This window comes from Lynx rufus, unplaced genomic scaffold (assembly GCF_022079265.1).
Source record: "Lynx rufus isolate CCGP_SWC_20201006 ecotype Redwood Valley unplaced genomic scaffold, mLynRuf1.p SCAF_3, whole genome shotgun sequence".
Lineage (NCBI taxonomy): Eukaryota > Metazoa > Chordata > Mammalia > Carnivora > Felidae > Lynx > Lynx rufus.
This window is the reverse complement of record NW_025814845.1, coordinates 54,852,909-54,997,087: the sequence shown is the minus strand read 5'-3', so window position 1 is coordinate 54,997,087 and position 144,179 is coordinate 54,852,909. Positions and strand designations below refer to the sequence as shown.

The following is a 144,179-nucleotide window of genomic DNA, read 5'->3' as shown; positions in this document are numbered from 1 at the left end:
TTTTCTCTTTGATGAACTCTTCTTCAAACCCTGAGGACTCATATTTTAGAATAGTGACATTTGCATTCCTGCCTATTCTCAAATATTGTTTACTCCTCTTCCTTATATTTGCTCTACACAAGTACCAATTTCCTGTTTTCCTACTCCCAGTGTTTCTCAACTCAGCTGCATAATAGATTCACCTGGAAAACTTTAATAGGAGGTGAGGGGAGGAAGAAAGGGGAAGGAAAGGGACGAAAAAACCAGTGGATTTAGAGTGAACTAGATGTGACCAATGGTGCTGCCAGTTCTAGGACTTGGGGACTAGCTATTGTTTATCTTGAAAACATCTATGTAATAGTTTATATCTGCTTGGCAACAGAAGATGGTGAGATTTCCCCTGTCCACAATTTCTTCAACAGATTGCCTGTGATACATATCACATTCTGATTTAATGCTTACTCAATAATTGTTTTTATCTTTACCTTTGTAGAGAGATTTCTGAGCTGAACTTACCCTCTTCTTCTGTCTCGTCCTTCATCTTGCTACCAGGAATATGGATGCTGCCTGGCACACAGCCAAGTAACAAGATAGGAGGAGCTTGGACCATGATGCCATGGAATAACAGATCATCTACAGAAATTTCATGTGAGATGAATAGACTATCTAGTTTAAGCTACTGTTAGTTGGACTTATCTGTTAATTGTTGCTGAACCTAATATTAACCAGAATGGGAAGAAAACCCGAGGCAATAGTGGGTTCACAAGTCCTGAGGCAATGTTTCTAAAATCAGAAGACTAGTTCAGCATGAAATTAGCAAGAAAGGGAAGAAATACTACAGGAGCACTATTCACTGGTGACATACACTGGGGATATAAACTGAGTCCAGAACACCATAGTAACAGGAAAACAGTGGGAAGTCCCTGAAGGATCAGGAAAGTGATAGAATCCAATGTGCTTTCAAAGGACTCACTCTGATTACCCTGTGAGAAATGGAGAGAAGACAGGCAACAGAATATTCAGGGAAACAATTAAAAGGCTGTGCTAGTAATCAAACAAAGAAGTGACTAAGCACAGATTAAAGTGGTAGCAAAGAATATAAAAATGGAATATATGGGTTAGAGATGGGCAAGTTTCTTTCAGAGCCCTGATTTTCTCTGCTGGGAGACTGGGATACTAATACTTTTTCTCATAACACTTCTGTCACAGTTAATAATGCATGTAAAGTGACTAGAAGCATCCTTGGCAGAGAGAGAGAGAGCTTAATTAAGGTTATCTATTGCCATCACTATTAAAACAATCATCTTGGAAGTGACAGGACTTATTAACAGCTTTTTTAAAACTATGACCTACTATGTGCTGGACACTTACTAGATGTTATACCAACCCCTAGCTAGAGCCTACTGGAGTAAGGGCGATTGGTTTTATTTTATGTCATAGTTTCAGAGTACATATTCAGTTTTTTTACTGATATGTTTATTAACTGTTTAAATTATAGCAGATATGCAGTTTTTACCTCAACTCTCAGAGACAAAGAAGATACACACACACATAGTATATATTTTATTTCTCTAAATCTAATCTCTAAATTAAATTCCTTCTGAATTTCCACACTCTTCACCAGCAAGAAATTCAATCTCATTGTAATTTATAGGGCCCTTCTCTAAGGTTATATAAAAGCTTCAGAGTCTGATTTATTCCAAGACATCCAACAAGGACTTTTCATCAGTCTACACTGGAAAAGCCCATACAGTGGAAAGTATGAAGCAGGGAACACTGCTGTTTCATTGGACATCTTGGGCACCATGATTCTTGCCAGTTAGGGGAGTTAGGTTCCTGGTAAGCAGCTTTCAATTCCATCTGAGGTTCTGCTACCTCCCTGGGTGCTCCATAGAAACAGACTGCTGAATCCTACAGGAGGTATCCCATATAACCTGAGGACTTTCTCAGTTTCTGAAAAGTATCTATTGACAATCCTTAGTTCCTCTTTCATGAACACCTCAGTCTATTTCCTCCCTATCCTTACTGTTCAAAACACACTACTATTCTTTTTTGCTTACATTTAGTTCATGCATAAGAACAACCACCATTTCCTAAGTGTCTAGGGACTCAGATCAATACTGTGGGAGCAGAAAGTTGGGGAATTTTGGTCATTTACCATGTAACAAATGGGTTCATTTATGAACATAATGGGCTTGCTAAACAGGTTCTAGCAAGCCCTAGGTACTTTTACTGACAGGAGATCATTTAGGGTTACCAAGACAGAGCAAGAAAGCATATGAGGTAATTTTTACTCTTTATATCTTGCATTGTACCATGGGACTATATCCATGCTTACTCCCTTTTCAGATATGTTATCAAATGAATTAAGTCCACCTATCAGTGTTTCAGGTAAGAAAAAGAAAAGTTGTAAGAGAAGTAATTCCTGCCAGTGTGAATTTAAAAGGTGAAGACTGTGGGCACCTGATGGCTCAGTTGGTTAAGCATCCAACTCATTCAGCTCAGATCATGATCTCATGGTTCGTGGGTCTGAGCCCTACATTGGGCTCTCTGCTGTCATCACGGAGCCCACTTCAGATCTTCTGTCTCTCTCTCTTCCCCTCCCCTACTTGCACTCTCTCTCAAAAATAAACATCTTTTTAAAAAAGATGAAGACCGGTTACTTGTTGCTGAGAATTATTGAGATTCTTGAAGAAGCACTTCTTGTAGACCAGGCCATCTCCACAAAGTTTGATGAAATGAAAAATCTTATTTCTATTTTTTGTTGTTGTTGTTCTAAGAGTGAGATAAAGGTAGGAATTTCCATATACAATCAAGTCATTGAAACAATTCAAACAAAAAAACCTTAAACACAGCCCTGAGAACCCAATGGAAGTACTATTGGATGATTAAATGCCATCTTTAATGGAAAATAAGAACTGTTACAAATCCATCTGATAGATGGCTCTTAGAATGTTGAAACCTTCTAAAAACATGGTCTATGCATTATGAAAACAATATGCAGAGGGAGCTTTCCCCTAATATTCATTTTCTCCCCAAACACACATCTCCTTTCAAACAAATCTGTTAACTCAGATACTTTTTAATGGTTGTATCAGGCCATTCTCTCTCCCTTACCTCCTGCTTGCCCAGACCCCAAGAGCAGTTTGGTCTCTCCCCCAACAGTTCACAGAAGCAGCTCTCACAGAGGTACATAGTTTATCCTTCCTAATGGGCATAAACCACAGAAGTCTTTATTTTCCCCGGTGAGGAAAAGATGGTGGAAGAACAGTTCAGACCTTTACTTTGTAAATTCTGCAAACAATCTAAATGTCTATTGACAGGAGAATGGATAAATAAAATATAACATATCCATATAAGTGTTACATAGCTGTTAAAATGAATGAAGTAGAGTTACTGTCATCAACCTAAGTAAACCTCAGAATTACTGTTTTTGAGAAAAAAGACACATTGCCAAAAGTAGCTCACAGTGTTGACAGCATTATAGAAGCATGCAAAACAATACTGTTTAGCAAAATCATTCAGTTAGAGTAAGAATATTAGGAATCAAAAATTTTTTTCATTCGACTGAAAAAAATTCAAAAAAAAAAAAAAAAAAAGAGGGTCATTTGGAGTCCTATGAAGAGCAGCCAATCCTCTCTGTAAACTTTTATTCCCGTTTCTATACGCTTTCGTTATTGAGGACACAGCTTCATATACCATAGTCTGCAAACCATTGTTTTTGTGTGTATAATGCATTCTGAAGGACAACTCCCAAAATAGTGTGCTGAAAGTTAACTTCTTTTCAAAGTCCTCTTTTGCTCTGGGCCTATTCAAATCTAGCCAACTTTCAAGTCACTAATAAGTCAAAGAAGTATTCCCAAATGCATTATATACCACTTCAAAAATCCAAAGAGGTTTACCTAGTGCAGTCTTTTTTATAGGACCTCTAAACACTTTACCTATATGATAGCCCCTGAATCTTCCAAGAGTTTCTCTCTCATCTTCAACCACTCATGTGTCCTACTGGGATATCAGAGTACATTCTAATTCCTATTCTAATTCTATTCCTATTCTATTCTAATCCTATTCCTATTCAACATATCCAATTAACCTGATGTCAATGATATAGTGCACTAGCATGATATTCTGCAGAATATCAACATGGTCTTCATATTATACTGTCATAAAGAACAGGTGGGTTAACATAACCCTGAGACGAAATAGTGGTCATGCAGTGACTATAGGAGATATGGGTCTCTGAACACTACCTTTCCTAAACCTGGGCTTTCTGGATTTCACAGCACGGTTTAAATTGAGAAGTGGCAAAACAGAGCTTGTCAATTTCTTTCTAATCAACACAGTTACTGTATAAATCAATGACTTACCTCCAGTACCTCTACTCAACCCATCATTAAAGTCAATTATATCAATGTTACTCTGCATGCCAACAGTCATATCACCCTATCACCAGCAGTGAGGTATGATCACTGTATGATCAGAGAATTACCACTTCTAGAGTCCCATCTTGAGGATCTGCTAGAAAAATACTACTGGAGCTATTTAGGGTACCAACTCTGCTAGCCTGGACTTCTACAAGCAGAGACCCAGACAGGGCTTGCACATATATTTTTTGAGATATGCTTATGCTCCAGAATGGTTCCCTCAGAGGAATGATTTAGAACCTTAAAATTCTCTGCCTATGGATGGAAAAAGTAGTATTTATCTACCAACTCCTATGCCCATTGCCTAGGCCTATCTCATGGCGTGATAACTATCTCATCCTCCCAGCTTTGAACATTCATCAGAATGACTGAGGATTTTCACAGGTGACCCATGAAGATATTGTAAAGAAGGCACAAAATGAGGTTCCCAATGCAGCTGAGATAAGGTAGTGCCAGGTTACACCTGTTCAAATTTTTACAGCAATGTTTGAGGCTGTGGGGGGTGGGGGGGCCGTGGGAGGTGGGAATGGACTGAGACAATGTAAGGCAAGCCACAAGCAGACTTGCCCATGTTCCTGATAGGAAAGAAAATCTGGAAATCCTGGTAGACACTCATCTGGTGCACCATAGACCCCATTAAATACATATTTAGGAACACAGTCTGTCACTCCATGAAGCTAAGGACAGGATGTGCCTTATTTATCATAATAAGTGCTCAAATATTTGTTGAATAAATGGTTGAAAGAATAAGTGAACAATGCTGCTTATCACTGAATTGTTAATGGAGGAAATTTTTAAATCATGTCATCTTACTACCTGTGTAGATACAGGACTCCTGTTAAGTAACAGTGCACTGAAACATTTTCTCATGCTTTATAAAATACGTATTATCCAGGCAGTCAGTATCTATAATGTCTTCATGACAAACAGGAACAAAGGCAAACTCAAGTTTCTATAGGTTCAACCAATCCATATTTACAGAATATAAAAGATTAAATGATTCAGTGATCATTCTTTAACCCAAGTTAGCATGAAAGAGAATTTGAAATGAAGCAGAGTTCAAGGTAGCTCACAAACTTATGCATATATAGTCAGGTTTTTTTTATTTTGGTTTTCAGAAATATCACATTCTTTTCTACCCAATAGCAAAGCGATGCACTAGTCTAGCATAATCCACGTGGTATATATAGCTTTCTCCAGATCCTTACATTATATGTACATTTTTATGTGTTTTGTGTATGTATTCACAGAGAAGGAGAAAAAGACAATAAGATTTCAACTTACTCTCGATTATAAAGAGTTGCCTTTCACACAGAAATATTTCAGAATTCATTTCATTTTTCAAATTATTTGAGTTGCTATTTCCATTATAGTGTTCTTATTTTTCCATAACTTTTAAGATAAAAGCTTGCACGTCTAAGATGGTCAGTAATGGTGAAAATATAGCCATAATGCTTTTTCATGAGGATAGTGCCATAGACTTAAGTTTTAAGCCAGAGATGCCAAAATATTGCCAACTTATACTTTTATGGCTTCCAACTTTTTCAAGTATTCAGACCTTTTTTACAATCAAAAAATTTATCAACATCTTCTCCATACTACTCTTAATTCAGTTTTTTTAAATTCATTTCTTTATATATTTTCAGAGACACAGAAAGTGTGAGCAGGGAAGGGGCAGAGAGATTGAGAGAGAGAGAGAGAGAGAGAGAGAGAGAGAGAGAGAGAATCCCAAGCAGGTTCTGAACTGTGAGCATGAGCGTGCAGCCAATGCGGGGCTCAAACTTATGAAACAGAGTTCATGACCTGAGGCAAAATCAAGAGTCAGATGCTTAACTCACTGAGTCACCCAGGTGCCTCCTTAACTCAGTTAAGTGAAATTGCATTTCAATTATCAGATGAGTACTAAATATAACTGAAAATACCAGCATGGAAAATACACATTCCATTTATGAGTCACTGCTTACTTGCTGACAGGAGAACACTGGTTTAGGGGTAAGCTCTGGATCAAAATGCTTGACTTGACCATCAGATTCTCCTTACTAGAAAATTCCCTAAGACACAATTTTCTCATCTATAAAAAAGAATGATGACCTACTTAATGTACTATCATAAAGATTAAATGACGAAATCCATGTAAAATGTTCAGCATAGCATATAGTAAATATTAATCTCACTTCATGTTAACATTTTTAGTAGTATGTATATAATCTGATTTTTCACAATGACATTGTTCCCTTTCCCTGCAAAAAGATTCTCAATCTTTATTAATATAGCCAGTCCAGCTTCCTGAGCAATGAACAATTAGATCACAAAACTATAGTATAGAAAGAGGTTACTAATAAGTGTCTACACAGTCTAGAGAAATTTTTGGTTAGTTCATTGGAAATTTTATGTAAATGCAAATAGATTTTATTGGAATTTGACAGCTTTAGAGTAAATTTAAGAATGACCCATAACATGAGTTGATAATTAAAAGAATGATCTTTGAAAATAAACCTCAGTTTTACTACAAATTAGTAATCTTAGTAAGAATTCCAGATTCCTCATTTGTAAAGTTAACATAAAATGTTCTGCCTACCAACACATAGGAGAACAACCCTTCTCGTAGATAACTCTGGAAAAGTTAAATTCTTAAATACTGTACACATCTTAGGTAATACATCATGAAGGCTATACAAGAAATGAAAGAAAAAAGTCAATAGCAAAGGAAAAGATAATTGTTTTCTCTTACTGTTAATACCCTCTCCCCTCACCAAAAAAGAGGAGTTTCTTCATCTAGTATTTATACACTTTGTGCTTATTCCCTGTGATTCTATATGCTGCAACATCCATGTGTGTTTTTATTTTTTTGTTGCCCATAGCTGTTCTACTTTTTACGTTTGTCATTAAGTTAGAAATAATTTTTATTGGCTAGAAGGTAGAAAACAATGCAGCAAAATCTCAAGTCTAATTCTCCTTGGCACTCAGTGAATTATTTAATTAAAAAGGTGTAAAGGTGGGGGGGCACAGGTGGCTCAGCTGGTTGAGTGCCCAACTCTTGATTTCAGCTCAGGTCATGATTCCAGAGTTGTGGGATCGAACCCTACATCTGGCTCTGCACTGAGCATGGAACCTGCTTGAGAGTCTCTCTTTCCCTCTGCCTCTCTGTCCCACTCATTCTCTCTACAAAAAAAAAAATAATAAATAATAAAATAAAAAGCAAAGTTAAAAAAAATAATTGGTATTAGGATGGGCTGCTTATTATAAAACAATTTTCTTCGGGTGACAGTGGCTCAAAAATCCTTAAAGTTACACAACTGTATCTACTGGCAGACCTGCATCCCAGAAAACACCACACATGATTTTAAAGGATATGGGTCTTCAGGTTTCTCCCAATGTAAATTATCTGCATAAACAGTCCACTAAAAACTTTTACATCAGAAATCAGTTACCACTACCTTACATGTAACTACTCATTAAAACATAATTATCTATCCTAGAGTTACACTCCATGAAGGCAAAATTTTTTGTCTGCATTTACATTATCTTACTCCAATGTTTAGAATGAACAGTGCCCTGATCAATAAAAGTTTCCTTGAATAAATTAATGTGTTACTAATGCTAGTCAAATTATTATAATTAATATAATAGAACATTAGGAACAATATGTTACTATATTTTGCCACCTGACTACAAATTAACTAGAGTTAGGTTTTTTAAGAAGGTGGCCTTTTGCTTCTTCCTGACTTGTTATAGGAGTCAACATTATAGAATCAAAATTTTAAACACACTCCTTATGAATTAGCCATGATTGAAAAAATGATGTATTCTAAAAAAAATAAGTAAAACAGAAGTTATAGGTTTGTGTTTTTATTTTTTTTTATTTATTTATTTTTTTTAATTTTTTTTTTCAACGTTTATTTATTTTTGGGACAGAGAGAGACAGAGCATGAACGGGGGAGGGGCAGAGAGAGAGAGGGAGACACAGAATTGGAAACAGGCTCCAGGCTCCGAGCCATCAGCCCAGAGCCTGACGCGGGGCTCGAACTCCCGGACCGCGAGATCGTGACCTGGCTGAAGTCGGACGCTTAACCGACTGCGCCACCCAGGCGCCCCTAGGTTTGTGTTTTTAATTCAATGTTTGGCCAGATGTCTTTTCAATTTAATCATTAAACTTATACTATTGTATTAATCAAGGTTATTAGTAAAGTTTACATATAAATCTTTATAACCAAAGTTCACACTCTTCTTACTGTTCTGAGAGATTGCTTACACTAACAGAAGAAAGCCATCCACCTTATGTAACAATGGTGATAATCTGAACTAATTCAGTCAGTGAGAAACACTGGTCTGGAGTCAGGTTTTGTATTCTCAGCTCAAAGAATTTCAAGCACCATTGGTACTCTCTGATCTGAGCCTCAGCTTTCTTATTTGTAAAACTAATTTATAATCTTCTTACCAATGTATGAATTGTTGTCCAGAGCAAATGAAATAAGTATGGGAAAGTGATTTATAAGCTGTAAAACAATTGCAGTATAGCATATGGTTGATATCAGCACTCAGCTATATTCACTCATATTGTTGTAGTTTTTTTTTTTTTTAAGAGCCATGATTTTTACACCAAATTTTATTTGTGGTAATCAGTAGAGTTCCAATATCTGAAGTGGACAAAAAATAGAATTACAGAAATAGCCAGTTTTTGTATCCTGCATACCGCTTTCTATTTAACTGGACTCCTTTTTTCAGAGTACATCCTCACAAAGAATTCACATAGCAGTACTTGGAATAGAGAGCAGGGAGAAATGGGTAATTTATCATTCATTGCATATTAACCTGTTTAAAGTCTCCATATTTGAAGTGACAATCAGAAATGAACTTCCTATATAAATCAATTAATCACAAACATAAAGAAACTCATCAATAGTAATACTAGTAGGAGACTTCAACACCACACCACAGCAATGGACAGATCATCTAATCAAAACATCAACAAGGAAACAATGGCTTTGAATGACACACTGGACCAGATGGACTTAAGGTATATTCAGAACATTTCATCCTAAAGCAGAATATACATTCTTTTCCACTGCACATGGAACGCTCTCCAGAATAAACCATATACTGGGACACAAATCAACCCTAAGTAAGCACAAAAAGATCGAGACCATACCGTGCATATTTTCAGATGACAACGCTATGAAACTCGAAATCAACCACAAGAAAAAATTTGGAAAGGTAACAAATACTTGGAGACTGAAGAACATCCTACTAAAGAATGAATGGGCTAACCAAGTAGTTAAAGAGGAAATTAAAAAGTATATGGAAGTCAATGAAAATGATAACACCACAACCCAAAACCTCTGACACAGCAAATGCAGTCATAAGAACAAAGTATATAGCACTCCAGGCCTTCCTCAAGAAGGAAGAAAGATCTCAGATACACAACCTAACCTTATGCCTTAAGGAGCTGGAAAAAGAACAGCAAATAAAACTCCAAAACAGCAGAAGACAGGAAACAAAGATTAGAGCAGAAATTAATGCTATTGAAACCAAAAAACAAAAGCAAAAAACAGTAGAACAGATCAATGAAACCAAAAGCTCGTTCTTTGAAAGAATTAGCAAAATTGATAAACCACTAGCCAGTTTGATCAAAAAGAAAAAGGACCCAAATAAATAAAATCAAGAATGAAAGAGGAGAGATCACAACCAACACAGCAGAAATAAAAATAATAAGAGAATATTGTGAGCAATTATATGCCAATAAAATGGGCAATCTGGAAGAAATGGATAAATTCCTAGAAACATATACACTACCAAAACTGAAACAGGAAGAAATAGAAAATTTGAACAGACCCATAACCAGTAAGGGAATCGAATTAGTAATCACAAATCTGCCAAAAAACAAGAGTCCAAGGCCAGATGGCTTTCCAGGGGAATTCTACCAAACATTTAAAGAAGAGTTAACACCTATTCTCTTGAAGCTGTTCCAAAAAAATAGAAACAGAAGGAAAACTTCCAAACTCTTTCTATGAAGCCAGCATTACCTTGATTCCAAAACCAGACAGAGACCCCACTAAAAAGGAGAACTATAGACCAATTTCCCTGATAAACATGGATGCAAAAATCCTCAACAAGATATTAGCCAACCAGATCCAACAATACATTAAAAACTAATTCACAACAACCAAGTGGGATTTATACCTGGGATGTAGGACTAGTTCAATATCCACAAAAACAATGTGATTCATCACATCAATAAAAGAAAGGACAAGAACCACATGATCCTCTCAATAGATGCAGAGAAAGCATTTAACAAAATACAGCATCCTTTGATAAAAACCCTCAAGAAAGTAAGGACAGAAGGATCATACCTCGAGATCATAAAAGCCATATATGAATGACCCAATGCTAATATCATCCTCAATGGAGAAAAACTGAGAGCTTTCCCCCTAAGGTCAGGAACAAGACAGGCATGTCCAATCTCACCACTGTTATTCAACATAGTACTGGAAGTCTTAGCCTCTGCAATCAGACAACACAAAGAAATAGAAGGCATCCAAATTGGCCATGAGGAGGTCAAACTTTCACTCTTTGCAGATGACACGATACTCTGTATGGAAAGCCCAAAAGATTCCACCAAAAAACTGCTAGAATTGATTCATGAATTCAGCAAAGTCACAGGATATAAAATCAATGCACAGGAATTGGTTGCATTCCTATACACCAACAATGAAGTGACAGAAAGAAATCAAGGAATCGATCCCATTTACAGTTGCACAAAAAACCATAAAATACCTAGCAATAAATCTAGCCACAGAGGTGAAAAATCTATATGCTGAAAACTACAGAAAGCTTATGAAAGAAATTGAAAAAGACACACAAAAAAATGGAAAAACATTCCATGCTCCTAGATAAAGAATATTGTTAAGATGTCCATACTATCCAAAGCAATCTACATATTCAATGCAATACCTATCAAAATAAAACCAGCATTCTTAACAGAGCTAGCGCAAATAATCCTAAAATTTATATGGAACCAGAAAAGACCCCGAATAGCCAAAGCAATCTGGAAAAAGAAAACTAAAGTCAGGAGGCATCACAATCTCAGACTTCAAACTATACTACAAATCTGTAATCATCAAGATAGTATGGTACTGGCACAAGAACAGACACTCACAACAATGGAACATAATAGAGAACCCAGAAATGGACCCACAAGCATATGACCAACTAATCTTTGACAAAGCAGAAAAGAATATCCAAAGGAATAAAGACAGTCTCTTCAGCAAGTGGTGCTGGGAAAACTGGACAGCGACATGCAGAAGAATGAACCTGGACCACTTTCTTACACCATACACAAAAATAAACTCAAAATGGATGAGAGACCTCAATGTAAGACAGGAAGCCATCATAATCCTCGATGAGAAATCAGGCAAAAACCTCTTTGATCCTGGCCACAGCAACTTCTTACTCAACATGTCTCTGGAGACAAGGGATACAAAAGCAAAAATGAACTACTAGGACCTCAACATCACTCATCAGGGAAATGCAAATCAAAACCACCATGAGATACCACCTTACACCTGTCAGAAGGGCTAACATTAACAACTCAGGCAACAACAGATGTTGGCAAGGTTGCAGAGAAAGAAGATCTCTTTTGCATTGTTGGTAGGAATGCAAGCTGGTGCAGCCACTCTGGAAAACAGTATGGAGGTTCCTCAAAAAACTAAAATAGTACTACCCTATGACCCAGCAACTGCACTACTAGGCATTTATCCAAGGGACATAGGTGTGCTGTTTCGAAGGGACACATGCACCCCCATGTTTATAGCAGCACTATCAACAATAGCCAAAGTATGGAAAGAGCCTAAATGTCCATCGACAGATGAATGGATAAAGAAGAGGTGGTATATATATATATATATATATATATACACACACACACACATACATACACACACACACATACACACATACACACACAATGGAGTATTACTCGGCAATCAAAAAGAATGAAATCTTGGAGGATACTAGGAAGATGGCGGCGTAGGAGGACGCTGGGCTCACCGCGCGTCCTGCTGATCACTTAGATTCCACCTACACCTGCCTAAATAACCCAGAAAACCACCAGAGGATTAGCAGAACAGAGTCACCGGACCCAAGTGCAGACGAGAGCCCCACGGAAGAGGGTAGGAAGGGCGGCGAGGCGGTGCGCGCTCCACGGACTGGCGGGAGGGAGCCGGGGCGGAGGGGCGGCTCGCCGGCCAAGCAGAGCCCCCGAGTCCGGCTTGCAAAAGCGGAGGGGCCTGACGGACTGTGTTCCGACAGCAAGCGCGACTTAGCGTCTGGGAGGTCATAAGTTAACAGCTCTGCTCGGAAAGCGGGAAGGCTGGAGGACAAAGGGAGGGTGAGCTGCGGAGCCCCCGGACGACAGAGCTCAGTTTGGCGGGGAACAAAGGCGCTCGCCAGCGCCATCTCCCCCGCCCATCCCCCAGCCAAAATCCCAAAGGGAACCGGCTCCGGCCAGGGAAATTGCTCGCTCCGCGCGAACACCCAACTCTGTGCTTCTGCGGAGCCAAACCTCCGGCAGCGATCTGACTCCCTCCGGCTGCCACAGGGCCCCTCCTGAAGTGGATCACCTAAGGAGAAGCGAGCTAAGCCTGCCCCCCCTGCCGCCGTGCACCTTGCCTTCCCACCCCAGCTAATACGCCAGATCCCCAGCATCACAAGCCTGGCAGTGTGCAAGTAGCCCAGACGGGCCACGCCACCCCACAGTGAATCCCGCCCCTAGGAGAGGGGAAGAGAAGGCACACACCAGTCTGACTGTGGCCCCAGCGGTGGGCTGGGGGCAGACATCAGGTCGGACTGCGGCCCCGCCCACCAACTCCAGTTATACACCACAGCACAGGGGAAGTGCCCTGCAGGCCCTCACCACACCAGGGACTATCCAAAATGACCAAGCGGAAGAATTCCCCCCAGAAGAATCTCCAGGAAATAACAACAGCTAATGAACTGATCAAAAAGGATTTAAATAATATAACAGAAAGTGAATTTAGAATAATAGTCATAAAATTAATCGCTGGGCTGGAAAACAGCATACAGGACAGCAGAGAATCTCTTGCTACAGACATCAGGGGACTAATGAACAGGCACGAGGAGCTGAAAAACGCTTTAAAGGAAATGGAAAACAAAATGCAAACCGCCACAGCTCGGATGGAAGAGGCAGAGGAGAGAATAGGTGAACTAGAAGATAAAGTTATGGAAAAAGAGGAAGCTGAGAAAAAGAGAGATAAAAAAATCCAGGAGTATGAGGGGAAAATTAGAGAACTAAGTGATACACTAAAAAGAAATAATTTACGCATAATTGGTATCCCAGAGGAGGAAGAGAGAGGGAAAGGTGCTGAAGGGGTACTTGAAGAAATCATAGCTGAGAACTTCCCTGAACTGGGGAAGGAAAAAGGCATTGAAATCCAAGAGGCACAGAGAACTCCCTTCAGACGTAACTTGAATCGATCTTCTGCACGACATATCATAGTGAAACTGGCAAAATACAAGGATAAAGAGAAAATTCTGAAAGCAGCAAGGGGTAAACGTGCCCTCACATATAAAGGGAGACCTATAAGACTCGTGACTGATCTCTCTTTTGAAACTTGGCAGGCCAGAAAGAATTGGCACGAGATTTTCAGGGTGCTAGACAGCAAAAATATGCAGCCAAGAATCCTTTCTCCAGCAAGTCTGTCATTTAGAATAGAAGGAGAGATAAAGGTCTTCCCAAACAAACAAAAACTGAAGGAATTTGTCACCACTAAACCAGCCCTACAAGAGATCCTAAGGGGGACCCTGTGAGACAAAGTACCAGAGACATCACTACAAGCATAAAACATACAGACATCACAATGACTCTAAACCCGTATCTTTCTATAATAACACTGAATGTAAATGGATTAAATGCGCCAACCAAAAGACATAGGGTATCAGAATGGATAAAAAAACAAGACCCATCTATTTGCTGTCTACAAGAGACTCATTTTAGACCTGAGGACACCTTTAGATTGAGAGTGAGGGGATGGAGAACTATTTATCATGCTACTGGAAGCCAGAAGAAAGCTGGAGTAGCCATACTTATATCAGACAAACTAGACTTTAAATTAAAGGCTGTAACAAGAGATGAAGAAGGACATTATATAATAGTTACAGGGTCTATCCATCAGGAAGAGCTAACAATTATAAATGTCTATGCGCCGAATACCGGAGCCCCCAAATATATAAAACAATTACTCATAAACATAAGCAACCTTATTGATAAGAATGTGGTAATTGCTGGGGACTTTAACACCCCACTTACAGAAATGGATAGATCATCTAGACACACGGTCAATAAAGAAACAAGGGCCCTGAATGAGACACTGGATCAGATGGACTTGACAGATATATTTAGAACTCTGCATCCCAAAGCAACAGAATATACTTTCTTCTCGAGTGCACATGGAACATTCTCCAAGATAGATCATATACTGGGTCACAAATCAGCCCTTCATAAGTTTACAAGAATTGAAATTATACCATGCATACTTTCAGACCACAATGCTATGAAGCTTGAAGTCAACCACAGGAAAAAGTCTGGAAAACCTCCAAAAGCATGGAGGTTAAAGAACACCCTACTCACGAATGAGTGGGTCAACCAGGCAATTAGAGAAGAAATCAAAAAATATATGGAAACAAACGAAAATGAAAATACAACAATCCAAACGCTTTGGGACGCAGCGAAGGCAGTCCTGAGAGGAAAATACATCGCAATCCAGGCCTATCTCAAGAAACAAGAAAAATCCCAAATACAAAATCTAACAGCACACCTAAAGGAAATAGAAGCAGAACAGCAAAGGCAGCCTAAACCCAGCAGAAGAAGAGAAATAATAAAGATCAGAGCAGAAATAAACAATATAGAATCTAAAAAAACTGTAGAGCAGATCAACGAAACCAAGAGTTGGTTTTTTGAAAAAATAAACAAAATTGACAAACCTCTAGCCAGGCTTCTCAAAAAGAAAAGGGAGATGACCCAAATAGATAAAATCATGAATGAAAATGGAATTATTACAACCAATCCCTCAGAGATACAAACAATTATCAGGGAATACTATGAAAAATTATATGCCAACAAATTGGACAACCTGGAAGAAATGGACAAATTCCTGAACACCCACACTCTTCCAAAACTCAATCAGGAGGAAATAGAAAGCTTGAACAGACCCATAACCAGCGAAGAAATTGAATCGGTTATCAAAAATCTCCCAACAAATAAGAGTCCAGGACCAGATGGCTTCCCAGGGGAGTTCTACCAGACGTTTAAAGCAGAGATAATACCTATCCTTCTCAAGCTATTCCAAGAAATAGAAAGGGAAGGAAAACTTCCAGACTCATTCTATGAAGCCAGTATTACTTTGATTCCTAAACCAGACAGAGACCCAGTAAAAAAAGAGAACTACAGGCCAATATCCCTGATGAATATGGATGCCAAAATTCTCAATAAGATACTAGCAAATCGAATTCAACAGCATATAAAAAGAATTATTCACCATGATCAAGTGGGATTCATTCCTGGGATGCAGGGCTGGTTCAACATTCGCAAATCAATCAACGTGATACATCACATTAACAAAAAAAAAGAGAAGAACCATATGATCCTGTCAATCGATGCAGAAAAGGCCTTTGATAAAATCCAGCACCCTTTCTTAATAAAAACCCTTGAGAAAGTCGGGATAGAAGGAACATACTTAAAGATCATAAAAGCCATTTATGAAAAGCCCACAGCTAACATCATCCTCAACGGGGAAAAACTGAGAGCTTTTTCCCTGAGATCAGGAACACGACAGGGATGCCCACTCTCACCGTTGTTATTTAACATAGTGCTGGAAGTTCTAGCATCAGCAATCAGACAACAAAAGGAAATCAAAGGCATCAAAATTGGCAAAGATGAAGTCAAGCTTTCGCTTTTTGCAGATGACATGATATTATACATGGAAAATCCGATAGACTCCACCAAAAGTCTGCTAGAACTGATACATGAATTCAGCAAAGTTGCAGGATACAAAATCAATGTACAGAAATCAGTTGCATTCTTATACACTAACAATGAAGCAACAGAAAGACAAATAAAGAAACTGATCCCATTCACAATTGCACCAAAAAGCATAAAATACCTAGGAATAAATCTAACCAAAGATGTAAAGGATCTGTATGCTGAAAACTATAGAAAGCTTATGAAGGTAATTGAAGAAGATTTAAAGAAATGGAAAGACATTCCCTGCTCATGGATTGGAAAAATAAATATTGTCAAAATGTCAATACTACCCAAAGCTATCTACACATTCAATGCAATCCCAATCAAAATTGCACCAGCATTCTTCTCGAAACTAGAACAAGCAATCCTAAAATTCATATGGAACCACAAAAGGCCCCGAATAGCCAAAGGAATTTTGAAGAAGAAGACCAAAGCAGGAGGCATCACAATCCCAGACTTCAGCCTCTACTACAAAGCTGTCATCATCAAGACAGCATGGTATTGGCACAAAAACAGACACACAGACCAATGGAATAGAATAGAAACCCCAGAACTAGACCCACAAACATATGGCCAACTCATCTTTGACAAAGCAGGAAAGAACATCCAATGGAAAAAAGACAGCCTCTTTAACAAATGGTGCTGGGAGATCTGGACAGCAACATGCAGAAGGTTGAAACTAGACCACTTTCTCACACCATTTACAAAAATAAACTCAAAATGGATAAAGGACCTAAATGTGAGACAGGAAACCATCAGAACCTTAGAGGAGAAAGCAGGAAAAGACCTCTCTGACCTCAGCCGTAGCAATCTCTTACTCGACACATCCCCAAAGGCAAGGGAATTAAAAGCAAAAGTGAATTACTGGGACCTTATGAAGATAAAAAGCTTCTGCACAGCAAAGGAAACAACCAACAAAACTAAAAGACAACCAACGGAATGGGAAAAGATATTTGCAAATGACATATCGGACAAAGGGCTAGTATCTAAAATCTATAAAGAGCTCACCAAACTCCACACCCGAAAAACAAATAACCCAGTGAAGAAATGGGCAGAAAACATGAATAGACACTTCTCTAAAGAAGACATCCAGATGGCCAACAGGCACATGAAAAGATGTTCAGCGTCGCTCCTTATCAGGGAAATACAAATCAAAACCACACTCAGGTATCACCTCACGCCAGTCAGAGTGGCCAAAATGAACAAATCAGGAGACTATAGATGCTGGAGAGGATGTGGAGAAACGGGAACCCTCTTGCACTGTTGGTGGGAATGCAAATTGGTGCAGCCGCTCTGGAAAACAGTGTGGAGGTTCCTCAGAAAATTAAAAATAGACCTACCCTATGACCCAGCAATAGCACTGCTAGGAATCTACCCAAGGGATACAGGAGTACTGATGCATAGGGGCACTTGTACCCCAATGTTCATAGCAGCACTCTCAACAATAGCCAAATTATGGAAAGAGCCTAAATGTCCATCAACTGATGAATGGATAAAGAAATTGTGGTTTATATACACAATGGAATACTACGTGGCAATGAGAAAAAATGAAATATGGCCTTTTGTAGCAACGTGGATGGAACTGGAGAGTGTGATGCTAAGTGAAATAAGCCATACAGAGAAAGACAGATACCATATGGTTTCACTCTTATGTGGATCCTGAGAAACTCAACAGGAACCCATGGGGGAGGGGAAGGGAGAAAAAAAAAAAAGACGTTAGAGTGGGAGAGAGCCAAAGCATAAGAGACTGTTAAAAACTGAGAACAAACTGAGGGTTGATGGGGGGTGGGAGGGAGGGGCGGGTGGGTGATGGGTATTGAGGAGGGCACCTTTTGGGATGAGCACTGGGTGTTGTATGGAAACCAATTTGTCAATAAACTTCATAAAAAAAAAAAAAAAGAATGAAATCTTGCCATTTGTAACTACATGGATGGAACTAGAAGGTATGCTAAGTGAAATTAGTCAGAGAAAGACAAAAATCATGACTTCATTCATATGAGGGCTTTAAGAGACAAAACAGATGAACATAAGGGAAGGGAAGCAAAAATCTTATAAAAACAGGGAGGGGAACAAAACAGAAGAGACTCATAAATATGGAGAACTGAGGGTTGCTGGAGAGGTTGTGGGGGGGTGCTAAATGGGTAAGGGGCACCAAGGAATCTATTCCTGACATCATTGTTGCACTATATGCTAATTTGGATGTAAGTTTTAAGAAATAAAAAATAAAACTAAGAAAACAAAAAAATACAAATAAAAAAAGACTTGCAAAGGGAAAAAAAAAATCAATTTCCCAAAAGGTAATCAGGTGCTTTTTTGTTGGTTTTAAGTTGGCTTCATGCCCACACCCAGCCCAGCACCCAGCTTGAACTCATAATTCTGAGATCAAGACTTGAGCTGAGATTAAGACCTGGACACAACCAACTGAGCACCCAGGTGCCCGTTTTTCCTTTTTGTAAACAAATTAGTTCAGAAATAGGAGAATAAGTTTCTGTTACCAGAAAACTGTTCTTTGCTCATTCTTTTTATCCTCGACCAAATTAGAGGTTAGGTATGACATGAAGCTGACTGCATCAGATCTTTCTATCTTAGTCAGACATTTGAGTATTCTAAATGGTGGTTTGACTAAACTGGGCAGTAATTTGGCTGCTATCCAATCAATTCAATTAAAAGGATGTCTCAACAGCACTAATTATACTCTGGGATATCAAGAATGAGAAAGCAATGTGAAAACAACTTGAAAGTTCTGTGTGCTTTGATTTTTAATTCCCTATAACATCACAAATGCTAATTAGACCATCCTAAGTCTTGTTTCCCTGTGAAAGACCATATTGACCTAACATAATCAGTGCAAGCATAGCTCTTTGCAGACGGCCAATATGATCATGCATGTGAATAATGCAGGAAGGTAAATATCAAGAAAATAAAAATAAAAATGTTAAGCTTAAACTCCAAACAAATATTAATTGTGATCATCGAATGTGCTGGAGACCCTAAGACTATGAAAACAGTGAAGTGTTCATTGTAAGAGATAAGAGCGAAAAATAATTAAAAATGATCAAAGTATGGAGGTATTAGAATAATAGGATACATCCAATACTCAGTCACAACAAATGTATAGTCCAAAGAAATAAAGGCATTATTCAAGACTGCAATAAAGTCAGTTTACTCAAAAAATTGGATATTCTGTTCACTTCTACGAAGTTAAAAATTAAGTTGGTATCTTCACTTAATTTTTCTAATACCAAGACTAATTTTCATTTTAAAATGGACTTTCAGAACAGGAAAAAAAAAATGAACCTACCATGAAGTTATAGGAAAGTTGAGTACAAATATATAAAAATTAAAGTCTAGCCATTAGAAATATGCCAGTGAAATTCTTAATTATTATCAACACTATGGACAAAGCTTTTATGTTTCAGGTATTTGTAATTCTGTTTATGTGTGAAGAGTATTTCCTATTCCAGGTATGAAGGAAAAATAGGAAAATCAAATACCACACTAGAGTTTCTTCTGTAATAAACCATTAATGAGGTTTCAGGCATTAGACAACAGTTAAGTTTGCATCCCTCTTAATGAGGAACCTCAAAAGGTAAGCGCCAAGGTTACCCTGGCTCTCTAGTTGTAGAAAATATGCTGACCTCAACTGTAACAAGCTGCAATCCATGCAGAGCACAGTGGTCCCACTGAGCTGAGGAGGCAGGGAGGAGAATTTAGGACAGCTGAAACAAATGGAATTTGCAGCATTGGGTATGGCTGTCAGGCAGGAAATGTGCTCAGGAGACTATGAGCTTCCCCTTAGGACCTAGGCCAAAGACGAGGCGGTACATGCCCAGAGCAAAGACCCAGAATCCTTGCTCACATATAAATTTGTTTTTCTTTCTGATAATATCAGCTTCATTAAAATATAATTCACACACCATAGATTTAAAATATTAGTATGTTGACAGATACATGTAATCATCACCACAGTCAATTTTTTTTTAATTTTTTTTTAACATTTATTTATTTTTGAGACCGAGAGAGAGAGAGAGCATGAACAGGGGAGGGTCAGAGTTAGAGGGAGACATAGAATCTGAAACAGGCTCCAGGCTCTGAGCTGTCAGCACAGAGCCCAACACGGGGCTCAAACCCACAGACCGCGAGATCCTGACCTGAGCCGAAGTTGGATGCTTAACCGACTGAGCCACCCAGGCGCCCCAGCCACAGTCAATTTTAGAACATTTTCATCACCTGGAAAAGAAATGCTATACCTTTAGCTCTCACCCCACTGATGCCCCCATTTCCCCAAAACTGAGCAAGCACTAAGCTACTTTGTGTCCATAGCTTTGTTTATTCTGGATGCTTCACACGAATAGAATCATGTAATATGTGGTCATTGGGCATAATGGCTTCATGGTTAAGCATGTATCCATACTTCATTCCCATACACTGTATGGATATATCACATTTTGTTTACCTACTCATCAGCTGATGGGCAGTGGGTTGTTTCCACCACTGAGCTGTTTGCACCATTTGGCTATTATGAACTGTGCTGTTATAAACATTTGTTTAGAAGTTTTTGTGTAGACATAAGGTCTCATTTCTCTTGGGAAGAAATCTAGGAGAGAAACTGCTGGGTCACATGGTAACTATGTTTAACCATTTGGGGAATTTCCAGACCATTTTTCAAGTAGCTGCACCATTTTATATCCCCACAAGCAGTTTATGAGGGTTTCAATTTCTACACATTCTCGACAAATATCCAACTTTGAGATTGTAGTCATCCTAGTGGGTATGAAGTGGTGCCCCACTGTCCTTGGAGAAATGTCTATTCAGATCCTTCACCCTGCCCTGTAAGAGTTCTTTATATGTTTTGGATACAGGACCTTTAAAAAAATTTTAATGTTTATTTTTGACAGACAGCAAGAGGTGGAGGGGAACAGAGAGGCACACACAATTGAAGCAGGCTCAAGGCTCCGGGTTGTCAGCACAGAGCCCGATGTGGGGCTCAAACCCACTAACTGTGAGATCATGACCTGAGATGAAATTGGATGCTTAACCAACTGAGCCACTCAGATGCCCCAGGAACTTTTTAAAAATTATTTAAGAGAGAGACTGTGCAAATGAGGAGGGGCAAAGTGAGGAAGAGAGAGAATCCCAAGCAGGCTCCACACTGTCAGGGCAGAGCCTAATGCAGGGCTAGAACCCATGAACCATGAGATCAAGACCCTAGTGGAAACCAAGAGTCAGAGATTTAACAGACTCAGCTACCCAGGCCCTCTGCAGGACCCTTTTCAAATATGTTTTGCAAGTATTTTCTCCTATGCTATAAGGGTTGTCTTTTCAAGCTTTTGATAAAAACCTTTGTACTGCAAAAGACACTAGTTTTGATGAAGTTCATCGACTGTTTTTCCCTTTTGCTGTTTATCTTTCCGGTGTCCTGTCTAGGAATCCATTATCAATCCACTGTCATGAAGAATACCCCTCCTCCCCATTTTTAAGAAATTACTAGTGAAATAGAGCTGAGCATTCAGTGGAGGGAGCAGGCATCAGCTCCCTGGCTCGTCTCTCTTGTCCTTAAGCTCCTGTCCACAAGCCAAAGCAAGGGCAGTTAGGATCCAAGTATTCTCAGTGATGCCATGACCAAGGTTGAATATTTATCTCATGAACAGGAGCTGGGCATATAAAGGGCACTTACTTTTTTGGCCATACTCGCCAAGAACTTAGCCTCAGTAATAGGTAAGTGAGGGAGAAATGCTGGCATCCTGGCCCTCTTGAAAAGTCAGCCCTACCAACTGAGATATGAAGAGAAAGGGTGTCCTGTGTATTTATTTATACTTGTCTTGCTGAACTGGGAGTAAGGAATGAGTGAGTCTCTTGTCTCGAATACCACAGATTGTCACCTTCCTTACCAAGTTTAATAGATTTTCTTAAAAAAAAAATTTTCTTCATTTGCTATATGCCCAAAGAACCATTTCTAGGGACTTTCACCAGTTTCCCTAGTGGAGCAAGTCCATGGTGTTCCTCATGCTATCGTGTCAAAACAACTGCAAGACTGCTCTTTCAGGGTGATAAAATGTTCTAAAATTAGATGTGCTGATGGTTGCCCAACTATAATAAAAACCATTCACCTTAAACAGATGAACATTATGGAACTTCAATTATCTCAGTAATTTTTCTATTAAAAAAATAGATGAAGCTTACCAAAAAGTGGCTACTGTATTGAGAAAGGAAAAGAGAATAGAGGTCAAGCAGTGCTAGAACCCTGTAGGGCCCATCCAGCTAGTGGAAAGACTTTGCCACCTTGTTTTTAAACATCAAAACACCCAGCTAATACGCTAAGAAGCCTATGCTCCAGGCACAGAGACCTCATCGGAGTGTAACACCTACTCCAGACCCACCATACAGACTCTAAAATCCAAGTCATTATAAGACCAATAAAAGAGTTTGGAGGGGTTGATCCCTCCAAGTAACAGGGGCTTGGAACACTTTGTGCTCTCCAGTCATCCTCCGTAAGAAAAGAAAAATTAAGACCACACAAGTTTAAGATCAAGTTGCCCAGTAATTCAAGTACCAATTGAAATAAAAGTCAATTTTTATAGGAATATAATGGAATGCAGATCTTCTATAACATATATTCAATAGTGTCCAGCATATAGTGAAAAAGTCACTACACATGAAAAAAAAAAAACACATAAAAATGTCACTGATAGTCCAGATAAAAATCAGGCAATAGAAACCAACTCTGAGACAGCCCAAACATAGTATTTGGTAGACAAAGAATACAAAGCAGCTTTTATTAATACGGAGAACAATTTAAAGAATAATATGCCTAAAGAATTAAAAGCAAATATGGTCATAAGTAAACAGGGAAATAGCAAAACAAATTATAAAAAAAAATAGAAATTCTAAAACTGAAAAAAATGCTAAATTCTATAAATTCAATGAATTCTATGAAGGTAGAGATAGAAGAGTAATGAATTTGAGGCTAATAAATAGGAATTACCCAAACTGAAGAACAGCAAGAACAAAGGTTAAAGAAGCTGAATAGAACCTCAAAGACATCTGGGATATTAATTACTCTAACACAACACTAGGAGCATGTACAGTTATATTCCCAAAGAAAAGAGAGTAGGGTAGAAAAGTCCTTCAAAAATAATGGCTGAAAATTTCACAATTTTTTTAAAATTTAAGTTTTAGTTAACATACAAAACAATATTGGTTTCAGGAGAATTCAGTGATTCATCACTTACACGCAACACCCAGCGCTCATCACAAGTGCCCTCCTCAATGTACATCAAACATCTAGCCCATTCCCCACCCACCTCCCACCAGCAACTCTCAGTTTGCTCCCTATAGTTCAGAATCTCTTGTGGTTTGTTTCCCTCTCTTCTTTTTCCCCCCACCTTCCCATATGTTCATCTGTTTTGTTTCTTAAACAATATGAAATCATATAGTATTTTTATCTGACTCATTTCACTTGGCAGAATATATTCTAGCTCCAACCACGTTATTGCAAACTGCAAGATTTCATTTTTATGGATAATATTCCATCATATCGATATATATACATATATAGTTATACACACACTACATGTTTATCCATTCATCAGTTGATGTACATTTGGGCTTTCTCCATACTTTGGCTATTGTTGATAATGCTACTATAAATATTGGGGTGGATATATCCCCTCGAATCTGTATTTTTTGTATCCTTTGGGTAAATGCTTAATAGAGCACATGCTGGATGTTAGGATACTTCCTTATTTTTGAGGAACCTTCATGTTCTCCAGAGTGGCTACCCTAGTTCTCATTCCCACCAGCAGTCCAAGAAGTTTCCTCCTCCCCCCCTCCCCTGCATCCTTGCCAACATCTGTTATTTCTTCTGTTAATTTTAGCCATTCTGAAAGGTATGAGGTGATATCATGGTCTTGATTTGTATTCCCCCGATGATGAGTGATTTTCAGCATCTTTTCATGTGTTTGTTAGCCATCTGGATGTTTTCTTTGGAAAACTGTTTATTCATGCCTTCTGCCCATTTCTTAACTAGGTTGTTTGTGGTTTGGGTGTTGAGTTTGATGAGTTCTTTATACATTTTGGATAGTAACCCTTTGTCTGATATGTCATTTGCAAATATCCTCTCCCATTCTGAAGGTTGCCTTTTAGTTTTGCTGATTGTTTCCTTCATGGTGCAGAAGGTCTTTATCTTGTTAAGGTCCCAATAGTTCATGTTTGCTTTTGTTTCCCTTGCCTTGGTGACCCGTCTAGTAAGAAGTTGCTATGGCCAAGGTCAAGGGGTTGCTGCCTTTGTTCTCCTTGAGGATTTTGATGGTTTCCTGTCTCACATTTAGGTCTTTCATCCACTTTGATTTTTGTGTATGGTGTAAGAAAGTGGTCCAGGTTCATTCTTCTACATGTTGCTGTCCAGTTTTCCCCACACCATTTGTTGAAGAGACTTGTCTTTTCTCCACTGAATATTTTTTCCTACTTTATCAAAGATTGGTTGACCATATAGCTATGGGTCCATTTCTGGGTCCTCTATTCTGTCCCATCAACCCAAGTGTCTGTTTTTGTGCCAGTACCATACTATCTTGATGACTACAGCTTTGTAATATAGTTTGAAATCCAGAATTCTGATGCCTTCATTTTTTTTCCCCCAAGATTTCTTTGGCTACTTGGGGTCTTAGGTGGTTCCATACAAATTTTAGGATTGTTTGTTCTAACTCTGTGAAACATGCTGGTGGTATTTTGATAGGAATTGCAGTAAATGTATATTGCTTTGGATAGTATAGACATTTTAATGACATTTCTTCTTCCAATCCATTTCTTTGTGACCTCTTAAATTTCTTTTTTAAGTGTCCTATAGTTCATGTTATCTGCAAATTGTGAAAGTTTGACTTCTTCCTGATTTGGATGCATTTCTTTTGTTGTCTAATTGCTGAGGCTAAGACTTCCAGCAATGTGCTAAATAGTAATAAGATCAGACATCCTTGTCTTGTCCCTGATCACAGGGAAGAGGCTCACAGTTTTTCCCCCAACTGAGGATGATAATATTAACTGTGGGTATTTCATATATGGCCTTTATGATGTTGAAGTATATTCCAACTATCCCTACTTTGGTAATGGTTTTTTACTAAGAATCGATGCTGTATTTTGTCAAATGCTTTTTCTGTATCTATTAACAAGATCATAGGGTTCTTATCCTTTCATTTGTTAATGTGGTGTAACACATTAATTGATTTTTGAATACTGAACCAGCCCTGAAGCCCAGGAATAAATCCCCCTTGATCGTGGTGAATAATTCTTTTAATGTACTGTTTAATTCGATTTGCTAATACCTTGTTGATAATTTTTTACATCCATCTTCTTCAGGGATATTGGCCTGTAGTTCTTTTTAATGGGGTCTTTGGTTTCAGACTCAAGGGAATGCTGACTTCATAGAATAAATTTGGAAGTTGTCCTTCTGTTTCTATTTTTTTGGAACAGCTTGAAAAGGATAGGTATGAACTCTTCTTTAAATGTCTGGTAGAGAGGTCTTGGAAGATGGCAGCATAGGAGGAAGCTGGGCTCACCTTGTCCTGCTGATCACTTAGATTCCACCCACGTCTGCCTAAATAACCCAGAAAAATGCCAGAAGACTAGCAGAATGGACTCTCCAGGGACAAGCATAGACAAGAGGCCCATGGAAGAGGGTAGGAAGGGTGGAGAGGCAGTGCACACTACATGGACCGGCAGGAGGGAGCCAGGGCAGTGAGGGGCAGCCTGCCAGGCAAGGCAGAGCCCCTGAGTCTGGCTTGCAAAAGCAGAGGGGCTGGACTCCACGAGTTCTGACAGCCAGCAGGACTTAACATCTGGAATGTTAAAAGTCAACAGCTCTGCTCAGAGAGCAGGAGGGCGAGAGAACACCGGGAGGGAAAGTTGGTTGTTTTTATTTTTATGTTATACATTTATTTATTTTTGAGAAACAGAGTGAGACAAAGCGTGAGCAGGGGAGGGGCAGAGAGAGAAGGAGACACAGAATCTGAAGCAGGCTCCAGGCTCTGAGAAAGTGGTCAGCACAGAGCCTGATGTGGGGCTCAAACCCACAAACTGTGAGATCATGACCTGAGACTCATTTTAGACCTGAGGACACCTTCAGATTGAAAGTGAGGGGATGGAGATCTATCATGCTACTGGAAGTCAAAAGAAAGCTGGAGTAGCCATACTTCTATCAGAAAAACTAGACTTTAAAGGCTGTAACAAGAGATAAAGAAGGGCATCATATAATTACAGGGTCTATCCATCAGGAAGAGCTAACAATTATAAATGTCTATGAGCCGAATATGGGAGCCCCCAAATATGTAAAACAATCACAAACATAAGCAACTTTATTGGTAAAAATGTGGTAATTGCAGGGGACTTTAATACTCCACCACAGCAATGGATAGATCATCTAGACACACAGTCAATAAAGAAACAAGGGCCCTGAATGATACATTGGATCAGATGGACTTGACAGATATATTTAGAACTCTGCATCCCAAAGCAACAGAATATACTTTCTTCTCGAGTGCACATGGAACATTCTCCAAGATAGATCACATACTGGCTCACAAAACAGCCCTTCATAAGTATAAAAGAATTGAGATCATACTATGCACAATTTGAGACCACAATGCTAGGAAACTTGAAATCAATCACAGGAAAAAGTCTGGAAAATCTCCAAAAGCATGGAGGTTAAAGAACACCTTACTAAAGAATGAATGGGTCAACCAGGCAAGAAATTAAAAAATATATGGAAACAAATGAAAATGAAAACACAACAATCCAAACACTTTGGGATGCAGTGAAGGCAGTCCTGAGAGGAAAATACATTGTAATCCAGGCCTAGCTCAAGAAACAAGAAAAATCCCAAATACAAAATCTAACAGCACACCTAAAGGAAATAGAAGAACAGCAAAGACACCCCACACCCAGTGGAAGAAGAGAAATAATAAAGATCAGAGCAGAAATAAACAATATGGAATCTAAAAAAAAAAAAAAAACCTGTAGATCAGATCAATGAAATCAAGAGTTGGTTTTTTGAAAAAAATAAACAAAATTAATAAACCTGTAGGCAGGCTTCTCAAAAAGAAAAGGAAAAGGACCCAAATAGATAAAATCATGAATGAAAATGGAATTATTACAACCAATCCCTCAGAAATACAGGCAATTATCAGGGAATACTATGAAAAACTATATGCCAACAAACTGGACAACCTAAAAGAAATGGACAAATTCCTAAACACCCACACACTTCCAAAACTCAAACAGGAAGAAATAGAAAACGTGAACAGACTCGTAACCAGTGAAGAAATTGAATCAGTTATCAAAAATCTCCCAACAAATAAGAGTCCAGGACCAGATGGCTTCCCAGGGGGAATTCTATCAGACATTTAAAGCAGAGATAATACCTATCCTTCTCAAGCTGTTCCAAAAAATAGAAAGCGAAGGTAAACTTCCAGACTCATTCTATAGAGCCAGCATTACTTTGATTCCTAAACCAGAGACCCAGCAAAAAAAAAAAAAAAAAGAACTACAGGCCAATATCCCTGATGAATATGGATGCAACAATTCTCAGCAAGATACTAGCAAGTCGAATTCAACAGCATATAAAAAGAATTATTCACCATGATCAAGTGGGATTCATCCCTGGGCTGCAGAGCTGGTTCAACATTCGCAAATCAATCGATGTGATACATCACATTAATAAGAGAAAAGAACCATATGATCCTGTCAATTGATGCAGAAAAGGATTTGACAAAATTCAGCATCCTTTCTTAAGAAAAACCCTCAAGAAACTTGGGATAGAAAGAACATACTTAAACATCATAAAAGCCATTTATGAAAAGCCCACAGCTAATATCATCCTCAGTGGGGAAAAACTGAGAGCTTTCCCCCTCAGATCAGGAACACGACAGGGAAGCCCACTCTCACCGCTGTTGTTTAACATAGTGTTGGAAGTGCTAGCATCAGCAATCAGACAACAAAAGGAAATCAAAGGCATCAAAATTGGCAAAGATGAGGTCAAGTTTTCACTTTTTACAGATGACATGATATTATACATGGAAAACCCAATAGACTCCACCAAAAGTCTGCTAGAACTGATACATGAATTCAGCAAAGTTGCAGGATACAAAATCAATGTACAGAAATCAGTTGCCTTCTTATACACTAATAATGAAGCAACAGAAAGACAAAGAAACTGATCCCATTCACAATTGCACCAAGAAGCATAAAATACCTAGGAATAAACCTAACCAAAGATGTAAAAGATCTATATGCTAAAAACTATAAACTTATGAAGGAAATTGAAGAAAATATAAAGAGATGGGAAAACATTCCGTGCTCGTGGACTGGAAGAATAAATATTGCTAAAATGTCAATACTACCCAAAGCTATCTACACATTCAATGCAATCCCAATCAAAATTGCACCAGCATTCTTCTCAAAGCTAGAACAAGCAATCCTAAAATTCATATGGAACCACAAAAGGCCCTGAATAGCCAAAGGAATTTTGAAGAAGAAGACCAAAGCAGGAGGCATCACAATCCCAGACTTTAGCCTCTACTACAAAGCTGTCATCATCAAGACAGCATGGTATTGGCACAAAAACAGACACATAGACCAATGGAATAGAATAGAAACCCCAGAATTAGACCCACAAACGTATGGCCAACTCATCTTTGACAAAGCAGGAAAGAACATCCAATGGAAAAAAGACAGTCTCTTTAACAAATGGTGCTGGGAGAACTGGACAGAAACATGCAGAAGAATGAAACTAGACCACTTTCTTACACCATTCACAAAAACAAACTCAAAATGGATGAAGGACCTGAATGTGAGACAGGAAACCATCTGAACCCTAGAGGAGAAAGCAGGAAAAGAACTCTCTGACCTCAGCCGTAGCAATTTCTTACTTGACACATCCCCAAAGGCAAGGGAATTAAAAGAAAAAAATGAACTATTGGGACCTCATGAAGATAAAAGCTTCTGTACTGCAAAGGAAACAATCAACAAAACTAAAAGGCAACCAACGGAATGGGAAAAGATATTTGCAAATGACATATCAGACAAAGGACTAGTATCCAAAATCTACAAAGAACTCACCAAACTCCACACCTAAAAAACAAATAATCCAGTGAAGAAATGGGCAGAAAACATCAATAGACACTTCTCTAAAGAAGACATCCAGATGGCCAACAGGCACATGAAACGATGCTCAACGTCACTCCTCATCAGGGAAATACAAATCAAAACCACTCTCAGATACCACCTCATGCAAGTCAGAGTGGCTGAAATGAACAAATCAGGAGACTATAGATGCTGATGAGGATGTGGAGAAATGGGAACTCTCTTGCATTCTTGGTGGGAATGCAAACTGGTGCAGCTGCTCTGGAAAACAGTGTGGAGGTTCCTCAAAAAATTAAAAATAGACCTACTCTATGACCCAGCAATAGCACTGCTAGGAATTTACCCTAGGGATACATGCATAGGGGCACTTGTACCCCAATGTTTATAGCAGCACTCTCAACAATAGCCAAATTATGGAAAGAGCCTCAATGTCCACCAACTGATGAATGGATAAAGAAATTGTGGTTTATATACACAATGGAATACTACGTGGCAATGAGAAAGAATGAAATATGGCCTTTTGTAGCAACGTGGATGGAACTGGAGAGTGTGATGCTAAGTGAAATAAGTCATACAGAGAAAGACAGATACCATATGTTTTCACTCTTATGTGAATCCTGAGAAACTTAACAGAAACCCATGGGGGAGGGGAAGGGAAAAAAAAAAAAAGGTTAGAGAGGGAGGGAGCCAAAACAGAAGAGACTCTTAAAAACTGAGAACAAATTGAGGGTTGATAGGGGGTGGGAGGGAGGGGAGGGTGGGTGATAGGCATTGAGGAGGGCACCCGTTGGGATGAGCACTCAGTGTTGTATGGAAACCAATTTGACAATAAATTTCATAATAAAAAAATAAGATATTGGACATAAAAAAATAAAAAATAAATGCCTGGTAGAATTCACCTGGGAAGCCATCTGGCCTAGGACTCTTGTTGGGAAATTTTTGATTGCTGATTCAATGTCTTTGCTGGTTATGGGTCTGTTCAAATTTCTGTGTTCCCTTCTCTTTTTGATAAGGCTGGCTAGGGGTTTATCAATTTTATTTATTCTTTCAAAGAACCAGCTCTTAGTTTCACTGATCTGTTCTACTGTGTTGTTTCCATACCATTTCTTTCTCCCCTAATCTTTATTAGGTCCCTTATGCTGGCTTTAGGCTTTATCTGCTATTCTTTTCTAGCTCCTTTAGGTGTAAGGTTAGATTGTATATTTGGGACCTTTTTTGTTTCTTTAAGTTTATTTTTAAAGAGAGAGAATACCAGCAGGGGAGGTGCAGAGAGAGAAGGAGAGAGAGAATCCCAAGCAGGCTGCGTACTATCAGTGCAGAACCTGACGCAAAGCTCAGACTCACCAACTGTGAGATCATAACCCTGAGCTGAAACCAAGAGCCAAAAGCTTAACTGGCTGAGCCACCCAGGAGCCTGGGACCTTTCTTAAGATAGACATGAACTGTAATAGAATTTCCTCTTAAGACTGTCTTTGCTGCATTACAAAGGGTTTGGTTTGTCATGTTTTCATTTTCATTTGCTTCCATGTATTTTTTATTTCTTCTTAATATCCTGGTAACCCATTCATTAATAGGACACTCTTCAACCTACAATATTTGAGGGCTTTCCAAATTTTTCTTGCAGTTGACTACAAGTTTTATAGTGTTGTGATCTGAAAATATGCATGGTATGATCTTGATCTTTTTGTACTTGTTAAGGGCTGATTTGTGACCCAGTATGTGATTCTATTATACAGAATGTTCTATGGGCACTCAAAAAGAATGTGTATTCTTCTGCTTTAGGATGAAATGTTCTGAATATATTTGTTAAGACCACCCAGTTCAGTGTCATTCAAAGCAATTGTTTCCTTATTTTCCGCTTAATCTTTCCATTGTTGTAAGTAAGGTGTTAAAATCCCTTACTATTATTGTATTAATGAGTTCCTGTTTGTGATGGAATTATATATTCGGGTACTCTCAAGTTGGGGGCACAAGTATTTACAATTGTTAGATCTTCTTGATGCATAGACCCCTTCATCATGATACAATCCCTTTCTTCACCCCTTGTTCTGTACCCTAGGACTTTTGATTGGATCATTTAGTCTATTTACACTCAGAGTGATTATTAAAAGCTATGACTTTAATGCCACTGTATTACCTGTGGAGTTGGTCTTTCTGGTGATATTTTGTGGTCCCTTCTTGTCTTTGTTACTTTGGCCTTTTTTTTCTTTTCCTCCAAGAAGTTCTCCTTAAATTTTCTTGCAGGGCTAGTTTAGTGGTCATGAACTCTTTTAGTTTTTGCTGGTCTTGAAAACTCTAGCTCTCTGGGGCGCCTGGGTGGCGCAGTCGGTTAAGCGTCCGACTTCAGCCAGGTCACGATCTCGCGGTCCGGGAGTTCGAGCCCCGCATCAGGCTCTGGGCTGATGGCTCGGAGCCTGGAGCCTGTTTCCGATTCTGTGTCTCCCTCTCTCTCTGCCCCTCCCCCATTCATGCTCTGTCTCTCTCTGTCCCAAAAATAAATAAAAAAAACGTTGGAAAACTCTAGCTCTCTTTCTATTCTGAATTATAGCCTTGCTGTATAACCATTCTTGGCTGCATATTTTTCCATTTCAGCACATTGAGTATTTCCTACCACTCCCTTCTGGCCTGCTCAGTTCCAGTGCACAGGTCTGCTGCTTACCTTATTTGTCTGCCCTTGTAGGTTAAGGATCTTTTGTCCCTAGCTGCTTTCAGAATTCTGTTTTGCCATTTTCACTATGATACATCATGGTGTTGACCTGTTTTTGTTGATATTGAGGGGAGTTCTCTGTGCCTCTTGGACTTGAATACTTGTTTCTTCCCCAGATTAGGGAAGTTCTCAGATAAAATTTGTTCAAATAAACCTTCTTCTTCCCCTTTTTCCCTGCTCTTCTTCTGCCACTCCTAGGATATGGATATTGTTTTTGCTTTATGGAAGCACTGGGGTCCCTAAGTCTTCTTTTGTGATCTAATAATTTTCTTTCCCTCTTCTTTTCAGCTTCATTATTTTCCTTAGTTTTATCTTCTATATCACTTATTTTTCTCCTCTGCTTCTTCAATCCTCATGGTCACTGTATCCAGTCATTTTGGCATCCCAACCCTACATTTTTGCATTTTATTTCAACCCGACTACTTTTTAGTCTTTGATCTCTGTAACAAGGGTTTCTCTGGTATCTTCTATGCTTTTTCAAGCCCAGCTAGTGGTCTTATGACTCTTGTTCTAAATTCTTGTTCAGATCTATTGCTTCTGTCTGCTTTGAGCAAGTCCCTAGCTGTGATTTCTCCTTGGCCTTTCTTTTGAGGAGAATTCCTCTGTCATTTTGGCCAAGTTTCTGTCTTTTGAGTGGTTTGAAAGCTAGGTTTCCTGTACCTGAGAATAATTCTGTATTAAAAAGGGGTCACACACTGTCCAGGACCTGGCACTTCAAGAAGTGTTTCAGGTATATGCTGCGTGCACTCTGCTTCTTCATTTTGACTGCTCATTTCACTAGTCAGCCCTCTAAAGAGCTCCTCCTTGCTTGCAGTGGAGAGTGTTTGGACCTTTAACCAGGTGTGCTTTGATCTGTTACAATAAGCTTCACACCTGCTATGCTGCCTCCTTTCAATAGGAGAGATCCTTCTGCAATCCTAAGATCAATTTCCTGGGTGTTCCAAGTGATCTGATGTCAATACAGCTGTGTTTGAGAGACAAGGAAAGCCCAGGGTCCCCCTACTTTCCTGCCATCTTAACTCCTCCTCAAGTTTCACAAATTTGATGAAAAAACATTGACTTAAAGATACAAGAAGCTCAATGAAACCTTATTCAGGTATAACAAGAACCACCCTGTGCACAAAAACTAGTGAAAACCAAAAACAGAGTACTAATATAGGATAGCAATGAAAAGAACTACCATTGAGTACTTAGAAGAAGTTAATGAGATAACATGTGTAAAAGTGCTAATTAAGGCAAGAATAATTTTGAAAGGAACGTTTATGAAACATGAATACAAAGTATGACAAAAATAGCACAAAGGCTGGTATGGGTAAAGGGTATTCTACTGTGTAACATTTTTAAATGTATGAAGTGGGAAGTGAAAACATGAAATGAGAAGTGGGAAAGTGTGAAATATGAACTCTCATGTTAAATGGGAAGTGTGACCTAGAAAGTGTGAAGTGTTGGATGTAAAACCAATGAACTTTGATATATTAAAGATAATGTTAGTCCTAGAGAAACCATTAAAGAAATAGTTAAGAAGCTGAAAAATAAAAATTGACCAAGAAGAGAGGCAAGAACAAACCAACAAAATATACCAAAGAGAGGGGCACCTGGGTGGCACAGTTGGTTAATCATCTGACTCTTGATCTTGGCTCCGGTCATGATCCCACATGAGGCTCTGAGCTGACAGCATGGAGCCTGCTTGGGATTCTCACTCTCCTCTCTCTCTGCCCCTCCCCTGCTCGTGCATGTACTCTCTCACTCTCTCAAAAAATAAACTTTTAAAAAAATGCCAAAGAGAAAAATGGAAAAAGCACATAAGATGGTAGACTCAAACTCAATCATATCAATGATGACATCAATGAACTAAACCCTTCAATTGAAGAGATGATATCTAAAAGAGAGGTTAATTAAATGCCCTTTTCAAGAGATTCACTTTAAATACAAAGACACAAATAGGTTGAAAGTAAAAAATATGATGGAAGTTAAACCATGTAAACATTAAGTGTAAGAAACCTGTCATGGCTATATTAGTATTAGGCAGAAGAGACTTCAAGACAAAGTATTACAGAAAAAAGGACATACTGAGAAAGGACTAATTTATCAGAAGTAAAAATTTTAAGTCTGTATGTATACAAAGCATTTTCAAATTTTAAGAAGCTAAACAAGTACAGAAATAAAGAAAATGGAAAAATTCTCAATTAGAACTGGAGATTGTAACATAACACCCCTCTGTTTTCTTGCCCCCTTTCCAATTTCTAGAGGCTGCCTGCATTTTGGGGTTCATCTATCTTTTCCATTTTGAAAGCCAACAATCACATCATTCCAGTTCTCACCCTCACATCTCTTCCTAACCTTTTCTAACCTTCCTTATTCTGTTTAAGGGACTCTTGTGATTACATTGGGCCCATCCAGATAATCCAGAAAAATCAACATATTTTATTGTAATCTGATTAACAACCTTAATACTCCCCTAACCACCCTGGCATAACCTATTCACAGGTTCCAGGAATTAGGATGTGAGCATCTGGGGGGGGATAATAAGCATCTTGTCTTATTGAGCTTTGCTTTATTGTGTTTCACAGATAACAGTTTTTGTAAACACAAATTTAAGGCTTGTGGCAACCCTACAGCAAGCAATTATGTCAGCACCATTTTTCAAACAGTATTTGCTTACTTTGTGCTTCTGTGTCATGTTTTGGTAATTCTCATAATTACCAATTTCAAACTTTTCATTATTATATTTGTGATAGTGGTCTACAATCAGTGATTATAACCTGCTAAAAGTTCAGATGGTGGTTAGCATTTTTTTTTTTTAGCAATAAGGTATTTTTAAAATTTTTTTAATGTTTATTTTGGAGAGAGAGAGAGATGGACAGAGTGCAGCTGAGGAGAGGCAGAGAGAGAGAGAGAGAGAGAGAGAGAGAGAGAGAATGAGAATCTGAAGCAGACTCCAGGCTCTGAGCTGTCAGCACAGAGCCCCACACAGGCCTCAAACTCACAAACTGCAAGATCATGGCCTGAGGTGAAGTCAGATGCTTAATCAACTGAGTTACCCAGGCAACCCAGCAACAAAGTATTTTTTACTTAAGGTGAATTCTTAGACATAATGCTATTATACACTTAATAGACTACAGTATAATGTAGACATTACTTTCATATGCAGAGGGAAAAATCATTTCATTTGTTTTATTGTGAGATTGGCTTTATTGAGGTGGTCTGGAACCAAACCTACAATATCTCAGAGATATCCCTATATACTGCCTATTATACTTTCTCAAAATTTCCTATTTCTTGACATTCTAGCCCCCACTAAAAAAAAATTAATGAAAACCAAGATAATGTATTTTCCCCAAGTATAATCAATTAGGTTATCTAACATTTTTAATTGTTACAATATGATCCTGGAAATGTTAAACCCATGTCATCTAATTTAAATATCACCTTAATTTATTCAAATTGTCAGCCTTTCCTTTTTAGAGTGCTGCTTATTAGAGAATGCCTGGAAGACAACATTAGAAGCTTTTAGTGAAGGTTAACACAGGCTATTAATATTAACACCTATTCTATTTTTGAGAACTCAATTCTGTTCTTAGAAAGCATTTAAAAATGTGGAAAAGAAATATGTACATTTTGGGCACATCAATCTGTACTGTTCACAATGGCCATTTGATTATAAATGGGCTAATTTTCTCATTTTCTTTCATCTTATTTTTCTCCTCCTGGTCTCATTTTCTCATTATCAACCCCTGCCTCTTCTACACTACCACTGCAAAGTTCTCCAGAAAGTAATTGCACAGTTTTAGTAATTAAGCCTGTTTTCACGAATTACTTGGCTCCACTATTGGAAAATAGTTGAGGAGGAAGTCACTGTAAAGTGGTTTCTTCTTTATTAACTGAACCTAGACATCATTTTTTCTTAGGAATTCTTAGCTGGCAATTCACTAGTTAGGACTATCACTGTAGCAGTGGTGACCACAGAAATCCTCATTCCATTGAGCAACAGAGTCACACAGTTGTAGCTCCTTGTCTAAGGTTGAGGCAATCTCCTATGAAACTTGTTCCTGAGACTTTTAATTCCTTTTTCTTTACTCTTTCAAGCAGAAGACCTTTTTTTTTTTTTGCTTCTAGTCTGAATAAGCATTTCTCTTAAACATCTGGTGTTCTCTTCAGTGATATTTCATGAACATATTCTTGGGAAAGTTATTATTTGCCAACTTATCATAGAAGACTTCTTAGACTACTTGTAGCCTTAGTAAAACCATGGTAGAATTTCTCTAATTTCAAAATTTTCCTTTTAAAATAAATGAAGCCATCTTGCTTAATAAACCCATATATATTTGTGAGATTTTCTAACTCCTTGTACTCTGTTGAATATATTTATATAAGCCTCTTGTTTAAAATACAGAGGAGTCATTTGCAGATTCACATGAAAGTGCAAGTAAAATTTAAAATGAATTGACTCATTCACATTTTACCTGAATTTCAATGAATAAAAACAAATTATAGACTTTTATCATATTCTTTAATTTTAAACACAGGGTTGACAAACTCACCAGATATTTAAATTCCTCCATTAAACTGATTATTATTGAGGATTTATAACATTGAGTTTCTGTACTAGCTGTTGGGAACACTTAGATGAACAAATCTCAGCTAGAGTAAGAACACTGTGGGTAAAGAGAGCACAGTGCAGAAAGACTCAGTGCAGCCTGGAAATTCAGGTCTCTTCTGCATTCCAGAATAGTATATCCATGTGCCTACTCAGCGTTCCTCCTAACACATCTTCCCCAAACTCTCTCCTTTAGTATGTTCTATAACAGAAAATGGCATTAATAATCACCAACTTGCTTAAACCAGAAACCTGGGGGCTCACCCCTGCCTTTTTCTCCCTTTCAACATTGGTCAGTCACCACTGATTCTCTCTCCTAAACAGTCTCCTCATCCCATTGCCAGAACCACAGGCCAAGCTACTGTCAACCCTGGTCTGGACTCCTGAAGCAGCATTCAAACCAGCCTCTCTGCATCTACTCTCATCTCCTCTGCATTCTCTACATACTTACCACTCAGCACTTTGCAATTTTGTTTACATTATCTGCCTTCCTAACTAGATTAGAAGGTCCATGAGGACTATGGAGGTCTGCAGGTAATGGTAATACCAGCAAGTTTTCATGATACCTTGCAAAAAGTGGTGTGAATTAAATATATGTTAAATAAAAAATTGAAAGTTTCAAGAGCAGACACAAAGGAAAGTAAGGGCTCTTCCAATGAAAACGAAGGGAACAAAGACCTTTGGAGACCCAGCAATGCAATGTGCTCAGTAAACCACAAGCAGTTCAGCTGTACTAAATTTTAATATGCAAGGCAAAGAGTATCTTACAGAGGTGCATAGAATGTAGTCATGAACTTTAAACAGAGGCATTCAATGAAAGGGTTATAATTAGGCAATAATATGGTCTCATTTGCTTTTTAGATAAATAATAGCAACAGAGGGAGGATTGATCTAAAGATAGGTTAGAGAGCCTTGAATTGCAGATGACCGGAACTGCAGCTTGAGTCAACTTAAATAAAAAGGGAGATTGGATATTGGAATTTCTCATGGGAGTCAAGAACAGGAAAATTGTTTGGCTATGAAGACTACCCTGTATGAAAAACAGGGCTTTCCCCGTAAGGTTAGAAACAAGACCAAGATCACCACTCTTACAACTTTTATTCAACATAGTACTGGAAGTCCTAGCCACAGCAATCAGACAACAAAAAGAAAAGGCATCCAAATTGGCAAGGAGGAAGTTAAACTCTATTTGTAGAGGACATCATACTATATATAGAAAACCCAGAATAATCCACATCCACACACACACACACACACACACACACACACACACACACCTACTAGAACTGATAAATTTAGTAAAATCGCAAGATACAAGATCAATGTACAGAAGTATGTTGCATTCCTATACACCAATAGTGAAGCAGCAGAGATAGAAATTAAGAAAACAATCCCAGGGGTACTAGGGTGACTCACTTGGTTAAGTGTCAGACTCTTAAATTCAGCTCAAGTCATGATTACAGGGTTGTAGGATTGAGCCTCATGTCAGGGTCTGCACTGACTTTGGAGCCTGCTAAAGATTCTCTTTCTCTACTGCTCCCCACCATCCCCACTTACAGCGCTCTCAAAAAAAAAAAAAAATCCCACTTACAATTACACTGAAAATATTAAGGTACCTAGGAATAAACCTAACCAAAGAGGTCAAAGATCTATACTCTGAAAACTATAAAATACTGATGAAAGAAATTGAAGAGGACACAAGGAAATGGAGACAATCCATACTCATGGATTGGAAGAAAAAAATTGTCAAACTGTGTATACTACCCCAGAATACTATACGGTTTTGTAATCCCTATCAAAATACCAGCAGCATTTTTCACAGAGCTAGAAAAATGCTCAAGTTTGTATGGAACCCAAACAGCTAAAGTAACTTTTACAAAGAAAAGCCAAGCTGGTAGTGTCAATTCCAGACTTCAAGTTACATTACAAAGCTGCAGTGATCAACACAGTATGGTGCTGACACATACATAGGCACATAGATCAAAGTAGAAAGAGTAGAAAACCCAGAACTAAGTCCACAATTACTTAGTCAATTAATCTTTGACAAAACAGGAAAGGACATCCAATGGGGGGAAGAAAAACGAAAACAAGCAGGGTCTTCAACAAATGATATTGGGAAAACTGGTCAGCTACATGCAAAAGAATGAAACTGGACCACTTTCTTATACCACACACAAAAATAAACTCAAAAAGGAAGAAAGACCTAAATGTAAGACCTGAAGCCATAAAAATCCCAGAAGAGAACACAGAAAGAATGGTCTCTAACATCAGCCAGAGCAAAGGGTTTTAGATAGGTCTCCTGAGACAAGGGAAAGCAAAGCAAAAATAAATATTGGGAGTACATCAAAACAAAAAGCTTTTGCACAAAAGATTCAACAAAACTAAAAGGAAACCTGCTGAATGGGAGAAAATATTTGCAAATGACCTATCTGAAAAAGGGTTAGTATACAAAAAAACCTACAACTCAATTAAAAAATGGGCAGAAGACATGAACAGACATTTCTCCAAAGACAACATACAGATGGCCAATAGATGCATGGAAAGATGCTCAACATCACTCGTCATCAGGGAAAGGCAAATTAAAAGTACCATGAGATGTCACCTCACACCTGTTGGAATGGCTAAAGTAAAAAATACAAGAAACCACAAGGTTTTGGCAAGGATGTAGACAAAGGGGAACCCTCTTGCACTGCTGGTAGGAATGCAAACTTGTATAGCCACTCTGGAGAACAGTATGGAGGTTCCTCAAAAAGTTAAAAACAGAACTACCCTATAATCCAGTAATCGTACTACTAGATATTTGTCCCCCAAAATACCAAAACACGAATCCAAAGGAATACATGTATTCCTGTTTATAGCAGCATTATTTACAACAGATAAATTATGGAAGCAGCCCAGATATCCATCAATAGATAAACGGATAAAGAAGATGTAGTACATGTACACAAAAGGATATTACTTAGACATGAAAAAAAAATGAAATCATGCCATTTCCTACAATATGGGTGGAGGTAGAGAATATCATGGTAAGCAAAATAAGTTAGAGAAATACAAATACTATATGATTTCACTCATACATGGAAGTTGAAAAACAAATGAACAAAGGGGGGAAAAAGAGTCAAGCCAAGAAACAGACTCTTAACTACAGGGAACAAATTGATGGTTACCAGAAGGGAGGTGGGTGGAGGGATGGGTAAAATAGGTGATGAAGATTAAGGAGTACACTTCTGGTGATGGGCACTGGGTGCTATATTGAATTGTTGGATCACTATATTGAACACCTGAAACTACTCTAATACTGTATTTATACTGAAATTAAAGAGCTTAATAAAAAAAATACCCTGCAATCTAGGTTGTGTTCAATTCCTACTCTGCACATCAACTTTAAGGATAATACATACTTTATGCTACTAACATCCATCTCATCAGGTCATTCATCAGGGCAAGATACTGATAATGCACTTTATACTATTAAAGAGAATCTAAATGAAAAGAACACTCTGGGAAATGAAATCATTCTGAAGAAGGTCATTTGTACTATCATACTATAATGGGACAGTTTCTAAACAGCCTGTAGGATCATAAAAATGTTCAAGATACTGCTCTGGTAAAGAGTATATGGCCTAAGAGTTAGTAAAAGAGAATAATAGGTAAAGAAGCAAAGATGGGCTTTGTCTCACAATTTTGCCTAGAACTATTTTTTTTTTTTTTTGGTGAAAAACCTACATTCCTTCTAAATCCAGTGACAAGATAAAAAAAAGTAGTGTTTAAGATTTTAAGTAGTTTCTATACCCAATGTAGGGTTCAAACTTATGACCCTGAAATCAAAAGTCACATGCTCTACCAGCTGAGCCAGTCAAGTGCCCCAACCAATTCTTTATAGGCAAGACAACTACTGTAAAATTCTACTTAAATATTTAATAAATCTGTTTAAAAATATATTTCAATAATAAATTTAAGTGGCCACAACTGCTACTATAATACAGTAGCAGATTTCAGTTGGCTGTTTTCACCTTTTGTCCCCATCTGACTTACTAGTAGTCATTGCGACATGAGACTTCTCATTTAAGCCAATTATGATTATTTCTTCCCAGTTTTAGAATAGTTATAAGCAATGAACACTTGAAAGATTAAAGAGTGATACGCAAATAATACTGAGCAAAGGCTCATATATTTAGCTATTAGCAGGTGAGAGCTAATTTTCAGTTAGAAAAAGAAACTCAACCAAGAGAATGCTTTTGGCAGCTTGTGTAGAGATTACTCAAGAGGACTCCTAAATGAGATGTTGCAATTCTTGTTACATGTAGTTTGTCATTAAACAGAAGTGATAGAGGTTATTGCAAAAGCAGAGATAAAGTTATTTTTTAAGTGAAAGAACAGGCTGATCTTAAACTCTGGCAAATTTAATAGGAAACAATATAGTTTATCTTTGAATGAATCAAAAGAGGACTGAAATACTGTTAAGTAAACTAAGAACGTATGTTGTGTTATCTTAATGGAACTTATCAGTTATTCTCAAGTCTGGGCTTCTCAGTTATTTTTAAATTCTTTGGCCCTAATTTAGAGTGGATTTCCAAATAATTCACAGTAAGACTAAAACATTTTTTAATTAACTTACAAAATAAACCAGTAGTTTAGCCAAAGGAAAAGTTTAGAAGATTTTGAGGTGGCAGAAAATTCATCTTTCAACAGTATAGAGTTGGTTCTTGAAGTGCAAGACTATCTTCCCATATGGTCTCTAGCAAGGTTTGTAGTATCTTTTAATCTCCTTTAAACCACATAGATGTCCATTGGCCTTACAGCAGTAACTAAACAAGATCAAAGCAGAGATCTTTTTCCAACTAACAGGACTCCATTTTCTGAACCTAAAACCCTACTATTTTCAATATAGATGGTGGATCAGACTAAAATGTAACTGTTTAGTGCAGTTTACCAAGATTTGGAAGGAATCTGCCCATGTAATTAATCCTTTGCTACTAAATCATTACTGAAATTCTAAATTACTTGTCTGTGATGGTCCTAAAGCCAAGATACAGTGTTGGCTTTAAAATATTCTGCTGAGTTCCAGTGATCTTCTCAGTTTGGAGAGCTCTGCCAGCAAAGAAATTGGACAACAGCTAAAATAAGAGTAATAGCTAATGTAAACAACAGTAATAGAGAACATTAATGTTATCATGGGTTTGATGTCATGGTAAACTCTGTACATGGATTATCTTCATTAAGCTCACAACAATCTTGTGACAAAGGTACTAAGAGTTATCACTACTTTGCATAGGAGAAAAAAATCAGGCTTAAACAAAACTTCCCAAGGCTATAGGGCCAATAGGAGCTGAGGGAGGATTTGATTTCATAGCTTATGTACCCAACCCTTACCTGACTCAGTTTCCTGAAAAGAGGGCTACTCCAAGACCCAGGGACTGACCTGATTCCAATGATGGGATGAATGATAACTATGCCTTTCTGGGTAATTTACAAAACCTATCTGGGGCTTGGTTCCCTCTTCTGCATTCTACAAGGCCACTATGAACTCTCAAGTTATACTATTCCCAAACATATTAATTGTAGAGTGTTTGTAGAAAGAACTTTAAATGAGCTCCAGGGAGTCCAACATTTGCCACTAACTTTTGTGATTTGGGGCATTTACCACCACCACCTCCATCACCCCTAGTTATTTGCCCTTCAAGGGTTATTTTTAATATGTAGGTCAGTGCTTTAAAAAGTGTAATATAGGACATGAAGTACTATCCCACCGTATTCAATAAAATTTTAAAACATTAAAATTATGGAATGGGTGATAAGTTGGCTTCTCATCCTCTCCCTGCCCCCTTAGGACTTAAAAACAACTAGTCTGTGATATTTTAAAGATAATCCTTACTTGTAGTACATTTAAAGAAAGGCAGACCAATAGAGAGAAACCTCCAAGTTTCCATTTACACATGAGAAGGGTAGAAACAGTGACAAGATGCTTAACTCACAGGGCAGGTGGGAAATGTGCCCATTAATACATTAAGCACATTTTAGTAAAAAGCAGCAGTGGGGGGAAAAAATTCTATATATGCCCTGACTCTTGCAGTTTGACAAAGTTAATGATTAAAATCTTCTACATTTTCCCCCAGGGTGTCTATTTGTCTTGATTGATATTATTTTATCTCTTATGGTCCAAGGATGACTGCCCTTGCTTCTGTGTAGAGATTAATAATTGATTGGTTCATAGTCAGGAATCTTAGTAAAAGGGAATTGGTTACTTTGGGCTGTCACTTTTACTGGGTGACGTACAGGAGACGAGGTGCTGCAGAACTCACCAGCAGAAAAATGAAGAGAATTCTGGTTCTTCTGCTTGCTGTAGCATTTGTGCGTGCTCTAGAAAGAGGTAAGACTTCCATTGGTGTGATCATTTATAAAAACTTAGTAGTCTGATTTTCCATTACCCTTTTGAAAAGTTATACAAAAATTAGAGAACAGAGAGTTGGTAAAAATGTTGAGAAAGGATAGAATCAAAAAGGCACTAATGTGAGCTCAAATGTGGCATATAGCATTTAATTGGAATAGACAAGAAATCAAGAATCTCAGAAAAGAAAATTGAAAAGATAATTGTCCTTCTTTGATTTTTTTTGAGAGCCAAGATTTGGAGAGAATCGCTTGAAATTAGAAATTCAGTTGTTAGAAGATAATGCAAATGGAAGCTGTGGTCAATCAATGAGCACTTTTCCCCCTAGACTTCAAAGATTTATGGTCTTTGAGAGCATAATACATTCTATCAATGATGCATGAAGTCAGCAAAGATCCTAGATCCTCTTTAAGAAATTCTGTGTATGTTTAATATTTGAAAGCACATTATAGTTTCTAAAACATCCACATGAAAGAATATAGCTTAATTATCTTGATAACCATGTTTTAGATTTTTCATTAATATTCTTTAAATGGGAGGGGCACCTAGATGGCTCAGTTAAACGTCTGACTCTTGGTATAGGCAAGGGTCATGATTCATGATTTGTGAGATCCAGGCCTGCATTGGGCTCTGCACAGAGATTCTCCCTCTCTCCCACTCTCTCTCTCTCTCTCTGCCCCTCCCCCAATTGCTGGCTCACTCTCAAAATAAACATTAAAAATTTTTTTTAAATATTCTCCAAATGGCATCTCATCTTTGAGCAATGTTTAAAAATGTTTTTAAAAGAAGCTGAAATAGAAGCATGTGACTTCATGAAAAGTTTCCAAGTTTCAAATTCATAATCCTTTCCAATTTCCTTCTCTGGCCGATTCTTTAGTGCTTCTAAGGAAATCTGCATTCATCTTGGAGAAGTGAAACTTACATTTAGTGCTATCCGTGAGCAGCCTCACTCAAGTCATGTGGTAGTATTCATATTAACAACATATCTAACCAATAGAATAAGATGTATAACCCAGAAATTACCAGTTACTGTGACATGAACTTTATTCCTCTTCTCTGTACATTCACTTTTCCTTGATCTTTTATCCAAGTTATTTTACATTTTAAGTTCATATATATATATATATATATATATATATATATATATATATATATATATTTTGATGTTTATTTTTGAGAATGGGATAGGAGCAAAGAGAGAGAGGGAAACACAGAATCTGAAACAGGCTCCAGGATCTGAGCTGTCAGCATAGAGCCCCACGTGGGACTTGAACCCAGAAGCCATGGGATCATGACCTGAGCTGAAGTCGGATGTTTAACCAACTGAGCCACCCAGACACACCTCATTTATAGATTTTTAAGTAAGCTACAGATCCTATGCTCGACTACAAAGTCTGAGATCTCATGGGGTATAAATTGTGTCCTTTACAAGAGCCCTAAATAGTCCATGTCCCAGGAAACCCTAAAAGCTTACTCCTTTGCCTATGGCTTCCCTGGGGCATATACAAACCTGAGAAATCCTACTGAAATAACGTTCACATCAAGATCTTCAAAACACAGAAGACCTAGTAATGGCTAGGTCCTGGAATTGTATGTGGATGCCCAGCATAGGGCAGGGGTCATCATTTTGGATTGCTGATTCTAAGTGCATATTGGCTTCCCAAAGGATCACAAATGTCCTCTGGAAAACAGTATTCTGCAACCCCTATTTTGACATTCAGCACTCTCTCAGGCTCTAATGAAGTGGATCCTGAGAACTTCAATTAAGTTCAGACCTTAAAGGAAGCTTAACAATGAACTTCAGATTACTTAGATTCCAAAGGTCAGATGATAACCCCCAAGACATAAAATACATTTATAAGTAATAAATGTCCAATATTTGGAAATAGTACTCCTGACCCACCAGTCCTGAGCATGACCCAAATGACCAAGTCAATGATTTACCTGGGAGCTAGGTAGGCTCTCTTCTAGCAGAAAGTTACTATATTACATATATATACATACATATATATTTGTATGTATATAAAATAAATGGAGTTGAGAGGAGGCTTGGATAGTAGACAATAGGTATGTGTTGCAGTTCTATTATAGTTCTAGAGAGCTGATCAACAATCCACAACATGTATCTAGAAGACCTTTTTCCAAAGTATATTTCATTCAAGACTCATGTTAGGAAAAGTTTTATGGCCAAACACATATAAGAAATAAGCCATACTTTAGTCTTTCTTGGTTGGTTTATAATCCATGTCTTTGTTACCCTAAAGGTTCCAAGAAGTCATACAAGAAAGAAACCTTACTTCACCCAGTTTCCCAAACACACAGGCTCTTTCCTAAAGTGTCCAGACACCACAGAAGTATTCTTTGGGAAACCTCAGGTTTAAGATGGATACTGCTGCAGCTCAACATGAATAGCGGCCCCAGTCAGGCAAATCCTGTCCTATCAAATGGCCCTGGAGATTTAGTGCACAAGCCCTTGGGTACATCTTGGGAGAAAAGGGCTTACCAAGTATGCCAAATCCGGATGGAGTCATAAAAATACCTCCACATTAGCTACCCCATGAGAGGCAAGAAGTCTGTGTATGCCAATCACCTCTCCACTCAAGTTTCTTTCCTCAGGACTGAAATCTAAAATCTGTCTCTCCCTCTCCCCAAGAAAGCAGCAGGAAGGCTGACACAGCTACACAATTACTAAGGAAATAATGCTACGGGAAATAAGCCTCTGCATTTTATAGGAGCTGTTGGCAAGAGCGGGATCTATTATTACAAACATTTTCCTTTTTGCTTGAAGCATCTCATTCTCAACATATGTACTGTTACTAGATGGGGTATCAAATAGCAAGAAGAAAGTAAGTTCTTTGAGTTGTGGGGGAGCTGCATTTATCCTTCTCCCGCTTGCCTGTCAGAACACCCCTAGACAATGTGGGTTATCCCAATCTCCCAAATCACCACTGAATCACCATTTCTCTTTTCCACAAGCTCAGCCTTCATCAGCAGCCATATTAAAAATAAGTTGCTCTAAGCTTGATTCAGGAGCATCGCTGCGCAGAATGTCAGAGAAGTAATTTAGGATACGTAGAGATCTTCTGTTTTCTCAGATAGGTCTTTGTACCCTCTCTGCAAAACCTACATAAATGGTTATTGAGGGGGTGACCCAGGATAGGAGGTCTACATGATGAAAAGGAGACAGCCATGAAAAGATCTAGAAGAGTGTTTCAAGGTGAAGGAACAGAGGTATAAAAGTTTTAGGAACAAGTATGGCCTGAATCAAGTTCACAAAGCAGCCAGAGAAAAAGCACAAAAGAGGCTTAGCTCTTTTTGAGGGAAAAGGAGGAGGAGCTGAAGTCAGAGAGGTAGCTAACTTTATCACAAAGGCACTGTTAACTTCCCTGGAAATTAATAGCAAAGTTACACTCCACTGTTGTTAGGTACAAAGCCAGGTACACACTCACCACATGGCTAGTATAGGGAGAAGTATGTATGCTTTAAGCAGACATGAGGTTAATCTAGGAGGAAGAGATGAAGAATTTTTTTTAACGTTTATTCATTTTTGAGAGAGAAAGCATGAGCGAGGTGGGGACACCGGATGGCAGAGGGGGATGGTGGCAGAGGATCCAAAGTGGTCTCTGAGAGGGCACCAGCGAGCCCAATGAGAGGCTTGAACTCACGAACCTAACCATGAGATCATGACCTTGGCCAAATTTGGACGCTCAGCCAATTGAGCCACTCAGGTGCCCCAAGAGATGAACAATCCTTAATAGGCATCTATTACCCTTCTCCCTGGGTGTCTATGGCCACTTAACCTGTTTTTTTCTGCCCACCACTACCCTGCTCTGTCCCCCACCCCTTCCAGTTCCTCTGCTAAAGTCACACTGACATCCCACTATCCCACACACTATGTGCTCTGCACCTAAGGAGCTTGTGCTAGCTCCCCCCTCCTCTTAGAACACTGATCCACCTGATATCCACATGGCTCCCTTCCTCACCTCCTTTCAAGTGTCTGCTCCAAGTTCATGTACATAAGAGGCTTCCCTGACCAACCTATCTCAAATAGCACTGACTATTCCATTTTTCCTTATCCCTTTACCTTGATTTTTCTTTTTAGTACTCCTCACCTTATCTGATCACCAGCTGTGTATTATAATAAATGTAAAATGTAGAACCCAACCTCCAGGAAATCAAGGAGTTTATTTTTGTTCCTTGCTTAATTCCAAGTTTTAGAAGACTACTTGACATGTAGTATGTGTTCAACAGATTTTTTGCGTAAAATCAGAAAGTTAGGATTGTTAGGTAGTTTTGATTATTTAAGGAAAATTAAACGTCAACTAGGACATATAATAGATATCCTGGAAGTAGTAAACTCTGTAAAATTATAAGATTTATAAAGTATCCAATGTGAAACATTAGAGTCTATGCACTAAATATAGCCAATATTCATAATGTGTCAGCATGTTCAAAGTCTTTTGAATAAATTTCATCTTTAAAACACCTTGATCAACTCAGTACTATTATCCCCACTTTGAAAGTGAGAGAAATTATCCAAGGAAAATAAGCTAATAAGTGGCAGAATCAGAATTTTACCTAGATTAGTTAGGTTTACAAAGATAATGCTTGAAATCATGGTTTTGTTGCCTCTCATGGGACAGATATCTGAACAATCTCTCACTAACCTAAGGACAAAAGAGAAAAACAGTTCATTAGCACCTGTTTAGGGGGAATTAAGTCAAATTCACTCTGCCTACTATGGTCATCCGGAACCGATCCAAACTCTAGTTCATCCATACTCCATAGGACTGGCTCTGTCTTCTAACTTCCCTGTTTTCCCAGTACCATAACCTTGGAATTGCTTGATGTCCAATCCTGCAGAGACTTCCTGAGTTTTGTTGTTTTCATTTTTGTTATCTATATTCAATCATGTCCATATTCTACCAATTTCAGCCCTGAAGTAAATCAGCCTTATATAGAGCATTCCACTATAGGAACCTCCTCCGTATTCCCTTTTGCCTCTCTCCTTTACCTCCTATGTGTATTTAAGCTCAAACCCTGTGAACACTACCTCTCTACATTTCCATATACGGTCTTTGTCCAGGCCCTCGTTCCCCTTTGCATGGTTATTGTAATGGCTTCCGACCAAATCCCTACCTCTTATCTCTTCCCCACTTGGTTCATATTAGAATACAATACACAACCTGACAATCTGGTAACTGGAGTCCAAAAGATGAATTACATGAAAGTCAGGATCACTACTGAGAGATTAATGAAATGATCAATTTGAGCTTATACAGCCAGCTGGTAGGATTTCAGGGATCAGGCGATCTAATACAAATCCACCCCAATTCTAGTCTGTTTAAAGCCACCTAATGGTAAGTATAACTTCAGGCTGAAATAGGAATGAGCAAATGGTAGGCAGAATGGAGCCCTCTAAAAATGTCTAGATCCTAAGGTCCAGAACCTGTGAGTAAATAGGTAGGTTACATCACAAAAGGGAATTAAGGTTGCAGATGGAAAAAAGGTTGCTAATCAGCTGACCTTCAAATAGAAAAATAATGCTGGATTACCCAGTGGGGTCAATGCAATCACAAGGTGCTTATGGTAGAAGAAAAGCAGAAGAGTCAGAGGAAGGGGTGACTAAGGAAAAAAGATGCAAAATTCTAGCTTTGAAGATGGAGAAGACGGCCTGGTCCCGAGAAATGTTGACTGCCTCTAAGGATCCCCTAAGGATCTCCTTAAACCTCCAGGAAGAACATAGTCCTATTGACACTTTGATTTTAGCCCAAGGAGACCTTGGCCAGACTACCCAACAGAACTATAAGGCAGTAAGTTTGTGTTGATTAAACCACTAAATTTGTGGTAATTTGTTACAGTAGCAAAAGAAGTCTCATATAGTAGGTTTCTGGGCCCTGTGACGAGTTGAGACTTCCCAGAGAAAAGGAGAAGTGAGGCAAGGCATCTCACGGTTGATGAGCTACCATTTTATTTGTCAGATCCAGTGAAAGCTGGCCAGGAGATGACTGGGGTGCACGTTGACTCATTTCGCTGATTTCTTAGAGTTTCTATTTTTATCTTCTCTTTCATATTCCTTTTACCTGAAAGTAACTTAACCTATCTCCTGCAAGGAGGACTGGAACAAATCACAGAATATCTATATCACCAGAGTAGAGAATATCTGATAATATATACCATAATTGGATTTTGCTATGAAAAGTTGAATTTTGCTATAAAAAGTTTTTAACACTGAGCATTTAACACATTAGGCAGGAGAGGTGCTAAGCATTTTCACATAGATTAATGTAGAAGAACCTTATGAAAAAGATACTATTGATTACCTTAAGCCCAAGATTACTCTTTCTTGAATTCCCCTACAGGAATAGATTTCAATGGATACCCCATACCTTAAAATTAAAACTTTGACTATTAAGTCTGTGTTTAAGTCTCATACTTCAGTTCTCTTATTGGACTATTCATTTTCCAAGTAGGATTTATGATTTTCTAACTTAAGACAGCTCTTCAAGTTATACCCTCCACACAAATACTTCTCCCAATTCATTTACTCCTGTTAAAATCCTGCCTATTATTCATGATTCACTTCAGGTAATAGTTCCTTTCTTGAGGCTTTCTAAAAGCTCTCCCTTCCATTCTCGAGTTTCATAATGCTTTGTTTCAATCTCTTCTTGGGCAATGATCACTACTGGTATGACATGCTTATCTCTACCACCAGACTTCAGTTCCTTAAGTATCAGGGTCTTCTGAGTTTTGGCATAGCACCTTTTTATTCCTGTAGGCTATACAATGCATTCCAAATTTCCACATCAAGATATAGAACATATCACCCTCAAGTATCCCAAAAGTGGGAATATGAAACTTGCTCCCTGATCTTCACCCCTGCAAAAGCATTTGTAGATGACAAGGTACCCAACTTATAAAGGGAAGGGGCAGTGCAAGGAGATGTAGAAAGAATGCCCTCCTTTGAGACTTTGGTGAGACCACTACAGTAGACCCATGGACGTTGAATTTGAGTGAAGTCCATGAGGCCACTCTCTACCACAACTGTCGTTTCTAGAGAACTGACTCACTGACCCCGTATCTCCTACTGTTTAATTTTCAAAATATAAAATGAAGCTTTATTTGTTCTTCTGATGGCATCCTAAGAAGGACATTCATTTCCTCTAAATCGTTTAATCTATAGAGGCCATGTAGAGTTCTAGGTTTAGTATTAGAAGGATTGAATTTCTTTCTATGGACTCAAACCCAGAAAACTGTACACTGGCCTATAATCATTATCAATGTGAAAGACCAGATCAGTGTTTTATGATTAAAAAAAGCAATAGAAATGAGAACCAAAAAAGCCTGAAAAAATGAAATCAAGTTTTAATTCGCCACTGCTTCATTAATAGGGATTCTAGCAATAAATCAGTAGTTTTATCTCCAATAACTAGGGAAGCTTCCTAAACCTGTCCAGCAAGGCTCAATTTCTCAAGTAAAATCACTATTCTGAAATCAATATATAGTCTGCTTAGTTTAAATAAATGCTACAAATCATATTTCTAAGTTCACACTCACACACCTCCCCCCCCCAAATATATGGACATTTTCTGACACCAATGAGTCTGTCAGTGCATGATGGAAATGAAAATGCCAAAGGAATAAAATTAAAACAATATATAATGCTCCATGGAGCTCTGAAAACCTATGATTCTCCAAAACAAAAAAGGAAAATAGCAACATTAATATGGTTTCTAGCATCCTACATAAGCATTTATTCAATTCAATGTTACTTAGGGTACAGCCATTGCTCCCGGTATATAAATGGCTTTTATAGGGGGCCGAATTTGTTTTAGAGAAATACTGTAGCAGTAGTTCAAGCATTCAAAATACATTTTTTTAGCAAAGTTTGTACCAGGACAGTAGTACCTTGTGGTCTGTCTATTTTCAACTAGATTGAAAATTCCATGAGGGCAGAAGGAGTATTTTTCTCTCCATTGTATATTCACTACTGAATCCAACCACCTAGTACAGAGTAGGTCTTCAAAACATATCTGTTTCATTTATTAATACTATTAGCTCTGTTGAGAGAGAGGAGGTACATAAAGCAATACAATTTCCTGAAAATAAATCAAGTTTTCAGAAGTCTAGATAGAATTAGACACAACTTACCAGAATATTTCACAATATAGAAAGAAATGGGACAGGCTATTGCAAAAAGCAAAAATTCCATTAATTTGTAAACATTTAGTGCTTAGGGGTCACTTGATGTCAAAGTGATTTCACCAGAGTCACTGAGATTATGCCAATATTTACTGGGGCTGTATCAAAGTCCAAATTGCCTTCTTTATAACCACATGGAACGTTCAAGAACAGACTGTCATTTATCATTCATTCTAGATAGCATTTAATTACATGAATCAAAGTGGGTTCAATTGGTATGAAAACATTTAGCAGCACTCCCTGGAGTAAGGAATCAATTTGTAATAATCATATTGCAAATTAACTTCAGTATTTGTTTTTTCAACCATTAGAAAATGATTAACATCTGCTTAGGCTTATAAGATATAGGTATTCTCTGGATAAATAAGTGAACAATTTTTTTTTTTAATCAGAAACCTATTTTGAGTAGTCTATCTGTAAGATACATGGTACAACAGCTTCCTCTACAGGTTATTTGAGAGCTTTTTACCCTTAATTCTAAACTTTCTCAGTTGACTCTTTTGAGCTGCCTCCCTTGCTTCTATCAAGCCCAAGGTTGAATTTCTAGAAAAAAATGGTTCCAAAACCATTTTAAATCTTATGCAGTTGATCTAATTTCCCTCCCTTTTTTTGCATCGTTATTTTGAATTTTTTTTAATTTTTAAGTTTTATTCAAATCCAAGTTACTTAACATATAGTGTAGCATTGGTTTCACGAGAATTTAGTGATTCATCACTTGCATATAACACCCAGTGTTCATCCCAACAAGTGTCCTCCTTAATGCCCATCACCGATTTAGCCCATCCCCAACCCAACACTCTTCCAGCAACCTCAGTTTGTTCTCTGTATTTAAGAGTCTCTTATGGTTTGCCTCCCTTTTATTTTTCCTTCCTTTATGCTCATCTGTTTTCTTAAATTCCTATGAGTGAAATCATATGATATTTATCTTTATTTCACTTAGTACCTAACACCTGTGGATTCTCATGCATTTCGGTACAAACACCAGTTGATTTAATTAAAGCTACTTAACAGGGGCTAATCTGTAGTGTCTGCTTATATCACATGTACTCATATTCCCATAATGCACTGAGTGAAACTTTTTTGGATGAAGTGAGAAATCTGAATCTGGAAGGCCAGAAAAAATATTTCTTTAAATGTTCATCAGAGGTATGCCCTTTGAATATAGGCTCTCACTTTGCATGTTGAGTGTTCAGCAATATCAACAAAAATGGACTTCTGTATTTTTATAGGGAACATTAAACAAAATTAGCCCTTATGCATTAAACAGAAAAGTTCTTATTGGAGTTATTTTTTGTGGTTCAAAACACGGTAAGTTCTGGGGGGGAGGGGGAAGATTCCACTTAATTTCTTAATATTTCTAAAAGGAATTCTTTTGTAATCCCTTGTATGTGATCTTATAGATACGAGGATATAATCTTGTACTAAATTTAGGAATTTAATACATATGGTTAAATTCCATTTGATTATTTCCAGGAAAAACTCACCTCCTCAAAAAGGTATTCATCATTTCAGTTATCAGTCATGGCTATAATAAAGTTCTCACACATTGAACTAAAATCTGCCACCAGTTTTTCTTAGCTCTACCTTAGGAACAACATAAAAGCCTGGACATCCTACCTTAGGAACAACATAAAACAACTGTGGACATCCTAATGTTATATCCTTCATTATAGGAGGGCAGCTCTCCCCTAGATTCTTTCCCCCATGCCCTAGTGGTCAGTCTCATTGAATATCATTAATGATTAATGGAAGCTTTCAGCCCTTTGAAATGGTGACAATATCTGACCTTGCAACATTGTCAATACATTTCAGAAAATGTACTAGATGTGAAGGTTCTCAGCTGTAACAAGTTCACTGCAAGTGGCTTTTTATACTCCATTGACTGTTAAATTTATCAATCCTACTGTCTTGTCCTGGTTTCCAAGAGGATGTGAGATTTGAACATGTAGTTTCTTTCCCACTCTGATTTTGATGGTATTTGTAATAAGGGGGCGACTCAAAGTACTGCTTAGGAATGTCTCTGTCCCCCAGTTCTGACTCTTCCCACTGCAGTAATATACTTTGAACAGTCCACCTGAAAGATATAGGGGGCAACAGCTTCTTCTGCAGGAGGTCTTTGCCATTAAATCTAAAATCCTAAAGAGAACTTTTCAAAAGAAAAAATTTTCCCTAGTCTATATCCATGTACCACCACCTCCACAGCAAACCATAGAAGACCAATTTCTACCCTGGCTTCCTTATGTTCATGCTTTCAAAGCCCTGAGAGGCAAGGGCATGTGGGAGGGTAAATGCATGACAGAAGTTGCCATTGTATCACCTGAGATGGTTTTCTCAATATTTACCATCCAGGAGAAGTTGCTAACCCTTAACACACTTAGAAACTAGGCAGTTTATATACTTCCTACATTTCTTTCCAAAAGATGTATCATTAAATGTTGAAAGTTTCCTAGACTTACTTGCATAAATGAGTCAGGGAAGGACACCATGGACCACTTCCACACATCTACCCTATTGTGTTATGTAGTAGGGATGTTGTGCAATTGGGTCTTAATCTGTAAAGAACTCCTCTCCTGTGGGAACGAGCTCTTCCCAGCCACTTGAATGGACCTGAGAGTGGGTTCATTTGATTTTTCTGTTCCCTTAAAGAGGTCCCTCTGATCCTTTTGATCCTCAAAACAACTACCTCATAAAAGTCACGGGAAAGGCTGGTTTGTTTAATGGTCAAATATTTGTAAGTTCTTTTGAAGTTGAAACTACTCCCCCCCAGATCAGGACTGTTTCAGTCCTTTTGCCTATGGTGGCAACAAGAGACATGTACAGTTTCTTCTCTGCTTATTCTCTTCTTCTTCCTCATGCTCACTCAACTGCTTTTACCTCTTCCAAGGTTAACAGAAAAGGGACAAGCTAGCAGGAGAAGCAAGCAGCAGGAACATTAATTCAATGGACAGTTTTGTGAGCTAGTGTTTCCACTAGTTATGGGAAATATTCAAAGTTGACACTTTATGGGTTCGTTGGAAAGCTCTTTGCAACATTTCTGGAATCTCTGACATCCAGCTGGCACCTTAAAACTTCCCCTTGGGCCTCTGACTTTCAAGCTGTCGGACTCCACACAGAGATGTCCCACTGTTGGCAGCACACTGCCCTCTAGACAGGCCACCCCTCCCTCCCCCCAAATTAAGACAACTCCAGGTCAGATTGCTCTCCTGCTTGATCTATATAAGGTCCACAGACCACAACACAGCTTCCCACTCAAAGTCCTCACCTTTGCTGCCCCAGGCCACTTCACTAGCCCCTCTCACCCTCTAATATTCTCTAGTCTGAATCAGACACCTGCCGTTGTACCCCAAACCCCAGGGGTCACCTATCAAGGTCTGAGTGTTTTCCTTTAAGCCTCTCTCAGTGCTTGAAGAGAAGTGCTTTCCACCATTTCTCCAAACCCACCTCACAGGCTAATCTTTTTTTGGGGGGAGAAAATTGCCAAATTTCCATTTTCCCCCCTAAGCTGAATTCCTAGCCTTCCCTGATAGAATTTGAAGTGGGTAATGGAGTTATGGTGGCAACACCAAGCCACAAATCTCCTTTAAAGTCCTGCATTAGAGGGGCTAGCTCTTCACTAAGTGTGTATGGGCATATGCTCACCATTTATGTTTTGTTCTTGTTTAAGACAGTAGTGAAATGGAGACAAATAAGGGAAAGATTAAAAGTTACATTTTTAGCATTATTATACAGAAGTGACATAAGAGACTGATTGCCCTATCAGTAAGTTCTGACCTTTGACTTCTCTGCTTTCAGTATTAGGGCGTTTGTTCTGCTGTTCATTACAATGCATAGCAGGCCATAAAATTGATCTGCAGGAACCCAGCTAGAAAGGCACCCCAAAATGAAATTGTATATAGATATTGAGAAAATGCTACCTTCACCATAGATGCATCATGAGGAAGACCTATACATATAACGTTACATTCATTAGAAAGGAAAAGATACCAATTTTTCTATTTCTGGTTCCTAGGCCGAGATTATGAGAAGGATAAAGTTTGCAAGGAACTTGCCAATCTAGGAAAAGATGACTTCACATCTTTGTAAGTACGAGGTATTCACTCGCTCTCTTGGTTACTTGACCTTGAATGAAACCACATGTGAGAGAACTTCAATTCAGCAGGGAGGGCTGAGCCACTCTCTGCACATTGTGAGAACCCAAGACCAATGTGGGCACAGGTGTTAGGCCAGTGGAGGACATCCAAAGAATCCAGTTGGATTATTGTTACTAGAGTCTAAGAATTTGTTAGCAGTAAGGTTATTAATAGAGTTAAGAGAACAAGCACAGCTTAAGATAAAATAAAATGCAAAGAGTATATACAAGGGCTGTGGCAAACAAAAACAAGACATAGAACAGGATTACTGGGGAGGCTTGAGAAAGGAAAGAATAGAAGACTTCTTGGATAAAACCCCCAAATCCAACTTCCATTTTACAAGGAACATTTGCCTAGAACAAAAACTATTTTTTAAAAGTGAACCTCAGGTTCTTTTCACTAATCAATGTATGCAATATTCTGGTTAAAGACTGAACAAATTTCATGTTTTAATATGTGCAAATGTGAAGTTTCTTAAAATTCTAAATATATCAACCTACTGTTTTCCTCAGATCAATGGTCTCATACAGCAGAAAGTTTCCCAGTAGCACATTTGAACAGATCAGTCACCTTGTGAATGAAGTTGTCTCCTTGACAGAAGCCTGCTGTGCTGAAGGGGCTGACCCGGACTGCTATGACCTCAGGGTAGGTTCATGTGGCTGCCTATGTCCTTACGGAGTCACAGAAAGAAGCCAAGATAGGCCTTTATGCTGTATCTTGGGGAAATCTTAGACATCAACTCCACCTACTCCAAGTTTGAGAGAATTACCCCCAGCCCAGACCTATTCTAGTATAATGAATCAGTTTTGCCCATTAGTCCTACAAGGTTCAAATGAAAAGACTGGGATATCTATTAGTTCATGAACCCCTTGAAATAATGCATTCTGTGTACCTTAAAAGCCTACCCATACCTATACATTTATCATGTTAAGACAGGTACAACTGTCCCAGAATAGTTTAGTGTTGGCCTCAAGTTATTTTGGGTTTCAAAAATTGCCTTATATACATACACTAGGTTCTGGGTTTTCTCCCTTTAAGTATAAATGCAGAAGTTAAAATGCTGAATTGACAGGATTCGAAATGTAGACGGGACCTGAAAAAGGTAAAACTACAGGTGTTTCTAGCAATTTACTAACACAGTTATCAGGCCTCATGCAAAGCACATTTAGATGCATCTTGATAGAGGCTTCTACTGACCAAACTCTCTTTGTTCAAGCCTGCAGAAATCATGCTCCAAAGATCTGATTTGAATATATCCTAAACAGGGGTGCCTGGGAGGCTCAGATGGTTCGTGGGTTCTAGCCCCACATTGGGCTCTATGCTGACAGCTCAGAGCCTGGAGCCTACTTAAGATTCTGTGTCTCTCCTTTGCTCTCCTCTCCCCCACTCATGCTCTGCCTCTCTCCATCTCTTTCAAAAGTAAACAAACATGAAAAAAAATTTTTTTTAATCCTACACAATGATTAGTCTTACCTATTAATTGCTTCATTGGGCCCTTGTATATGTTCTAAGAATTTTAAATCAATTTTCCCCCCCATCAATTCCATAAATACCTATCATTTCAACCAGACCTTCTATACCACTGTAAAATAAACTACCAACCATGATCAATAACAGAACGCGTTTTTGTCTTATTTACATTTTATTTCATGCATTAGTTAACTGACCCCTTGACCTGAGATAAGCCCCAGGATTATAGAGACAGATCACATGAAACAGAGATGGCATTGCCTTTGTCAGGGGTGGGAAGCATTTTTAAAACCATGTTGATACTTTCTTTACAAACTTTTTTTGGAGAGAAGAAAAAAAAAAAAAAGGACAATTGCCAGGGAAAGAAATGGAAAGGAAAAAAAAAATTCACCAACAAGAGATAAGGATGAAAAAGAGTTTCTAAGAATTCCTAAGTTCTGAGAGTCTGAGGAGGAGATGAGGAGGAGAGGTTTACTTTTGGCTTATGTAATTAATTCATCATGTTGCTTTCCTTCATTTACAGGAAATGATCTTTAGAAGTTTTTAAAAATATGACCAACATAAATTAAGTGTAGGGATGTCTAGGCAGTTTTCCCTAGTAAATCCCCAGAAAGTTTTTCCCATGGGGACTCTATTTTACATTTATTCCAAGTATCAAATTCTTTCCAAAAAGAACATTTTGCTGCTGCAATTGGTTTAGTGGTGCCCTTACTATGGGCTTAGTCTGCCCACGCTATCAGTGCACAGTGTTGAGGCAGTAAATTAAGTTGCACCAGTGGTGTTCAATCTGTACTGCACAGGAGAATAAATATTGGGGCTTTAGGAAACAGATCCTCAGGCTGCCTCTTTGAATTAATGAATCAGTTTCTGCCTTGTAAAACCCAGGCGTCTGGGCTCTGATCCTGATGCAAAAGCAGGCTCCAGCACCAGCAGGTAAGAGAATGCAAACAAATGCAAAGACTAAAACAGTCAAGAAGAGTCTGCTCATTTAATAGAAGGATGTGACCCTTCTCCCTGGGGTATTTGCAGCAGAAAGCAGGTGGGAGATCATAGCAGAATCACCAGCGAAGTTTTTCAAATGACCTCACTTACCCTGAGATATGTTAATATTTACGTATAGAAACATTGAGCTAAAAACAAAACAAACAAAAAAAAAAACCCACCTCTAACAGCTGCAAACACAGTCCACTTGTTAATGAAGGTTCTATTTCCGTTAATGAGTAATTAACATAAGACCCTGTATTTGCCTGTAACTATGTAAATTGTCATGTTGATAAGTCATCCAGTAGAGGTTTTGGCATGGACAGTTTGTTACCGATGAGAATTTTTAGATTTAAAGACTAACAGGTCATACTCCATGGAGAATTACAAGCCTGGAAACTTCCATATAGAAATTGACTTGTTTTTCTTTTCTCATTCTAGACCTCAGCATTGTCTGCTAAGTCCTGTGAAAGTGACTCTCCATTCCCAGTGCACCCGGGAACTGCTGAGTGCTGTACCAAAGAGGGCCTTGAACAGAAACTCTGTATGGCTGCCCTGAAGCACCAGCCACAAGAATTTCCTACCTACGTAGAGCCAACAAATGATGAAATCTGTGAGGCATTCAGGAAAGATCCCAAAGACTTTGCTGAGCAGTAAGCTGCTTTCATAAGTAAAACTTCAGGGCATAAAATAATCAGAAGTGTGTCAAATCTAACCCCCTAGTCTACATAAACGCCTCTTCTACAGCAACCAGGAAATTTCCATTAAGAACTTGACTCTTCCCTAAGACTTCTCATTTCAGTCAGTGCTGATTATTATAAATGCCTTTCTCAGACAGAGATAAAGTCAACTTTCTAAAACTTCCAAACTTAGTTCTATCACCTGAAGCAGAATCACTTGGATCCCCTGTCTATGTGACATTTTCAAATATTGGACAGCTACTGTGATTCCCCTTATGCTAGGGATCCTTGCATACTCAATCAGATAGATTTTTTTCTTTCCATTTATGTTAATTTTTGTGATCTTCCAAGACTAATAGAAGAATCAATATATCATCTGGCTCCTCATGAATGTTAATCAAGGAGATCAAATTACATGTTCACTTATGTGGTAGAACACATCATGTTCGCAACTGTTTCTAGGGATATGAGAATAAACAAACATGCTTTTCTGAAAATTAAACATTTAAAGTGTACACAGCTATACAATTCTATTTAGGATAATGGAAAAATACATGTCCAAGAGTCAAATGCAACGTGGCTCAGTTGGCCTCAGAATTGAAATTAAGGTCATGATTTTATAAAAATTGGTTGGCTTGCTCATCTCTGTAAATAATCAGGATTTTGCCCAAGATTTCAGAGTCTCATATAGACCCTTATGGCTTATACTCCTAACAATTAAAAAACATTTCAAGAAATAAGCCTACAAATAGCAATTGTGGAGAATAAGTCAACTGGGATAGATGATGAAAGGTAAAGGTGTTTCATTTTAGTTTGTTCAATATTAATAAGCAACTATCATGGGCCATGCACTTAGTAGACACTAAACGATAAAGAGACAAATGGCCCCTCCTCTCAATCCACTTGGAAATTTAAGAAACTACTTTACTAAAAATACTGATTAAAAGGGACTAGTATCCTATCTCTAAGTCCTTAGTGAGCCTTAGATATTGAAATTGAACTAATGTAACACATCCTTTTTCCACCAAACTAATGAAAAAGTAGATTCTGCTTCCCACAAATGTTGACCAATACTATTTTCCCCTCCCACAGATTTATGTATGAATATTCCATTAACTATGGACAAGCTCCTCTACCACTCTTAGTCGGTTATACTAAGAGTTATCTCTCTATGGTAGGGTCCTGCTGTACCTCACCAAGCCCAACAGTATGCTTTTTGAAAGAGGTAGGTATCACTTTATTATGTAGTTATGTTCTATTTTTTTCCTCTATTAATGCCATTGAATTTAAGTAATAGTAGTTCAGATTCTGGAAGCAGAAACTTTCTAAAATGCCTCCATTGCATTTCATTCATTGGAAAAAATATAACCGCCTCTAGGAAAGATATATCAGTAAGTTCCTTTGGTCAGAATTCAGTTTTATAGTCATATAAGATAGTAGTTTCTTTTTTCCATTTCTGCAAACTGCTTTCAATGGATCTTGACCATCTAATAAGGTTCTCTCACTTATTTCCTAGAGACTCCAGATGAAACATTTATCACTTCTCACCACTATGTCAAACAGAGTCTGTTCACAATACGCTGCTTATGGGAAGGAGAAATCAAGGCTCAGGTAAAGATTAAGCACTAACAGTATGTTTAGCTGTTTGTGTCTACACGATCCAGAATATTAGAATTCTCTAAGAAAATATTTGTGATCGAATATATAGACTATAGTCTTATGTTCCTGTAATTCTCAAAAATATAGTCCGGTTCTTTTTCTCTACATGAAATATGAATCAAGAACAAGTATACATTGTCAAATATGACATTTACTTTTAATCAACCTTTTCCATATACTTATGGGAAAACTGGTAGACCACTAGAAATGGTTTCTTCAGTATTCATATTAGCATATATTACAAACACAAAAACTCTTTTTACTCATCACCTGTTATTTCCTTGACCTATTTTTTTCTTGGGATGAGACTTCATGAATTCTTATTATATGAAGCTTTGTGCTATATATCATGCATGTCTCTTAAGTTTAATGAATATATTCTAATTAGTTAGCTACTTTATTTATAACCTTCACTTTGATTTTTGTGTGGCTACTGTTAACACTATATTTTAATTCTGACAGTTTCTAGGTTAACACTTTTCTCATCTCCCCAGACTTCTAGACTTTGCGGTTTATCTTTTCAGTATTTACAGTCTATAATTCACAAGACTCTTTTCTCTAATGGTAATGAAAAAGCCTATTTTGTGTTGGCATCAGATCCTAAGGTTCTCTAATGGTAATAGAAACTACTTTCATGAGTCCTTTAAAAAGAATCTTCCAATAGAAATACTCAAATACTAAATGGCATTTTCTCTAGACCTTCCCTTTAGTTTTCCTTTTGCATTAAGGTAATATATTTAGGAAGTAGAACATAAGGATTTATAATATAAAACCACCTATAATATATATTATATATATAATATATATGTATTAGATCTTAATCATTAGTTTATACTTGCATTTGTGTCTAGGAATTTATCCCACAGAAATAGCATTGAACATGAACAAAGATTCAGTAGATATGTTGCTGCAACATTTCTTTTTAAATATGAATAGATTAGAAACTTCCAAAATTTCCCTAAAATAGAGAATACTTATATCAATTGTGGTATATCCATAGGAGAATGCCATAGTTTGGATTAAATATCTTATTACAATATAATTAAAACAAACTATAGATTACTAGTAAAAGATATTGAAGATACAAATAAATAGAAAGATATTCCATGATCATTAATGTAAGAATATGGTTAAAATGCTCATACTATTCAAAACAATCTACAGATATAATGCAATCCCTATTGATACCCCAGTGACATTTTTGACAGCAGAAAAAAAAAGGCACCCTAAAATTCATAATTCATATAGAATGCCAAGGGACTCTATACAGACCTAACAATCTTAAAGAAAAACAAAGTTGGAGGCCTCACACTTTATAATTTCAAAACACACTAATAGCAATAATGATCAGGATGCTATGGTACTAGCATAAATACATATATATAAATATAAATATATAAATTTATAAATATATAAGTTTATATATATGTAGGTAGATCAATGGAACAGAGATCCAAATTGGCCAAATTGTTTTCAACAAAGGTGCTGGGACTACACAATGGGGAAAAGACACTCTCAAATATTGCTGAAAAAATTGGATATCCACATGCTAAGGAATTAAATTGAACTCTTACAACAGATTTGAATATTCAAGATGGATTAAACGTAAGGCCTAAGACTATAAAACTCTTAGAAGACAAAAGGAAAAGCTTCCGAACACTGAATTTGACAAGGATTTTTTGGAAATGACCAAGAATAGACAACAAAAGCAAAAATAGATAAATGGAACTACATCAAACTTAAGCTTCTGTTTAAGGAACTTCCATAACTCAACAATAACAAAGTATTCAATTCTGTCTAATCAAGTTATTTAAACAGTTCTCCAAGAGATATAGAAATGGCCAAGAAGCACATGAAGAGATTTTCAATATCACTAATCATAAGAGAAATGCAAACCAAAACCACAATAAGAGATCATCTCATACACTTTAGGATGGCCACTTTCTAAATGAGTGTTGGCAAGAATGTGGAGAAATTGAAATCCTCGTGCACTATTAATGGGAATGCAAAATGGTGTAGCCATTATGAAATACAATATGGAGTTCTCAAAAATTTTAAATTAGAATCGTATGATCCAGCAATCCCACTTTTGCATTCAAAGTAGAATCTCAAGGAGATATTTGCACACCCACGCTCATTGCAGTATTCACAATTGCCAAGAGGTAGAAGAAACCTAAATGTCTTATGCTAAGCAAAATAAGCAGTCACAAGAGGACAAATACTGTGTGATTCCACTTTGTAGTATCTAAAGCAGTGAAAAATCATAGAAACAAAAGGAAAAATGTGGTTGCCCCAAGATTGGAGTGGAGGCAGTCAATTTTCAATGGGTACAGAGCTTCAATTTAGCAAGGTGAAAAGATTCTGAGGTCTGCTGTATTTACAGATATTTACTTACAGTAAATATACTTAACATTACTGAATTATATGCTCAAATAGTTAAGATGCAAACGCTATTATGTGTTTTTGCCAAAATTTTAAAAAGAATACTTGTAGATCAGGAATGTTTTCTGTATCATTAAGTGAAAAAGGCAAATATATAAATAGTGTAGCAGAGCAGAATCCTTTATGAAATACTTGGTAAACCTGATGAAATGCTTCAGGGTTATATACCAAAATATCAGCATTTGTTAATTCTGTGATCTAGGGCTATAAGTCTTCATATTTCTTTTATCTGTAGTTTCTAAGAGAATTTATAAACTATTTTTAAAAGTACAATGAGGGGCCACAAAAATAGGCTATTGGTCTTATGAATAGGGACTTAGTGCTTTATTGCTGTCTTAGATCTAACATTTTAAAGGCGTGCTTCGAGTAGTGGATGGGACGAGAAGAAAAGCTGCGTATCAGTACTAAAAATACAAAACGATTTATTTAGGATGACTGAATTTTAATTAGCGGCTCTAGCACATAGGAAGCATTGCATAGCAGATGTGTTCCACGCAGCTATCAAGGACAAAGGGTTGAAGCCATGGTAATTTTCCTCCAGACTGTACGTTCATAGGGAAAAAGAGAACAGAATATGGGTAACCTAACAATCCATTTTTAACCATTTAGCCATCTCGTAAAATTAGCCCAGAAAGTGCCTACTGCTGATCTGGAGGATGTTTTGCCACTAGCTGAAGAGATCACCACAATCCTCTCCAAGTGCTGTGAGTCTACCTCTGAGGACTGTATGGCCAAGGAGGTAAGAGAATCATCATCATATACCGTGTACTGTGTGGCAGGCACTGTAAATTGCTGGTTACATACATCAACTCAGTGACTCCTCATGAAATTTAAGTGTGTCATTAACTCCGTTTTACAGATGAGTAATGATTAACAGAGATGAATAACTTGAAGTCTTGCAAATAGTAAATGGCAAAGTCCACACACAAGGACAAGATTATCTAATTCCTAAGAATTCCTTACTCTTCCTGCACGACCCAATGCAGTTTAATTATCATTAAACTTCACTTAATTTTAATGTCATAAATAATATTTAGACTTGAGTTCCTCAATACACTAGCCACATAAGAAAAAAAAAATTTTTAACAAAGTTTACTTAATCTATATACCCAACATGGGGCTCCAACTCATGACCCTGAGATCAAGAGCCACATACTCTACTGACTGAGCCAACCAGGCACCCTACTAGCCACACTTTAAACGTACAATAGCATAAGACAGCATAGATACAGATCATTTCATCAAAGTTCTACTGAACAATACTGCAACAATTATTATTCAAAGCTGCTCATGTTTATACCTGTTATAACTTGATGGTCAATTTTTTTCATCATTTTTTATTTACATAATCCTTTAGATAGGAATTTGAACTGGTGCTTTAGATAAGGGTCACCCCAAGTCTGGACAGCTTTAGAAATAATAGTGGAAAAAAAAAACAGATGATAACAACCTAAGAAAACAGGTCTCCATTAATAGGTGTTTTTCTATAACCTGACTTATAACTTTTCATCTATACCATGCCAAGGTTTGTAAGCCTACATAAGACTTCCTCTTTTTTTTTTAATATTTGTTTTTGAAAGAGAGACAGAGCATAAGCAGGGGAGGGGCAGAGAAAGAGGGAGCTCTAGAATCTGATGCAGGCTCCAGGCTCTGAGCTATCAGCACAGAGCCCAACACAGGACTTGAACTTGTGAACTGCGAAATCATGACCTGAACCAAAGTCCGACTGAACCACCCAGGCACCCAAGCCTTCCTTGTTTTTAATTAGGCCAACCAAGAAACTAACAATGCACAAACTCACAATTTCTTTTGTAGCTGCCTGAATACACAGTAAAGATCTGTGACAACTTAGCCACAAAGAATTCTAAGTTTAAGGACTGTTGTCAAGAAAAAACGCCCATGGAAGTTTTCATGTGCGCTTACTTCATGCCTGCTGCCCCAACACCAGAGCTGCCAGCTGTCGAGCTGCCCACAGGTCAAGACGTATGTGATAAAGGAAACACCAAAGCCATAGATCAGTAAGTAGAGTTAACTGGAGTAACTTTCTTTCTTGACAGTATGGATATTCACTAGCATTAAATGACAAAGAAATTAAATGGAAGAAAGGGTAAACCTTTATCTGTTTTGATCCAACAAAAACTAAAAATACACCCTTGCTGCATATACCCTAAGTTGCATAAGCTACAAGTATATGCATATTCATTGCATAGAAATATTTCACAAATAGGTTGTATTAACAGGTCAGAAAATTATCAATGTTAGAGAGCAGAATGGAGACTAACTTTAGGCTGGAAGTCTGTATTTGTCCAAGTACGATTTTTATAAATGCGTAGATAACAATGGAATAAAACAATGGAAGAATTTATAGAAATCTGTTTTCATAGAAAAGCCAATTAAGGCTTTTACTTGATGCTTTATGTGAGATTCATGGTGTTATAGTTGCACAAAAGCTAGTTCCATGTTATTTTGAAATAGATAGGTTTATATAGAACATATACATATGCATATATAGTACACACAGAGCTTTAATTCATTATGAACTAGTCAGAATAGTTACAAAGCAACTGCTAATAACTTGCATTTCAATGAGAATATTAATCCAAAATCTGTCGATTTGGAGTCACATTTACTTAAATCTTTTATTTTTAGTTAAGATGCAGAAGTCAGGTGATCTGCCTTTTTATAATACAGAGAACATTTACACAAATCTACACATGTTAAAGAGCATTCTCTCCTTTCTCTCTCATGCCAGATATATATTTGAACTAAGTAGGAGAACTCCCCTTCCAGAAGTATTCCTCAGTAAAATTCTTGAGCCAACCCTGAAAAGCCTTGCTGAATGTTGTGAGTCTGAGGACTCTGCTGCCTGCATTAATACACAGGTACTATATGCTCTATTTTCTTCAGCAACCTTGGTTTAGGTCAAGAGTTGGAAAACTGTAGCTCATGGGCCAAATCTGACCCCATATCTGTGTTCATATGACCCATGAGCCAAGAATGGTCTTCTAATTTTTTTAATTTTATGACACATTAAAATGTGAAACTCAAAATTCAGGATTCATAGTGTTTCATTAGAACACAGCCTCACTCCTTGTTTACACATTGTTTATAGCTGCTTTTGTGTCCTATTGGCAGAGTTGAATAATTATAAAAGACTATATGGTTTACAAAACCTAAAATATCTACTATCTGGTTTTATGTAGAAAATGTTTGCCAATATCTGGTGTAGATAATAAACACACATAATAACACATTACACAGAATTCTGATTAATGCCTCATAGAACAGTGCTTCAAGACAAATAATTTTGCTATGTAATTGTTTTCTTACAGGGCCCTCAACTGAAAAAGGAATTATCTTCTTTCATTGACAAGGGACAAAAACTATGTGCAGATTATTCAGAAAACACTTTCACAGAGTTTAAGAAGAAGTAAGGAAATTTTCGGTTTCCTCCACGTTTATCAAAAATATTAGCATGCTATTATGATTTGAAAGTATAGTTGAAGACTTGAGACTTTAAAAAGTAGACTCTGATATTTATATGAAGTTCTATCTAAATGGAGTTCTTTTTGGAGGGGAAAAATGGTCATGTGTATCAGGTGAGATATCAATTAGAACACAGCCACAAAAGTATATTTATAAGACCTATAGGAACTTCATAAAAAAAAACAAAAACAGATTAGCCCACAGTTCATCAACATTCTTGCCCTAAAGCCATATGTAGATATTGCTATCAATAATTGAGGAACTATAAAACTACTGAAGTTATCTAACTTCATGGCAGATGGTCTAACAACCCAAACTTTCAATCAAGTGTAGTACCACCCATGACCAGCATGTATTCTCTATAAATTGAAGATACAAATGTTAATTAATCATCAATAATGTTGTACAATAGTCAGTAGTCCTATTTCTCAAGAACAGCCATAAAAGTGAAAGAAATTTTGCTGGGTTCCTAAAGATCCATTGCATTCCTAGTTTCATTAAGTAGATTGCTCACATCCATTTCAAATCATCTTGCTCAACATAGGCCTAAAGCAAGCACAAATGGAACTCCACAAAAAGACCAAAGAATCCCCAAAAGTAGGACCCCAATGAAGTCTACTTTAGCAAAGTTCTAAAATAAAAAACTGAAAGCCTGAAGTTCAAAATATTTCCCAATTATAAAAAAATAGTATAGAATAACATTAAACAGATAATCCAAGTTTTGTACTCCAGGGTCACATGGGGCAATTACTGATATTTTTAACATACTGAGATTATAGAAATTATCAATATAGTGGAATTGACATGTAGGGTTATAAAATCACAAGACAGACTACGGAGTCTAGGTATTTGAAACACTGCACCAGCTTACGCACACACACACGCGCGCGCGCGCGCACGCACATACTTTCTCCATCCTCGGAGTTCCTCCTGGTCTGACTTGCCTCCCCTTCCAGCTGGGACCAACTCATTTCAGTAATGCTTTTATAAGCAAACCAGCCCCCCTCATCCTCTTGTGCTTTCCCAGGATCCACCTTACCCCAACTAGATAAATTCGGGCTTCTACTACCTCCCATTGCCCACAACTGGGCTGGCAAACAGTTCCTGGAGAAGATCAGAAAACCAGACTGAATTGCCCATTATAACAATAGAGAGATACCAAGATTATAGACCATTCAAATTGGGAGAGAATCTAGAGAACTCAAGTCCTAGCACCATCTTGAAAGTGAGGTGGAGACATAATGGATAGTAGAGCTAAAAACAAGAGCCCATTTCTGACCTTCTTCGTGTTTTCCAACATAGCCAGTTGGAAAGTAGGCACGCTGAGGGGGAAGTTGTATAAAGTGAGTAAAGAGAAAAAAAGATTAAGGTGGCATAAAGTCCTGACAGGGAAAGGCTTTTTAAGGAACTTGAAATGTAGTACAGGAGAGAAGATAGAACGTCAGCAAGGAGAGGAAGTCTTCTGTGTTGATATAATGGAGCAAATGAAGGGGGAAAGCCTGGAGTTCAAATCTAGCAGCAATTTGTAAATTTACTTTTAGGATCTGAGAAGAGCTGGAGATTTCATTTTCGAACCTCAAATTGAGTCGCTAAGAATCACTCCACAGACCCGTAATTTAAGAACAACTATTTCCATCTTTGTATTGTAAAAGACCAGAAGTGGGTTATCATTTTGTATGAGAAAGGTTTATAAAATACAAGTATGGAAACCTTACATAATATGGTTTTTCAGACTAGCAGAACGATTAAGAGCAAAATTGCCTGACGTCAGTGCCCTGGAACTCCAAGGGCTGATTGACAAGCGTTCAGACTTTGCCTCCAAGTGCTGTTCCATAAACTCACCTCCTCTCTACTGTGATTTAGAGGTAAGAGAATTTAACCCCCTCCTTATCACCCAACAGTATTTTAAGAACTTGTGTACTCAGATTTACTCATTCCTTTGTTATTGAAATGCCCGTATGTGGCAGACTTTTCCTGATACTTTCATTGTAAAGACAAAAGTTGTTTCCAGGTTATGCCAATGTAAAAGCAAATGAGGCAGTTAAACTTTTTTAACAAAAGGTTTGTGAATACAACAAAGTACAGTGCAGGGTTTTTCCCAACTGTAGGTGGTAACATATTAACAGCTTTTTAATGTTTATTTTTGAGAGGGAGAGAGGGAGAGGGGGAGGGCTGGTGATACAACAGCTGCATTAGGTTGCCTTATCCCAGGAAAATAAAGTTACCTTACCTAGGAGTTGTTATCAGCAGATTTTGCTGAGAGTCTCATTCAATTTTAAGAAATATTTTTCTTTTACATTCTGTCAAAAAATAGCAATTCTACAACCCTTTCCTAGTCCCTCTTATCTGCTTATCCAATTACACTTTCCTTTTTGACATCATCCAAGACAAACTGAACTGCACACAACACAGGCTTCCTTCAAGTCTCTTGCTTTTCATTTGACTTGCTTTTCCATTACTTTCTATAACATATTGCCATTTAAAACCTTTGTATTTTCAATTACAATGATGAAAAGGCAGGTTCGTAACTATTTTCTTGCTTTATAACCAGTAAGTGTGGAGCAGTGCTGCTGAGCAACCAGTCTTTCAGTAATTGCTAGCAAAGAGGGAGATAAATGGAGTTGAGGCACTTGCGCATATTTGATGGTCTGGAGCACTCAGATGAGACCTCTGCTATTTGTAGGAGCCTTTTAGATGGTCTTTCCACACTCATCTCACAGCTGGGTAACCAAGCTGCCTCTACTTTCTGACTTCAGCTTACAACAGCATGTGCTTTGATTCTCAATGCTTGGTATGCATATTTGTCCTGTGACTCTGTAATATTTGGGGTATAATTTATTAAATCCCCTTGTCCTATATTTGACAAATTTTTTTCCTGAAAATTAATGCCTATTTACTACACTGACTCCAAAGTCATTTATATCCAGGGATCTGCCTCTATCTGCCATTCTAAATATACTTGGCACAGCCACTAGAAGAACGGCAAAGGGGCTTCTGAACCAGACTAAATTAACATTAGGAGTTGACCTATCCCTACCCCTCACCCTGATCTTGAAATGACCAGCAAATAGCCACCAGTGTAATTTCTTTTAGCTTCACCATGGTACCCTCAGAACTAGTTCTATTATTATTATTATTATTATCATCCCATAGAAGCTCATTAGCTGCAGAACAGTTGTAAAATTAGACTCTAATTTTTTTCCTCTCCACCCATCATTCAGTCCAGGCACTACCATGGATTCTTCTGAGAACTCATTACTATGCTCTTCTAAGATCCCAACAGAGTGCTAGGGGCATTAAATATGGTTTCAGAAAGTTTCAGAAAGTCTCTGTTACATGCTGGAGTTGGTCATTACAATTTTGACAACAAAGACAACCACAAATGGCCAAGTGGGAGCCAGGCAAGGAGGAGACAGACTCTCCCCTCCCCCTTTCTTTCGCCCATACTACAGGGGAGACTGGCATATCCACTACAGCTTATCCTAGCTCTTAGAAGTAGCTTTTATGATCCTCAACATCATAGCTAGCATTTATTAAGCCATTATTAAATGTGAAGGATAATAGCCTTACGTGCATGTATATATAAAATAATCTAAAACCTTTCTAAGTGAAAGGTACTATTTTTAATTTCCCTTTTACAGATGGGTCTAAGGAAATATGCAAAGATTACCAGATGTTAGGAAAATCATGTTTATTCCTTAGCAGTCCATTACTCTCACTCCAGGCATGGTCATAGACTTCAGCCCCAACTTAGCTAATGATAAAAATCAAAGTATAGATACCAAAAGACTTAATTATTGACTGAAATCCAAAATTATTTCTGAAGTTGAACAAAAATTGTGCTGGGTCAGCTTTGTCCATCTGAATGCCACCCATCCCACTACCTTGCTCTTCTTCCATTAGTTATACTTATTTTGCTTCAACAATCCTTTTTTACTGGCTTCATCCAATTTAAAGTTACTTCTCTCCTGACCTTAAATAAGACATTTTAGACACTACTCCCTCATTATTTTTCTTTTCTCCTCCCCTTACAGCCAAGATTTTTGAAATAGTATGTTCTTTCCTCACACCTGTTAATTCTTTAGTTCTTCACAGAACTTCTGATGGTACCATAACAATAACATTACACTGACCATCTCCTTCTTGCTAAATCTAACCAACATTTTTCAGTCCTTTTCTTACCAGCCTTCTCTGCAAAAACACTTGACACCTACAACTATTCCTTCCTTCTTGAAACAATTTCTTTGGCATCTGTATCATCATTTTCTACATTTTGTCCTTCTAGGAGTTTTCCCTTCTCATGCTGTTTTATAATGTCCTCTTCTAGCCATCCTTTACCTCCTTTCCAGGGTTTTCTTCCTTGATTTTTTTTTTCCTTGATCTTTATAGTACATTTTCCTTGAGCATTCTCATCCAAAGACATGCCTTTAATCTCCAAATCCCTACCTTCAGGCCAAGATCTCTTCCTTCAGCACTGAGCATTTTATCCAACTTTATGGGGCTCTCTTGTTCCAGAAGAAATTCAAATTCAACGAGCCCCAAATCTTCCCCTTAAAAACCTCCTCTTGTATTTCCTAAATTTATGAATATCACAATTCACCCACTGTCTAAGATAACAAATACTCCTGTATTTCACCTGTTTTCCATATTTGTCCAAGTTCCAAATCCTACTGATTCTATGATTCTAACACCTCAGTATCTTGGTCTCCCTATCTACTTCTAAGTTACTGGTACTTAAATTGAGGCAATCCTTTGCCTGGATTACAACATCCTGATTGGTTGTACCCCCCCCCCCTTCCTTTTCTTACACCTAACCTCATCTCTATACAGAGATCAGAATAATCTTTGTAAAATACCAAATAGTTAATACATTCCTATAATTGCTCTCCATTGCATCTAAAGTTTTGTTTTGTTTTTAAATAGAGCCTGGACCTTTGCCCCTTCAGTCAGATCTACCATTACTTCTTGTTCTTCCTCCTTTGACTCTCCTGAACTATTTTCAAGTTTTCAAGTACCTTAAGCTTGCTCTTACCTCAAGGATTTTGCACATTATGACTCATCCTCTATTGCCTAATCCTTCTACTTCATCCTGACTAAATTTTTCAAGTTTCAGGATACAATTTAAACCTCACCTCCTCTGGGAGTCCTTCCCTGACACTCAAGCTCTTCTGTTTTCTCTTTGTACTCTGTGCACACCCAATAATTAGATCTTATTAACTATTGACTTTTTTTTCTGGTTTTTCTTGGGACACTGTAAATTTTAAGAGCAGAGACAGTATAAAACCAAACGTGAATGATGGCCAATAAATAATATGAAAACGACATTTTGACAAGAATCTTTTCCCCAAGCAAGTTTCACATTTTTGTATACCATCTGCAACAGTCTACAAAATACTTTATGACTTAGAAGACATTTTTTTTTCATTGCAGATTGAGGCTGAAATGAAAAATACCCTATAGTCCTGATGCATGTGTATTGTCTTAGGTAAGTATAGTTTTTGAAGGCAGCAAAGAATGTCGATTTATACAATGTATTTTAAACATCAGCATTTGAATAGTCTTTCTATTAGCTATTCAAACTGATTTTACAGATGAAAATATTAAGTATTTGAAAAAGTTAAAGAGCTTATACAAGCATACACAACCAACTTCTGACCTGTCTAGGACTAGAAACCAGGTCTCCAGCTTGATACATACCTATTACAACCTCACATCTAAGGTAATGACAGCATAGAGATCATTTCAGGGATTTTGATGAATTAAAAGTTTAAAGATTTAAAGACCGAGTCCATCAAGTCTTAAAGACCACAGGGCTCTTAGGAGGAGAAAGGCATTTTTCAAATTAAAGCATGTTTGAAATATTCTCACTCGCTTATTTTAAATATTACATTTTTACCCACTAAAAAATACATGAAGAGGCTAAGAACAGAAGCTAGAACCCCATACTTTAAACTGAAGGTGACCTCAACTCTGCAAATTAACAAAATTATTCTCTCCAGATTTAATTATATTCATTTTAAAGAGATTACTTCTGAGATTTAAAGTGATGAAAACGATCATTTGGGTTTATCTCAGACCTTACTTGAACTGAGGCTTTTCACCACTGTAAGATTTTTATTTTGCTAATTTACTGACAACATTCCTAAGAATGATGTGGAAGCAAAAACCATTGACTAAGGAAATTAAATTCTTCTACCACATTCAGGCTTTCAATATAAACTATTTGCATCTGAAACAGTAAAAAAGAAAATTAACACTCAGAGGCAGTACAATGGAGGGGGTGGTGGTCACAGAAATTTGGGGAATTACCCAGTCTACATTAGAATCTCCACTCCAACTATCCATCTCTGTGAGCAAGTTATCTATACCCCCTAAAGCTCGGTTACCTTTTTTGTAAAAAGAAAATTACAACTGCTCCTCCCAGCATTGTTGTAACGATGAAGGTGAGGTGATGTGTATAAAATGCCAAGAAATACTATTAGCAAAGTTGCTACAGTTGCTTCTATTACAGATGTAAATCTAAACTAAAACAAGTTTCTCCCAGAGAGGCTTTTCAGATTTTAAATTGCTCTAGAATAGATCCATTTTCTTTTGATTTTTCTCTTACTAGAACACATCAGCTCTCCAATGACAGAAGTGGCACATATTGTTTAGTAGGAAGCAGTTCCTACAACTGTTAAACCAACTGGCTAGCGCTGCCTGTCTTCTCAGTGAAAGCCTTCATCTCGTCAGAGATTTGGCCTTGTAGAAGCAGAAGCCTTTGTCTCAAGGTGTTCTCATCCTCAAGGACACCTATGATTCAGGTCTTCCAGTCAACAGTGTGATGCTATTTGATTAACTAAAACCATTGTAAACCTGAGTTGTCATCTGGACAGTTAGTGGTCCCCTTGATCACTTTCTTTCTTCAAGCCCCAAAATTGATGGATTGTGGCCACATTTGTAGGTCTCACTGGAGAATTGTGGTCTCTTAATAAATCCCATAAATCTAGTTATCTTTTGCCTTCAGCTTTGGAAATGGTGTTCCCCGAGTTGCCAACAGATCAAGGATTTGGTCCACATTGAAGATTCAAGTTTGGTAGAAAGCACTACCAGAATTACACTCAGCAGGTGCTTACATGAGAGAAACCTAAGAACTCAGCATAGCCAGGTGCTTACACTTTGAAAGAAACAAGTGAGGAAAACACAGGTGTGTCTGTCTCATCCTCAGACATAACCTCACACAGGACAATGAAAGGTAGAATTTCTTGCACAGTGCAAATAGAACTATGGTATAACTGCTGTAGTATCTTGGGGGGGTGGGAATCAAAACGGAGACACATTTGGCTCATTACAATGTAGAAGGAGATTTGATAAGAACTTACACTAAGTGTTTTACTAAAATAAAAAACTATCATCTCAATCCCATGACTAAGAAGTCTCATGGTTGCTGTGTTTTTTGCTATGGCAGAGAACATTCTCAGAACACAAAGCTACATACATCCTTAGTTCAAAGAAGAAAAGCTATGGTATACCTTGGCATAACAATGATGGCTTTATGTACGGGTTTTGGGAATTTCTTACATTTTTATTCTGGACCCATCAGGTGGGTCACAGTGGATATATGGGTCATGCTAGACAGGTTTCTCTTAAAACATAAAAATAACCTGATCTTATAAACTTCTGCTGAGCAGTATTATGATTGTGCCCATTAGCTGTTCGTCTAACATTTATTTGCCTTGTTCTCATAGATCTAGTGCTGGAACCACCCTGGGAACAACATCTGATGGCCTTACCTAAGCAAAACCAGAGCTCCTGGGGAGACCAGTAGAATACTTCCTGCTTTTTATTAACTACAGTATCTTTATACAATGAGAAGTATGATAATTTGCTATAAAATAAAAACAATGCAGATCATAAATGTCACCAAGGATGTCACCACATTGATCTTCAGCACTGTCCCTGTGATTTTCACAAAAATGCTGAGATAGGCAGCCCCCACCTTACAAGCACCTGTTTTCTATCTATTTCTAGAAGATTCACAACGTTAAGTATCCACTTTCAAATTCCCAGTACACGAAGTTCCATTCCTTAATTGCTCCTCAGGCCTAATAGGTACCATTAAGGAAAAGTTAGCCAGGCTTCTATCATAAATAGCCTGGGATTACTCACTTCCTTAAGAACCATCACCACCACCTTCTAGAGAAAACCTTGCTCCCAGGTGCAGGTTGTATGGGATTAAGTAACATCTACCTTACAAAAAGAAAATCTCTGTGGCCTGAACAAGTTTTTGTTAAAGATGATTCCTCAGAGCAATTTATTGGGTCAAAATTCTAAAAACCTGATTTCAGCTTAATCCAATTTATCATGTGTACACTGTAGAGAATATTTCTATGTGCTTTCTTTGCTCAGGGAAAGTGAAGGTGTTCTAACTCAACATATTTAGTTTTGAAAAAAAGATCATACCTTTCAAATAAATACCTCTCAAACCAATACAAGCCAAGGAAAACGTCTATATTTATAATTAATTACCTGAAGGACTTTACATTTATCTCATGGTAGATATAGAGTTCTATGGTAGAGATATAGATTTTATAGCAAATGTAACTGGAGTCATATTAACCAAAATCATCCCTGGTCACTCCTCAAGATTCTGTCCCAGCAGGGAGAATTTCATTAAGTCAAGGTCAAATGCTCAAGACTTTAGCTGCCAGTATCTGGGAAGTAAAATGCCTGTCCCTTTGCAGTGTCGGTAGAAGGTTGAGTCCTACCTTACACAAATATTCCCTAATGTTAGGAAATTAACCTCAAATGAGTTCTTCAGATACAATGAAGAAAAAAAAAAAAGAGGCAACCAACTATATGCTACATACTTAGGCAGTATTTTAGATTTCTTAAAGTTCTTTATCATTTCTGAAAGTACCTTGCTGAAGTTTCAAAACCAATTCTGATATGTAAACATCACTGATAAAAATGAGAGAATGAAACTCCAAAAAGGCAAATGAATGGCCCAATGCAACAATAAAGAAGAGACTTCGTTTTCAAGGTCCAGTATGCCATGCAAGATTAGTGGGCATACTTGAAGAATGTGTCCCTTAACTAAACTACTTCTGGAAACAATCTAGGTTAGCACCCTTGAAGAGTCACAATTTACTGTGTACAATTCAGTATCCCTAAATTTAACCACAGACCCCTTTTTCTTTGGATGTCACCCAGAATTATCTCTCTGTAAATTTAATCTTGGAAAATTCTACTCTGTTCTTATTTGAGAAATTACATTCCCAAAATGTTCATTAATCACTACAAACAAGTCAATTTTGGTCAAGCATTTTTATGCCTGACCAAGCAGCACCGGGTGTTTTTTTGCCACTAAGTATTCAATAAGTATTACATGATGGGCTGAAGTAGTGTTTTCAGGGCTCCTGTGGATAGATTTTCCAGCCAACTCTGAACACCTTTCATTATTTTTTTATATTAAGCATATCTGACCCAAATACACCATCATTCTAATACAGAATTTTAATTTTAGACTTTATATGCATAATTATGCCTGTATTTGTTCCACTTTATGGGAAGCAGAGGTCTTTTGAGAAGATATTGCCAAAACTTACACTTACTTCCTAAGTGCTTCTCATCGTTAAAGACATGCTTTTGAATTTCCATCTACTGTCAACCATAGCTGAATTTACTTGTGTCTATTAAATAATCCTCAGTTTTTTATGCATTGCCTATCACATTCTTCCAGAAACCAGATACTCACCATGATAAAACAAATAAAACTGTGTATTTCTAAAAATGGCACTTAACACACTATATCGATAAGGGTTCTCCAAGAAAATAGAACTAAGAGGAGATAGAGAAATGAAGAGATTTTATAGAATTGGCTTACATAGTCATGGAGCCAGCAAGCCTGAAGTCCACAAGGCAGGCCAACAGTGTGGAAACCACAAAGGATTTGTTTCCGTGCTGCAGCTTTGAGGTAAAAGTCTCCTCTGGAAAGTCTCAGTTTTTCCTTTTAAAGCCTTTGACTGATTGGATGAGGCATTTGCATATCATCAAGAGTAATCTCCTTTACTTCATGTCAGCTGATGGTAGATGTCAATCACATCTGCAAAATACATTTACAGAAATGTCTAGACTAACATTTGACTAAACAAATGGCCCGCATAACCTAGCCAAACTGACACAAAAAAGGGTAGCCATCACACAAAACTTCTTTTATTTCCACTGTCCTTTATCAGGCTTACTGTCTTTCAAATTGTAGTACTAACCCCCTGTGCTTTTCTAGATGCCTAAGTCATTTCACAGGTGATTCTCAAACTGTCACCTGACAACCATCACCTTAATGGTCTACACCATCAATACCTTTTCTTGGAAATCCTTCAACAAAAACAAAGCTCTTTTTTTATGGAGATTTTAATTTAAAAACATAGCAAAGGGATTGTGTCTATGATGTCATTTAATTCAACAGCAATAAACTCTCATGAAACAAGAATTCCATCAACTTGACAGTGTACCCAATTTCCAAATAGCTAAAAATAAACCTGAAGGCTTAGAAGCTTGTGTTTTTATGACTCTGATCTTCCCACCACGAAAGCCTCACCTTCACCCAAATGAGAGACCAACAATTCCCAGAGACACAGATTTAACTAGCCTTCTTTCTTTTCTCTTCTTTTCGAATTTTTCTGTAAATTCTAGTTAGTTAACACATAGTGTAATATTGGTTTCAGGAGTAGAATTCAGTGATTCATCAAAAAGACAAATACCATATGATTTCACTCATATGTGGAATTTAAGAAACAAAACAGATGAACCTAAGGAGGATTGGTGGCGGGAGAGAGCAAGGAAAATAAGCCACAGGACTCTTAAAGATAGAGAACAAACTGGGGATTGATGGAGGGAGGTGGGTGGGAGAGGGGCTAGATGGGTAATCAGTCTTGAGTGGAACCTGAAGTGCAAAAGCCTGCAAATCACTGCCTTGGAAGCTTGACACCCTCACCCACATTAGGAAAAGGGAGACATCTGAAATTAACCAGTTAAGGACCTTTTGGCTAAGGGTAAATTTATTTGTTTTTTAAGTTTATTTGAGAGAGAGAGAGAGAGAGAGAGAGAGAGCAGGGGAGGGGCAGAGAGAAAGGGAGAGAGAGAGAATCCCAGCCAGGCTCAGCACTGTGACTATAGAGCCCTACTCGGGGCTTGAACTCACTAACTGTGAAATCATGACCTGAGCCGAAATCAAGAGTCAGATGCTTAGCCAACTGAGCCACCCAGGTACCCGGGGCAAGGGTAAATTTCTAACATCATTTTCTCTCGGTCTGCCATTGCATTAGGAAAATGTTGTCAATTATACAACGCGGGGCGCCTTAGTGGCTCAGTCTGTTAAGCGGCTGACTTTAACTCAGGTCATGATCTCACGGTTCCTGGGCTTAGGCCCTGCATTGGGCTCAGTGCTGATAGTGGGGACACTGGATCCTGCTTCGGAATCTGTGTCTCCCTCTCTCTCTCTCTGCCCCTTCCCCTGCTCACTCACTCTCTCTCTTTCTCAAAAGTAAATAAACATTTTTTTTCATTATTCAGTGAAATTTTTGTCTCCCATTAAAGAAACCCAGTCATAGGGGAGGATTCTTGGTTTCTGCTCAGGTCATGATCTCACAGTTCGTGAGTTTGAGCCCTGCATGGGCTGTCAGTGCATGAGCACTGCTTGGGATTCTCTCTCTATTCCCTCTCTTCTGGCCCCTCACGGTTTGTGCTGTCATGTGTTCTCTCTCTTTCTCAAAATAAATAAATAAACTTGAAAGAAAGAAAGAAAGAAAGAAAGAAAGAAAGAAAGAAAGAAAGAAAGAAAGAAAGAAACCTAGTCATAGATAATCAAGTCAAAAGATGCCCCTTTCCAGAAGCTATTCCATCCTTATCCATTTCTCCCAGGATCTGAGCTTTTTTTTTCCCTATTAGGCCAAGAAAAGTACCTAATTATTCCTTGCACTGCACCCACCACCACAAATCTCCCTGTTGTATAACTAATGCTTTTCAGCAAATTCTAGTTTGCAATTAACAATAGTACCTACTTACCCATCCACAGATGAGCGGTTTAGAAGTCCTGTATTGTTTCTACCCCAGTAAGAAAGTTTCCAACAATGAACTAGTGTCTCTTCCCACGCTTCAATATCAGAAATATGGATCTTGGTCACATTGTGTGTTGCACCATGAAAAGCCTCTGGAAGGCGTGATTGTTTCAAATAAAAATCTTTGCCTCCACCTTGTGGTTGACAGGCCTAAAGACAGATGGCCATGCAGAAATCTATTCTGAAATCAGATTTTCATAAAACGGACAGTACTAATCACCTGGAATATGCTTACTTTGTGCTATAGTTCTATTTAGAACAACATGAAAAGCCAAGTTAACAAGATACAGAAGTTTCAACTTTTATTCTCAGAGATTTTAACAACTGTGTCAATTTGGCAACTTTGTACACAACACAACCAAATGATCAGTCTAATTTTTTCATTTAGTTCCTGAGAATGTTTAAAATTTTGAGAAAAAAAAATTAAGCCATTTTTCTCTCTTTAAATATAGCATAAGTGATGGAGTAAGAATTAGGTAAGAACATGTAAAAAAAAAAAAAAAAAAAACTAGTATGATACTTCACTTTTTATACACTGTATCGTTGTCTATAACTGACCTGTGTGCTTCGGGGCCAAAATATAACTCGAAAACAGAGTTTGGGATAAAGAGGAACAAGAGGTGTATTGCTTAGTGGGCCAAGGAGACTGAAGCAGGCTAAGGTCTTCAGAAACTGCAAGCCTACCCAGAGGAAGGGGCTTGACGATGCGGAGGGGTGGGTAGGGAAATACAGGACCTAGTCGGTTTCTACACGAATTGTGTGTGTGTGTGCCAGCCTCCTTAGTGGTTTTTCAGGCTGTGTGGTTCCTGAAACAAAAGACCAAAAGAGGAGGAGAGGTTTGGGGAAGAGAGGAAAAAGGTTACTTTAAAATCAAGCTCCTCTGGGGGCGCCTGGGTGGCGCAGTCGGTTAAGCGTCCGACTTCAGCCAGGTCACGATCTCGCGGTCCGTGAGTTCGAGCCCCGCGTCAGGCTCTGGGCTGATGGCTCGGAGCCTGGAGCCTGTTTCCGATTCTGTGTCTCCCTCTCTCTCTGCCCCTCCCCTGTTCATGCTCTGTCTCTCTCTGTCCCAAAAATAAATAAACGTTGAAAAAAAAGACTTATAAAAAAAAAATCAAGCTCCTCTGAAGAATAGCGCAGCCATCTTGATTTTTGTTCAACTTCATGCTTTTAAGCAGTTTTGATGTTACTTTTTCGGAAACTTTCCTCTATGATCTCATCTAATCTTCACATTTACATGAGGCAGATAATCCAGATCCTAATACATCTAATTTACAGGTAACATGGGTTCAGTGAAATGAACACAAGCTAACAGCGAAGACTGATCTAGCAATACTGAACATGCACTAAGTACTTCCCGTAAGTCAGGTACAGCATGTACTACTTGGTAAGTGTGCCACTTACTATGGCTTAATCAAAAGCCACCCTGACAGAGCAGCTGAAGACCAATGCAATCATTAAGAGTTTGCTCACGTCTATCCGAGTTGACTGAGCTCAGGGTCTCTCGTGCAGTTGCAGTCAGGCAGCAGTGGGGCCCATCCTGAAGGTGGTTCCATTCACATAAGCTGGACTGGGCCCAAAAGGAACCAGAGGGCGGGCTCCAGGTAGTCTGGTCAGGTGGTCTTCTCAGGCAGCCTCAGGACAGCCAGACCTTTCTTAGGTGGCTACAGATTCCTGAGTTTCCCAAGACATAATGGTGGAAGCTGTCCTTTCTTTCTTTTTTTTTTTTTTAATGTTTTTATTTATTTTTGAGAGAGAGAGAGCTGGGGAGGGGGCAGAGAGAGAGAGGGAGACACAGAATCTGAAGCAGGGTCCAGGCTCTGAGCTGTCAGCAGAGTCCCATGCGGGGCTCCAACTCGTGAACTGAGATCATGACCTGGACTGAAGTTGGACTGAGCCACCCAGGTGTCCCTGGAAACTGCCCTTTCTAATCAACCCTTCGATGTCAGGCAGCATCCTTCCCACTGCATTTTTTTTTTTACTTATTTTTTTTATTTATATTCATAACATACGGTATAGTCTCGGCTTCAGGAGTACAACCCAGTGATTTATCACTTACATATAACACCCAGCGCTCATCCCAGCAAGTGTCCTCCTTAATGCCCATTACCCATTTACCCCATCTCTCCACCCAACACCCCTCCAGCAACCCTCAGTCTGTTCCCTGTATTTGAGTCTCTTATGGTTTGCCTCCCTCTCTGTTTTAATCTTATTTTTCCTTCCTTTCCCCTGTGTTCACCTGTTGAGTTTCTCTTTCCACTGCATTCTATTTTAACAGGCAGTGCTTCAAGACAAGATGAGATAATAGACTGCATTTGTTGTTGAATGAAGTATCAAATAATTTGCAAACATTTTAAAACCACCCTCCAGATAAAATTTGTAGATCAACCTATTTGTCATTGGCAATGGCTATGCAGAATATGACAAAGCACTCCTAAGGTTGGAGAAATCATGTAAATAGGAGTCTAAGCCAAATATAGATTTGCTGAGCAGAAAGAAAATCACCATTTTTAAAAAATTACTTTCTAGATCAGTAATCTGAGAAGTAGTGCATAGAATAAATTTAGATATTATAAAATTAATCAGATGAAAATAAGAAACTAATATAAACTCAGAATAAGGTCAAAACTACTACAAACTTACCATCGAAAAAAGTGAATTACAGTCTACAATGAGTTTTTCTCATCCAGTTTATCATATTTGGCTCATTGTCATTCATATGTTCCTAATTATGATGTCTAATATATTCAAGTCAGGCTGACAAATACACTCAGCTATTAATCTAATTTCTAATAGAATGTCTGTATGTAAAAAGCACAGAATTATATAGTGAGGCATCATCAGTCATTAACTCAAAAGACTGCAATGATGAAATCTGTGATTAATTTTGGTTCAAATAAAATCAATGTTGTCACCAATTGGCAATTATATATAGTCGATTATATAATTTTTAATTAGCACAACTGTATTTCAAAATGGTTGCTCTAAGCACTTCCATGGCTATATCATGCAAACATTGATAAAATTTTCTGACATGTTAAAAATTTTAGAACCGCATCATTCTTGCCGTAAATTTAGACCAGATCATTGTTTGTGAAAATAGACCTCCCAGATCTTTCTTCTATTTCTTAGCTGTTCCTGGAAAACAACCACGAAGGCAGGATGTACTGTGGTTTAATACATAACTAAAAAGAAGACACTTCCCTCAGGAGCACCTGTCTATGAAACTGGTCACTGCCTCCACTCCACTGCTTACATTCTGAGCCGTATGTAGGAAACATGAAAGGACTGGACTTCTACCCAGAAACTCAGGTTATCAGAGCACACCAGCGGCACCACCTAGACCCACCCATCCCTTGTGCTGTAAGTGCGAGGAGGCCATCACTATTTATCATTCATCTACTTCACGAAGATTTGAGACACAACAGGGACCGGAAGTAACCAGTCGTTTAAACTCCACTGTCTCTCTGACTTGTGTACCTATGAGATTTGCACCTTTTCTGCTACTTTATGCAAAATACAGTACTGTTCACCCCTCCCAAGCAGAGATTGATTCATGACTCTGCCAGTCCAGAACACAGTCCTTACAAAAGAGGAACAAAGATTGCATCTTGTCCTCTTCACCCTCCCCTCCTTAATAAAAGACTGTTTTATCCCATTACATAAAATGCTAAGAACATCAGTGATGTGGACTTTTCAGGATTGAGCCCTTTTTTCTATGCACAGATAATTAAGGAAACACATTATTTGATTTTAATCCTAACCATAACACAACTTCAAAACAACTATATGATCCATCCTTAGTGAAGTCTCATTAAAAGCAGGCTTGTTGGGCACCTGGGTGGCTCAGTCAGTTAAGCATCTGACTTTGGCTCAGGTCAGGATCTCACAGTTTTTGAGTTCGAGCCCCCTGTGGGGCTCTGTGCTGACAGCTCATAGCCTAGAGCCTGCTTTGGATTCTGTGTCTCCCTCTCTCTCTATCCCTCCCCTGCTCATGCTCTGCCTGTCTCCCTCTGTCTCTCGAAAATAATAAATAAAACATTAATTTTTTTTAAAAAAATAAAATAAAAAATAAATAAAAGAGGGCTTGCTTTCCCGAGTCACCATCCACACTTCCCAGCCTCTGTTTTAAGTCAGTCCATGCTCTTTTAGGAGCCAGGCTAAGAGCAAACTTGTGATTCACATCTACATTCTGCAGGTAGAACAGGAAGAAAAGCAATTTGGGATGAGATGTCTTTCTTCTCATAATCCATAGTTCATTTTACCCCCAAAACAGAAAGTTCTCCCCTACATCAGGTTAGGCAACAACTATACCTCTTCAGAACTGAAATGGAATGGATGATATTTCTTCAAAGCCTAAGCCTAAAAAAAGCAACAGTACTTGACCACTACCTCCCTTAGACCTAGGCACACAGAACTCCAGCTCTGGGCACCACACTTTAGGGTACCTTGTTCTTGCCTTTGCCTAGCTAGGACTCTCCCATGGCATCATGGAGCCAGACATCCACGGAGCCAAAGGAATATGCCAACCCTAGAATCTACTCTTCCTCCTTCCACACCTCATTCTAGTACCCAGGATGCCAGAATTCCATTCCATTGCAGCACCTGCACAGCCCTCCTCACTAGAAAGACCACGCTGGTGGCCCAAGAGGCAGTTGTCTCTAGAGGATGTGGACAGGGGTTAGCTTTGTGGACCAAGGTCTGCATATGCATATGTGTGAGATCACCACAGAGGTGGACAGAGACAGGCCACCGGGTAGACGCTGGCTTTTTGCATTTTACCAAGTTCTGTTACAGAATTCAGAGGAATCTAAGGATTTTTAGCTTAAACCTGGATTTTCAGGTTGTTAGAAAAGTATGTTTGCCAAACAAGGAGGATACAACATGTTTTATTTATTTAACAGTTTGTCAGGTTGCTTTCAAACCTTCAAATATTTAGACATATGCTATGTGGGCCTCCATTTGTGCTCCTCCACGTGGGCCTGCAGTTTTTCAGGTCAGGTCTGTATTTTACAGGTACCAAAATGAATCAAGTAAGAGACTTCTTCCCTCCGCCCCTCCCCTCCCCCCACACACAAAAGCAATACACAGCCTTATTCAGGCCCCTTTAACAACAAATTGCACCAGGCTTATCAGGATGGTGACTTAAAGCAAGCTGCTGACTCTTTCCTCCAAACCTGAACAACTATAAATGTGAAAGGAAACTAAAATGATTTGAAGAACTAACCGCCATGATAACAATAATTATGAGAACGTTTGGAGAGTCTGAAGGCTGGAGAATTCTCTAAAGGCTGTCTTGAACTTGGGAACATAGTAGGGGAAGAAGGTTGAATTGTAGTGGATTCAACCTCGGGCAAAGTACGCAGAAGAAAGCTTCTAAACTCTGCTCATGCATTCAGAAAAGTTTAAAAGTCTGATAAAATCTTAAAGGTGGGCTGAATAAGTGAAAAGACAGTCCATGCTCTTGAAGTGAATGACTGTCATAAAAATATAAATTTTCTTCAAATTTATCTATAAATTAAATGCAATCCCCCATTAAAATTCCAGGTGAATTTTTTTAAAGAATCATTCAAAATCCTTGTTGGAAAATATATGTAGAAATTTTAAAACATCTATAACAAAGAAGCCTAAAAAAAGAAGAGTAATGTCCGGGAATGTGCATAAGCAGATATTAAGACATAATACAAAGCCATACAAATAATAAACAATATAATAACATACAAATAGTTAAGCAGAGTAGAATATAAATCCAGGCATGTATGGGAACTTAAAACTATAGTAATGGCATCATAAATCAATGTGAAAACATTAGATTATTTTGTAGATGGTCTGGAATTTTTCTTCAATGTGTAGAAAAATTAAATCTGAATGCTATCAAACAACATATGTAAAGATACAAATGGACTAAAGTCTTTAAGATAAAATTATAACACTCTGAAGTTGATAGAGAAAAATGTAAGCAAACATATTCATAACATGATATCAGGAACAGCCTACTTTAAAAAATATTCAAAAAGGACAAATCAGAGGCAAAATAGTGATGGATTTTATTACATAAAGGTTAAAGAATGCTGTTCAACAAAGTATACCCTGAGTAAACTTCACAGACACATGCAGACAAAATGCATAAAGGAAAAAATAAAAATCTGTCAATCAAATGACTAGGGGAACCACAGGGCATTTTTAGGGTAGTGAAGCTATTCTGTATGATTCTGTAATAGTGGATAAATGACATTATGCATTTGTCAAAATCCACAGAACTGTACAACCCAAATGGTGAACCTTAATGTATGCAACTTTAAAAACATCATTTATGAGGTCAAGGACCACAGGAAAGAATCCAGACTATGACAAGAGAAGAAACAACTTCACCAACAGAGTTAGGGGAAAAGGTGTCAACTTAGATAACTTTAGAAACAAAGTCTGGGGGCACCTGGATGGCTCAGTCTGTTAAGTGTCTGACTTTGGCTCAGGTCATGATCTCACTGTTCATGAGTTAGAGTCCCATGTCGGGTCTGTGCTGACACCTCAGAGCCTGGAGCCTGCTTCAGATTCCATGTCTCCCTCTCTCCCTGCCCTTCCCCAGCTTGCGCTCTTTCTCTCTGTCTCTCAAAAATAAGTAGACATTTTTTTTTAAATTTAGAAACAAAGTCTGTAAAACTAAGGGCAAATATATATATATATATATGTATATATATATATGTATATGTATATATATATTTGTATATACACACACATGTGTGTGCTTGTTCTGTCAGCTGAGAAGGCCTAAAAAAACCATAACCCAGAAGCAATGAAAATACCTAGCACTTTGATCTTAGTTTCTAATACCATCCTCCAATAAAAGGAGCTAGACATCCTTAAAGAAATGGCTATCCCAAAACCAAGGGAGAAAATATTCAAAGTGAGAAAATCGCCAGAAAGAATGGAAGTGCTAAAAAAAAAAAAGTATGGTGGGTGGACCATGAACATTGGGATAAGTTAAAAGGACACAGGAGTCAATGTAAGGAGTTTCTAGTGGTCAAAACTAGAACAAAATAGACATAGTAGTATTGGATTATAGCTCAAAGTATAAATAAATGTCGATAAGTTAGTCCATACCAATATAAATAAATTATTGTATAAATTAGTAAATGAGGAGAGACAAACTTCCTTGCAAAAGCATTACAATGAATTCTGTAAATATTCTCCCCCTAAAAGAGGGGGAGCATAACTCCCCACTCCTTCTGTATGGACTTTGAATAGTGACTTTCTTCCAAAGAGTATACTATGTAAAAAGGGGGAAAAAAAGAGACTTTACAGGAAAGAAACCTGAAAAACACTGCTTCAGCCAAGTAATAAAAATCAACATCAATAGTCATAAGTCATGTAGATAGAATGTACTCTTGATAATGATCGAATGAACATGAAACTTTACTTCAGTGGTCTTTCTCCTAAAAATCCATAAACTCAGTTTATTAATGAGAAAAACATCAGACAAATTCCAATAGAAAGATGTTCTACAAAATACCTGGGCCAGTACTCCTCAAAATTCTCAAGGTCATCAAAACCAAGAAAAGTCTGAGAAGCTGTCACAGCCAAGAGGGGCCCAAGGAGACATCAAAATTAATACAATGGGGTACCCTGGTTGGCATCCGGAACCAAGAAAGTGTACTAGGTAAAAACTAAAGAAATCTAAATAAACTATGGTTCACTAATTGTAACCAATGTATCATACAAATGTAAGGTGTGAAGAGGGGCAACAATATGGGAGTTGGGGAGGAAGTATGGGAACTGTACTATTGGCTCAGTTTTTCTCTAAATCTGAAACTGCTCTAAAAGATAAAGCCTAGTAATAAAAAAAAATTTAACCTATTAATAAAAAATTAAATAAACAAAATACAGATGAGGAAACCCAAAAGACTTGTGAGCATATAAAGAGATAATCACACTCATTAATTATCGGAGAAAAGCGATCAATGAGATATCAATGAGATATCACAATGAAATATCACTTTACCTCTGTGAGACTGAAGAAACTTGGAAAGCTGTGTAATGACAAGAGTTGGTGAAGATCTGAGGACAAAGGACCCCTCATGCACTGCTGGTTGGAGTGCAGTCTGGTGTATATGTTGTGGGAGGAATCTAGAGGCCCTTAGCCAATTACTCATAGACATAAACTCTGACCCCACATTCTGTACTTGGAGATAAATACATAAACATATAAATACATTTAAAATTATCACGTGGGTCTGAAAAAGAACATGGAGGAGGATGCTTTTGTAGTGCTGTTTGTGGAGGTAGAGAGTCAAACAAAAACTGCCTATCCAGCCCTAGCCTAGAAGAATAAACAGGTAGAATGTAATGGACCCACACCATGGACTATTACACAGACATTAAAAACACCAAACAATGTGCATATAGCAACATGGATGGATCTTAAAATCATAGTGCTCACACACAAAAATTTAAAAAAAATACAATGACATTTTTTTACACAATACCATCTATTCCAATGAAAAATACATACCTGCAAAACAAAATTTTTATATTTCACAAGAACAGATACAAAGTGAAAGTATACATAGGAAGCACATAGAATGATTAGTCATAGGCAGAGGGATATGGGGTTATGGGGATATATTAAACGCTGAGCCTTACATGAACCAAAGATGATAATGTATGTTAACTGAAAAGTATGATTAACATCATTAACTACCTTCTATCCTTGAGATCCAATGAGAAAGCAGAAAGATTCCAACTAAGATATATAGTTGAGACCTGAAATCTCAAAATGCGATACCAAGACTTCCTCATTCCTATAAGTGAAATATAGTCTAGCTCCATACTATCCATGGCTTTTCCAAGAGCTCTCCCATGGTCTGTGATAATTGTGAGGGAGATGAGGAAGATATTATGTGTATTCAAAATATTCTCCAGTGTAAATCATCCAGGGTCTCAATACCCATGCCTCCTTGGCACAGGCCCAACATTTCATAAAGATATCACTCTCGGAGATCAGGTGTGTCCATAGTCTCCTGCCCAGGGACCAGTAAGCCAATGAGTAGGCCAAAACTTAGCATCTTCCATGTGCTGTTGAAGAGTAGCCTACATTGTCATTTACTCTTGTAATACCAACCAATTCTGACAACTGCTGAGAAAGAAAAGGTATAATGACTTCCCCAGTTGGAGTCCTGCTGTAGTATCCTAGCCCCCACATTAAGTACAGAGTGGAGCCAGATTCAACACATTCAGAGGAAACTATGATCTTTTCAAGACATTGAAGAACTATTCTCCAAGGAACAGAATTAGTTCGAAGTGGTTAAAATGGAGATTGGTCCAAGAGAAATGTTATCTGATTCATGGTTCCACTGAGTTAAGCCTAGACTTTAATTTCTTCAAGATCTCTGGAGCCATTAATAACAATTATTTTAATAGCTGAAGATTAGTGTTTACTATGTGCAAAGCATCGTTCAAAACACTTTAACTGCACTATCTCATGCCAACACACACACAAAAGCTCTATGAAAAAGCTACAGTAATTATACCAATTTTATAAAGCAGAAAATTGACACATATGAGATTAAGTGACTGGCTAAATGGTACTTTAGTAAATGGTGGTGGAGCTGGGATTCAAAGCTAAGCAGTCTGACCTCAGAGCCCATGTACTCAACTTGTACACCTCATTGTCTGTGTCCACTGGGCATAATGGTTAAGAAAAAAGCAGCTTCTCTAAATTATGCCCAAAGTTTTGATAAAAGAAACATTTATGTTTGGCCAGGAAGGCATTTTCTCCAATATATTCTTTTTTCTTTTTTAATGTTTGTTTATCTTTGAGAAAGAAACAGATTGAGAACAGGGGAGGGGCAGGGTGGGGGGTGGATACACAGAATCCGAAGCAGGATCCAGGCTCTGAGCTGTCAGCACAGAGCCCAACGTGGGGCTCGAACCCATGAACCGCAAGATCATGACCTAAGCCAAAGTCAGATGCTTAACCAACTGAGGCTACCCAGTCTATTCTACCTATATATTCTAATAGCCAGGTACATTTTATATATTTTTGTTTGGGTCCGAAGATTTTAGTTTCCTTCCACCATCTCTCCATTCTTTCTCTCCTCTCCAGTACTGTTATAACATTGCTAAAGATATGGTGAAATTTTTTAAATGTGTCAAGCATTTTGCAAAATTGAAGATGATACCAAACAATAAACTTGATGTTGTTTTCCACATATTGGAGAATTATATCTAGAACATATAGTAAAGAGGTAAAAATCAAGAAAATCTCTAAAATCTCCCTATGGCCTAGATCATCCAAAAATGACAAGAACTCCTTTTTCCAGATAGAAGTCTGTTTTTCTCTGTCCCAGCTCCCATACAGTTTTTCAAAAACAATATCACCAAATAAACAGTTCTTTCTTCCCCAGATACTCAGTACATTGTTTTAGGTAAAAGAATTGAAGAAACAAACAAGGAAACGTGACAAAGAGAGAAGGAGTCACCATTTTCACTCACTCCATTTCATGCATAGATTCAACAACCTAATTCTTAAAGAATATTTAAAGGCTTATTGTGGTAGACCTTGTATGGTACCTGATATGCAAAATGAACTTATCAGAAGTAGAAACAAAAATCTATTTTTGAAATAAGCATCTTTGAAATTTGCTATGAAACTCCTCTATGGCTATGCCTATAATGGCATAAAATATATTTTATTAATTTATACTGTATATTCTATTATGTGTACTCTATTAACCTTTTTTTAAGCTCATTAACTTTTTAGAAAATGCTGACCAGCAGTCTACTGCCATCCAGTGTACTTCTAGTTTATCATAGGTAATCAAGTGCCCAAGAAATGGAAATTTATTCTAGTGTTAGCATAAAAAAAAAGATTATAGTTCTAGATCGAGGTAGAGACATAGCCATATATAGAGATATGGAGACGTAGATGTATGTCCATATTACATACACCAGTTTTCCCTTATATATTTCCATATATATTTCCCACCATATATTTCCCTTATATAACTAAGAACTGATTGCCAAAAGAGAAAGTTGACTGATCTTGCATGTGCTGAAAGCCTCACAGCACTTCAGGCAAATACACGGATTTTGGATTCTGTAAATTGAAAGGGACTTTTGTTTCCCATTAGTGGAGTACCAGAGGAAAAGAGCACTGAACTAAATGAAAGTGAAGAGACCAGGATTTTACCTCAGTCTCCCCATCACACTGTGCGACCTTGGAAGTTTCATTCAATCCTTCCATACTCTCATCTGCAAAAATGTTCCCAGCACACTAGATAGCCTCTACAACTCCTTCTTCACCTTGTATTTCAGACAACAGTATATACTGTGTGTGTTTGATGCAGCTCAGATCTGAAAACTGTGAAAATATTACTCAGTTGACCCACTAGATGGTAGCAGAATCCTGACTACTGTAAGATTGCAGGCAGCCAAGCCAACTTTCACATCATTCTGAATTCCACTATCAGAAAGTTAATGGAAGGACTTTGGTTGTTGAAAGATTTGAGTTTTACTGCCACCTCTGCTATTTATTAATTGGATGACCTTGGGCAAATGAGCCCATTAAGGTTTCTGATTACCTGCCACAAAATCAAAGGGCACTTTCCAGATCTAACACTATGATTGAATTTTGTTTCCATAGCACAAACATGATACCTTTAAATAGTAATGTTCTCTTATCCTGCTTTAAGCCATTCAAACCATCTCCATTTGGCCTAAAGAAAAATTCCATTTTCTCTATTTAAGTCCTTGGACAATTAACAATATTTTTGTTTCCTCATCTGTAAAGTGAGAAAAATAGTATCTTTAAGGGGTATTGTAATGAGTAAATAGATATGACATAAACATTAGTCATAATATTTTTTTTATTATTATGGTTTTGTTCCATGGCATCTGGATTTTTGCAGACCATTTCATACTACCCCTTTCTCCTGATATTTGAGGGTATACACCAGTGGTTTTAGCCTGATTCTCACTCACAGGTTCAGAGTCTGCACAGAACAGCACATGCGTCCCGAAATACCTTACAGAATTTTCTCATGTTAGTGTAAGTTGCTACAAAAAGTTCCAGGCCTTGGATCTCTAAGTCCTGAAGGAGTCTAGGTGTTCTGTCTCAGTCAATCCTCACTAAAACTTCTTGAAAGAGTCCTCTAAGGGCCCTCTGATATGGAGTTGTAACCCGTAGTCTCTTGGATTCCTCCTTAAGAAATGCAGTCAACCTGAAGGTCACCAGGCAAGCCCAGTGAGTTTCCAATCTTAGCAAAACACTGCAAAGACTAGTAACTGAAAGATACCTCTAACCTAGATCACAGACGCCAGTGTATCTGGTTCCTCCTTAAACTGGCTCTCTTTATTCACCACAATCATCAATTGCATTACTTCTGTGTTAAAACATTGTGTTATATATTATGTGACAAGAGTTGTCACATTCTCTCAGATATTGGTTTATGGCCTTGAATATATAAAATACTGAGGATGCCAAACGCATCAAGTCATTGAAACTAAATTCCCAACAGTCACGTGCTTCTTTGACCTCATTGGCTATCATCACTTTGAAAATATTTAATGTAGGGGTGCCTGGGTGGCTCAGTCGGTTAGGTATCCCACTTTGGCTTAGGTCGTGATCTCACGGTTGGGGAGTTCGAGCCCCGTATCAGGCTCTGTGCTGACAGCTCAGAGCCTGGAGCCTGCTTCAAATTCTGTGTCTCCCTCTCTCTCTGCCCCTCTGAGGGAGACACACACACTCTCTCTCTCTGTCTCTGTCTCTCTTTCTCTCAAAAATAAAAATAACATTAAAAAAATTTTAAAGAATATATTTAATGTTATAACCTAGCAGAATTAAGGTGGAAAGCAAAGCACAACTAGTTATAGTTACTACCAGGAACCATCCCCTAACTACCTCATCTCTTTTTCTAAAGAACTACACTGTCACAAATTTCTGGGGTTTTTTTTTCTGTAATTCTGTGTTTAATATACATAATTTATTTATATATATCTCTATATAGAGATATATGTTGATAACTTGTTCTGTGTAACAGGGTGAGTCCAGTCAAGATACCAGTGCTAACAGGCAGTGGTGAATTACAGAACATGACCCAGCCACCCAAGATCAGGGTAGGTGATGAGAAAGCAGAACTAGGCATGAGCTGGGTCTAGAACAACCAGAAGGGATGAAGACAAGAACCTAGAGCCTTTGGAGTGTTCTAAGATCTGAAGCCGCTGGGGTATTAGAGAAACCAGAAGAAGAGTGGTTATACTGTCAATGAGGCAGTATTAATAATCTATCTGCTTACACCAATGATGCCAAAGGGCCTTCAAAAAGGCAAGTTAAGACTGAAATAGTTCAATGCATATCCCACATTTAGAAAGAATAATGAGCACAAAATAGAAGAGAAGGGGAGGGGGAGAAAAGGCCCACCTCCAATTACATATTCTTTAGCTCAGAAAACAATTCTTCTGGTACAGACCATACTACACTGATCTCATTAAGGGCAGAGATCAAACCTAGCCTGCCCTTTTTATCACCAGAGACCAGTCTGGTGCTTTGCACTCATATGCTCTCAATGACTGTTTACTGTTACTTTGTTACTGTTGTAGATGACCGACCGAGTATACACCAAAAGCAAAAGTATGTGGTGGTGTCCCGCTGAGTGACCAAAGTGTAGAGTCATAAACTCTCTGATTTTTAGCCCTCTGCTGTTCTTTAAGCTGAGTGCATATACAAGTATGCAAAAGAATGCAATCGCCCCAAACAAGTGAAATCAGGATATAGGCTTCAAAGGACATAAACTCCCTACATGCCTGTTACAACTGGGGGCCGCTGGCACCCTGAACACCATTCCCACTACTGGTGAATTCTTTAGAATTGCTTCATAAACACGATACAATAGGCTGCTAGTCCAAAGACCTATAGCCCACACCTAGTCTTGGCATCCACTAGCTGTGTGACCTGAAGCAAGTCATTTAATTTTTTTTTCATCAGTTAGACTAACAGTCTAATTTCAGCAATAATAGTCCATTTCAGCAATAATATTCTGACTCTAAGCTGATCATGAAGAAGAGAAAATTGGATTCAACAAGGGCCAGCCAGCATTCCTGATTTGTATAAATTCCCACACAGTCTTTTACTCTCCCTAATCCACATACTTTTCGGTGTGTGAACGACTAAACTGCTTACAGGAGATTTACTAGTGACATAAACTCAAGGAGGATTCCAGCAAATTCCATGTAATCATCTTTCTGTGTGCTCAAGAGCAGTGTGAACTCTCACCGCTCCAACATGTCCCTGAACTGGTTAACCAACAGTCTGGGGGCACGAAACGTAAAACAGTTTAAAGTGAAGCTATAAAAATATAAGGATCCTTATACTTGTTCCAAGGTATGTTATATGTAATGGTCTTTAAGTTTACCACAGATGTCACATGAGAATGATGATGAATTGGGCAAATGTTGACAACTGAAATCATCAGAAGACAACGGATGTGGGGAAATAGACCCCTGGAGGGGGAATTCTGGGATGCTCAGTTTGCACTCCTGTGACACAGGGTCTGATGGTAAACAGTGTCCCAGGGCTGAAAGGGACTCCTACCCTTTAAGGTGGGGCCTGCAAGGAGGGGCAGGGATAGGGGATGATGAATTTGGAAGCTGAGGCAGCCTGGGTGAAGTCATGAAGAAAAGCCATTTAACGTTCAGTCATACCTGCCCATCACCACCATCCCATCAGGGCGCGAGTGTCCTCCACCAAATTTACAACTGCAAACGTTCATTGCTTTATAGCGTGCTACCTTCCAGTCTAATAAAAGCTTTCTAGCCAGTCCCAATTTGGAGTATGACAGGATAAACATTCTGTTCTGTTTCTCCCACTGAATGTAGCTAATAACCAAGACAGGATTCATGGAGGGGCTCCTTGAAGAACAGAGCAGGTAGATTAGGAAGAAAGACAAGATTTGGAGTACCACTGAAACAGTAGTGTATTTACCTTTTTTTACCACTGCTGTCACCATGCCTAACCACCAACCTGCCTAAAACCTAGAAGTAAGCACCTGTGAAGGCAGAAAAGGTTCCAGAAAAAGAGCTCTAGTTTAGGCTTACGTAGTGGTTAAGGAGTCACCTGGCAGTACAGTGCAAGAGGTACCACAGAGGCCTAAAACTCTGAAGGAGAAAACACTTCCTCGCCAGTTGGAAAAGCTGTGGTCCTAAGACCTAAGAGAGTGGGGTGAGAAGGGTAAAATCTTACAGTTGTTCTCCCTTTCAACCACCAAGCCACAAACACTGCTGGAGTCACCAGAAATGTTGGCAGAACAGAGTAAGTCAAATTTCAGATTTCTGGCGGCAGGACTGAAAAGAGGGACCTTGGGGAAATGGAAGTAATGGAGAAATTACAGAGAGGGAGGAGCTCAGGGAAGCAATCCTACAGAGTTGGCTGTGCACTGCTGGGCTCACCTCCAAGCTATGCGTGCATGGATCTGACCTCAGGTGGCCTAGGAAAGACTCAAAAGACTCAAAAACTAAAAGATAGATCATTGCCCAGGTCCCAGACTTGCAAACATGGTAAAGGCACAGGTCAGATCCAAACAGGACTGTAAAGACCTAGAAAATAGGACTGAAAGAGGGGATGTCACTACAGACTCTGTAGACAGTGAAAGAAGAATTAGGGGATACCACACAGATGTCCAGGCACACGTAATTGACAACATAGATAAAATAAATTTATTGCTCAAAAACCACATACTATCTAAATTTGTCCAAGATGAAGCCATTCTGGAGGTCAGAAGCCAAAATCATTGGCAGGTCTGTCTTCCTTTCCTAAAGCTCAAGAGGTGAATCCTTTATGTAGCCCCTTCCAGCTTTTAGAGGCCACCCACATTCCTTGGCTCATGGCCCTTTTCCTGCATCTTCAAAGCCAGCCCCAACCTTGTATCTCCCTGTGTCTTTGGTCTGTAATTACATTTCCCTCTGACTCTTCTGCTTCCTTCTCAGTTTTTAAGGACCCTTGTGATCACATTGGGCCCACCTAGATAATCCAGGATAATCTCCTATTTTAAATCCCCCTGATTAGCAACTAATTCCATTTGCAACCCTAATTCCCCCTTGCTATGTAATTTAACATATTCACAGGTTCTGGGGATTAGGACATGGACATCTTTGGGGGGCCATTATTGTGTCTGGCATAGCAGACCTTACTAACATGAATTTTAAGAATCTGGAGGGGCTCCTGGGTGGCTCAGTCGGTTAGGCATCCGACTTTGGCTCAGGTCATGATCTCATAGCTAGTGAGTTCAAGCCCTGCATCAGGCTCTGTGCTGACAGCTCAGAGCCTGGAGCCTGCTTCAGAGTCTGTCTCCTCTCTCTTTTTCTCTGTCAAATATAAGTAAACATTATTTTTTTTAAAAAAAAAAAGAATCTGACATGGAATTGAAAAGATTTTGGGACAGTTAAGGCAAAGCTGAAGCTAAGGAAGAGTTTCATACAGCCAAAGAAGCTGATTAAACTGATTTTTTGTATGTTGTTCTTATAGATTCTCCATATCTCATTAACATGACCCGAAAGGTCAATAACTATTTTAGGTCAATAACTCCATAAGCATGAGGTTGAATTAAAAGTCCATTTGGTGTTCTGTGTGGTTAGGAAACTGAATGAGTGCATCACATATTTTAAAATATAAGCCTAAACTGAATTTAGAAGTGCAGCTTAACATGATAAGTGTAGAGAACACAAAAAGGCATAACGTATTGATGTACCTGAAATAAAATGAATATAATTTCATTAGGGGAGGAAAACTCTGAGAAGAAAATAGAATAATGGATAGAAAAATACCATAATTACCAAAATTATTCTTACACAATGTGTGTTTTTGAAGAACAATCATTTGATTAAGCATATAATTATGGCCATATAGGATGAATGGAAGCAATGTTTACAAGGACAGTACCCTAGGGTTGAAAATAAAAACATCTCCATCTGGCAATAGCTAATGAGAAATGTAATCTAGGATTCTATTAGATAAAGGACATCTATGTTACTTGTCAATAAACTATATTGACAAGTGACAGTTACTCCATGTTAGTAAGTATATTCCGGGGGGGCAGATACACCAATGATTCTCAACCTTTCTTCCACAGAGGTTACTCATGAGACATGACAGCATTCAGACATGAAATGGACGTAAATGAGATTTAAGCTCAATTCCCTGTACATTATTTCTGACGCCACCTCTTTCTTCCACTCCAGGTAATATGGTCAACAATTTGAGAATTAAATTCATGTTATTATAGGCATAACACAGGAGCTCACTACTCTATTGGATTCTCTCTCTTTCCAATATTGTGATAATTACCATCTGGGTCTCCATTATGTGTGACTACCCAAAGTGCCCCTTTAGAAGCTCTGAGAATCCGCAAATGGAGCTTATGTTCTTCTGGTTTGGGCTATGCCAGGCTTCCTCACCACTTTTCCCCACCCCCACCATCTAATAACTAGTCTCCATACTAGTGAAGTGGTCTCTGCTCTGCCTTACTCCGAAACTAGAAACTGCCTTCCTTTCTCCAAAACACAGCTGACATGAGACTTTATTCTTCAAATGGCATGACTAAAGGAGTCCTGCTATGATATAAGTTACCCTCATTTGGAGATCTTTGTTTTGTCCATGAGGTATCTCAAACACCTAGAACGTTACCTGACCCATAGTAAATGGTTGTAAAGGCCTGTTGCAAAGTTTATGGAGACTTAAGGCAATTACGGTGCAAAAGAGCAGGAAATGCTACTCCTAAACTCTGTAAGTCACTCCTCAACTCTCAACTGAATTCCTAGGACCCATTCATTCTTTCCACTGAGGAAAATGCCACCTTTACTTTGTTCTGGCCGCTCAGGAGAAATCAAACCAGTTAACCCAATAATAATCTTACAGAAATGTTCTTATTGACCACAGAAAACAGTCATTGGTGTTGCTTTGTAGAGCAGTTGGGTTTCTTTTATTCCAAATCCAGTGTTCTCAAATAGGATCTTATTATTTTACCTTTGTTTAACTACAGGTTCATGCAAATGTTTACTCCCCAAACCAAAATGACATCTATCTATATCTACATCTACTTCTACACCTACATCTACCCCTACACCTACACCTACATCTACGCCTACATCTACATCTATAATTATATCTATATCTATCCCCAAAATGATAAGAAACTTATGTTTAGCAACACAAAGTACCAATGAGAGCTTTGAAGTTCCAGGAGTTTTTTCCTTTAACACTGCAAAGAATCCAGATGAGTTCTCTGCCTTCCCCAGCCCCACCCCTACACATACACACAGCAGCCTTGCCAGTGGAAAATGTTTCCCAACTCATTGTTAAGAGAAGGGAAAGAGATAATTTGTCTGTTTCTGGAATCACAGCGGTCATGCTTCTCCCCAGTCCCTGACCTACCACATACATGCAAAAATAATTTTGAATATCCTCTAATTCTTTTTATTTTTAAAAATAAGTTGTACACAAACTGCCATATGAGACTGTTATTAGCAACCTCTTCACCACTGATCTTCCCCCAAAACCAATGGTCCATCCAGTGTGTTATGACATTTCAGCTGGAAGCACAAGGCAGTCCTTATAACCTAAGATCTTCTCTCTCCTAGCTTTGTTCCCAAACTTAGTCATGCTGTGATAGGAACATTTTCCAAAATATATACAGATTTGGAATAGAAACCACATACATATATATAATCAAAGCAATAATAACTGTATATTGTAAATGAAAAGATCTTACACAATATAGCACAGCAATTGGTAGCATAAGTAGTGCTTCATACTATCTAAAATCCCAAGAGTTTTAGTGATGATACAAAGCATAGTTAAGTATACAGATCTTGGAATCAGAAGGATGTGGGTTCAAATCCAAGCTCTACTTCTTATTACTGTGAATATGAGCAAGTTATATGACCTCTCTGAGTCAGCTTTCAGACCTGGAAATAGGCACATTAACACAAGTCTTAGAAGGTTATCATACAGTGATAGAGATATAGTGGTGCTTCTAGAAAATCAAACCCCAATTCAGTTGGGCCTGAAATGCCATCTTACAGCCTTTTTGGCTCTAGTCAGCTTACTCTCCATCCTCCATAGCTACTACTCCATACCTTTTCCCTTTTCTCGAACCTGTGCCTGCACCTCACCTCCAATGCTACTAAGGAAAAAAGAAGCCAACCTAAGTAGGATGACTATATAATTTTTCATCCAAAGTGAAACAATTTTGAGAGTAAGCAGGAAACTCTTATAATTACACCAGGACTATAAGTATCAACCAAGATTTTCCAAAACTAAGACACACAGTTACTTTAATTATAAAGACAGTCCCTCAATTTCCAATCACCAAGCTGAACTAATGCCCACCTATATCTGCACCCATCTCTTTTTTCTTGGCTTCTGTTAGAGTGAAAAACGTATTGCCTCTTCTATTAATGGCACATCCCTCTGCTTATGCTCTTGACCCATCTCCTCTCACCTTGTCAACTTTTCAGTCCTTTCTCTCTTGTCTCCAACTTCTCTCTCTACTGGTTCCTTTTCGTTGACATTTAGATATTCTTCAATCTCTTCTCATTAAAAACAAAAGTCCTTCCTCAATCCCGTGTCCTGCTCTGACATTATCCTATTTTTGCCTCTTATTTACAGAAAAACGCATTGGAAGTTTCCCACTTGTTTTCTCAACTTTAGCTACACGTCTACACTCTGCAGTCTGATTTCCACCCCCACCATTCCACTGAGGTGCTTTTGACAAGATCACCAGTGCTCTGAACAAGATCTCAAGCACTGTTTCCAATGTATTTTAGTCCTCGTATTTCTTAAATTCTCAACAACATTTGATAATTTTGAGAGGTAGTGCTCTCTTTCTCCATACTTTCTCCCCTTTTATGATACCACATTCTTTTTTTTTCAGTTAGCTCCCTAACACACTCTTTTTTTTTTAACTTTATTTTTTACTTTTTAAAATTTTGCATCCAAATTAGTTAGCATATAGTGAAGCAATGATTTCAGGAGTAGAGTCCTTAATGCCCCTTACCCATTTAGCCCATCCCCCCTCCCACCACCCCTCCAGTAACCCTCAGTTTGTTCTCCATATTTATGAGTGTCTTCTGTTTTGTCCCCCTCCCTGTTTCTATATTATTTTTGTTTCCCTTTCCTTATGTTCATCTGTTTTGTCTCTTAAAGTCCTCATATGAGTGAAGTCATATGATTTTTGTCTTTCTCTGACTGACTCATTTCACTTAGCATAATACCCTCCAGTTTCATCCATGTAGTTGCAAACGGCAAGATTTCATTCTTTTTGATTGCCGAGTAATACTCCATTGTATATTTATACCACATCTTCTTTATCCATTCATCCATCGATGGACATTTGGGCTCTTTCCATACTTTGACTATTGTTGATAGTGCTGCTATAAACATGGGGGTACATGTGTCCCTTCGAAACAGCACTCCTGTATACCTTGGATAAATGCCTAGTAGTGCAATTGCTGGGTCGTAGGGTAGTTCTATTTTTAGTTTTTTGAGGAGCCTCCATACTGTTTTCCGAGTGGCTGCACCAGCTTGCATTCCCACCAACAATGCAATAGAGATATGATACCACATTCTAAGTTTCTGGTTATTCTTCCTCCATATTCTTGGTAGGCTTCTCCTCCTTTAACCATCCTTTATTCATAAGTGTTCTTTAAGGCTGTGTATTAAGAATTTTTCTGTTCACACTCTCCTAACCTTTCCTACATAATCTCATCTACTACCATGGCATCAATTACCATCTTCATGCTGGTGGCTTCCAACTAGATGTCTCCAACCCAGATTTCGTTCCTCGTGTTCAGGTCAGAAGACTACCCTTTTTTAAGTTTTTTATTGAAAACTGAACTTCAGTATCTTCCAAACTAAACCTTTCTTCTTCAAAATATTCAGCCTATCTTCAGTATTTCTAGTCTCAGCAAATGGCTTACTGGTTTTCCTGGTTGAAAACCTGGAGCCATCCTAGATTTTTCCTTCTTCTTCCTCTATATCCAATCAGTTCTATTTTGTAAATATTGTTCAAATCAGTTCACTTTTTATCATTTTCATTGATATTAATCCAGTTCAGATCATCATTATCTCTCATCTCTCTCACAGCCACCCCAGAAAGAGGCTGTAGTCACTACCTAAAAGTATGTCAGAAGTATAGTGTAGGGCTACTGTTTTCCTTCCTTGCTGTCCTTTTAGGGTAGCCTACCTAAAAATAAAGCTGTCACAAAGAAAGCAGAACACAAAAGTGAAGAGCAAGCAGATACCTCTCGTAGTACACAAACCTCTTAGTAAACCCTACCTAAAGCCACATTTCTCAAACTTTCCAGCTACCTGAGCCAACGCATTTCATTTTTCTTTTTGCTTAAGAAAGTTTATTGTATTTCCATCACCTACGATTGAAAAGTTATGACTTAAAAAAATCATGTGACCAGGTCACAATCTATCTTTAATCCTCAGTTTCTAGCGCAGTGCCTGGCCAGGTGATTAACATGTTGAGTAGATAATGTATGCAAAATGCTCTGCATTCATCTTTACCTCCTTACCAACAAAGAGCAATGTGTCTTCACTCGTTCAGCAAGTATTTATTGAACATATTCTACGGATCACTGTTCTAGATACTGGGAACACAGCTCTGAGTAAAACATACAAAGCCTTGCTCTAATGAAATTTATATACAGTATATTCAAAAATAAGGAGTAAGAAATTAAAGTGTGCTGTTTTGTGTAGGATATTTACTATTCTTGTCCATAGATCTTAGAAAAGCCCCCTGGATTTTGTACAGCAAGATATCATGTCTGAATCAAAGAAATTCTTCAGTGTCTATTGGCATAAGATATTTACATACAAATGAAGTTAGGACATGGTATCCATTAAAAATTAGGTCCAGACAAATGTCTGGGCTTAAAATTTCATCAGAAACAAATTATTTCTATAGAGCACTAAAGATCCTGGTTACAGAAACTCAAGCTCACTAATCCTTTAGTTCAGTACTCAAGGCACCATGGAAAAAAAATAGAATACTTAGAGTAGGAAGTCCTAGAGTTGAATCCTAGATTTAAATAAAAGCCAGGTCTTCTTCCTATGCACTATTTCCTCATGTACGGAAAAAGGATTATAACACCTATTTCATTAGGCCTTTTCATTTCACTTAGAAAGTTAGTCACTGATTTTTACATGTTAGTTGAATGAATGAATGCTAATACACATATTAAGTGAGAACATATATTTGAAAGCATTTGTAAGCTGTAACGTGCTATATAAATAGTAGTTGCTTTAGGCATTATTATTGTTGTTGTTGTTGTTGTTGTTATTATTTCTGTGAGAGCCAAGGTTGTGGAAGAGTTGTGTAGGAGACGGTACTAAAAAGAGGAAGAAGTAGTATAACAACTGACTTGAAAAGAATTAGATATTGAAGTGTCTAAGAGGAGAGTGAGCAAGGCCTAGAGTAACAAGCAACCTTTCCAAATAGGGGTAGTTTGCTTCCACTGCCTCCAGTCTCTGGGCTCCCTTCCATGGCACATTCACGATTCTATCCATAAAAATTCCTAATCCTGGAATGCTTGGGTGCCTCAGTCTATTGAGCATTCAGCTCTTGATTTCAGCTCAGGTCATAATCCCAGGGACGAGGGATTGAGCCCTGGGTCGGGCCCTGTGCTAACAGCATGGAACCTGCTTGGGATTTCCTTTCTCCCTCTCTTTCTGCCCCTCCCCTATTCGCACTCCCTTTCTCTCTCAAAATAAACATTTTTTTAAAAATTAAAATTAGGGGCGCCTGGGTGGGGCAGTCGGTTAAGCGTCCGACTTCAGCCAGGTCACGATCTCGCGGTCCGTGAGTTCAAGCCCCGTGTCAGGCTCTGGGCTGATGGCTCGGAGCCTGGAGCCTGTTTCCGATTCTGTGTCTCCCTCTCTCTGCCCCTCCCCCGTTCATGCTCTGTCTCTCTCTCTCTGTCCCAAAAATAAATAAATGTTGAAAAAAAAAATTTAAAAAAAAAATTAAAATTAAAAAAATGTATCCTTATAGAAAAAAAAGATTCTTAATTCTATACTCTGTCTGCCTACCAAAATTACCTCTTTACTCATCGACACTTCCATATTTAAGGGCTGGTTTTAGGAAAGCAATCTGATTGAATGGTTGTTGACAGTGTTGTAAAAATGCTATTTTTGTGCCCTGCATCTTTACTGCATCTTTATTTCCCAATGACATGTCACCTCCTTTTTCAGTTCTTAAGATTAAAATTCCCCACAACGGTAGTACTCTGTGCATGACATTTTCCTTTTTGTTTTTGTATTTTCTAATTTTTAATGATAATTTGAAATTGCAATCAAAATGAAAACATTACTTTTAAAAATAGACTTAAATTTGGCTATTGTTGAATGTACTGCTATAAACATTGGGGAATAAGTGCCCCTATGCATCAGCACTCCTGTATTCCTTGGGTAAATTCCTAGCAGTGCTATTGCTGAGTCATAGGGTAGATCTATTTTTAATTTTTTGAGGAACCCCCACACTGTTTTCCAGAGCAACTGCACCAGTTTGCATTCCCACCAACAGTGCAAGAGGTTTCCCGTTTCTCCACATCCTCTCCAGCATCTATAGTCTCCTGACTTGTTCATGTTAGCCACTCTGACTGGCGTGAGATGGTATCTGAGTGTGGTTTTGATTTGTATTTCCCTGATGAGGAGTGATGTTGAGCATCTTTTCATGTGCCTGTTGGCCATCTGGATGTCTTCTTTAGAGAAGTGTCTATTCATGTTTTCTGCACATTTCTTCACTGGGTTATTTGTTTTTCGGGTGTGGAGTTTGGTGAGCTCTTTATAGATTTTGGATACTAGCCCTTTGTCCAATATGTCATTTGCAAATATCTTTTCCCATTCCATTGGTTGCCTTTTAGTTTTGTTGATTGTTTCCTTTGCAGTGCAGAAGCTTTTTTATCTTCATGAGGTCCCAATAGTTCATTTTTTCTTTCAATTCCCTTGCCTTTGGAGATGTGTCAAGTAAGAAATTGCTGCAGCTGAGGTCAGATTATGGAAAGAGCCTAAATGTCCATAAACTGATGAATAGATAAAGAAATTGTGGTTTATATATACAATGGAATACTACTTGGCAATGAGAAAGAATGAAATATGGTCTCTTGTAGCAACGTGGTTGGAACTGGAGAGTGTTATGCTAAGTGAAATAAGTCATACAGAGAAAAACAGATACCATATGTTTTCACTCTCATGTGGATCCTGAGAAACTTAACAGAAGACCATGGGGGAGGGAAAGGGAAAAAAAAAAAGGTTAGAGAGGGAGAGAACCAAACCATAAGAGACTCTTAAAAACTGAGAATAAACTGAGGGTTGATGGGGGGTGGGAGGGAGGGGAAAGTGGGCAATGGACATTGAGGAGGACACCTGTTGGGATGAGCACTGGGTGTTGTATGGAAACCAATTTGACAATAAATTTCAGGAAACGAAAAAAAAGGAAAAAAAAATAAAAATAAAAATAGACTGGAAAAAAAACAGGGGCGCCTGGGTGGCTCAGCTGGTTAAACATTGACTTTAGTTCAGGTCATGATCTCGCAGTTTGTGAGTTTGAGCCCCTGTGCTGACAGCTCAGAGCCTGAAGCCTGCTCCAGATTCTGTGTCTCCCCCTCTCTCTCTCTCTATCCCTCCCCTGCTCACGCTCTGTCTCTGTCTCTCTCTCAAAAATAAAATAAACATTAAAAAATTTAAAAAAATACTCCAATAGACATGCATTTCTTTTCCTTCTTTATTACCATCTGCCAACTTAGCTTTCTAACCATCTGAATGAGTTTCTCTAAGGAGGCAATTCTCCTTTTGTTTCTTGGAAAACCAAACTGAGCATAGCTTAAATTTTTAATTCTTGGCTGACTTGTTTACCTACCCTAGCTTATAGAAATCTAGAACAGGTAGATAATGATTTCTTGTCTTGTCCTGGGAGTTTTCAAAGTAAATGCTTGAGTAAGGGCACAAACTGTCTTAAAATAATACCTTGGGATTTGGGGAAGAAGAAATTGATCAAAACAAGAGAAAACTAAAGTAACAGACTTGTATTCTCCCATCTCTGAACCACTTTCTAGACTATCATATTTACCTTAGCTGTATAGAAATATTACTATTTTCATTTGAATAGTTTACTATTAAAATGTTATTCCTAGCCCAATAAACACCATGCATGTAATTAAATGAATTATATATACATAATTAAATTAAATTAATGTGTTTTGATTTTGTTGTTATGCTTTTGCTGGAATGAGCAATATCATTGTATATTCCTTGAATTCTTGAAATTTCTTTTTTTTTAGGTTTATTTAATTAATTTGAGAGATAGAGAGAGAGAGAGAGTGCACAAGCAGGGGAGGGGCACAAAGAGAAGAAGAGAGAATCCCCAGCAGGCCTCATGCATGAGATCGCGAGCTGAGCTGAAATCAAGAGTTGGACGCTTAACCAACTGAGCCACCTAGGCGTTCCTTTTGATATTTCTGACATGGCATAGGTGCTTGCTCATAGCCTTTTAAAGAAGAAATGATATTGATCATGGACATGAGATCACTAGGATAGCTGAGACAAGGCTAAGGACCTAGGATGGTGTATTGAATTGGGTCAGACTCAGGAAGGGGTCCAGAGCATATAAGTTAAGGTGTTCTGAAACCCTATGAACCATGGGCAGTGGAAGGATGCACTTATTCTAGTAGACAAAGGCTACCAGACAAGGGGTCAAGAATCAGTTCAGAGCAAACAGGAACGTCTATGAAGCAGAGGTTGATAACATGGCTAGTCTGTGAGTGCCGTTCCTGAGTACCAGTAACAAGCAGAAGTTTTCCATTTTGCCAGCTTCCTGTCTCACCTCTTGGGTTTTTATGTGGTTCCTACTTAAACAGAGACAAACAATCATGATGTGTCTAGGTCTGAATAAGGGAGTATGTAATAGAAATATATAAGTGAGAAAAGAGAGGGTAGAAAATTATCGGTTTGTTTGGAGGTGGGGCAAGGAAGTTACAGAACAAAGTTCTCTTAAATAAAAAAGAACAAATATAAGAAAAATAAAATTTCAAATGTTTGAATTTAGGAATAAAATAATCCAAGCATTATTTTGAGTACCTGCATTCTCACCCCCCCCTTTGTACATTATTCTTAGAGTTGGCAAGACTTGATAAACAAATTTAGGAAATTTAAGAAAAGGACAAGAAAAACTACCTTTACTATATCTAAAGAAAACAACTTCATTCCTAACGCGTGTTCTCCTAAGGGCCTTCTAAAGTCTTAATATTTAGTCACAAACACATCCTGAATAGTTGTATAAGGGGATATGTAGTATTAAAGCATCTTCATCGCAGAAAAATAACAACCGCAGGCTTTCTCCAGTGTGTAACTGAGACAGATATCATCTCTGGAGCTAAAATGTTGCTATGCTGTAAAGAGGAAGCAATCTTGCCCAGAACTGATCAAGAGAAAACAGAAACTGAAATCTTATTACCTGACAAAGCCCAAGAGAATCTGAAGCACCACCTTTAGACACAGATTTTTTTTAACATTAATCAGAAACTCCCTCAAAGGCAGTACGATTCTAAGAACCAAACAGGGATAAATTAGATCTTTTTGAAAAGTATTACTTACAATACTGATTATTACAATACTGATATTAACAACACAATGAAACGTAGTTCTTTGTCTCCACACTCACAAAATCTCATACCCAATACTTGCCTATTCAGTTTGCTTGATCCATGTTTCCCTCAGTGACATGGTGGAGAAGAGATCTATGAAAGTAGGAATTGAGGGTTTCTATTAATAGAAATAGAGTGATCACATTCTATGTCAGGTTACCCATACTTTGTTTATCTGAACAAATGGTGTGATAATATCAGAATGAGAGACAATATGTGAAAATGCTAACTAGGGTCATCAAGGACAGACTTCCTCAGAAAGCTAGATTTTAATTTGAAAATGTGTAAAAGAAGCAAGATGGGTCAATATGAATTTAGGGTTGAGAGCAGCACATTGGTATGGAGAAAACTATTCTAAAGCAAGTAAAGAAAAGCTTACCATTATCTTTCTATTCTGACAAACTCAGTACATTGAAAGACCTTTCAGACCAATCCTTAAAATTAATTAATTCCTGGGGCGCCTGGGTGGCTCAGTCAGTTAAGTGTCTGACTTCGGCTCAAGTCATGATCTCACAATTCGTGAGTTGGAGTCCCACATCAGGCTCTGTGCTGACAGCTCAGAGCCTGGAGCCTGCTTCAGATTCTGGGCCTCCCTCTCTTTCTGCCCCTCCCTCACTCACGCTCTGTCTCTCTCTCAAAAATAAATACACATTAAAATAATTTTTAATTAATTAATTCCTATAAATCCCTGAAAATCAAATGACAAACTCCTGACCTTTGTCCACCATTAAAAAAAATATATATCAGCAACATGAATGCAAGGGGACAAGGGCCAATTCCCAGGGACTTTTAGTCAAGTTTGGCCCCTACTGAGAGTCTGGAAATCTAAGTTTCAATAGCCATGGGACTTTTGCCTCATCACTTCCCCTCTCTGGGTCTTAATTCCCCTATCATAGGATGAAAGTGCAGTGTAAACCATTAATTCCCCCAGAATTCTTTTTAGTAATAACCCCCCCCCATGTTTTATTTAGGCACAGAGGAGCCCAGTGAGACCCTGTTTTAGCTAGGAGTGGTCATGAATACCAAAATCCTTATATCATTTCTTCAAAGCCACTTGACCTGTACTCTTCCTGCTCCCACTGGTTGGGAAATGACAACTGCAATCACTACCTTAGACCCAGCTTGGGAACCACAGGATGGGGATAGTAGAGCCTCCCCACCAGCCTGGGCTCTTGACGGACATCACTGAACATCGAAGTCCAACCACTTACATCATGAACATCACTGAACATCAAAGTCCAACAACTTACATCATTTACCTCTGGACCTACATCACAACCTATGGGAGAGAAAAGAAAAAGCACTTCTCTGCTTGGGTTCTCTTTGTTAAGTTAGCTTATAACATGACCCCTGAATAACACAGAAGGTCCTGAACAAATAACTGCTCAACATGTTCCAGTTCTGAATGTCAACGCATGTAACAGAAGAAACAGAGAAGTTTTGTTTTAGGAACAAAACAAAAAGAGTAAAGCATGTATCCTGACAGTGATGATCACAGAAGCACATGTTAAGGTTTCAAATCAATTTTTAAATAATAGTTCTTCTGTCTTAGCAATTTAGACTCACGGGCCCCTTCATTATATCTTTTAATTGCTCTGTTAATCACTTTCAATATCCTTCCAATTTACTACCATGCAGTATGACAATAGATTACCTCCACTACAAAGGCTATCTTTAAATTCCCACGGGCATTTAGTAAAGTTTTATTATCCCCAGGCATAATCCTATGAGAAGATTAGATCACTAAAAGTAGTTTTCTGCCTATCAGCATAAAGTACCCACGAGGGCTTGCAGATGATGTGGGGTTTGAAACCCGAAATCCTGCAGCTTACATGGGGCAGCCAGAAGGAGCTCTGGGAAAGTCACCTGAATCAGACTTGCTTTCTGCTTATGCAAGTCACTGACCAAAAAGGAACTCATAGGGGCGCCTGGGTGGCGCAGTCGGTTAAGCGTCCGACTTCAGCCAGGTCACGATCTCGCGGTCCGTGAGTTCGAGCCCCGCGTCAGGCTCTGGGCTGATGGCTCAGAGCCTGGAGCCTGTTTCCGATTCTGTGTCTCCCTCTCTCTCTGCCCCTCCCCCGTTCATGCTCTGTCTCTCTCTGTCCCAAAAATAAATAAATGTTGAAAAAAAAAAAAAAATTCAAAAAGGAACTCATGGAACCTTCCCATAGCTTTGTAAAAGCCCAGACTTAAATACTTGATTTTATATGAATTTAATCACCACACACAAATTGTCTTTTTATTAATTGTGAAACACTTTTATTAGCAGTATGTTCATCAGAGTTTCAATGTGAAGTATCAGTGATCTCAAAAGATCAAGAGTTAATTAAATTATTTGTGCCAAGCTAAACTTTGTAATACAGATGAAGTCAGTAACATAGAAAGTTTCCCAAGACAGCATTTCCCACAAGGAAGAGATTTGGGCACCCCAAAGACCAGGTAAATGGCATTCATGGCATCAGGGTAGGGAGAAATAGATCTAAGGGAAGAACTAGAGGGATTCCAAAGGAGAGAAGTGGAGGGATGTGATATAATTAGTGTCTCACCCACCTACTAATCGGTCTCCCACCCTGAAGCCAGAGCAATCCTTTAAAAACACAAATCTGATAGTTTTCATTTCCCTACTTAAAACTAACTGATAGGGGTGCCAGGGTGGCTCTGTTGGTTGAGGGTCTGACTTCGGTTCAGGTCATGATCTCCCAGTTTGTGGGTTCTAGCTCTGCATTGGCTCTGTGCTGACAGCTCAGAGCCTGAAGTCTGCTTTGGATTCTGAGTCTCCCTCTCTCTCTGTGCCCCTCCACTGCTCACACTCTGTCTCTCTCTCTCTCTCTCAAAAATAAGTAAACATTAAAAAAATTTTTTTTAATTTTAAAAACCAATTGATAAATGGCTTACCATGGCCCTTAGAAAAATGTACAAAATCTTAACCTGACCTAAAAACGCATTATGTGCCTGGACCCTAATTATCTTTCTGATACCACATCAAAACACAATCCTTGTTCCTCTCCCCAGGCTAGGCCTGCTGGGCATTATGGGCTGAATTGCGTTCCCCTAAAATGTCATATGTTGAAGTTCTAACTCCCAGTACCTCAGAATACCTTCTTTGGATATAGGGCCATTGCACACATAATTAGTTAAGATGAGGTCACTCTGAAGCAGGGTGGGCCTCTAATCCAATATGACTAGTGTTCTTACAGAAGGGGGAAATTTGGACATAAACACACACAGAGAACACCATGTGAAGAGACAGGCAGAAATCAGAGTGCTGTTTCCACAAGCCAAAAAACACCAGAGATTGCTAGCAATCTACCAGCATGAACAGAAAGAAACATGGAACAGATTCTCCCTCATAGTCCTTAGAGGGAACCAACCCTGCCTATGCCTTGATCTTGGACTTCTAGACTCCAGAACTGTGAGACAATAAATTTCTGTTGTTTAAGCCATCCAGTGTGCAGTTCTTTGTTACAACAGCTCTAGCAAGCAAATGTACTAGATTTCTCTCAACTCTCCACATGGGTCTTTGTCAATGCTGTACTCTTCACCTAGCCAGAGAAATTTCCCTTCTTTCCTAGCCATGCCATCCTTAAGTCCTATTGTAAGCACCATTTCCTTGAGAAAGAAACCTTTCTTAGCCTCCCAGACTAAGCAAGATCCCTCTCCTCCCTAACCTACACTTACCATAAATCCAACAGGACCCTGAACTTCTTTAGAGCACTGCACACTCCTGAATTATTTATTTGCTTACTTAATGTCTGTCTTCTGCATCTGGCTATAAGCCCAGAGTAGGACTGTGTGTGTCTCATTCGCAGCTATATCATCTGTGATTGGCACATAATTAGTGCTCAAGAAATATTTATTGACTGGGCCCCTTGATTTTAACTTGGAATCCTCTGTTCCCAAATATTGTTTCAAAGATCCCACATCCTTAGTAATAATTCCCACCAAAATATTTCTACCCTCATGTATATATTCATGTGCCTGAAGGCAGCCTCATACTTCTATAATTTGTTGTTGTCATACCTAACATTTTATTTCATTCCAACACACATCTGTATAAGCAATAACATTTGTAAATTTACTAGTCTCCAGGAATGTTTTTGATTTGGATCCTATATTACTGAAAAGAATTTCAATTATTTGGCAAGCTGACATTCTCATAAGATTCTATCTGTCCAACAAGGCAGAGGAGGGAAATCATGTGAGAAAGAACACTGACAGAACAGGGCAGTTTTTTAAAAAGACACTTGTTTAACCTGTGTTTACTGATATGAAAACTTCTGATGTCCTGAGGTGAGAGGCTTGGTGATAATTATCCATAATCTATGGAATAGTAAAAGTTAATCTCAAAACATGCATATCTACCTATCTATCATCTATCTATCTATCTATCTATCTATCATCTATCATCTTTATAGATATGGATATATCTGTAAAAAGGAAAAAAAAGAGCAAGTGATTCTAGAAATGATTATTTCTACTGTCAAGTCAATCCTAACTTAGTTTGACTTTTGACTCTCAACAAATTGTACCAATTCTTGAAAAGAATCTGCTCCAACAAATAGATCAGAAATCCCTCTGCAATAGAGTTCTGAGTGTGTTCACTCAGTGAGTGTGTGCAAGCATTTTATTTTGAAGAGAAGTTTCTGAGTAAATGTGAGTGCAACAGATAGTCTTTCAATAGGATAACAGCTAGAGATACTACATTATTTAGTATCATATTTTCAGATGGATTCTTCTGGTCACAGAAGGACTAAAGAGTAGCAAGTCCATTTTGAATTCTATCATAGAATGACCTAAACTATAGTAAGGCCTCTACTCTAGGGCACAGAAAGAACAAACTGACTACACTTGTCCTAGTCATTCATTTCGTAAATATTTCTTGAGTGCTTATTCTGTGTCAACTGTTGTGGCAGATGATGTTAATGTAAATTTGAATAAAAATAATAGTAACAATAAGAACAGCTTATTCTTATTGCCTGCTGATTATATCCAGGCACCATACTAAATGCTTTACATACATCCCCTTCTATAAGCCTCACCATAGCCCTGTAACATAGCTACTGTCTTTGTCCTCATTTCATGAAGAACTTAAGTCACAGGGAGGTCTGGTAGTATGAACAAGGTCAAAGAGCTAGGATTTAAGTATAGCTATGAGTTCCTACCCAATGCATTATACTATCTCACAATATAGAATGTCTCACTGGCTATAATTTTTCCCCAAATCCATAAAATTCAGGTTAAGCTTCTGACCTGAGAAAGATAATGTAAAAATGAGTTTGAGAAAGAGGATTTAATTCCACAATAATACAGAAATGGCATTAAGTAATCTTTTCTTAGAATGAGTTTATGGGCCATTTCACATAAGCTCCCCAAGGTCAAAAGTCAGGATTACAGTGATTTTGGCGCCTCTCAAGTGAGCTTAAGAAAAGCAGAAATGAAAGAAAGGGCCTTTAGAACCTCAAGTCCAGTGTGTGTATGTGTGTGTGTGTGTGTGTGAATGCAAAATAAAAACAGTGTAGAAAAGAGACCTGGAGGGGCGCCTGGGTGGCTCGGTTGGTTGGGCATCCGACTTTGGCTCAGGTCATAGTCTCACGGTTCATGGGTTCCAGCCCCACACTGGGTTCTGTGATGACAGCTCGGAGCCTGGAGCCTGCTTCGGATTCTGTGTCTCCCTCTCTCTCTGCCCTTCCCCTGCTCATGCCCTCACTGTCTCCCTGTCTGCCTGTCTCTCTCTCTCAAAAATAAATAAAACATAAAAAAAAGAAAAAAGAAAAGAGACCTGGAGTTTTCAGTCAAGAAAGAAACCAATCTGTTTTTTAACCACTGAGGCAGAAATTGAGTTTGCATACATTTTTGGTAGGAAGAATCCATAGCTCTCATGAGCTTCTCTAAAAACACTTTGACCCAAAATTTTGAGCCAAAACAGAAAAGGAAAATATATTTTCAAGGGTCTAGAGAGAAAGGTATATAAATATAACTATTAGCTGAATGCGGTATTCTCAAAATAATTTTAAGAACACCCCAAAACAAGAGAATAATTGGCCTCTGTTTCATTACTGAGTCTGTGTATTCCCCCACCTGTGTCACTATGGTACTTTGTCTTTCATGTTGGGGAAGGCATGCATCTTCTCACCACTGACCTTGCCTTCCATTAATTTGACACTCTTGGCCCCTCTCTGCCTCTTTTTTTTTTTTTAAACGTTTATTTATTTTTGAGAGACTGAGAGAGATAGAGCACAAGCAGGGGAGGGGCAGAGAGAGGAGACACAGAATCCAGAACAGGCTCCAGGCTCTGAGTTGTCAGCACAGAGCCCAATGTGGGGCTTGAACCCATGAACCAGGAGATAATGACCTGAGCTGAAGTTGGATGCTTAACCAATTAAGCCACCCAGGCACCCCCACTCCCCACTTCTCTGCCTCTTTAACTAATCAGTCCTGGTAGAGTAGGAGTGACTTAACTGTATTGTTGAATGTGAGAGAGAAACTGTGAGGGCTTTCAGGAAACACATCTCTCTTCTACAGTTTGTGTAGATTATACATTTGGCAACAGGGATTTCTGCTCTGTTCTAGTGCAAGCAAAGCTGAACAGTTGAACCTCCTAATTTAGAGTCAACATTAAGAAGCCAATTTGTCCACAGATATAAGTCAAACTCTCCAATGGTAGGTTTATCAGTAATTAAGTGCATTTTTTGACCTCTATCTACTGACTTTCTTCTTATTTCTCAATTATTCTGAAGCTGAATGAGGAAGCAGGCTATTATTTATTAGCCTCCTTCGAAGACCTCAAAACTACAGGTAAATTGACAATAGTAGCTTGCAAGTAGAACACAAAAAAAGAAAAAACTTCTCTTTGGTATATTCTGGAAATTTAAAAAAAAAAGCTAGAATTGGACAGAAGTGACTTAAAAATAATATTGGTTCAGTTTTTCCATCCCTAAGCATTACTAATGTAGCCCTGCTTGGCCAGATCCACTGTGATCCATTTGCAAATGGGTATGTTAACAGTTTAACTGAAAAGCCCAGAAAGATGGTGAGAAGTTGGCTGCTAACCCTAGTTTTAGAGCCAATGGAAACATTTGATAAAGAAGAATTGGAATTAACCTTAGGGGAAAAGGGAGGCAGTATAATTCTGAGTCATGGAGTAGAGTTTCCTATGCAATGTTCAGACTTTTTTATTTTCTAGCCATCCTATCTTTCATCTTTCATTTTCTTGTCTATCCATCATAACTGAAGCAAGCACTGTACAAGCATTGTACAAGGTGTGGGGGCCATGACAATGTGCAAGTGTAATTAACCAATGGCCCTAGCTTGGAAATCCATACCAGTATTTGCTTTAAAGCTGCTTCCTCCGTGGGCTTTTTCCATGCATTTCCAGCCAGTGACTGAGTACAGTAGTGATACTAAGACAGATCCCATTCCAGAGAGACATGAGATTTTTGTTGGCTAACTTTGGGAGATTCCCTGATGACTTTGTTGAAACTGTGTGGCACTCCACCCAACATTCTTTCTCTCTGGGTTAAACTTGAATAGTGGTCAGATGGTTCTCCCAGCCTTCTCTGGGTACCTCCCTACTTTCTTTCACATAAGCACCTTCCCCTGATAGAACCCTGATATGCATGTTTAATCCCATCTTGGTGTCTTCTTCTTGAAGGACACTGAGTGAAACTTTTATAGACAGCATAAGTAGAGTCCATTCACACAGGGAAAGAGACAGAGACCAGCATTATAAAACTTCATGAAATATTAACAGAGTCAGCTAAAGCTTTAGACTATAGTTAATGCAACTCTACAACCAATGCAGGGTAGCTCTGTACTTTAAAGGATGGGCTTTGAGCAATGTCAGAGAGAGATAACAGCAGTTGGATTTTTCAGAATTATACTCACTTTTCAAGCACGCATGTATATTGAAGAATTAGCATGGGGTTTAGTTAAGAGTGAATTGGGAGTGCCATCTCAAAACAAAGAAAAAATGTCATAGACTTCCTTAACCAAATTGACTACAAGTTTTATTAATACCACATAAAAAATTAATTGGGGATTAATACTAGAAACACATTATTTGGCTCTATTTAGTATGGTTTCCAGACTGAATAGAATAAGAAGTCACATCTTTTATAAATTGGTGCCTGAACAAGATATATTCTTGTTTATGTGTGGTGCCCTTCCAACATAGTTCTGATTCTTGCCAATCCCTTCACTGAATCATCCCTCATAAACAAGTGGAAGCACAAATGTTTGTACTTGTATTGTGGTGTATTTGTAGACAGATTCTGTAACTGACTTGTCAAATATGGTAGCCACCAGCCACATGTGGCTTTTTGAATTTAAAATTAAATTATTGGGGCACCTGAGTGGCTCAGTCAATCAATCATCTGACTCATTGTTTCATCTCAGGTCATAATCTCATGGCTTGTGAGTTTGAACCCCACATCCGGCTCTGTGTTGACAGCTGGGAGCCTGCTTGGGATTCTCTCTCTCTGACCCCCCCCCCCCTTCCGTTCTGTTGCACACTCTTTCTGTCTCTCTCTTAAAATAAATGAACATTTAAAAAATATATATTTATATTTGAATAAAATCTAAAATTTAGTTCCTCACCACACTACCTACATTTTACATGCTCAACAGCCATATGTGACTAGTAGTTTCTGCAGTGGATACCACAGATATAGAACATTTCGATCATCAGAGAAGGTCATACTAAACAGTGCTGTTCTAGAAGAATTCCTTCAGGGAAACATATTTACCTGAGTTTTAAAAGTAATTCTACTGGGGTGCCTGGGTGGCGCAGTTGGTTAAGCGTCCGACTTCAGCCAGGTCACGATCTCGTGGTCTGTGAGTTCGAGCCCTGCGTCGGGCTCTGGGCTGATGGCTCAGAGCCTGGAGCCCGTTTCCGATTCTGTGTCTCCCTCTCTCTCTGCCCCTCCCCCGTTCATGCTCTGTCTCTCTCTGTCCCCAAAATAAATAAACGTTGAAATAAAAAAAAAAAAGTAATTCTACTACCTTTGGTGTGGAGAGGAAGTATTGGAATTTGACTCCTTGAGCACAGCTTTTCCTCACTCCTACCAAAGAGGCTTAAAGACTGTTCTCCAGGCAATTAAGAATTTTAGGAGCCACTGAGGGGGGCTCAGTTTCACTTGGTATCAGGATAAGTAATCAACATATTTTATTGGTATCTTTAGTTGATCTGATATTCTTGACTAATGAGATTAAATTTTAGGACAGTGAAGTAGCCTAATAGCCTCTGGATAAATAAGCAATGGGCTTAGAGAAGGGATGAACCACCCTTTTGTAGAAAGACAGGATGGACCTAACAGTCAGCATAATGTTTGGTATGACTGAGAAGAACCAGAGTTTGAGAGTCTGATGTAGCCAGGCAGAAAAACTGACTTTCAAATGGGAGGTAAAAAGGTAGCATACTTCACTCTACAGAGACACCATGGCTCTGCTCCTGAATTAGTCCATATGTACAGGTATACTGAGTTTCAAACAGAGGGGTAGCATCTCAAGAGAAGGAATCCTTCTGCTAGAATTGTTGACCCTGCCAGGGGTGGAGGGGGGGGCGGGGGAAGGCACTCATTGACAAATCCCACTGAGAAATTCCAAGTCTTCCCTGCTGATATCTAGGTGATCAAGATAGTTGCAGGGGACCAAATGACATGAGAGGGAACATCTCCTAAGCACAGATGCTAGACTAGAGAAGCAAAGAACTACAGAACTACACTTACAACATCTAAGGTAATGTTTGTCTGGGTTTTATGTGGGTATTTCTCTCATATTCCCATGAGGTTAGCTATTCCAATGACTTCACATCAGGTTGATTTTATGGCTCCTGTTGCTCTTCTTGGCCTTTACTGACATAGCCCATTCTGGATCTAGCTTGATTTTATTTTCTATTGCATTTTCCCCTTTAAAACAGGGCAGTTATGCTCACTAAAGCATTGGTCCATGATCAGTCTCCTGCTCACAGTCTTTGCCACATTCTCAGCTCCATTCTTCTCAATCCTCTTTTCTTCTTCCAAGTCTGACTGGCTTGCACTGATACCAATGGTTCTGTTCCTTTATCCAGAACTATAGATGGAACAGGATACATCTTTTAAGACTAGATTTATATACTCAATTCACTTTCCAGGGGATTAAGAATTCTTTGATGTCTTCAGTTTTATTTATTATTTCAGTCTTTCCTTAAATTAACCCTTTATTCACTCATCAATAAACATTTATTGAAGGTACATGATGTGCCCACACACTGGTTTAAGACTGAAGATACAATGGTGAACAAAGCATACAAAGGTCTTGAACATAGTTGCTTATACTTTAGTGAGGATAAACAGATAATAAACAACTTGAAAGTTAAATTATTTCTAAGAGTAACAATTGTTATTTGAAAATAACAAATAGTGGGGTTATAGGATTTAGAATATTAGAGGAGGAGATTGATTTAGATAAGTTGATCAATGAAGGTCTCTCTAAGGAGGTGAAAATTGAGGAGAAACATGAATGATGAGAAGGGGTCAGTCGTGTAAAAACCCAAGGGAAGGCTTTACCACATTGAGAGAATGGTAACTTGTACAGGCACCAAGGCATGAATAAGCTTAGAATGTTCATGGGAAAGAAAGAGGACCATGTGGCTAGAGCAGGTTAAGATAGAAAGACATTGGAATGAGATGAAATTGGAGAGTTAAGATCATGAGGTTCTATCAAGGAACTTGAATTTGATTCCAACTGTAAATAAATAAATAAATAAATAAATAAATAAATAAATAAAATCTTTAAAGAGTTTGGAAGAGAGGAGTAATGTTATTGACTTAGGTTTTAAAAAGCGATCTCTGAACAATATATGGAAAGGGATTTATATCAGTCAGGGTCCCTATAAGAAAAAGAGCCACAGTCAAAAGAGTTTAACTGAAGGGAGTTTAATGAAGGGACTACTTATAGAGGCACGAGTAGAACTGAGGGAGTCAATGCATTAATGAATTGCCTAGGGACTACAACAGAGAGGAGCTGATATTACCCTAAAACTTGAAGGGACAAATAGAAGGTACCTGAACCCTGGGAGAGTTGAAGCAAGAGAAGAAAACGACTCTTCAAGAGCCACTGCCAGACTGTGAGAAGGAAGAGGGGGCAAAATAAATATACTTTCCTTTCTCTCTTTCTCCCTCCAATCTTCTCCCTCCAATCTTGTACTTGGGCTCTTAATGTTTCAGATCCAACCATCAAGGCAAGAGAGCCAATGTTTTTATAAACCTGGGGGTCAAAGCAGGGCAGCAAAGGGTAGAGAGTAAACCTGGAAGAGAGGGTGTAGATCAAACAGGACAGGCTGCAGGGGAGCAGGAGTAACTCTGTAAGAACTGGTTGAGTACATAGCATGATAAGAGGTACTACATAAAATAAAATTACAACATAGTTTAAAGACAATTTGTCAATATTAACTATCACTTTCTTAAAACACAGAAGTGTGGAAATATTATAAATATTGTGTTTAACAAGTTTATAAAGTGACTTCTTTCTACCTAAAGAAAACAGTGCCTATGAAAAATAACCTTAGTATATTTTGAGATAAATAAAGGAAGAACCAGTTATGTCAAAGTCATAAAATAAAAAATAACAAAAAACAGGTCATATGGGAAAAATTTACTTTATCTTCTTGGTCCGTTCCCCAGGGTATTCATGCTGGCCTCCCTAGCTCTTAAATAAATACTCTCCCAGGTAGAAATATGAATGATAAATTATTGTGGGCAGACATTAAAACTATGCTTCCATGAGAAGCAAACATTAACTGCAAGAAGAATGTTCTCATAACCACAGTGCCCAAGACCCAGTTTTTCTCCCACTTTTGTAATATCTTAGGGCTTTCTCCACTCTTCACTATATTCTGGGGTCTCCTTCTGGGATATTAAGCCGTAAGAAACTAAACAAAACAAAACAAAAAAGTTTTGTTAAAACAGAAGAAAAAAAAATCAGAGACTCTTTTAGCATAATAATACACCAGACTTATGAGAAGAAGACAGTCTTAGCAATATTAAGAAAGGCTGAAAAGGGGGCAGAGAATCCTTTAATAATGATTGAAAATCTTGTTAATGGAGGAACCAATCTTAGAAAGAGAAACATTTGCCTGCTTTGATGCTTTGCTCTCCTCTCCTTATTGATCTTTACTTGTGCACAAGTTCTAAGCCCTTTCTACCACTCTTACCCAAAAAAGTAAGATAAAAACAAATGGTGGTGGCCTAGACAGTGGAAAAAAAGAAGATGACAACAGGGAACAGGCTAAGAGGCAAAATACACTTCTATTTCTGTCCATAAGAGAGTTACAGCAGTCTGGAATTACCCTCCATGCCAGTAGGAAACTAGAAAAAAAAAAAAAAAGATACAAGAAATAACTATTTTCAGTTACTGCACAACCATTTACAACTCTTGAGAAAATGGAAGCACTGAGTGGGGAACTAGGTGAACATTACCATCACTGAAGTGATACAGGGAGGAAAATCAATCTCACTGTGTTGAGCAAAGAGCAAACACAGCTTGGAGTTCAGGGAGGCCAGACTTGCTAGAATTTGCAAGGCAACATACCTCAGAATACAAAATCACATATGTAAAGCTTCAGAAATCTGTCTAAGGTTCACCTTGAATCTTCAACTACACAGCAATCTGCCTGTTTATAAAGTGAAATCACATAAGGACAGACAAGAACAATTTCTGAGGAAAAAGTCATCACCAGAGAGCTAAAGAGGAATAGTTCCTAGAGTTAAGAACCGTTCAGGAACAGCTTGAATTCCCTCCATCCAGAATGGAGAGACTTTGCCAGATACATACATCATCCAGTAGACTGTACAAGGACCATGCCTTAAAGGTGGAAATAAATTTAGTTACAGAATAGAAACTACTCTATATTCACACCAGATAAAAGCACTTAAAAAGGAGCTATGAAATGATCAAACTAATCCACAAGTGACTTAACTTTCTTCAGAAAAAATTCAAAACTCATTAAATTAACAAAAACATCTGGCACTCAACAACATAAAATCAGAGGTCTAACAGTCATTTAAAAGAAGTTAGAGAGGCACCTGGGTGGCTCAGTCAGTTGAGCATCAAATTCTTGATTTAGGCTCAGTTCATGAACTCATGGTTAGTAGAATTGGGCCCTGTGTTGCACTCTATGCGGACAATGAGAGCCTGCTTGGGATTCTCTCTCTCCCTCTCTCTCTGCCTCTCCCTGACTTATTTTCTCTGTCTCTGTCTCTCTCTCTCTCTCTCTCTCTCTCAAAATAAATAAGTAAACTTAAAAAAATTAGTTAAATATGCAAAGAAGCAGGAAAATTTGACAGGTGACCAGAAGAATCAGTCAATAGAAACTTCCAGAAATAACAGAATTAGAAGATTGAGAGCTTAAAATGATATCATACATTTGCTCCACATACTCAAGGATGCAAATGGAGGAAATGAGCATAATAATGAAAAAAAAAAAAAAAGACATACAAGAGAACCATATGGGACATGTAGAAATGAAAATTGCAGTAATTAAAATTAATAATCTACTAAAAGCAATTAATAGTACTTTAAACACTATAGATGAAAACTCAGTGAAATTGGGCCGTAGCAACAAAACCTATCCAAATGAAACACAAAAATAAAAAAAAAAAAAGACTAAAAAATCAACAGAACCTCAGTGACCTATAGAATAATATAAAGTAGTTTAACATGGATATGACTAGAGTCTGCAGAGTGGGCAAAAAAATCATTTGAATAGTAAATGGCCAGATGTTTTCCAAATTTGACAAATTCTATCAACAAACAGATCCAAGAAACTCAAAGACACCCAAGCAGGGTGAGCATAAAGAAAACAACACAAAGCATATTATGATCAAACTGCTGAAAGCAAGCATTAAAGAGAACATTTTAAAGGAATCACAGGGGGAAAAAAACACACATACATAGAGAAACAACAAGAATGTCTATAAACATCCTGTCAGAAACTAAGCAAGCTATGGGACAATGCAAAGAGAAGAAAACTATCAACAGGCAATCTACATCCAGTGAAAATATCCTTAGGGGAAAAAAGGAAAAATTAAAATTTTATCAGAAAAATGAAAGCTGAGAGAATCTAATGAAAAAACCACTAGTGGAGGTAAAATGGAACCTTAAAAATATTGAGTCAAGCCAAGAAAAGGCAGAAAAAAATGAAACAGAGAAAACAAATACCAAAATGGTAGATTTAAACTCAATCATCAGTAATTACATTACATGCAAATAATCTAAATATTTTAATTGTTAGACAGAGATTGTCAGACCAGATCATAAAATAAGACTTAACTATATACTGTTTACCAAAAACCTATTTTAAAGATAAGACAAAAATAGGTTAAAATTTAAAGGATGGGAGAAAGGCATAGCATGCAAACATTAATGATAACAAAGTAGGAATGGCTATATTAATAGCAAAGTGAACATTGTAATGTTACCATGAAATGTTATTATACAAAAGTGCACATGGAACGTTCATCAAGGTAGACCAAACATCATGCCATAAAACCTAGTTTCAAGAAATTTAAGAGGTTTGAAACTTTTTTTAATGTTTATTTATTTTTGAGCTAGAGAGAGACAAAGCATGAGTGAGGGAGGGACAGAGAGAGAGAGGAAGACACAGAATCCAAAGCAGGCTCCAGGCTCTGAGCTGTCAGCACAGAGCCCAATGCAGGGCTCAAACTCATCAACCTCAAGATCATGACCTGGGCCAAAGTCGGATGCTCAACCGACTGAGCCACCCAGGAGCCCCCAAAAATTTAAGAGGTTTAAAATCATATCATATATATTACTTTACCACACCAAGTTAAATTAAAAATGAAAAGAAAAAAAAATCTAGAAAATCCCCAAATATTTGAAAATTAAACTTTTAAGCAACATATTGGTAAAAGAACAAATCACAAGAGAAATAAGAAAATGTTTTAAAGTAAATGAAAATAAAAAGTGGCACACTGGAATCTGTGGGATTCAGCTAAAACTGCTTAGAGAGGAATTTATAACCTTAATCGATTGCATTAGAAAAGATCTCAAACGAATGGCCAAAGCATCATCATTAAGATTTAAGTTAGTAAATAAGAACAAGAACACATTAAACCCAACGTAAGGAGAAGGATGAAAAGAATAAAGAGTAGAAATCGGGAAAAATAGAAATGTGACAAGCAAATAGAGAAAATCAACGAAACTAAAAGGAAGTAGCTTGAAAAAAAATCAATGAAATTGAAAAACTTATGGCTGAAACTTATTAGGGAAAAAAAAAGAGGGCAAATTACCAATGTCAAAATGAAACAGAGGACATTACTATAAATTCTGCACACATTAGACATGTCTAGGTGGCTCAATTGGTTAAGCAACCAACTCTTGATTTTGGCTCAGTTCATCATCTCATGGTTCACGAGTTCCAGCCCTGCATTGGGCTCTGTGCTGATAGCGCAGAACCTGCTTGGGATTCTCTCTTTCCCTCTCTTTTCACCCCTCCCCTGCTCACTGCCCCCCCCAAAAATAAGTAAACTAAAAAAATTTTTTTAAGTAATCAACAAAAATAAACAAACAAATAAATTCTGTACACATTAAAAGGATAAAAAGAGAATATCACAAAAAACATTTGGCAAAATATTGACAACTTAGATGAAATAGGCAAATTTCCTGAAAAACACAAACCACCAAAAACTGCCTTAATAAGCAGTAGAAAATCTAGGGACACCTGGGTGGCTCAGTCATTTAAGCATCCAACTTCTGCTCAGGTCATGATTTCACAGTTCCTGGGCTCAGGCCCTGAGTCAGGCTCTGTGCTGACAGCTCAGAGCCTGAAGCCTGCTTTGGATTCTGTGTCTCCCTCTCTCTCTGCCCCTCCCCTGCCTGTGCGCTCTCTCTCTCTCTCTCTCAAAAATAAAAATAAAACATTAAAGAAAAAAAAAGAAGCAATAGAAAATCTCAATAACCCTAAGTCTATTAAAGAACTTAGTATATAATATAATAATATATATATAGAATTCTTCCCATAGAGAAGACTCAAGTCCCAATGACTGCACTAGTGAATTCTTTGAACATTCAGAAAAATAATATCAATCTTGTATGTACTTTTTCAGTAAATAGAATTAACTCCCAAGTTGATCGTCTTTCCAGAGAATGTAAACATAGGTACTCAGTTAGTTCTTTCCAATACTGGGAGTGATAGTGTAGGGCCCCTCCATGGCTGTTTATACGTCCTCAGCCTCCTCTGGGCGTGTCTCCTGTTCCTGGTCTGGCCCGGCCGGGCACACCAGTGTCATGTCTTCTACAGCGGGACTGTTGTTAATACATTGTGCTGTGAGTCTGACTTCCTTTGTTTTATGCATCCTTTACTGAAATGTAAAGTCCAGGCTCGTTGCTGTTGCTGCCACTGAGAGAGTTTGTCACTAATCATGAAGCTGGTGCACACTGGAAGATCTTACCCAGTGTAGTTTTCCAAAGTGGAGGCCTCTCCTGGTCCAGACTAGTAAGAGAGTCCAATGAGGGCAGGAATGAGTACCCCAAGCCTTGGGGCTGAGAGGGATGGGGACAGGGGATCTAGAGCTGCCAGTACCAAGTACGATTCCTGTTACTTATTTTCACTATTAGAATGAAGCAGTTTGACATATACACACACAAAAGAACTGTTTAGTGATCTTAAGAGGCCAGAATAAGCCTAATACTTAATAGTAAAAAGCTAAATTCTTCCCCACTAAATTCAGGAAGAAAGTGAGAATGTCCACTACCTTTTCTACTGAAAATTTTTTGTCAGTTTTAGTGTAAAAGGTAAGAAATAAAAAAGATAAGCAATTTTGAAAGAAAAGAAAAACTCTTTGCCAAAAACGTAATCATGTTCATTTTTTAGACTCCTAAGGAATCCATTTATGTTTTTTTTTAAGTTGATTTATTTATTTTGAAAGAAGGAGGGAGAGCACACACCAGCAACGAAGAGGCAGAGGGAGAGAAAGACAGAGAGAGAGAGAGAGAGAGAGAGAGAGAGAGAGAATCTTAAGCAGGCTCCATACTGACAAGTGATAAGGGGCTCAATCTCTTGAACCATGAGATCATGACCTGAGCTGAAATAAAGAGTTGGACATTTAACCAACTGAGCCACCCAGCCGCCCCAGGAATCCATTTAAAGAAAGCTCTTAGAACCAATAATCTAGCTTAGCATGATCAAAGGGTACAATGTTAATATACACAAATTTCAACTGCATTTCAATATACAAGTAACAAGTAATTGGAAATTGAAATGTAAAAAACAGTAACATTTATAGTAGAATCAGAAACATGAAATGCTGAGGAATAAATGTAATAAAATATGTGTAAGAACTGTTTAATGAAAACAGCAAAACACTGCTAAGAAAAACTAAAGAAGATCAAAAGAAATGAAGATATATAATATGATTTTGGATTGGAAGATTCAATATTGTTTAGATAACAATTCTTTCCAAATTGGCCTCAAATACTATAATGGTCTTGCCCTCATACGGTATGTTCTCTGCCACCCAAGTGACTTTTCCAAATTATAGATTTGATCATGTAATTTACCCACTTAAAAAATATTTTATGACCGGGGCGCCTTGGTGGCTCATTTGGTTGAGCGTCCAACTTCAGCTCAGGTCATGACCTCGCAGTCCGTGGGTTCGAGCCCTGCATAGGGCTCTCGGCTGAGCGCTCGGAACCTGGAGCCTGGAGCCTGCTTTGGTTTCTGTGTCTCCCTCTCTCTCTGCCCCTCCCCTGCTCACACTCTATCTCTCTCTCTCTCAAAAATAAATAAACTTAAAAAAATGTTGCATAAAAAAATATTTTATGGCTCCCCAGGGCTTATAGGATAAAACCTAAATTCCTTAGAACAGTATATGATGGACATGATTTCATGATTTTTGTTTCTCCATGTCTAGCATCATGCCTTAGTAGGCACTTAGTAGGCACCCAAATAGCTTTTTAATGAGCCATTGTCTGATCTACTGATTAAATGAAAGAGAATGGGATTTCTTTCTTTTCAACCCAAAACAGGTTGAATTTCAGAAGTGAATAGAATATTTTCTTCAAGATTGGCTAGAATAAATATGCAAAAAGACATTTCATAACAGGAAGAATTATTAAACATTTTTATCCTGGCTCCCTTTTCATTCTGGCATTGCCTCTAATCTAAAGCAGCTCTGAGGAAATTATGTTTGACCACAAGCCCCACAAACTATTTCTAGTTTCCCATAATAAATCCAAGAGAGAAAATCTTATAATATGTCATCTATAGCCTCATCCTACCTCAATCTTCAAATCCACCACCAACCCCCCCTTTCACTTTCTCTTCCACACTAGACAGATTTCCCCAGGGAAGAACGGCGATATTTATAGCAACCAAATAAAGAACTCTGTACCGGAAAGTCTGCCTGGCCCAGGGAAGTTTGCCTGCTTCCTTTCTACCAGCCGCACAGAGTATTGATAGCCATGCCCACCCCTCAGTCTTCAAGAATGAACTTCTGCCCTTTCGAGAGCCTGGTTTTCCTGCATTGTCTTTGACCTATAAGTTTGGGTATGCTCACGTTCCTTTAAAAACATTTTCACAGATCCCAAAATCACATTGACGTAACTTTTCTAGGTAGAAGAGTTTAGGAACCCCACAAAAACCTGTTCCCTTTTGGTATCTGGATAGAAACACGTTTGTGCTAGATTATTTTAAATAATTATTTAAAATACCATTTTGAAACAAAGCCTAAAAACATTGAGAACTATGCAGAAAATATGGCAAAGCTAAAATGAAGGCAGAAAACACGTGGGAGATATCCAGAGGTTTCTGTTTCGGCTAGGGCAGGCAGAGAAGGCTGGCAAAACTGATGTGGCACAAAGCCTACCTTCTGGAATAGTTTGTCTCCTCCCTTCCTTGTCCTGAGTCCCTGTCCTCATGCTGCCTTCTCTCTCCCACCTTCCTAGGCTGCTTTCAGGAAATGATCTCGAATTTCCTCACACTGAAACTATACCTTAATGTGTAATAAGAATTAATGAATTTCCTCTCCTCAGGACTTGCTCTTCATCAGAGGACAAAGGTCTTTCCAATAGCTCTTTGGATTCAGCCAGAAGGAATTATTTTTATGAAATAAGCAAACCAGAAGAGAGAGGGAGCAGACTTATCACGTCCTTTATGAAAGAATTAGGGAATGCAAAGCTGATGCTGATGGGAAATATTCTCAGCCAACACTGAAGAAAGTACTCAGGGCCACTTTAGCAAAGGCCAACAAATTATCAAGTGTCCTACTGAAAATGCCACCAGACTTTTATCAGCTTAAACTCACACATTTTGAGAGAAAAACTAACACATTAAGTGACAGTATAAAATCGCAACTTCCCTTTACCTTACCGTCTGCTAAGACCCCAAGATCTTTTTCTGTCACACCCCCAATAATTGATTTCTATCCCTTCTCCCTGAATGTGAGGGATGTCTTTTCTCCTTCCCACATTAGCATTCCTTTGTTCCCTGTTTTAAATGTTTCCCTTTGTCCTTTCACTCAGACCTGTCACATTTCCTTAAACCCTATCGTTATCTCCTGCATTACCACCTCTCCATCCAACTTAATGCCACCAACCACCTCCTAAAGGGAGAAGAAGGTCAGTGTGTTAACTGCTTTCAATAAATCTTACAGTACTACAAGGAAACCAACAGCAAGTACAACCTAATTTCCAGGACCTGAGGTTTTAGAAATTGTTCCGGCAGCTGCCACCATTTTTCCTACTTAGTAAATGGTGTTAACCTTGCACAACTCTCTCCTCCTTACCGGAGGGGTGAACTGCTGGCCAGAAACGGCCTGGCTGGGTGTCAGTGCCACTGCAGCCTTCCTAGAGTACCCCAAGCCCAGAGAAAACAAAATGATAAGTGAAGAGAAGTAAAGCAGAATTTATTTTGAATCACAAAACTGACTGTTCAGTAATTCCCTCCTTTGGTCGGGTCAGGAGTGTTAAAGTTAAGCGACGGACATGGAAAAACATGGAAAAAAAAAAAAATATATATATATATATATATATTTAGGGGCACCTGGGTGGCTTAGTCTGTTGAGTGCCTGACTTCAGCTCAGGTCATGGTCTTGCGGTTTGTGGGTTCAAGCTAAGCATCGGGCTCTGTGCTGACAGTGCAGAGCCTGCTTCGGATCCTCTGTTCCCTCTCTCTGACCCTCCCCTGCTCATACTCTGTCTCTCTCTCTCTCTCTCTCAAAAAGAAAAAGAAAAAAGAGTTAAAAAATTTTTTAAGGGGCACCTGGGTGGCTCAGTCGGTTGAGTGTCTGACTTCAGCTCAGGTCACGATCTCGCGGTTCGTGAGTTTGAGCCCCGCGTCAGGCTCTGGGCTGATGGCTCAGAGGCTGGAGCCTGCTTCCGATTCTGTGTCTCCCTCTCTCTCTGCCCCTGCCCCATTCATGCTCTGTCTCTCTCTGTCTCAAAAATAAATAAACATTAAAAAAAAATTTTTTTTTTAATTTTTTTAAAAGAACATTTGAAGGAAGTTAATAAGGCCTCTTAAAATCCCAAAGCAGCATCTTCACCTGTGAAACAAAGGCTGAATGTAGGAGGAGGGAGAGGTGTGGAAAGGGCCAGCAAGCTCCTGGGCTGTATCATAGTGGGGACTCAAGACACTGGAGGAGGAAAGCAGATGAAACAGGACTTCATTTGCTTCAAACTAAGGCTCATCTTGAGAACAAAATGCTATATCGTCGTGAAAGTAAGAATCAGCGACACAAGTTGAAAGAAAACGTTTCAAAATCAGAGTAAAACGCAATGTTGAGAAGCTCACAGAGCCGGTTTCTCTGATAACCCCTAACCCCTCTCTCACAGCCTCCTGTCTACTTCCCAGGGTTACCTATACGAAACTGAGTCACCACGAGGCCCAGTCATGCTAACAGGTGCCAGGATCCAAAAATAGTTGGAAAACATCTGTTCTCAAGGTCTCCTTTTATTCCGCTCTAAGTAAGCTCTCCACACAAAGTAATCTCTCTAGAATGCTTCCCAAAAGGCATCTTAAAATTCTTGGCTCCTTTCCTCTTCCCTGCCAGACCTCTTCCACCAGTGACTCTCTGCCCTTTCCAGGGTGAACCCAGCTGGCTCTAGATTCTCCACCTTTCTCATTTACTCATTTCTTCCACACACTAGGCAAATGGTCCAGGCTGTGGTCTAGTCCAAAGCTTCCCAGCAGACACATCTGTGACAAACATGTCCCGGTTTGGCTGAGACTTCCCCAGTTTTGGCACCGAAAATCTCGCGTCTTAGAAAACTCCTAAGTTGTATATAAACCAAGATTGTTGACCCCAGTGCTATAAGATGACTGGGTCTTCCTAGCGATAACGGGGCAGAACCTGGAGTTGATGTTTCTGGATCCATAACTTCTAGCCACTGGGGGCTTGATCCATTTACCCAAATGGCCTATGCAAAGGTCATTATTTTCTATGTGTGCCATGAAAAAGCTTATGAATCATTGGTCTAGGCAACTTCTTTTTAGTACATTTAGTTGGAGGGGGTGTAGAGAATGTTGCAAACCAAAAGCTTTTCTTTTCTCCCCGGTGCCCCTAGTTAGAGTGCACAGATTTAAAAAGAAACCCTGAGAGGCACAGACCAAAGTTGTGCCTCCTTTCTCGGGCTGGGGTTTCAGCCCAGTGCCACACCGTCACCATCTGACTTTGTGAGGTGTCAGGAGGGAGGAGGCCGGTGCACTGGCCTCCCCATAGCAGGCACCAGTAAAGGGAGCGTGATTTGGAGCACAGTTTGGGGGCCAGACTGAAGCATGAGGAAGCAACAAAGCTTGGTGTAACGGGGAAAGGACCACAAGAATTTTGATATTCACTGTGGGCCTACTACGTGACAATGCTACACTAAGAACTCCACACTAAGCTCTGTCTTACAGATGAGGAAACTAAGACTCAATTACTTGCAAACATCACTCAGTAAATAAACGAAGGGCCAACATCAAACACAGGTCTGTCTGACATGGAAGCTTGTGTTCTTGTCAGCTCTACTGTAGAGACATCAGCACCATCCACAGATGCAGCCAGCAGTCACATTGGGTCTCAACTGCCCAGGGAGGAGAGATTTCCTTTGGATTTCACAACTGGGATTCAAACACAACCAGATCTTCCATAGCCTCTTCTCAAAACCTCAGTTAAAGTGACTATATTACAACATAAAGTAAATTACACTTTTTTTCTGCTCAAAACCATCTCACTGTCAGGGAAAACCACAGTACTCAAAATGGACTTCCTGGCCCTGGTCCATCTCATATCTCTAACTTCACCTCCCACTTCTCTTGCCCTCACTTACCTCCACTTCTAAAAGTGAGACTCCTTGCTGTTCCTCCTGCATGCAAAATCCACTTCTACCTCAGGGCCTTTGCATGTGAGGTTTCTTCTGACTGGACCATACATTGCACAATTATCCACACGTCTCATCCCTCACTTTTGTTAGATCCCTGCTCCATGTCAGTTTCTCACTGAGGTCTTCCGACAACCCTATATAAAATGGCAAGCCCCTAATACGCACCACCTGGCATCTCTTATCATCTCTCCCTGCTCTATTTGTCTTCTTATCAATATTCAATATACTTTGTATTTTACTTGTTTATTATATTTCTCCCCACAATGTAAACACAACGAAGTTGGGAAAAAAAGTTTTTTTGGTCAGTTTTGTTCACATTTAGCATTTGGAATGATAAATATGTGCTGAAAGAACAAATAACTCAATGATGGGATATTGATATTTTTCACCTATTGCTTTCTTTACACACACACAAAAATCCTCCTACCCTTAGATGACTCTATGTACCCGAATTGGCTACAGAAGAAGGTTCTAGGTGAACTTAATGACATTGGACTCAAGATGAGATATAACTGCCTAAGGTTTCTATTGATTTTGGTCTTAACTGTGGGATGAGGGATATTACATTTCCTGAGCAAAAGGGGGGCTTAAAAGGAAATTGAGAATTAAGGAAGAACTTGTTTCTTCTTTGAAACAATCCTTCTAGTTATCTCTGCTTTTAATCGTATTTTGTGGGGTACTTTTCCTCCCCTTGAAACTATTCTTGGATCAGGCTTTTTCTCTATTGTGAATGTAATCACCTCAAACATCACTGAGAACCAGAATAGGAAAAATATTCACATTTTTGTTATAAAATTCCCAGAATGATTTTATAAGCAAACAAGTAATTTGACTTTTCTGGTTTTGATGCTATTTCTCAGGTTAGAAAATACAGAACTGCATCACTAAGTCATTTGCTTTGTACAGCATCCAACACAGTGAGATAGATACCCACTTATAATTTCATGGATTTTTTTTCTGTAGTGATTCCTAAGATATTTATTATATGTAATATTTGATAATGTGTTGGAACTGTGGTAAATCCAAGAAAAATAGTCTTTCCAGCTAGAGGATTACAAACTTAAATGAAAGAGAAACTAATAACAAAAAATAATACATGGCTAGGTATTAAATAAGTATACTGGATGTATTCATGTTAACAAAAAAAACCTCACTTTTTATCATTCTTCAATTTCTTTGATAGTTACACTTTCTCTTTTAATCAAGAGATCTAACATTGCAGGTAACCTAATAGGCAATCTAATTTTTATTTCTTTCCTATACTGAAAGCCCAACATCTCCATTCTTAGCCTCAATTTTGCTTCAGAATAATGTGAAATAAGTCATACAGAGAAAGACAGATACCATATGTTTTCACTCTTATGAGGATCCTAAGAAACTTAACAAAAGACCATGGGGGAGGGGAAGGGGAAAAAAAAGTTAGAGAGGGAGGGAGCCAAACCATAAGAGACTCTTAAAAACTGAGAATAAACTGAGGGTTGATGGGGGGTAGAAGAGAGGGGAAGGTGGGTGATAGGTATTGAGGAGGGTACCTGTTGGGATGAGCAGTGGGTGTTGTATGGAAACTAATTCAACAATAAATTTCATATTAAAAAAAATAAAGGCAGTATTAGCTCAAAGAATCAAATTTAGCTCAATTTGTCTTTTAAAGGAGGAAATTCATTTTTCCCATCAAATAGGATATAATATCAATAAATTAATGATCATGAAGTGTTTAAATGCTGACTGAATGTGTGTTCACCCTTGTGATGGTTCAACGTGAAATTCAATGACTCTATAGCCTATGTATTAGTGGTTAGAGATCAAGTTCCATAGACTATTGGTTATTCACTCAAACTGTTCTTCAACTTTAATTTGTACAAGTTCTATTAATAAAGCTGTTTTTATGAGAAGAATTACACTGTAGCACATTTGCATTAATTAAACCTATCTAATTTGGTCACAGTGTGGCTCAAAATTCATTAAACCCCAATAAAGTTGTGCTTTTTAAGTCATGGGACTCTGTTTCCCATGTTTAAGATGAGTTGTCTCAAACATAGACATTTTAGAAGAATTTGTGACACTAGCTTCAAATTACTTCTCCACACCTGTTTATGCCAGCATTTATCTAAAATAATTTTTATTGGCAAGTCAGGTTTTTCTTTACCTTTGCAACAACATGTTTCTTTGTCAACAACTCCTGTCACTCAGTGGATAGTAAACAAACTAAATTTTAATAGTATCAGAAGGAATATAAAAGTTGGAAGGTAGGACCCCCCAGAAAATGGTTTGCCTCCAAATCAACTATAAATTTGTTTAGATTATCTACACTGTTTCTCTCTTCTATAGATCTTATCACTAAATATTCATGTAATGAAATGTTGCCTTTAATTAGTATTCACCGAGCTAGAGACTTAACCTGCAAGGGCAGAAGGAGTGAAAGTGGTGAGGGTACATAAAACCTCGGAATCAAACTCTCTCCCAAATTCTTGTGAGAACTTGAAAGACATTAACACTTCCGAACCTTAATTTTCTCACCTCTAAAATGAACCTAATAATAACTTACTCTCAAAATTATGAGGATTCAATAAGCTTTCTGTAGACTGAATGTGCCTCCTACCTCCAATTTGTGTATTAAACCCTAACTCCCAATGTTAGGAGTGGGGCCTTTGGAGGTGGGCCTTTGGGAGCTGATTGGGTCATGAGGATAAGCCCTGATGAGTGGGATTGGTGCCCTTGTAAAGAGACATCAGAGAGCTCCCTTGCCCCTTCCACCATGTGAGGACACAGTGAAAAGCTGAAGAGGTCGTTGTCTATGAACCAGACACCAAACCTGCCAGCACTTTCTTCTTGGACTGCTTATCTTCCAGAACTGTGAGGAACAAATTTTTGTTGTCCACAAGCCATCCAGTCTATGGTGTTCTATTTTAGCAGCGTGAACAGACTAAGACAGAAATTGGTATCAAGAAGTGGGTGCTGCTGAAACAAATACCTAAAAACATGGACATAGCTGTGGACCTGAATTAAGGGACAGAGGCTGAAAGAGTTTTGAGATGCATGTTGGAAAAACTGAACACTGCCTTGAATGAACATTAAGAACAATTCTGGTGAGAGCTCACAAAGGAGAGAGGAAAGCGGTGGAGAAAGCCTCCATCTTCTTAGAGAGTAACAAAGCAATCTTGAACAGAATCTTGACACAAATTCTGATGAAGTCTTAGACAGAAATCAGATGTATGTATATTGTATAAGATCACTAGACGAAAGGTGATCTTGTAATAAACTGGCAAAGATCTTGGCTGACTTACGTTTGTGCCTCAGTGTTTTGTGGAAGGTAGAACTTGTGGATGATGACATTGTAGAATTGACTGAAGAAATTTCTAAGCAAAATGTTGAGGGAGGAAGCTGGTTCCTCCTGACTAATTATAGTGAAATATGAGAAGAGAGAACTGATTTTAAAATAGAATTGTTAGGCAAAAGACAGCAGAACTGAAAGATTTGGAAAATTCTCAGCCTATCTATATTGTAAAAATATGAGAAAGCTGGTCCGAAGAGAATGGTAAGGGTAAGGCCAAGTAACCACTTGATAAGGAGATTAGCATGGATCTGCCAATCTCCATAGTGGTTAGGAACTATTGTCCAAAACAAAGAGAAGAATGACATGAAGGCAATTCAAAGATCACCAGATTTGTCACTCCCACCACAGACCCAGAGTACAAGGGCCCCAGGGCACAGAGTGGCTTCACAGGAGGGACCACCAGTGCCCCTGGGGCCTCAGTGCACCCTTCTTGGGCCACCTCACATTGCAGGCTCCACTCTCAGTTTCTTGGCCACCCTTGTCAGCATAGCTCTGATGGTCCCTGGTGCAGCATGGGCTGCTCCTGGTAGAACCATGGGAGCATGACTGCCTCCACCTAGATTTCAAAGGGCAGGACTTTCTGGCAGAGCAGCAAGCTTGAGATTTCAGCCCAGACAGCAGTGGGGCCCAGGCAGAGAACCATCAGAGGGGCAAGCCATGTAAAATGTTTGGGGGCCCCAAAGCTGTGGGGGCAGGACTGCCGCCTCAGTGTGTCCAGAAGGCAGGATGCCCCCCTCCAACTCCATTGTGTCTGGAAAGTAGGACCTGCACTCCACTGAGCCTGAACATTGAGCTAGAGGATTATTCCCCAGTCTTAGGATCTCATTGAGTTTGCCTTGTAATTTAGACTTAACTGAGACCTGTTAATACTTTTTCCTTTCCTACTTCTCCCTTGTGGAATGGTAATGTCTGTCCTAGGCCTGTCCCACCATACTGTTTTGGAAGTACATAACATGACGGTTTCACAGGTTCACAGCTAGAGAGCAATTTGCCTCAGGGTGAATTGTACTTTGAGTCTCACTCCCTTCTGATTTAGATGGGATTTTAGACTACAAAGTTGATGCTGGAACAAGATAAGACTCTGGGCTATTGGGATTGAATAAATGTACTTTCCATGTGAGAAGAACATGAATTTGGGTGGGGGGTAGAGGCGGAATGCCATGAGTTGAGTATTTGTGTCCCCCTAAAATTGACATGTTAAATCCTAACTTCCAACATGATGGTATAAGGAGGTGGGGCCTTCAGGGATGATTAGGTCATGATTAGGTCATGAGGACTTTACAAATGGGACTAGTGCCCTTATCAAAAGACCCCACAAAGCTCTCTGCTCTTTCCTCCCTCCCTGCAACTTGGAAGAGGGCTCTTGACAGAAACCAACCACACTGGCACACTGACCTCAGACTTCGAAACTCCAGAACTATGAAAGATAAATTTTGTGGATTATAAGACACCCAGTCTCTGGTACTTTGCTATAGCAGTGTGAACCAACTAAGACACAGCAAATAGGGTAACCCTCTCCAGAGTATGTGGCACAGGAAAGACATTCACTAAATATTAGCTTCTCTTTCCATGGTAAGCTTCTTTTAATTTTTAGAGCTTTAAGATTTGGGATTTTCTAAAGTTTGATGTGAACACTTTTATATCAATTTTATTATTGTATCTTGATCCTAGATGTCAAGGGAGGACAGTGAGTCAGGCGAGGCACTTGGGATGCAACACTGAGGGAAGCACTCCCTCTGAGGGGGGTGCATGTGCAGGCACTAGTTCTGGTCCTAATCCTAGATTACTTATCTTAGTTCTTGAAAATTTTATATTTTTTTCTCCCATAATGCTTGCGGTTCAGTTAAATTATATGGCCACTATGACTGTTCAAAGTCCTCGGAGTGTTTGTATTTTGATAGAGAAAAAAGAAAATACGGAACACATATTAGATATCTATTGCTGCATTAAAAAATTGCTCTAGTAGTGACTTAAAAGACAAACAGTTGTAATCTCACATAGTTTCAGAGACAGCGGCTTAGCTGGGTACATCTAGCTCACGGTATCTCACCGGGATGTGGTCAAGGTGTGAGCTGGGTCTGCAGTCATTTGAAGCCTTGCAGGGATGGAGGGCCTCCTTCCAAATTCACCCCCATGGCTGTTAGCAGGAGGCTTCAGTTGCTCAATAGCCAGGCCTCTCCATAGGGCTGCTCATGGCATGATAGCTGACTCTCTTCAAGTGAATGATCCAAGAGAGAGAGAAACCAAGACGGAAGCTACAGTGTCTTTTATAACCTAATCTCTGAAGTGACCTACCATCACTGCTGTCATATTCAGTTGGTCACACAGACCAACCCTCATACAAAGTGGGAAGGAATTACACAGGAGTGTAAATTCCAGGAGGCAGAGATTGAAGCAGGCCAATTTGGAGGCCAGCTACCTCTAAGTGTTTTTAGGATGCTTTGTTGATGTCAGTTTCAGTTCTGGCTCTGTCAGTTAAGAGCCATGTGAATTTGGGGAACTTGTGTATCTCCTCCAAACCTCACTTGTCTCATCTATAGAATGAGAATAGCAATTATACAGCCTCATCTCACACAGTCAGATGGGTGGAGCTCCAAGCACACAAGGAAAGAGGAGAAACAAGACAAAAGAACAACAGCGTCACAACAGTGATGCCATCTGGAGGTAAAAGATAGTTGCTGACTATAGAAGACCAATGGGAAAGTATTTCATCTAGTGAAATTTCTAGAATAAGAAAGCCAGCAATTTCAACATGACCAAAGGTTTATAAAATGTGCAGCAATGATGGAATCAGCAGCAGACAACAGAATCGGGTTGTATGTAGGAGAAAAGAAAAAGTGGCCATCAAGCAACTTCTCTAGACAGCAACACGGGCCCCTGTTTACAAATTCAGATCTGGATGATGGCTTAAAAGTCAAAAGTATCAAATATGAGTAATATGCCACTGTAATTCCAAGGATTCCGATAAGCTGTAGCTAGCATTGGTGGGATAGTGGTGAGCATAGCTGCCTTCCAATAAGCTATAGTACTATTGTGTACTAGTCCCTCCTTCTTACTGTGCTTAGGGTCACCTGGCAATATTGTTTGTTATAGTGTAGTTTCTGGGTCAGTAGATTTTCAGTGGGTAAAGCTTCCACATATCTAACAAATGCTCAAGTGATGTCACTGCTACTGGTCTGCAAACCAAATTTTGAGGAGTCAGGACTTACCTAGAAATATTAGGAATAATTAATTGGGGCATCACTGCAGGGGCTGGAAGCCAAGAGCCACCTGGGAATCTCTACTCAAAGTTTCACAATCATTTGTCTTCATCTTGGCTGCCAGCTACCCCACAGCTAGTAAGCTAGAGAAACAAGTCCCTGTAGATTAGAATAACTGATTCTTCAATCTTTACAAAACAGATTTAGAAGAGTAGGAAAAAATTAGAAGACTAATCCTATATAAATAAAATCTGGTTTCAGAATAAAATGCTCACTCGTACAGGGTAAATAGCTCCTTCAAGGCTAAATGGTTCCCTAAATTGAACTTCCTTTTTTTAATCTCCCATGTCCCTCCCGTCCTTGAAACTGCTTTGCCTCAAGGAGTATTTGATTTCTTAGTAGTGCATCACATTTTATGATTCTTGATTCAATCTGAAGTTAAGCTAAATGTTTAAAAGTGTCATAAATATTTAAATTAGAACCTCAAATTTTGTGTGTACACAGAAGTAAAGTATTCAGGTTGTTCACAGTGATTGATCCTGAGTAGATGTGAAGATTGTAGGGAATTTAAATGTCTTTTTTCATATGTTTATATGTATCCCAAATTCTCTATAAGTAGCGTCTGCTATTGTCACACAAACAAGTGTATAAGTACTGTATGCATATGCAAGTAATTTCTCTGGTCAAGCCATATAGCCATCAGCAGATTTTGTTGTCTCCTGAGATCCAGAAATTAAGCAATATTAGCTGGCTTCTACTATGCTTTAGACACAATATTAGAAATGGGATACACACACACACACACACAGTCCCTGTTCTTGAAGAACTTACAGTTCAGTCAGCACTAGAAACATCATAGGATGCGGGGAAAACATGGGAAGATGCTTACATCAGTCAAGGCCACTTAAGGAAGTCTTGCAGAACAAATCAGAGTTTGCCAAACAGAAAAGCAAGGAGAGGACATCCCAGCTAAGGGAAGAGCATGAAAGACACCTTCACTGCCTAATTTTTCAGTCAGTCTGATTTTAAAGCACATTATCCTCATTAACTGGTTAGTCCATGTCAAATCTAGGAGGGTTATTTCTGTGAACAGTAAATTTGGTTGATTAGGTCTTGATGTTAATGAGAACCTCATGTTAATTTGATGGCTTGCCAAAAGAATGTGCTAAGAGAAAGTAGAGTGAAGAACCCTAAAAGACTTTAATCCTAAACCCTATAAGGTCATTTACAAGAGACAAGTCGTTCCAGAAATTTATTCAATAGCTAGTCCTAGGGATTTATTCTCCACTGTTCCTGAGAGCCAGGTTTTTGAGGATGTCTTCAGGAAAGTCACTTTTTCCTTCAGTCTTCTCCTCCACAAGCACACATAGCACACACAGGCACATACTCTCTCCATCATCACCAACACCAGCCAACATACACATATAATACTTCACTTCATAGAAACCAACAGAAAGAAAATAAACAAGTCAACATAAGTCAGTTCCACTTCTGAAGGGAATAGACCAACTCAAAATTATGCTCCATGAATATTGGTAGAGCCTCTCTGGTTATCCCTTCCTTTATTCATTTATCCAACAAACCCCTATCAGTACCAGAGATTCAAATCTGACTGAGACATGGTATTCACCCTCGAGAAGTTGCAAACTAAAGACCACGCACAGTGCAATAAGTGTGTGATAGATGGATGGAGATGGAGAGGGTGTGAGGAACACAGGCACAGTGCATGGTCTTCCTGGGAGGGAGTGGCCCTGGAAAGTTGTCTGGTTCTCTGGGAAACTGCAGAGAACTAAAAATTGCTCTGTATGGCTGGAGCAAAGGGTGAATATGAAGGATTGGCAGACAATAAAGCTGATAATATAGAAAGAAATGGGGTCACAAAAGGCCTTATACACTAAATGAAAGAATCTGAACTTGATCCTTGAAAGCTGTGGGGAGCTATTGAAGGATTTTAAGCAAGGAAATGGCATGATTAAAAAGATCAATATCATACCAGTGTGTGGAGAACGGATTGAAGGAAGGCCACACTGGGGACAGGAAATGCAGTTAGAGGACTATTGAAGGATCTAGAGGCATTTAATGAGTTCAAATTAGGGTAGTTGTGCAAATAAAGGGGAAGGGAATAAATAATGAATAATATCTTCACAAAAAAGCGAGTCACCAAGGATACTGACCCCAACTCCAGGTTCTGAGGTATTTAGTGTGGGGACAAAAATCACAGGGAGAACACAAATGTCAGAGAAGCTTTTAGTTAGAGTGAGAAGGTGAAAGGGAAGTTCATGGAGAAGACTGAAAATGTAAGCCTGGATTTACATCTGGATTGGTGATAGGCCATGAGTTCTGGAGGCCACCAGTGGAAAATTCTGGAAGGTCACAGGGAGTGGGGGGGGGGAGGTTGATGGAGCAGGTTAAGAGAGATACAGGGCAGTTTGAAAATAAGCATTCACATAAAGATGGCTTATCTTGAAGTCTTGAATAGAAATGTGGGCTTGATGTGGTCGATCTCAGATGCTGGAAGGATGTGGTATATCTGTGTTAGCCAAACTTATTTGACCACGAAACATTTTTAAAACCATAATGTATTTCTGGAACATCAAAAGCAGTTCATGAAACATGAGGAGCTCTTTGATCAACGTAGGTTTTAAATGGTCTCAAGGATAAATTAGTTACTGCAAAAAATTATCAAAAATCTTTTCTGTTGTTTTAGTGCCTAATAGAAAACAAACTAGAGGAATCAAATAATTTTTGTTTGCTTGTTTTAGTAAGAACAGAAAAGAAAACCTCAAAAAATGATAGAGATAGAGGTCTGGTCCTACACAGCGACCCCTCTACCATATACTCAGAAGTTTCCCTGATTCTCTATCCTGATTGCCTATAGGTAATTTCTCCCCACAGGGTCCCAGCCCCCTTCTCTGGTTGGTATCAGCCTTTTAGTTTCCTCAAAGGAATCTAAAGCTGGAAAGACAAGTTTGAATTTAAAATGAGTGGACTTCTTGAAGTTTTGTACCTAAAGCTAGTGGGGACATGCAATCTCTAGGAGGAAAGATGTTTTTCTAACAAACGTGAACCAATTTTTCTCCAAAATTTCATTCAGACTTCTCCTTTAAGTAACCATAGCATAATTAAACATCTTGAAATTCAGATTCTGAGAAAACGTAAAAATACTCTTTTAATCCTAATTTTTTTTTTTGTCATGAAAGCAAGGTCAATGGTATATTGCATATTCTTTCCAAGGACATTGAAAGCTGTCATCACACTTTATCCAAGCTTTTTTAAAATTATTATTATTATTCTCTAATGAAGTATTGTGGTAAAACAGATGAAAATAATGTGTCTGAATATGACCTTGGTGATTTACTCCCTAATTTATGTTTACAGTATGTTTACAGTAATCTAATCCTTTGCCTCAATTGGCTGAAATTTCAGTATAAGAGAGAATCTTTGCTTTCTGGAACCATTGCTCCAGTGTCAGAAAATCTTCCTCTACCTTCCCCTTCTTTTTTCTGAGCATGCTTTCACTTCTTTGCCTTAACTTGTGGTTCTTCATTTAGGACCCTATGTTCCCAGTAGCCTCCATATCAGCAGTCAGGGATAAGATCTCCTTGTGCCCCATTGTCACTTCCAAACTATTCTTCCCCACTCTCTGCTTAAAAGATAATAATAAACCTACTCTCAAGGAATGGTGAACACAAAGTTCAGAAGGGTGGTTGTCTTGGAGTGAGGTCAGCAGGTGAGCTCCAGACTTCTACTCAATATCCCAACTTTGATGTTACCTGTAGTGATTCCCTGGTGCTTCATGACCAAGCCAACACTCCTCCACAAACGCATTCTTACCTTCCAGAAAGGAACGAAATTTTATTGAGGTGGGCAAATAAGAAGCCCAAGGAACCTCCTAGAAATTTCATTTTCCCTCAGACCCTTATACAAACCATCATGTTTTCCTGCTACATTTACTTCCTATAGATACCTTGAAACTATCTGCTTTCTTCTATGTCCACTGCCCCCACTAATGCAACTACCATCACCTCTAGCCCGGTCACATGCAATATTTGCCTAGTTGGTCTCTCCACAATCAAATCTAGAGCCCCTGCCCAATCTACTCTCCAACCAGAGACTATTTCTTTCCAAAACACTTATCTGATCATGCCACTATTTAAAGACCTTTCCATGGCTTCTAAAAGTTTTTAGAATAAAACCCAAAATCTTTGTCAAGGCCTTGCATTATCCTATGTCTATAACACCTCTATCCTATGGGCTCCAGTCATACTGGTCTTTTTTTATGGTCCTGGACATGCTACATGCCTATTCACCATGGTTGCTACACTGACTACTATCTCTGTATGAAATTCAAGAATATTTTTCCCACTCAGTCTATCTCCCCCAGATCCCAAACCCCAAACCCCAGTTCATCCATGCTTACACCATGATTTTCACTTCATCAACCTCTACTTTTTATTCAAGTCTCAGATTCAACTGATTCCTCAGGAAATCTTTGAGGTCCATAGGTAGATGAGGTTCACTTCTTATATGTTCCAAAGTATGCTTTTTTTGCCCCCAGAAGTACATAATTATATTAATTACTGTCTCCTCTAATAGACTGTAATTTCCACGGGAACAGGAATCATGCTTAATTTTGCTTAGCTTAGCCCTTGGGACATGGCTGGTTTTCAATCAAAATGTATTGTATAGGATAGTATCTTAATTAGCTTTTGCTTCATAACAAACAACCAAATAAATCTTAAGAGGCCTGCAACATACGCATCTTTTTTCTCACATTCATGGATCTGCAGGTTGATTCCAGTTCATACTCTAGGGTCTGCAGGTAATCTAGTCGAGGCTCAGTTGAGTGGCTCTGCCTTAGGCTATAGTTCAACTGTGCTTGACTTTAGGCTAAATACTGCATTCAAGTCGGCTTTGTATGTTTTCCTCAAGACGTGATCTCATAGCAAAGGCAGAAGCACAAGATCCAAGCCAAACCACACAAACACATTTACGGCCTCTACTCATATCAGGTCCACTAGCATTCCTTGGCCCAAACAAGTGATATAGTCAAACCCAACATTGATGGAGCAGAGAAATATATTCCATCCAAAAGTAGGGGAGGAAGGGAGTGACTATTTGCTGGGTAATAATTCAAACTATAATACATGGATATAAAACTTACTGTAATTCAATTTAGAAAGTGTTAGATGATATAAATGACATATTAATAATGGTCTGTGTAACTCAGGAGAGATAAAAAGCCAGGGCATCACAGAAGAAAAAGGTTTCGGGGTGCCTGGGTGGCTTAGTCTGTTAAGCGTCTGACTTTGGCCCAGGTCATGATCTCACAGTTCATGAGTTCGAGCCCTGCATCGGGTTCTGGGCTGACAGCCTGGAGCCTGGAGCCTGGAGCCTGCTTTGGATTCTGCCTCCCTCTCTCTTTCTGCCCCTCCCCCACTTGTCCTCTGTCTCTCCCTCAAAAATAAACAAACATTTAAAAAAACTTAAGAAAAGAAAAAAGTTTTTATGAAAGAAGTTTCATTTAAGGTAGGCTGTGAACACCGAAAAGATTTAAACGTGTAAAGACAGAGCTACCTAGACATCTCAAGTGGGTGAAACATTGAAAGTAAAGGTCTAGAGAGAGGAATGTGTGGAACATATTTAAATAGTTGGATGGCTAGAACACAGAGTACCTGTAGGACAGTGAAAAGAGAAAGCTAATAGAGATTTAATTGGCAGTGGTTACAGTCAGTAATGGTGTTCAAACAGTGAAGTAACGTGTTCAGGGCTGGGCTTTGGAACTATCAATTTGTAGCAATGAATGGGACATACTAAGGACAAAAATTGAATGGAGGAAAATCCATTAGCAAATTCTTTAGATGTTTGTGAACGCATGACAATTGTTTGATCCAGAAAAGTATCATATCAGTAAGAACTTAGCAATTAGCTGGCTGTGGAGAGTCAAAAAAGAAAAAAAAAATCATAGATTATTGGCATTTTTTAACTTAATAGACCTGGAAAAGGGTACTATAATCATCTGAAATAAAAATACACAAGAGGAAATATTTAGAAAAGATGATTCACTAGTTTTAGATATGTTTTCCTTGATACCTCAGCATGAATACCCAGATAAAAATATCTGACAGGTGTGGAGCTTAAAAGTGAGACTAAAGGCTGGGGCACCTGGGTGGCTGAGTTGGTTAAGTGTCAGACTCTTGATTTCAGCTCAGGTCATGATCTCACGGTTCGAGAGTTTGAGCCACATGTCACGATCTGTGCTGACAGCATGGAGCCTGTTTGGTATTCTTCCTCTCCCTCTCTCTCTCTGTCCCTCCCCCACTTGCACTCTCAAAATAAATAAAAAAACTTTAAAAAAAAAGTGAGACTAAGACTGAAGTATTCACTCATCCATTCAAGAACTGTTTATTACTATCATCTTTTCAGGGGTTGTGCCCATCTTGTTAACATTGTATGTCTAGTATCAGTCAGATTCCTGGTTTAATGCAGGCTCCTGGAACCTACTTATTGAATGAATGCTAGGCAATGGACCTACAATGGTGAAGAAGGTATGGACCAGGCTCTCAGTAAGTTCACAGTCTAGATTTGGGAGCTACCAGAGTAAAAGTTATGACTGAGACTATGAGAAGAAATAAAATTGCCTAGAATCCTTTACCCAACCCTAACTGCCCAAAAGCAAACTCTTGGTAAATATTAACATGCAGGGGTAGAGGAGGAGAAGAAGGTAAAAGCTGGAGCCACACAGTGAGTAATTACAGAAAAGAAGAAAACCAAAATAACCAAGTCTCACAGAAGCTAAGATAAGAGAAAATTGCCTTAATGTCATAGCATTGAAGACTAACAGAATTTCCAATAGGATGAAAAATAGAAACATGTTATTTGACTTGGCCACAGTGGGTCCATGATGTCTTTGATATATTGAACAGTTGGGGTAGAAACCAGATAGCAAAAACTTCAGCAAACAGTAAGTGCTATACGAGGTAAGTGCAGTCTAAACATTTTTTTTTTAACTCAGGAGTTTCTTAATTATTGAATTAAGATAACTCATAACCAAGCATGAATGACTAATGTCCTTCTTTGGTTGTCCCCTGTTCAGTTATTCCACAACCTATGCCAGGTAAATCCTTACCTCTAGTCATGTTACTTTCTTTGTCAAAAAACTTCCATTGGTCATTACCTCTTGAACTAATCCCTAGATAAGTTCTTTTGCTCTAGTCCAAGTGCCAAATCTCTATTTAAGGCATTTTCATCCGGGTCCTTTCCTTATAAATGTATTCCACACTCCAAGCATTTTTAACAATATTCTATCCACTCCTTTAATCAAAACACACACACACACACAAAATTTTCTCACCTATGTGACTGCTCACATATATGTCTACTTATATCGCCTTGTTCTTACAATCTCGCCTTCCCCCAAGGCAACTGATCCGTGAAGCCTTTGTTAGCCTCCTAAAGCAATTGTCTTTTTCTCTTTTCTCTTTTCTGAAAGATTAAAATACAAAAATAATGAAGAAACAAGGGAAAATAAGTATAGACATAATAGAGGTTTTTAAAATAATAAACAGATAATTTGAACAATTCTATTAAAAATTGAATAATTTAGATTAATATTATACCAATGTAATTTTAAACGTGGTTGAGGAGGAAGTTGTCTAATAGATTTTAGGATGCTAATATATCCTTGATTACAGAATTAGTTTGTGACTGTATAATAAGAGAAAATTATTACAACCATTTCACTTATGAACATAGATGCCAAAATTCATAATAGCATATTAGTCTACTAACTTCAATAGTGTATTTGAAAATAACAATCAGGTAAAGTTTAACCCAGGATTGAAAAAAAATTATTGAATAACAGAAAAGTCTACCAATTATTCACCAAATCAGTGAATGCAAACTGGACAATCATGTGATTTCTCCAATGATACAGAACAGTATTTGACATTATTAATTAAAAACCAAACTAAAGGAAAATATCTCCTGAGACTAAGACTAGAAACTTGGAACTTTCTCTTTTTTTAATTTATTTATTTTGAGACAGAGAGAACATGGGAGGGGCAGAGAGAGAAGGAAAGGGAGGATCCCAGCAGGCTCCCCACGATCAGCACAAAGCCTCATACAGGGATCAAACTCACAAAGTATGATATCATGACCTGAGCCAAAACCAAGAGACAAAATGAATAACCAGGTAATTCATCCAGGTACCCCAAAACTTGGAACTTTCTTAGTTTCCTAAGGCCTGACCACCAAAATTCTATACCAATATTAACAACCATTAGAGCAATTTTATTTGTTTGTTTGTTTGTTTGTTTGTTTACTTATTTCTTTGAGAAAGAGACAGCAAGCGGGGGAGAGGGGCAGAGGAAGAGAAAGAGACAGTCTTGAGTAGGCTCCACACTCAGTGGGGAGCCTAATGTGGGGCTCAATCTCATGACCGTGAGATCATGACCTGAGCCGAAATCAAGAGTCAGATGCTTAACCAACTGAGACACCCAGGTGCCCCAATAGCAACTTAAATAAATCAGCAAATTCTATTGAATCGATTTGTAAAATCAAAGGCTTTCTTCCCCACCAGCAATTACCAACTACAAAATAAAGATCCATTCATAATAGTAGTGTGAACTGGAATTAATCTTACAAGGAATGTACAAGAACTTTATGGAGTAGATACTACATGTTCATGGTTGGGTGACTCTACATCTATAATTTCAAACTCATCTCAACCATAATTCCAGTCAGATTTTTTTTACTACTTTTCTGGGATTTTCAGATTTTCTCACTTGCATCACATTTATATGTATATTTGTCTTATTCACTCTGCTAAACCCTAAGTCATCTGAGGATAGTAATGTCTCTTCCATTTTCAAAAATTGCTCAGAGCACCTAATAACACCAAGCCTTGTATGAAAGGTGCTTTACAGAAATATATGTTGAAGAAGAGGAGGAAAAATATTTTGAAGGTATATTTTCCATTTTTCATGATTTGCCCTAGAAAGAGTTCTTAAAATAGGTTCATAAAGTAGCACTTCAAGGTTGAATGGCTTCTCAGTTTCATTTCTTTTCCTATAGTTTTTAATGTTATCACTGACTATATCCTAAACTGGCTAAAGTGCTAGTAAAAGTTTGGCATATTGCAGCACCTGGGTGGCTCTGTCGGTTAAAGCGTCTGGCTCTTGATTTCAGCTCAGGTCATGATCTCATGCTTCTGAGCTTGAGCCCCACTTAGGCTCCGTGCTGATGGCGTGGAGCCTGCTTAGGACTCTCTCTCTCTCTCTCTCTCTCTCTCTCTCTCTGCCCCTCTTTCACTCACACTCTTTCTTTCCCAAAATAAATAAATAAACTTAAAGAAAAAGTCGGGGATATTGATATCTGTATATCACCAAATTTTAAAAGAGTTTTCACCAAAAGTTTCATATTGATTTCTGGTCCACTGTCCCTTTGGGTTCCCAGACACTAGCTGTTTTCTTATAATAGAAAATTTTGGGAAATTACTATATATTATATCATTTTAAAAAATTAGATATATTTCTGTTCCTTCGCCTTTTCACAAAAAACCCACACACATATATTTTGTTTCTATATTACTTATCAGAGTCTCTTTAAATTGCATATGAATCAGTCAATGCATCTATCAAATTACTAGCTTGTATAATGTCCAAATATTTCTTCAATAGAAATAGAATCAGAATAGTCACCAAAATTTTCAATGGTACAAAGGTTATATCTATTCCATGAAAATTTTAAATTGTCAGGAGATTTATGAGCCCATAGACTCATAAATATTGGAACATGAAATTGATCTGAAAAATTAGATGAGGACAAAGAGAAGGTAAGTGACTTTTCTACAGTCACAAAGAAGGTGGTGAAAGAAAATACAGCAGACAACCAATCAATCTATCACCTCATTGACTGCCCATACTTGTCTATTTTTATCACTATGCCATTATTCACAGTAAATATGAGCAAATTCATATAGAACAGCTAGACCTGCATAGAATTGTGAGATCAGTAATGTTTTCCTTTCTTTCATAAAGTTTTCTTGAGTGAAATATCAGTTCCTCACTTTCTGGATATTTTTACCTTGGAACCATTGCTTACCTTTGTGAGCTTGTTACCTTACATGTACATTGGAAATAATGCCTATTCATAAAGCTTTTGGAAAGATTACATGATAA

General features: G+C 38.4%; 1 protein-coding gene across 1 annotated transcript; it reads left to right on the top strand.

Moving 5' to 3' along the window:
- Positions 1-37,395: 37,395 nt before the first annotated feature.
- On the top strand, positions 37,396-71,785 carry GC (GC vitamin D binding protein). The gene is made up of 13 exons (XM_047092261.1): positions 37,396-37,409; positions 43,154-43,245; positions 55,475-55,544; positions 56,108-56,240; positions 58,488-58,699; positions 59,819-59,951; positions 60,243-60,337; positions 63,437-63,566; positions 64,643-64,845; positions 65,580-65,709; positions 66,160-66,257; positions 68,046-68,178; positions 71,744-71,785. Exons 1-13 carry the CDS (start codon positions 37,396-37,398, stop codon positions 71,771-71,773), a joined length of 1,473 nt encoding a protein of 490 aa, XP_046948217.1. The 3' UTR covers positions 71,774-71,785.
- The last annotated feature ends 72,394 nt before the right edge of the window (positions 71,786-144,179 follow it).

Bases quoted from the DNA above. Each gene is read 5' to 3' on its own strand.
- GC (XM_047092261.1), top strand. The intron at 43,246-55,474 runs GTAAGACTTCCA...TCTGGTTCCTAG, and splicing joins TGTGCGTGCTCTAGAAAGAG to GCCGAGATTATGAGAAGGAT. The intron at 60,338-63,436 runs GTAAAGATTAAG...TTAACCATTTAG, and splicing joins AAGGAGAAATCAAGGCTCAG to CCATCTCGTAAAATTAGCCC.